Here is a 144,179-nt window from a genome sequence, read left to right on the forward strand (position 1 = left end):
ATTGATTCAGAAAACTCCCATTTTGTTCTCTCCCAACCCCCACCCTCGGTTTCATTTTTCAGAGAGCTATGATTAGCGTTTTTGTTGTTGTTTTATTTGGCACAGAAAACAGATATCTCTGAAGCTGTATCTGAATGATTTCTTTGCAGTTCAAACTATAGTAAGAGCTCAAAAGCATTTTAAAAGGCAAGGAAAGTGCAGATGGAGTTCCTCACTCTCAAGATCTGAGGTGGGACAGAACCTGCCACATAATTTGCACTCAATAAAAGTTTTAAAATGTTCATGAAGCACTTCAGACACCAGAACAACAAAAGAGCTCCTTAAACACTTCTGTTCTGGAGTCCTTATATTTGGAAGAGATAGTAGTCTAAAGTAAGTGTCAAGGTAGCAAAGGTTAACTCTGAGTAATTTTATCATCTCTTGCAAGAGAGGCTTCTCGTGAAATATGTCAGAACAAAAAATTAAAAAGAGCAGTCGGAAAAGTGAAAACCTCACAAATCATATCCCTAGCTGTAATTAAAAAGCGTTAGCCACAACCCTGTCAGCAAACCCCGAAATTCAAGTTAAAAAACCAAATGGCTCCTGTGTTGCTCTGTGATTCTGTTTGCTCACACACGTGTGAGTGTGTGAGCAAATCTAGTACAGAATGTGACTTTGTTTTTTGTCACCAAGAATGCTGAGCATGCTGACACAGCTAGGTGAGACAATCTCAGATTGTTCTAGGATTTGATTTTCATATGCATGCAACCTACAGCTGCATTTGATAGTGTACCGCATTGATATGATGCCTTTTCTAGAAGGTCTCTGGTGGATACATCTGCTGAACAGAACAGGAACAAAATATGTGCCTTGACTCAAACTTGTGGCAGAGAGCTATCAAAGTGGAAATGTGCTCCGAGTCATTTGCATAATATGCAGATGAAAATCTAATGAGAAAGGTATATTGACAGACTTTGCCTTGTTATCTGGCAATGCTGTGCATAACCCAGTATGTGGTACCCAGACATAATCTCCTGTAATGTTATTTTGCAATTTAAATGTCTTTTCCTCCTCCAAAAGAAGACACACGTCAATAAGTCCCAGACATCAATGACTGACATTTGAGATAAGATAAACTGCACAAGCCTATTCAAATAGAATCAGCCCAGTTTCTTTCAGGACACAGGTCTCCAAGTTATGTCCTATTTATTGGTTGAAGGAGAGGAAAGGGTGGTGTCCCCAAATACTCACTGATGCCTCATTTTTACTGTGCTCCAATGGCTGCTCTTTCAGCCCTGATGCCAGTCCTGAGTATATTTCAAGGAACATTACCAAGAACAAAATCGAAGGCCATCAATATTAATGATCTGAACCAGGAAGATAGCTTTTAGTGTGCAAATTAATTATCCTAATCACAGGGTTTTTTGTATCCATTTTAATGAAATAACTATTTATTTCATTGAATCCTGAGCTTTTCTTTTGCAAATAAGGCACATTTACATGATAAATACATGAAATTTAAAAGGATGACTAAATTAAATTGAGAAAAAAAGACCTTTTTAAATACAATTTTCTTAGGAAAAACAGCTAGATTAATGGGTTGGTTAGCTGACTGGCATCTGTGATTAAATCTTTTTTAATGTATGTCAAATAGAATTTAATGGACCCTGAGAAATGTCTACACAGTCAGTAATATTCAGGGACTGGGGAAGATTCCACTTGTCTCCTGTCATTTGTTGGTGAACTCCTGAAGCCTTGGCCTTGGGACTCAGGCTGACACGTGGGATTGACACTTCCGGTCCCTGCATTCTCAACCATTTCTTGCGTCCTCAACCATTTCTTTGACTCACGCTCTTATTCTCTTCTGGAGGTTGGGGCTGGCTGTGGCAGGGGTGGTGTTGGAGCAGGGGGTTAGTGGGGGTGGGGCTGGGCCTTCTTTAACAATGTAACCAACACATTCACCTCTTAGAAGCATGGGCCAAAATATAACTACAGGAGCAATGAAAGCATTAAAATAGTTTAAATATGCCTTGTATCTCATCATCTCATTCACATTTGTTTCAAACTGTGCTGGCCTTGGTAAAGAGAGAGAGAGAGAGACAGGGAGGGAGGAAGGGAGGGAAGAAAGGAGAGAGAGAGGCTGCTTAATTCAGAGGAATTTTCAATGAATCTTTTAGAGTCTGTGGGTTTTGAAAACTTTATTTATTGTGGGTGAGCTTTGAAGGGCTGCAAATTCAACAGAAGAGAGATTTGAAACACATTCGGGCTCGTTTTTTTGATAACAGACCCAAAGAACAGAGCATCTTTCTCTGCAAGCCTTCCCCCCTGGGTTGTGCCACCAGAGATGTCTCCCTCTGCCTTTGATTCGGGATGATCAATTGCAGCTGTGGCAGCCGGGCAGGCGGCCCCAGGCTCCGGGAACAGGAGCCCTCTCCCCAGCGTTAGGATTTACATTTCAATGGCTGCCACCATTTTAAAGATAATTATAACCTTTTTAGATTAATAATATTCTGTGGCTTCTCTAATATTTTAACAACATAAATATTAATTTATCTGGTTTCAGAAGAAACATCTCTCTCTCAGCTCACCATCCCACCCACCCCCATCCCAACCTTGGAAAATACAAAACACACGTTCACCCCAAACCTGTTTGGGGCAGGATGGAGTGGGAAGGGAGAATGTTGAACCAACAGATATGACTAAAATACTTTGACCCTTACCTGGCCCAGATCTCATCATTTGAAAGTAAATAAAATATGGCAAATGGGGCGAGGGTAGTGGGGGTGGGGGGTTGGGGAGGTAGGAGGTGAGGGGGTGCAGTTTTCGGGGGCAAAAGACCAGGAAGCTACTTTCTACAAGGGTAATGTTTCCAAAGCTGAATTTTTTTAAAAAAGCAAATTGTGTGTAGTTTTATCTAACTCAGCAAGTCGACTTGCAAAAAGCCGGCAGATGGGATTCACGTTTCTTCGATCATATTCCAAGCGTGGTGGGAGATGGCAAAAAGATGAAGCTGTCTTGATGAACTCAATAGTCTTGAAAAGAGAAAAAGGAAAATTGCCCACAAAAGATATTGAGACTATAAAGAGGCTTATATTTCACTGTTACTGCAAACTTCCTTTCTGCTTATTATCATTCCAACACTTTATTTCCCACCAGCTGATGCAGCTGGGGAAAACATCACATTGTACAAACAGATGTCGACTCACTCAGATTGCCTGACCATGCTCTGTGGACCATGATCTATTTTTTGCCACGCCACAAGTATTGAGCATGTTGCAGGCACCAGGACAGGGCTTTTTTTTTTCTCTATTTACATTCATTAGGTTGCTACAAGTATTCTCTTTAGGGTGATCGCCTTTTATCACTCAGCATCATGCAAACAATTTACATGGCGCAAATAGAATCAGAGGAACACATTTCCCAGGTCCACTGATAAATAAGAGGAATCACGTGCATTAAGAAGAAAATTGATAATGTGCTGGTCAGATGTTGCAAGCAGGTCATTTGGATGCACTCCTTGATAGAGTGCAGAGCTACAATAATTGCTCTGAGATCTCTGTACGAGCAAGACCTTTATTTCCTAGGCACCAAAGCCATGGGATTGAGCATTGCTTGAAAGTGACTTGGGGAATAAAACCACTCATGAAATATGCATGACTAACACATAGGCTGCCAGGGGAACTTAGTGTATTATGTATGACCCTTTGGTAATTGTAAGGAAATGATATTCATTTAAGTGGATGTTTATCACAGTTAAAGGTGCACCTAATGAAACAAAGGTCATAAGCCTAAAAACATGAGGTTAGAGACCTTTTATTGCACCATTTCTCTCTGTGTTTGAAAAGACCTGGCCTTTCTTCACAGCTGTTTTCCTAACACCTGTGTGTGCTGTTTATGCAGCCTTAAAGAGTTCCTGTCACCCCCAGTTGAATGCCAAAAGGACTATTACATTAAATGCTCTTCTAATATTATACCCACACATCTGGGAAATATCAGACAGTGTGCTGCAATTTATCAATTCAGGCTGGAGTTTTTAGCTACTGACATTTGGTTAGCTACAGAGTGTTTTTGTTTTCGTTTTTTTTCCTCCCTGAGTATGTCTCCATGGAAAATGCCTACCTGCTCATTCAGTTCAGAGGGTGGCTTTTACTGTGAGATCAGTGGTAATGTGATTCTCCTGCAATAGACTCATTTCTCTGGCAAAATTATGAGGCAACACTGCAGAGAAGATGGATAGCCAGATTTGGAGGTCAAATTCCCCATGTTAGAATCTCAACCCTAGTGTTCACAAGTCCTGAGACCTTAGGCAAGTAACTTGATTGTTCTGGGCTTTTGAATAAATTTCCATCTATAAAATAACACCCATAAATAGCTGTGACCTCACAAGGCTGTCATGATGATAATTAAGTCACTATCCGAAAAGCATTTAAAATAGCTCCTGCCACACAGTAAATGCTATGTATTTGTTTAAAAAAAAAAAAAAAAACAGTTTGCATGGTTGGTTTGTCCTGCCCTTTCTCCGCCCAAACTGTTCTTTTCTTTTGCACCTGATTAACTCCCTCATGCCACGCATGCTCAGTTGAGTCTGACCCTTTGAGACCCCATGGACTGTAGGCTGCCAGGCTCCTCTGTACATGGGATTTCCCAGGCAAGCAAACTGGAATGGGCTGCCATTTCCTTCTCTAGGGGATCTTTCTGACCCAGGGGTCGAACCCTTGTCTCCTGTCTCTGCTGCATTGGCAGAGGGGTTATTTACCAGCTGAGATACCAGGGAAATTCTTCTTATATGGTTACCATATAGTAACTCTAGAGAGTGTTACAAATTTAATAATTCTTTCATTCATTATTTCCTTATGATCACAAGACTATCATTTGGGATAAAGAGGGCAGTCTTCTCCATCCCCAAAATGTGTTGATAATTCACTAACTCTAGACTACCCCTTCCAAAATGTAATTTCTTCCTATGACCAAAGTTGTCTGACATAAGATAAAATAGAAGCTGTAGGGGATTTTTATAACTACTGCTATACTAATAACATAGTCTAATAATACAAAATCACAAACCCTGTTTTCTTAGATTTGAAAGAAAAGTCACTGTTATGTGATCACATGTAGCAAAGTGGTTCTGAAACTGGCTTGCTTCCATGTGTTTGAATCCCAGCTCTGGCCCTTACTGTGTGACCCATGGGAAGTTATTTAATCTCTCTGCGTCCTCAGTTTCATCAGCAAACAGAGATAATCAGAGTACTAGCTCATATGTTTGCTGTGCATTTTAGACAAGGGAATGCAGGTGAAGATATGTAGAGCAACATATGTAATATAAGTACTCTATTATCATAAGGTATTGTATTATTATTCTTTTCCAACATCAGTGTTGAAAAGACCCTGATGTTGTGAAAGATTGAAGGCAGGAGGAAAAGGGGATGACAGAGGATGAGATGGTTGGATGGCATCACTGATTCGATGGACATGAGTTTGAGCAAGCTCCGGGAATTGGTGATGGACAGGGAAGCCAGGTGTGTTGCAGTCCATGGGGTCACAAAGAGTAAGACATGACTGAACCAGTGAACTGAACTGATTATATTATTATTACTTTTAGACTGGAAACCAGCATTTCAGGAAGTTTTTGACATCATCATACCACCACCAGGGTTTTATGCTCAAGGTAATTTATTCACTGCAAATTACTGGTGGTATTAAAGTCTGTCCATAAATTTAATGCTCCTCCCTTCAAAAAGCAGAACTCACTTCACCCCTGAGTGTTGGCCGCACTTAGTGACTCGCGTTTAATAATTAGAATGCGGTGAAAGCGATGGCATGTGAATTCCAAAGCTAGGTTATAAAATGTATCCTTTCCTCCTGCATTTGCACAGGTCACCAGCTACAGGTGGAAGGTAGCTGCCATGTGAGCACAATGCCCCTGTGGAGAGGCGATGGGGATGAGCCACCTTAGCAGGAGAACTTTCAGCTTCTGTCAAGCTTTCATGACTTCGGTCCTCCAGGCTTTGAGTCTTCCAGATGAGGCCCCAGACATGTGAAACAGACATAACCCATTCTGCTGGGGGCACTCTGAACTCCCAGACCATCTGAAACCATGGGGTAATCAATGGTCATTACTCTTTTAAACCACTAAATTTTGGAGTCATTTGTTATGCAACTAACACAACATTCTCCAATATAGAAATGGAACTTATACTTGTTAAACTGAGGGCTTGTTTGTATAGGAATGGGAAGTGGGGCAAGGTTTTAGAGGAGATCCAAAAGTGCAAAGACTACAGTGTAAATTAGTATACTTTTTATTGGGTTGGCCAAGATTTCATTTGGGTTTTTCCATAGCATCTTACAGAAAATCACAAATGAACTTTTTGGCCAAACTAATATATATCCTAAAGTATATTTCACTCTTATATATCTATTAGCATGGGGATATTTTTTCCAAGCTAAGTAAAATAATTCTCCCCAACGTATAGTTCTTTTTCTAGGATAACCAACCACCCCAAATAGCCCAGGAGTGTCTCTGCTTTAGCAATGAACTTTGCATGTCCTGGGAAATCTCTCAGTCCTAGACTAACCAAAATGGTTGGTTTCCCACTTACATTTTAGATTAGATGATTACCAATATCTCAACTGAGCTATTCTTACAATCAAAGAAGGGGATACCTAATAAAGGTTTTTGGGAGAATATGTGTTTTTAGAGGAAAAGAGAGGCACCCCAAACAGTCCCTATCTCATCATATAACTCCACACTTCTCCCTACCTTACACGTGCCTGGTGAGTCCTTCACTTGGGGAGAAATGGGGTGGGAGAGGAGAAAGACATCACCACTCCTGGGCCTTCAGCACCTTAAGCTTTCACAAATTCAGAGGTGCAGGGTAGACAGTGATGCTGGTTTTGGGGAGGTGAGACAGTGCAATGAGAGCAGAAAGCAATGCTCTAGGAGACTATCTGAAGCTCTTAGTAAAAGCCTGCTTAAACTGAATATGAAGGAGAATGCCCATAGTCACCTTTTCTCACCTCTGCCCTTTCATTATTATTTCATTTTTTGCAACTAGGGAGTTTATAACCAGTGTTCTTTGTTCATATAACAAAATGCTTTTAAGTCTGGAAAAGGTGATAGCATGTATGTACTGCGTGCTAAGTTGCTTCAGTCGTGTCTGACTCTTTGACCCTATGGGCTGTAGCCTGCCAGACTCCTTTGTCCATGGGATTCTCTGGGGAAGAATACTGGAGTGGGTTGCCATGCCCCACTCTAGGGGATCTTCCCAGCCCAGGGATTGAATCCTCATCTCCTGTGGCCCTCGCATTGGCAAGTGGGTTCTTTACCACTAGTGCCACCTGGGAAATGGGACTTGGTCTTACTTAAAAGTAAACCAAAGAACCAATAAATTCAGCTGCAACTCCACCTTGTCTTTTTGTTTGCTTGTTTACCTTGTCAATAGCCAACGTAGTACAAAATAATGTGTATTTTTTGTAGCACTGTGCTCTAGACAGTGTGCTTATTGTTCAGGATTATATGATGCCAAGACTAGTCACACCCAGATGAGCAACTGCTTCATTGCATGGTGGAGACATGACAATAGCTTTATCCTAAAAAACTGTTCAAATGGCAACTTGCTTGGATTATAAACACGGAACTTATAGGTAAATTCACATGTTACCAAGGGAAAGGCTAGCTTACACAACACAATAGCAATAGCATCCAACAATACATGTGTAAATGATACTAATAAGTTGTTTTCATCCATTTGTGAAAGCAATCTTTTTCCTTCGCGTCCAGAGGGTAACTCTCAAACTTCATAAGGAGCACTAATCTTAACATCTGACATTTAATGAGCACTAAGTGCCAAGTACAGGAGAAGGAAACATACACTAACTTAAATGATACAAGAAGCCTCATAAGGCAGATGCTGTCAGATCCCTGTTTTATTAATGGGAAATCTGATGCACAGAATCACTGAACAATGCCTCCAAGGTCACATCACAATTAGGTGGTAAATCCAAGTGTTCATGGTCCATACATGGCCTCTTTCTGTGATTAAATCTCAGAGTTTAATTTATTCAAATTTGCTCTCCTCTCCCAATTAGAGTACATTAGAAGTTAAACTACCTGCTCAAAGCCTCACTGAGAACAGGATCTTGGACCCAGAAGTATACATGAAGAGAAGGTAGGAAGATGATAACAGTGAAACAAGTGATGAATGGGCTTCCCAGGTGGCTCAGTGGGTAAAGAATCTGCCTGGAATGCAGGAGACACAGGTTCGATCCCTGGGTCAGGAAGATCCCCTTGAGAAGGGAAAGCAATCCACAATCTACTCCAGTATTCTTGCCTGGAGAATTCCATGCACAGAGGAGTCTGGTGGGCTACAGACCAAGGGGTCACAAGTGATAGACACAACTTAGAGACTAAACCACCGCTAAGAATCTAAGGAAAGACAGGACAGAATAACAGCTAATGGAAGAATGAGAGGAAGAAAGAGAAACGGGAGGTGAGACCAGAGGAAAAAGGAGGAAAAGGGGTAGAGAAAGGACTGGCAGGGCAGGAACGGAGGAAATATGAATACAAAAGTGTTCCAAGCACAGATGTTATCAGTATTTGATAGTGAGTGAAGTCGCTCAGTCGTGTCCAACTCTTTGCAACCCCATGGACTGTAGCCTACCAAGCTCCTCTGTCCATGGGACTTTCTAGGCAATAGTACTGGAGTGGATTGCCATTTCCTTCTCCAGGGGATCTTCCCTACCCAGGGATCGAACCCCCGGTCTCCCGCATTGGAGGCAGACACTTTACCGTCTGAGCCACCAGGGAAGTCCAAGTATTTGATACCTAGTAACTAAATCAAACACTGACATAAGGTTGTAACTGAAGCTTTCTATGAAAACTTTCTAACTGAAGTTTTCTTTAAAACTTATTGTCAAAAGTAAAAGGGGAGGGAGCTTCCCTGGTGGCGCAGCGGATAAGAATCTGCCTGCCAGTTCAGGAGACAGGAGTTTGATCTCTGGTCTGGGAAGATCCAACACAGCTGGGAGCAACTAAACCTGTGCACCACAACTACTGAAGCTGTGCCCTAGAGCCTGGGGGTCACAACTACTGAGCCTGTGCCCTAGAGCCTGGGGGTCACAACTACTGAGCCTGTGCCCTAGAGCCTGGGGGGGTCACAACTACTGAGCCTGTGCCCTAGAGCCTGGGGGTCACAACTACTGAAGCTATGCCCTAGAGCCTGGGGGTCACAACTACTGAAGCTGTGCTCTAGAGCCTGGGGGTCACAACTACTGAAGCTGTGCTCTAGAGCCTGAGGGGTCACAACTACTGAGCCTGTGCCCTAGAGCCTGGGGGTCACAACTACTGAGCCTGTGCCCTAGAGCCTGGGGGGTCACAACTACTGAGCCTGTGCCCTAGAGCCTGGGGGTCACAACTACTGAGCCTGTGCCCTAGAGCCTGGGGGGTCACAACTACTGAGCCTGTGCCCTAGAGCCTGGGGGTCACAACTACTGAGCCTGTGCCCTAGAGCCTGGGGGTCACAACTACTGAAGCTGTGCTCTGGAGCCTGGGGGTCACAACTACTGAAGCTGTGCTCTAGAGCCTGGGGAGGTCACAACTACTAAGCCCGCTTGCCGTAGAGCCTGTGCTCTGCAACAAGAGAAGCCACTGCAATGAGAAGCTTACACACTGAGACATCTCACTGCAGAGTGATAGCCACAGTAAACAGGGAAAATCTAGAAACCGTGTAGCCACGCATATATAGACAGAAAGCACGGTTTTTCCAGCAGTCATGCACAGACATGAGAGTTGGACCATAAAGAAGGCTAAGTGCCCAAGAATTGATGCTAGAGAATTGTGGTGCTGGATAAGACTCTCCAGAGTCCCTTGGACAGCAAGGAGATCAGACCAGCCAAACCTAAAGGATATCAACCCTGAATATTCATTGGAAGGCCTGGTGCTGGGGCTGAAGCTCCAATACTTTGGCCACATCATGCAAAGAGCCAACTCATTGGAAAAGACCCTGATGCTGGGAAAGATTGAGGGTAGGAGAAGAAGGGTACAACAGAGGATGAGATGGTTACATTGCATCACTGATTCAATGGACATGAATTTGAGCAAACTCTGGGAGATAGTGAAGGACGGAAACCAGGCATGCTGCAGTCCATGGGGTCACAAAGAGTCAGACACAACTTAATGACCCAACAACAACAACAACACTTCCTGAGAACAACTGCCAAAGCCATGTCTTTCCAAACATTTTAGGAAATGTATGGGCATTACAATTGTTAAGATAATGGAGAAAACAGGTAGAGTGGCTTTCAAGCCTGGTGATAGATTAGAATCCCTATGTGAATCTTTAAACAGTACTGGTGAGTTCACCCATCCCAGACTAATTACGGTAGAATCCTTGGGGGGAGAGCTGGACATTTTTGTTGTTGTTTAGTCGCCAAATCGAGTCTGACTTTTTGGGACCCCACGAACTGTAGCCCATCAGGCTCCTCTGTCCATGGAACGTCCCAGGTAAGGATACTGGAGTAGGTTACTATTTTCTTCTCCAGGGGATCTTCCTGAACCAGGGAGAGAATCGCATCTCCTGCACTGGCAGAAGGATTCTTTACCACTGAGCCACCAGGGAAGCTCTGAGTTGGACATTAGAATTCATTTAAAAATTCTCTAAGAGATATCATTGGGAGAAATTCCAGTTTAAAGAAGTAGCAAGAATGTTCCCAACAAGTTATTTTATCAATATTAACAAATTGACGATTTCAAAGTTGATATGCAAGGTAAAAGGCCCTAAAGGTAAAAAAAAACCCTGAAGAAGAGCAAAAAGTTGGAAGACTGACACTACCAAATGACAAGACTTACTACAAAGCTATAGTAATCAAGACGGTGTGGTACTGGCAAAAGAATACATCAAGAGATCAATGGAACAGACCTGAATGCCCAGAAATAGACCCGCATAGATACAGTTCACTGATCTTCAGCACAGGAGCAAAGGTAGTACAAGGGAGAAAAGAGAGTCTGTATAACAAATGATGCTCAGACAGCCGGGCATCTACAGTTTTTAAAAAATGGATCTAGCTACAGATCTTACAGCTGTCACAAAAGGTAACTCAAAATGGATCACAGACCTAAATGTAAAGTTATAAAACTCCTAGAAGATACATAGAAAACCTAGATGACGTTGGGTGTGGTGATGACTTTTTAGATACAACATCAAAGGCCCTAAACGAATAATTGATAAACTGGTTTTGATTGAAATAAAAAAACTTCTGCTCTGCAAAAGACAGTATCAAGAGAATAAGAAGACAAGTCATAGAATGGAAAAGAAGTAGCCAGAACGTAAGATCAAGAGAGGGATGGGGATATTTGATAATGAGTTTCATTACAGATAAAATGTACCTCGCTTATTCCTGCTCCCAAAGTCTCCTCCCTAGCAATGGAATCTGGGTGGAATGAGATGGGGATGTGGATGGGCATGGATTGGGTGACCTCTGTTCTTTAGAGATGGTGTTGTCATGTTCAGACAGTTATCCTTAGTCTTCTGGATTTCTTTTCTAACATTGAGTCCACAAAGCCTCTGAATTCCTAACAAAACAAAACATAGCACCCAGCAAACATGGGCATCTGTGTTGTGGCTGCCAACTTGGTTTTTCTTTCCTTGCCCTTCCTGTCTGCTTGGGTGCTTTAGAGCTTGCTTTCATTTTTCCCCAGGAGAGCTGGTTGTGCTCTGAGATTATGAAAACTCCAGCACAGTCTCCCTCAAAAACTCTTCAGGGGGAAGCTCAGTTCCTATAAAAAGCAAACCGACCACCCTTGTCATTTCCATTTTTCATACATCTGCTTTTGGTGTGTGCAGCATGCATGCGATGTCTCCGTGCAGTTTCATCTCATTTGCCTGCTGCCATAGGCTACAGGGTGGAACAAAGTTCACTTTCAAATTCAATCTCAAACAAAATGAAAGAGCAAGAAAATCATGAAAGGGAAAGGTGGCCATAGCCATTAATATGGATCTCACTGCCAGATTCTTCTGGTTTATCCATCAAATGGGAGGCAAAGGAATCTGCTCCCGTGCGCAGCTGCTGAAGCTCTGACCCGGGGTACAGGGTACTGTCAGTCACAGGAATGGGTCCTGTGAACAGCCTGAAGGGACTGCGGACAGCCCAACACACTATCTAATCATGCCCTGAATGGCACCGGACCTCTTTTTCTGATAACAGTAGCAGTCCCTGGGGCCTTTCAACAACATAGTAGAAATACCCTAAATTTATTTCAAGACACCAAATTTAAGATTAAGGGAACCAGAAGAAATGAAAGTGTTTCCAGAGAGAAAGTGTACCTTTTAAAAAAAAAAAAAAAAAAGTCTTAAAACCCACATAGCAGTTTACATCCCTGAAAGAAAGTGGCCAGTCCAGTATTCTTTCCACATATCAGTGGGCCCTTCTGGATTATACATGCAGTTGACAATAGAGAGGCCTGTGTCTTATGTCTGACTTGCTGGGTTAGCTGGCAAAATCAGTAATTCCTCAGCTGGAATAAAGTTGGGGTCGATAAACACACACACACACACACCAGCTGGAATAAAATTGGGGTCAAAACACACACACACACACACACACACATCAAGTGCAAGGCTAAAGTGTCCTGGTAGGCTGCCGAGGTACAGGGAACATAGGAACTATCCTGTGATTTTATCCAGAATGTTCCTAAAGATGGCAGAAGTCCTTCATAGTGGACCCAAAAATGACCTGGCGCCACTTCTATAAAAAATCAACGCTGTATTTTATTAGCCCCCAAAATTCTGAGCACCTTCTACTTTTTTTCCTCCTCAGTTTGGAATGATATGTGTGGGATGTACTCAGAGACACCGTGGTCTAGGCACTTAAGAATTCTAGCACCCTCTGTGTTTCCTACAGAAGTGCTCTCTCATACCTGGCTTGGTAAGAGTTTTAATTACGAGAGAGCCAGAGAGGAAATACCGAGTGGCTGCAGTTCAAGCTCTGAGTTTGTTGGACTGCTCAGTGGGTGCCAATGGCTGCCTCTCTTCCACGAATTATACGTAATTGATCTTCTTTAAATAAATCTGGCTAGCTAACAAATAGCTTCCCCTTGCCAGCATTTTCTCAATATGGTCTCCAGACTCTTTATGGTTTGAAAAAATTACCAAATAAAATTCATGAAAAGGCAACAAGAAATATATCTTACAAAATCTCTGTACAGAATTCAAACATTGTTCTTGTGCCAGAAACACACAGCTGTGGGCCTGACGTGGCAGAACCATCTGCTAGGAGCTCCACGCTATAGCTTCTTGAAAGATGCAGAGTTGGGTAGGTGGGTCCTTTGTTGGAAACACACAAACATCAGAGCTCTAGAGTGCCCCTATTTTTTTCCCTTCATTGCCGTCTGTCCATTTGGACAGAACAGTGACTGGAGTGTTACATGCACAAGATGGTTCAGACGATGTGTGCAAAATACAATTGCTTTCAGCAAATGGATGTTTGCATCATCGCTTAAGTTTTCCTGATTCCAGCTGGGTTTGGGACCAATGTTGTTGTTCTTCAGTTGCTAAGTTGAGTCTGACTCTTTGCAACCCCATGGACCATAGCCCACCAGGGTTCTCTGTCCAAGGGGTCTACCAGGCAAGGATATTAGAATGGGTTGCCATTTCCTCTTCCAGGGGATCTTCCCAGCCCATGGGTTGAACTCACAAGTCCTGTATTGGCAGGCAGGTTCTTTGCCACTGAGCCACCAGAGAAGCCCTTTGTGACCATTACACCTACTGAAAAGGTGGATAAACTGAGGACACGAACACTGAAATGAGTGTTTTCCAACACAGTGACCAGTTCAAGTCATTCCTGATCCAGGGCAGGTTTCCTCAGTGTCCTTTCTATAAGTCTGTTTCCTTTATGAACATAATTACAAACATATTTTAATTAATAAAACTATTTGAATGCAGAGTTCCAAAGAATAGCAAGGAGAGATAAGAAAGCATTCCTCAGTGATCAATGCAAAGAAATAGAGGAAAACAACAGAATGGGAAAGACTAGTGATCCCTTCAAGAAAATTAGATATCAAGGGAATATTTCATGCAAAGATGGGCACAATAAAGGACAGAAATAGTATGGACCTAACAGAAGCAGAAGATATTAAGAAGAGGCGGAAAGCATACACAGAACAACTATACAAAAAAGATCTTTATGACCCAGATAACCACAATGGTGTGATCACTCATCTAGAGACAGACATCGTAGAATGCAAAGTCAAGCGGGCCTTAGGAAGCATCAATATGAATGAAGTTAGTGGAGGTGATGGAATTCCAGCTGAGCTCTTTCAAATCCTAAAAGATGATGCTGTGAAAGTGCTACACTCAATACCAGCAAATTTGGAAAACTCAACAGTGGCCACAGGACTGGCAAGTTCAGTTTTCATTCCAATCCCCAAGAAAGGCAATACCAAAGAGTGCTCAAACTACCACACAATTGCATTCATCTCACACGCTAGTAAAGTAATGCTCAAAATTCTCCAAGCCAGGCTTCAACAATACGTAAACCATGAACTTCCAGATGTTCAAGCTGGTTTTAGAAAAGGCAGAGGAACCAGAGATCAAATTGTCAACATCTGCTGGATCATCAAAAAAGCAAGAGAGTTCCAGAAAAACATCTACTTCTGCTTTATTGACTATGCCAAAGCCTTTGACTGTGTGGATCACAACAAACTGTGGAAAATTCTGAAAGAGATGGGAATACCAGACTACCTTACCCCCTTACCTGCCTCCTGAGAAATCTGTATGAAGGTCAGGAAGCAACAGTTAGAAACAGACGTGGAACAACAGACTGGTTCCAAATCAGGAAAGGAGTATGTTAAGGCTGTATATGGTCACCCTGCTTATTTAACTTATATGCAGAGTACATCATGCAAAATGCCAGACTGGATGAAGTACAAGCTGGAATCAAGATTGCTGGGAGAAATAGCAATAACCCCAGATATGCAGATGATACCACCCTTACGGCAGAAAGCAAAGAAGAACTAAACCTCTTGATGAAAGTGAAAGAGAGTGAAAAAGCTGGCTTAAAACTCAACATTCAGAAAACTAAAATCATGGCATCTGGCCCCATCACTTCATGGCAAATAGATGGGGAAACAGTGGCTGACTTTATTTTTATTGGCTCCAAAATCTCAGCAGATGATGACTACAGCCATGAAATTAAAAGACACTTATTCCTTGGAAGGAAAGTTATGATCAACCTAGATAGCATATTCAAAAGCAGAGACATTACTTTGCCAACAAACGTCCATCTAGTCAAGGCTATGGTTTATCCAGTAGTCATGTATGGATGTGAGAGTTTGACTATAAAGAAAGCTGAGCACTGAAGAATTGATGCTTTTGAACTGTGGTGTTAGAGTGCCTTGACTCTTGAGAGTGCCTTGGACTTCAAGGAGTTCCAACCAGTCCATCTTAAAGGAGATCAGTCATGAATACTCACTGGGACTGATGCTGAAGCTGAAACTCCAATCCTTTGGCCACCTGATGCGAATAGCTGACTCATTGGAAAAGACCCTGTTGCTGGGAAAGATTGAAGGCAGAATGGGAAAGGGACAACAGAGTATGAGATGATTGGATGGCATCACTGACTCAATGGACAGGAGTTTGAGTGAACTCTGGGAGTCGGTGAGGGACAGGGAGGCCTGTTGTGCTGCAATCCATGGGGTCACAAACACTCAGACACGACTGAGTAACTGAATTGAGTGAGAACCTACTATATAGCACAGGAAACTATTTAATATTCTGTGTTGACCTGTTAAATGGGAAGGAAATCCAAAAAAGAGGAGGTAATTATGTCTGTATTTATGTATATATATGCATAGCTGATTCACTTTGCTGTACAGTAGAAACACAACATTGTAAAGCAACTATATTCTGATAAAATTAATTAAAATATTTTCTAATAATGGAATCATGATTTTGGAATATAACGTTACTAATAAGAAAATATTAATAAAATTAATGAGGAACCAGAAAAAGTCAGTTGAGTTTCTCTTCTCTATTTAACGTTACATTTACCCCGTCTTTCTCCTCTCCCTCATTCCTTCTGGACACTATGTGTACCTCTGTATGTCCTTTCTCATTTCATAAATACTTCTGCTCCTTTCCTGTATGGCTTTCCCTTTCTCTCTAAAGCTAACATTATTTGTGTATAGTCACCACTGGTAAATGCACTGAATCCCATAGACACATCACACTTCTCACTCCACTAATGCGCTAAGAACTTTTGAGGACATCCTTCTCCCTGCTTCCCACCATCCCCCCACTGTTCCTGACCATACAGCTATGAGAGTGCACGTGAGAACCACTGATAATGCCATTAACTGCTTTCTGAACATATTCTCAGAGGGAGTAAGAAGCCTATTCTTTTCTCTTGAGAGTTTTGGCAAACTGCAAATTATCAAAAAACTTGCTTAATTCTCATTAGATATAAGAGCTACATGCAGGAAAGGAATCATAAACTAGGTAGACAAGTGAATTACTATATCTTACAGGACTTGCCTATTTTTGGAGTTCCCAGATCCCTGTGACAACTGTATCTTGACCAGCTCAAAATTTCATACCCAGATCCTGTATATGTATATTGGTTCTGAGTGGTCTCTTCAAACTTTAAAATGAAATTGGGAATGGAGATTAGGAAAATTGTCTATTCATGTTTGTTGAACACATGAGTTACATTTTTATTTGGTTATCAGTACATCCTTTATGTTCCTTTCTGATTTTGCTATGGAAGGGCAGGTTTAAGGTTCATCTAATATGACACTGCCTAGTGTCGAAAAATGCCTCAGCCACAAAGGAACACTTTGTCAATGTTTTCTGATACTACTCAAGAGGATGAAATGGCATAGCTGCTCAGAAAATTACCAGAAGGCATCTTTTATGAAAACGAAGTTAGCTTTACTTTCTCCTGCTACAAAAATAAGACTTTCTCGCTCCAAGAAATTTTAAAATGACACACACAGACTCAAACACACACACACAAACACTCAACTGTTAGTAAAAAATATTTTTCTTTTTTTGAGGTATAACTGACAGATAACATTGTGTAAGTTTAAAATGTATGATATAATTTGATATATGTATATATAGCAAAATGATCAGTATGATAAAGTCAACACATCACTTCACATAGTTACAATAGGAAAAAATTTTCATATCCAAATCTTATCATCCAGAGATGACCAGAGTTAAATTATAAACAACCCTCTAGACATCTGTCTGCTGCTGCTGCTAAGTCGCTTCAGTCATGTTCGAAACTGTGTGACCCCATAAACAGCAGTCCACCAGGCTCCCCCGTCCCTGGGATTCTCCAGGCAAGAACACTGGAGTGGGTTGCCATTTACTTCTCCAGTGCATGAAAGTGAAAAGTGAAAGTGAAGTCGCTCAGTTGTGCCCGACTCTTAGAGACCCCATGGACTGTAGACTACCAGGCTCCTCCATCCATGGGATTTTCCAGGCAAGAGTACTGGAGTGGGGTTGCCATCTGTCTAGATATATAAATATATAGAAATATAAATATCTGCAATTTCACATAAGGGGGATAATTTTAGACTTGTTATTGTGTCATGAGCATCTTTCCAGATCAATAAACATAACCCTATACCATCCTTTCTAATGGGCTCTTGGAAATCCACTGGATAGAAGTACCATAATTTGTTCAACTAGTTCATCTTTTAATATTAAAAATACACTTTCAGATAAACCCAAGCTTGTAGATACAGAGAACAGACTGGTGGTTGCAGAGAAGGGGGCTGGGGTAGGCAAGTAAGTGAAAGGGGCAAAAAATATAGACTTCCAGTTATAAAATAAATAATTCATGAAGATGCAATATACAGCATGGTGACTATAGTTAATAATATTGTGCTGACATTTGAAATTTGTTAAAAGAATAGATCTTAAAAATCCTCATCACAAGGAAAAAACTTATAACTGTACAGTGAGTAATATTCAGGAGACTTATTATGGCGATCATTTTTCAATATATACAAATATTGATTCATTATGCTTCTACTTGAAATTAACATTATATGTCAATTATACCTTAACTAAAAATACATAAAATATCAGAAGCTAAATAAATCTGGTGGAACAGTGTGACATGGTCTCAGCAGTCTCTGGCATGCTTCATGCCAGACAATGTCAACATTAGCCCTAAAGTCACTACATTAATAAAGTAGATAGTTAGATCAGATGCTGAGACATCAGAGTCTAATATTAAAGACCAAACCAAATCAGCAGAGAGCTTAAAGGAGTCACAGAGGTATTAATCAAGGAATAAACCCCCAGTGTAGACTCACTGCCGTCAGGGTTCCTGACCCCTCCCTCTCCCCCTGGTGGGAACATGACCTCTGGCCAAATAACCTGGCCATAGCCTGTACACCCCACTTGGTGCCACAAAGGAGAGAGGAGGCCATCCTCAGGCACACATGGTCAGTGGCTCCCTGGCAAGTCTGGCCCATGAGCAAAGGCCGTCACTGGTTCCAAGTGTCACTTTCTATCCCTACTCAGAGCCAAAGTAGGACATGTCTCTGCCAGCATTGGCTGGAACATCGTGTGGTTGGCATGTCTCAAAGTTGGAGGGCTTATCATATTTACACAATCAGTGTCCCTTATGTGGAAAGAGAAACTGGGACCAGGAGCCCAGTTTTAAAGATGAAGAAACCAGGACACATAGATACACAGACTGTGCCTTAGGAGTAAGTAAAATTAGGCAAGAGGACTCAATCTCCATGAGGAAAAGATTTAAAACCTAGATAGAGTCTGAATGGGTGTATAGGTAGGTTGACACAAAAGAGTGAAAACTGAGGGACTTCCCCGATGGTCCAGTGATTAAGACTCCGTGCTGTGAATGCAGAAGCAGGGGCCGGGTTCGATCCCTGTTAAGGAACTATATCCCATACATGCAACTAAGAGTTTGCATGCCACAACTGAAGAGTCCACATGCCGCAACAAAGACTGAAGGTCCCTCATGTCGCAGCTAAGACCCAGCACAGCCAAATAGACAAATATTTTTTAAAGAGAGTGAGAATTCAAATGATGACAACTATCATCTCATTTCTGGATAATTTTGATGAGCCATATGGCATGTGGCACCCTCAGTCACAATGCAGTTTGACTTACTATCTCCCTGTGACCTTTTGCTTCTACTAAAAATTAGTGCTGTGATGAAGGGGAAGCCCAGACTAATGGGGAGACTTCTGGCACCATGGACTTGTGTGCATCTTTTGAGCCATTAGACTTTCATATATATAGAAAGAATTGTAACTGAGTAGGACCTGAGGATTGCCGGGAGAAATATCAATAACCTCAGATATGCAGAAGACACCACCCTTAAGGCAGAAAGTGAAGAGAAACTAAAAAGCCTCTTGATGAAAGTTAAGGAGGAGAGTGAAAAAGTTGGCTTAAAGCTCAACATTCAGAAAATGAAGATCATGGCATCTGGTCCTATCACTTCATAGGAAATAGAAGGGGAAACAGTGGAAACAGTGTCAGACTTTATTTTTCTGAGTTCCAAAATCACTGCAGATGGTGATTGCAGCCATGGAATTAAAAGACGCTTACTCCTTGGAAGGAAAGTTATGACCAACCTAGACAGCATATTTAACAGCAGAGACATTACTTTACCAATAAAGATCCATCTAGTCAAGGCTATGTTTTTTTCAGTAGTCACATATGGATGTGAGAGTTGGATGGTGAAGAAAGCTGAGCGCCGAAGAATTGATGCTTTTGAACTGTGGTGTTGGAGAAGACTCTTGAGAGTCCCTTGGACTGCAAGGAGATCCAACCAGTCCATTCTAAAGGAGATCAGTCCTGGGTGTTCATTGGAGGGAATGATGCTGAAGCTGAAACTCCTATACTTTGGCCACCTCATGCGAAGAGTTGACTCATTGGAAAAGACCCTAATTCTGGGAAGGATTAGGGGCAGAAGGTGAAGGGGATGACAGAGGATGAGATGGCTGGATGGCATCACCAACTCAATGGACATGGGTTTGGGTAGACTCTGGGAGTTGGTGATGGACAGGGAGGCCTGGTGTGCTGCAATTCATGGGGTCACAAAGAGTCAGACATGACTGAGCGACTGAACTGAAGTGAACTGAGGACCTGAGGAGCATTCCCAGGACAGATCCTTCCCTCCATACAAAACTAACAGTTGGACCATAGGAACTGGTAAGAAATGAAACAATAAATCAGCCACATGGCAGTCACAGAATCTTTAGTTCCTCCCTGAAGTATGCACAATAACAAAACCTGATGTACATTTCCTGAGTTGTTTTACAGATGCCAAACCCCCCCTCCCCTGCACCAAATGGAAGAAGTTAACTACTAGATGACCTTGAGCACATATCCCCCAGACTCACTGGAGCCTGAGGACTGATAATGCTAACCCCTGTGACACTGCCCTTTTCCCTCACCATCAACCAATCAGAGACTTATACACAAGCTGATCACACACCCTGTGAGTACCCTACCCTCATCTCACCTTTAAAAATGCTTCCCTGACACCCATTAGGGAGTTTGGGTCTTTTGAGCATGAGCCACTGCATTCTCCTTGCATGGCCCCTGCAATAAACCTGTCTCCATTCCAAACTCCAATGTTTTGTTCTCTTTGGCGTCAGGGACATGAACATGGGTTTGACAACAGAGTGACACAGAATAACTGCTTCATCTCATGAGACTATTGTAAAAGTTATTCAAACTTTGAAAGGGTTAAATATATAAAAATGCATATTTTTCCTACTCCTACATGACAAACATCAAGGTGAAGGTTCATATCACCTGGGTGAGACATAGACCAAACGTGGCAAACATTACTGACTACAAGAAGTAATGTGGTCAACACCACACAGGTATTTCTGCAAAGGTCCAGGAGTCAGACACTCTCTTGAACATGCCTGCTTGAGCAGAGATAAACATGAAATCTCTGAACTGTTTTACGGATCCTGGGAAATGAAAGGGGTTGATTTGAGTTGTCAAGAAACCCTGAATCCTAAGGACCAGAGATTCCATCTTTCCTGATTATGAGCTCAACCAGACAGTAAAATAACATTGAGTGCGTGTACACGTGTGTGTGGGTGGGTGTGTCGGGATTATGGGGCAATGGGATCAATTCAGTCCTGCATGCAGATAATGTTAAATTAAAAAAAAAAAAAAATTGACATGCTTGGGCGGAAGTGTCTCTTTAAATATCCCCATTGAGTAGAGAGGAATCTGATTTGTTTATTCCACTCTAAGCAGACCTTGGCATCCTGTTGCCAAAAATATCCTTGCCTCACCCACCCACCCACCCCATACCCCCAGTCCCTTCCTGACATGGTCTGCAGGTGCCTTTGCCCTGAAAATGAAGTCCTCTGCATGAGGCTCTGACGGGCTCTGCTGACTCTTTGGCAGCCGTGGCTGCTTGGCCCATTTCACACATGCATTTGGGAGATTTCCAAACAGATGCATACGCATCTTCACTTTGCTGGCAGGGAGGACTGAGAATTTAAAGATTCTTGCGGGGGGAATTTATGCTGCTCTGAAAACTTAACCCATCACAGAAGCAACATAAAAGAGTCTGTATAAATGACGTGACCTTTTTGCCTGTGTTCGGAGTTTGTTGCTTGGCCTCCTGTGTCTTTGTTGCCTTTCATTAAAGCTTGGGTGACTTTCTTTGTGAAAGGGTGATTTTCACCATCCCGGGCTCTCTGGGGTCTATTTTATTTTCAACAATGATTTCCATTTCATCTGAATTTATTACCACGGCCAAAGATGTGTTTCTTTATTCAGAAAGTACCATCGGTAAGGATGAAAAAAATATATATTGTTCAAAAGCCATTTGGGGGCAATTTAACCAAGCGGGAGTAGATAAATTAGAGTAACCTATAATTTTATTACCTAGAGCTACATGCTAACAAGGACAAAACAAGAAGTCCCAACAATAACTTGGGTGAGCCAGAGATGGATCAGCAGCCTGACTGGCAAATCCTAAACAATAATTCTTATTCCTCTGAGTCATTTAATCCCCAGATGATTAGAGAGAACAAAGAAAGCCATGCAAATCAGGAAGATTTTGTAATTCCATATCTGCCTATATTTGTCTGGGCTAAATGCAGCCAAGAGCTTTTTAATATTCTCCCCAAAGGATACTTTGAAAACTCACCAAACAGGAATTACCCTGTAAAAAGGCAGAAATACAATGCTCTGCAAACAATATTTTCTTAGACTCGGTAAACTGCAAATGAAACAAACACACAAAGAAAACCAAACAGTGGGTGAAAAGAATAAGAGGTAATGCAGTCTCCTTTATTTGACATTGTGAATGATTTAAATAATGCTTTGCCAGATTCTTCCTTGATAAATACGCTGAGGGAATACATATTTGTGGTTGTGTGTGGGTGTGCATGTGTGTGTCTGGCTGGATATCCCTGGTCTTGTTTTAAATTCGTTTCCTTGGTTGTGCTTTTACCCACCTGTGATTCCTTCCCCTCCTTCCTTCCTCTTACCTGCGTAACCTGATTATACCCTGACACAGATTCCTCCCAGCACAGCTCCCCCACTGCTCAGAGACTTGGAGTACAGGCATTTATACATCTGCACTGACTCTCTGAATCTATTCTTCTGCTCAGTAGGATGCCCTGAAGAAAGGTTCTCAAGCAGGGTCTAACAGGAGTTTTATGAGTTGGGAGTTTATTTTTCCCTCTTTAGGGGAACCACTTTGCTAGGAGATGACAGAGATGCTGAGATTCCCTGCATCAGCTTCCCTCCTGGTACCCAGCACCAGGGATTTATCATCAGCTGTGACCAGGGACCACCCCCTCCCCGCCACCCACCTATGGAGGATGGTGCACAAGGCCTTGTAAAACAAAGACATTTCCTCAAGCAGCTTATCTGCATTAGCAGCACTTGATTCTAGACAGGCTAGTGCACCAACAGCTCCTCCAAAAAGAATAACAGTGGCTGAGGAGAACATACTTCCAACTGTGAAGCAATTAGAGTGCTGCTGAATGGCTGATTGCTTGCGTGTGGTCCCCTTAGATCCCTGGTGGAGTGCGCTGATGGTTCTGCAATTGGATAAAATGGATTGGGATGAGCGCTGTCATAGAGAAATGCCAGCTGTTCTACTGTTAATAAAGACGCTATTTAGCTATTAATACATCCCATTCTTCTAAGTTGTGCCCATTCAAACAAAATATCTTTGTCTGTGGAGGGGGTGTGCCTGCACCTGTTCTTGATTCCAGAATCTGTGCCCTATGGAGGACCCCTGGTTATGACCCTGCAGCAACTGTAGCTTCCAAGCGGTGTCTGCTTGTAAAAGAAATGGGGCCACGAGACAGTGGGATGAAAACAAGATCAAGCCAAGCTCTGGGTTCAATTGAGCTGCCGTTTCCTCAAATGGTTTTTAGGTAATAAACAGCCTGGTTTATTGGGCAAGTTAAATTTGCTTGTAAACAAATTCCATGTGACTAATGAGTCCTCTTTTGCCTAGAGTTACTGTGTTTTAAATATTTCTGGGTATGAAGGCAGGATTTGCCACGGTGATCTCAGTAGGTGATACCGGCAGCCTAAGGCTGAGGAGGAACTGACAGGAGGTACCACTCCCCACACAGGCAAAGCAGCCCAGCATTTTCTTTCTTCCCACAAGCAGGCATGATATTAGACATTTTGGAGTGCTGTAAGACTTACAAACACAGGGGAAAATAACCCATAGGAAGTAAGCTATGCTGTTTCCCCATTTCAGTAGAGACAAGTAGGAAAGGCAATAGGGTGCTGAGTGGGTTCTATCCTAAAACTTCAGTTAAGGCCCAAGGTAGAGACACTGGTTAACCACTAGCAGTTAAAGTGAATCTGCTGAGAGTCTGTGAAGATGCTGCCCCAGCACTGATACGATGATACCACCGCCACTGCCATCATATAAGTCTGATATGAGCAGAGGATAAAAGAAAATGAAGGGCTGGAATTTAAGCTGTATCTACCTGTGGGAATTGGGTGTTCCTAAATGTATTAGTCTGCTTGAGCTGCCACAGCAAAATACAGACTGGGTGGCTTAAACCACAGCAAGTTATTTCTCACAGTATGTAGGCTGGGAAGTCCAATACTGGTGTCATCAAGGTAGGTTTCATTTTGAAGGGCAGCCACTATCTCACTGTCCCTTCACATGGCCTTTCTCTATGAAATAGAGCAGGACTCGGTGGGGCCCTCCCAGTTAAAAATCTTTTCTGAGTCTCCTGTTTCTTATTTGAAGGAAGTAGGCTTCATTCAGCCCTCTTGACCTTCCCTGAGTTTCAAAAAGTAGATTCAAATAGTTACTTATCGGGGAGGGTAGGGGGTGCAGAACTAAGGGAGAAGCTATCAAGAAATAATAATGCTGCTTTGGGGCAGAGTCCTGGCTCTTCCTCAAGGGATATACAGATGTATAACAACACCTTTGAGTTCTTCTGCAGGAACTAAGGCTCCCACCCCGGTGGAGGATGGTCACTTCAGCTTGAACACAAGATTCCTGGAACACCACCTGTGTCGGTTGCCTCACCACCAACCAGTCAGAAGAAAGGCTTCCCACGGTGGAAGATAAGGAAGATTCTGAGCCCCATCTCCAGATGATTCTCCCTTTAAAAACTTATGATCGAGCAGAATCTTTGGAGCTGGTGTTTGGACACAGGTCCATCTTTTCCTCAGATTGCCAGCCTCCTCTATAAAGTAACCTTTCCATTCACACCAACACTCATCTCTCAAGTCTCGGCTTTTTAAGCAGTGAGCAGCCAAACCTGAGTCTGGTGACATCATTGCACAGTCAAAGATGAGATGAAGGGAGGAAAGAGAGAGCTCTCTGATGTTTCTTCCCACAAGGGTACTAGTTCTACCACACCTGGGCTCTAGCCTTATGGCCCCACTTAACTTTTATTATCTCCTCATAGGCTTTATCTCCAAAAATAGTCATATTAGGGGTTGGGCTTTAGCATAGGGATTTAGGGTGGGGTGGGAGGGGACACCATTTAGTGATAATTTTCCCTTCATCCCTCCTGGAGTCCACCTGGGGCACAGAACTACAAGCCACCCACTCCACTCCATGGTACCTCCTGCAAGGAGATGGTGAGGGGCTCTGGGAAAAAAATACGACACAGTCTTTGGAGGTGGAGCAGATGAACTTGGATGTAGAGACAGTATATTTTCTGGTCTAGAGACTTGGAAGGGCTGGCTGGAAGGGTATATAGGGACTATAGGATGAATCAGTATTCATCCTGTATTTTATTGTCTGTATTTTATAACGTTTTGACATCTTAAAAATCTTCCTGGTGAGGGAGACTGCCACTTCCGGGACTAGCCAATTCTTAGAGCAAGGAACTGGGAGCACGCATTTCATATGCAAACCAACCAATCTCAAACCCAAATTCCCCAACCATCTGCTCTATCTAACTCTCACATACAAGGAGATATTTCCCTTTCTCTAAATCAATGCACAGCCAAGTACCAGATGACAAAGACTCTCCCTAGAGCTCAGAGTCCACCAACATGATTTAAACCAGCCAATCCTAAACCATTTATTCTGCTCAGCCTTGTCTTTCCCATGGAAACCCCAACAAAAGTTCCTTCTTAGGCTCTCCCCTCATTTCTGTTTCTGCCTCCTGACCAAAACCTGGTAGGTTTTTGTGATCTACCTCCATGTGACCCTGCATGGCATGGTGTATCCCCTTCTCTCAGGAAATGTAAGAAACAGATTCTTCTTTCAGTGGCATCTACCTCTCTGCATCATTCTTAAGTCACCAATATAAATTAAACTCTTGTCGTTCTTTTTGAGACAGGGTACCATAGTGGCACCCTTTTTAAGGATAGAAGAAGATCTCAAATGTTCTGTGGCTCCACCTGAGGAGTCTATGGTTGGAAAGGGCAAGAGGTTGAGGCAGTAGGTCACAAATGAAACTGAAGGCTCAGCTGGGCCTCTCTGAAGTGTTTTTGGTGACAGAGGGGCTGATTGGATCTGCTCCTTCCCCCAAAACAACTACATTCATCTACTCAAGACCACTGCATCAGCAGAGGCCACCAGCAGTAGCTGGAACTAGATAAAACAAGAGGTTTCAAAGGCTGGGACACTTCTTGTCATAGAAATTTTAAGTTGCCAGAGATAAAAGGCTGTCTTTGCCTCCATCACACGTTTGCCAAGTCCCTGACACATGAGGAGATAGAAACAGAAAGGAGAACAGGAAAGGGGCGTGTCAGGGCCATTTCACCTCCTGGCATCTTCACTCTGACTGCTTTTAAACTGGTTTCTAAACTGTCCTGGAGAACTTCAAATCGGCAATTGGAGAATTAAACCTGAAGATCTGAGGTGGCGTTTTATAGATTGGAATTACAACTAACTGGCTTAAATTTTCATAACCAAAACGAAGGGAAAGTCGCAGGGTCCATCCTATAGAAAAACAGAATTTGACAGTGTTGAAAGCAGTAGCAGGAAAGAAATTTTCTCTAATTACGCCATCTAATATTTTACATATCTTTGTTAGTAGTCCTTGTTTTTTCTGAAAGAGGTATATAAATAAATAATTTGGGAATGCTGAAAGAACAATATCTAGTATAGTACTTAACACAAAATAGGCTCTCAGCTTAAGTTTGTTAGACAGTCACTCACTAAAATCTCCCCTTTTCCCTTTAGGAAATTTCTATAAAGGATTTGTAGAAATGTGTCTTTACAGACAGCTCATCCAGAAAGCCAAACCACCACAGATATGGAGAAGATGACCAACAGTAGTATGTGATGGCGTATCTCCAGAGCAGCTCTCTAATTCGTGCACTCCTGACTGCATAGTCCGCTGCCCTGGCTGCAGAACAGTTTCCTTGCACACATATTCATTTTGAAGGATAACTGGGCACGTGACTTTTTCACATTGCTCTTCCTTTCAACTTTAACTTGGTTTCTTGCCTCTTCATGCTTCCCAGTGAGTATATCTGACCTTGATGTGAGGATTTCTCTTTTCCCCAAATTATTTGTCATCTCCAAATCCATGCTTCTGGATATTCCTCTCATACAGACTCAACCCTCCTCTTCACAACAGGGTGGCATGATTTGTCTTTCAAGACACCTGTTGGTTTAGACCAGAACTCAGGAGACCAAATTTGGTCTCAATTTTACCAGATGCATGAGCGCAACCACTTTGGGGCCCTAGTTTTGCATTGCCCCCGACACCAGACCTTTTCTGACCCTTGGATCGAGGAATTACTCCCCTGACCTCTATTACTCTGCATTTATACCTTCTCATTGGCTCAGACAGTAAAGAATCTGCCTGCAGTGCAGTAGACCTGGGTTCCATCCCTGGATCGGGAAGATCCCCTGGAGGAAGGCATGGCAACCCACTCCAGTATTCTTGCCTGGAGAATCCCCATGGACAGAGGAGCGTGGCCAGCTACAGTCCACAGAGTCACAAAGAGTCAGACAAAACTGTGACCAGACATATAAGTGACTAAACATAACACATTTGGGTATCTGTCCCTTCTATTAAAGTGTGAGCTTCTTCTAGGTCCAAAGGGTATGCTATGCATTAGGAGTTTAAGGAATGTGTTGAAAGAATGGATGGATAAGCAGTACAGGATGCATGACTATCTGACCTAGTTCTTATGCTCCTGGTTCCTACTGTCATGACACCAGCACCGTGGTAGGTAGAACAGTGGAAACTCTGCTCTTGAAGGTCTACAACCATTATCATCGTCGGATAAACTTGCCCTCTAGCTTCATCTTTTCCTTTATTCCATTCTCTTTCTCACTTACCACTGAGACTGTTGGACCTCACCTGATACAAAGAGATGGTATCAAAAGAAGCAGCATGATCCAAATCATATCTCTCTTCTCTGATAAAACACCATTGCTCGCGTAGAGATCCGTGAACAGAAATAGGCCTCAGGAGTAGACTTGTATTTGGTCCTAGAGAACTTTTAACTCAATTGGTAAATAATTCATCTTCTCAAATATATGGGGCCTAAGAGAAAAGGTTAGGGCAGCCTGACGGTACAGTACCCAGGACTCGGCCACATGTGGTACAAACTGTCTACAGTTAAAAAGGTGTAGGAGAGAAATAAGCAGACTTTGCAGACCAAAAAAGTAGAGGCATGGCCTCTTTCTGAGAGATTTTACTTCTTTGTACTGCCTGATACTGATAATACTGAACTTTGAAACATAGTAGGTACTCAATAAATCCCTATTGAAAGGATGGAGGGTGTTCTCGTTCACAATATTTTCCATAGCAAGTAAGTGAAAATCCATATGCAGCTGGCTTAGGTATTCAGTCATTTATTAAACCATATAAATAAAAATCCAGAAGGTCTGGACTTCAGCAGCTTTAGTCAGTTCTACCTCCAAGTCTCTGGAATTCTCCTGGATCTGTTCTCCTCTGTGGTTTTATTTGGGCTGGCTTTCTTTTTGGTGGGCTTCCCTCATAGCTCAGTTGGTAAAGAATCCACCTGCAATGCAGGAGACGCTGGTTCAATTCCTGGGTAGGGAAGATTCCCTGAAGAAGGGATGGGCTCTCCACTCCAGTATTCTTGGGCTTTCTAGTGGCTCAGCTGGTAAAGAATCTGCCTGCAATGTGGGAGACCTGGATCCAATCCCTAGGTTGGAAAGATCCCCTGGAGAAGGGAAAGGCTACACACTCCAATATTCTGGCCTGGAGAATTCCAGACAATGGGGTTGCAAAGAGTTGGACACAACTGAGCGACTTTCACTTTCAGCTTCACTTTCCTTCTTCTTGGTAGCAGAATGGCCTCCTCGGCATCAGACATTATATTTGTTTAATTTCACCATCCAGAGGAAAAGAAAGGGCCACTTAAGCTTGGAGAATTATCCCCTATTTTTGAGCCAATGGCTGGAGAAAGGGGAATGAGATTATAGTGATTTAGCCCACATCAATCAAGATTCATGTCTGGATCAAGAGGTAGCATCAATCCCAACCTGACAATCATTTGGGGAAATATCTAGAAACTGAAAATAGAAAATGGATACTGAGGAGGAATCAAGAGAATTCTACAAAAAGTAGAAAGGGAGGGAAGGAGGGAAAGGGAGGGAGGATGGGAGGAGGGAAGGAAAGAGAGCCATGGGGAGGGAAAGAAAGGAAGGAAAACAGAAAAAAAAAAAAGTCTATTCTTATACCTGCTGCTACTGCTGCTAAGTCACATCAGTTGTGCCCGACTCTGTGTGACCCCATATACGGCACCCACCAGGCTCCTCTGTCCCTGGGATTCTCCAGGCAAGAACACTGGAGTGGTTTGCCATTTCCTTCTCCAATGCATGAAAGTGAAAAGTGAAAGTAAAGTCACTGAGTCGTGTCCAACTCCCAGCAACCCCAACTCTCAGCTCCTCCATCCATGGGATTCTCCAGGCAAGAGTACTGGAGTGGGGTGCCATTACCTTCTAGTCTCTAGGTTCTTGATAATGTAAAGGATGTAAGTCTATATTGGGGATGGGGAGGAACTTCAAGGGGTGAAGCATTAACTAAACTATTTGGGTTAGACTGACATTTTATATTAATGTATTCCTCCAGCTTACATTATATTTAATTAAAACAAAAATAGTTTAACATCTCCACAAGCAACTGGATTGATGTTGCTATACATAGAGATGTAAGAGGTGGATCTTTTTCCCAGTCTAGGTGTCTATCCCTATATCTTGATCACACACCAACATGACTCCACTGATGTGCAAGGCAAGAAGAGAGGGAAGCATGGTGTTAGAGAAGAATGACTATGTACAAGTATCGAGTACATGTCTAAAGATTCAAGTTCAAATCTGCCCTTCCACTTACTATATAAATTTAATCAAGTCACATAATTCCTCAGCATTTTAGTATCCTCATCAATAAAATGGAGATAATATCGACCTCACAGTGTTATTGAGAGGATTATATAAAATCACCTACCTATAGGACTGAGCGACTGGGCACAGCAACAACATACAAATCTGCTATGAGTGTGTGCTGAGTTGCTTCAGTTGTGTCCAACTCTGCAACCCTATGGATTGTAGCTGGCCAGGCTCCTCTGTCCAAGGGATTCTCCAGGCATGAATACTGGAGGGAGCGGCCATGCCTTCCTCCAGGGGATCTTCCTGACCCAGGGATCGAACTGGAGTCTCTTGTCTCCTGCATTGGCAGGTGGAGTTTATACCACTAGTGCCACCTGGGAAGCCCAAAGCTGCTATAGTAGGTATTTAATAAGCAGTGAGTGTGAATCCCCTTAAGAATTTCTTCTGAGAATGAATATATATATATTTTTTTTTTCTTTTTTTTTTTTTTTTTTTTAACCAGCTTTAAGACATTTAACCTGAGGGACTTTCCTGGTGGTGGAAGAATCCACCTTTTACTTCAGAGGATGCAGGTTTGATCCCTGGTCAGGGAACTAAGATCCCACACGCCATAGGGCAACTAAGCCCTTGCTGTGTGCCACAACTAGAGAAGCCCTTGCTGCAAGGAAGAGCCCGCGAGACACAATGAAGACCCTGTACAGTGAAAACTAAAAAGGACATTCAACCTGAATCCTTAGCTTCAGATATAAGACTGTCGGATCAGATCCCAAAGGCTCTTAATCCTTTATTCAGAGCTCTCACAACAGCAGAAAAATGTCTACCATTTCTCAGGACAAACCGTCAGATATCTTCTATCTGTGTTTCCTGCAATAGACATTTATTCAATATTCCTTAATAGCTATTGCTTGGCAAGAACCAGATGGATAAGAGGAAGAGAAGGAGAAGATAACAGAAAGGAGGGAGGAAGGGCTTGAATTATTTTTAATTTAGTACGTTCATTATCATTGTTAAAGGTGAATATCATCTAACCCTTGTATTGAATCTCTGTTGGTGAAATATACATAATGTAGCCCCATGCTTACTCTTTTCTCCTTCTTTAAACCTCGGGTTTTCATTATTTAACACCAACAAAATGCCGAAACCTGAGTGAAGAATGAAGCTGCCAGGCCCAGGAATCGCTGTCTCAGCACTTGCTCTGAGAATATTCTACAGCCCCTTTAAAGAAGAGCTGCAGTTCTCAGTTCTAAATTCTTTCAATTCTATGAGCACAGTTCTTAATTTTGCTACATATTACATACTAGCAATCTAAATGGATAACCTTAACATTGACTGTTTAATTATTTAGCAACACTTCACACACCTGAACAAAAATATAGCTACTGTTTTTAACTCTATACTCCTCAGGTCTTCAATTTTTGTGATTTCATTTATCAAGGCTGAATTCAGTAACTTTTAAGTGCAACATCAGTAATTATACAAGTAACTATACGCACACCATCTTAAATTTCTAACACATAGTAAGTAGGCTATTTAAATAAGTTATTTATAAGGATATGAAAGAATATTATGACAAAAGTACCTCAGTGATCTAAATTCAAAAAGAAAATGCAGCAGTAGGCAAAAAAGCCCAATGTTCATTGTAGTTTCTTCAGGAAAAGGAAAAACTGTAACTTGTCCACCTGGCATAGTGTTAATGAACAGGAAGATATAGTACATAAGTCTTAAATTATTCATAAATTTGTTAACTAAATGAAAGCTATTCCAAGACAAATTCTACTCAAAGTGAACTGATTTCAAAATAATAGCAGGGAAAAAACTTTACTTCTACTCCTTAGCTTAGTAATATTAAATAAAAAATTCTATACAAACAGCTTCCAAGGAACATACTGATGGACAAGAGGCATATGAAAAGGTGCTCAACATCACTAATTCTCAGAGAAATGCAAATCAAAACTACAACAAGGTACCACCTCACACCAGTCAGAATGGCCATCATTAAAAAGTTTACAAATAATAAATGCTAGAGAGGCTATGGAGAAAAGGGAACTGTTGGTAGGGATGTAATTTGGTACAGTGACTATGGAAAACTTTATGGAGGCTCCTCAAAAAACTAAAAACAGAGTTGTAACATGACCCCACAATCCCACTCCTGGGCATAGACTTAGACAAAACTACAATTCAAAAAGATATATACACCCCTATGCTCATAGCAGCACTATTTGTAATACTCAAGACAAGGAAACAACCTAAATGACAATCAACAGCTAATGGCTAAAGACACGATAACAAGAGGACACTAACAGATGGAGAAATACACCATGTTCATGGATCAGAAGAATCAATATAGTGAAAATGAGTATACTACTCAAAGCAATTTACAAATTCAATGCAATCCCTATCAAGCTACCAGCCATATTTTTCACAGAACTAGAACAAATAATTTCAATAATTTGTATGGAAATACAAAAAACCTCGAATTGCCAAAGCAATCTTGAGAAAGAAAAATGGAACTGGAGGAATCAAGTTGCCTGACTTCAGGCTCTACTACAAAGCCACAGTCATCAAAACAGTATGGTACTGGCACAAAGACAGACATATAGATCAATGGAACAAAATAGAAAGCCCAGAGATAAATCCACACACATATGGACACCTTATCTTTGACAAAGGAGGCAAGAATATACAATGGAGTAAAGACAATCTCTTTAACAAGTGGTGCTGGGAAAACTGGTCAACCACTTGTAAAAGAATGAAACTAGATCACTTTCTAACACCCCACACAAAAATAAACTCAAAATGGATTAAAGATCTAAATGTAAGACCAGAAACTATAAAACTCCTAGAGGAGAACATAGGCAAAACACTCCCAGACATAAATCACAGCAGGATCCTCTATGATCCACCTCCCAGAATTCTGGAAATAAAAGCAAAAATAAACAAATGGGATCTAATTAGAATTAAAAGCTTCTGCACAACAAAGGAAAATATAAGCAAGGTGAAAAGACAGCCTTCTGAATGGGAGAAAATAATAGCAAATGAAGCAACTGACAAACAACTAATCTCAAAAATATACAAGCAACTTATGCAGCTCAATTCCAGAAAAATAAACGACCCAATCAAAAAATGGGCCAAAGAACTAAATAGACATTTCTCCAAAGAAGACATACGGATGGCTAACAAACACATGAAAAGATGCTCAACATCACTCATTATTAGAGAAATGCAAATCAAAACCACAATGAGGTACCACTTCACACCAGTCAGAATGGCTGCGATCCAAAAATCTGCAAGCAATAAATGCTGGAGAGGGTGTGGAAAAAAGGGAACCCTCCTACACTGTTGGTGGGAATGCAAACTAGTACAGCCACTATGGAGAACAGTATGGAGATTCCTTAAAAAACTGCAAATAGAACTACCGTATGACCCAGCAATCCCACTGCTGGGCATACACACCGAGGAAACCAGAATTGAAAGAGACACATGTACCCCAATGTTCATCGCAGCACCGTTTATAATAGCCAGGACATGGAAACAACCTAGATGTCCATCAGCAGATGAATGGATAAGAAAGCTGTGGTACATATACACAATGGAGTATTACTCAGCCGTTGAAAAAGAATTCATTTGAATCAGTTCTGATGAGATGGATGAAACTGGAGCCGATTATACAGAGTGAAGTAAGCCAGAAAGAAAAACACCAATACAGTATACTAACACATATATATGGAATTTGGAAAGATGGCAATGACGACCCTGTATGCAAGACAGGAAAAAAGACACAGATGTGTATAACGGACTTTTGGACTCAGAGGGAGAGGGAGAGGGTGGGATGATTTGGGAGAATAGCAATCTAACATGTATACTATCATGTAAGAATCGAATCACCAGTCTATGTCTGACGCAGGATACAGCATGCTTGGGGCTGGTGCATGGGGATGACCCAGAGAGATGTTATGGGGAGGGAGGTGGGAGGGGGGTTCATGTTTGGGAATGCATGTAAGAATTAAAGATTTTAAAATTAAAAAAATTAAAATAAAATAAAATAAAGACACGATAACAACAGATAATGTTGTACACACACACACACACACACACACACACGATGGAATATTACTCAGCCATAAAGAAAACAATGCCATCTGCAGCAATGTGAATGAACCTAGAGATTATCATACTAAGAGAAGTAAGTCACAAAGAGAAAGACAAATACCATGTGATATCATTTATATGTGGAATCTATAATACAACACAAATGAACATATCTACAAAACCAGAATAGCCTCACAGACACAGAGAGCAGACTTGTGGTTGCCAAGGGGAAGGAGGGTTAGGGGAGGGAAGGAATGGGAGTTGGGATTTGCGGAGGCAAACTATTATATATAGGATGGATAAACAACAGTGTTCTCTTGTATAACACAGGGAACTATATTCAGTATCCTGTGACAACCCACAATGCAAAAGAATATGAAAAAGAATAGATATACAGCTATTTTATATATATATATATATATATATATAGAGAGAGAGAGAGAGAGAGAGCTAGGGCTTGGAGTAAGAGTCAATAGAGGGAAAGGTGGGCAGAGGGACGTTGCAGATCCAGACAATGGCATGAACAAAATCAGGTATCGTGAAACGGCATGACACATTAAAATAAAAAAGTCAGGTGCTATGTTGATTTCCTAAGGCAGCTGGAACAAAGTACCACAACCCGAGTGGCTTAGAATCGACAGAAATGTATTGTCATCCAACTCTGGAGGCTGGAGGTCCAAGATCAGGGTGCCAGCATGGTTGGTTTCTATCCTGAGGCCTTCTCTTGGCATACAGTCAGCCATCATCTTGCTGTGGGCTCCCAGGACTTAATCCTGGTGGGAGCCTGAGCTCTAGCAGGAGGGGAGGGAGGGAGGGAGGGAGAGAGAGAGAGGGAGAGCTTTATGGTGTCTCTTCTTAAAAGGGCATTAATCCAATGGTAGAGCTTCACTCTCATGACTTCACCTGACCCTAATTACCTTTTAAAGGCCTTGTCTCCAAACCCCAGCACACTGAATGTCAGGGATTCAACGTATGAATTTTGAGGGGACCCAAATATTCAGTCCTGGAGAAGGCAATGGCACCCCACTCCAGTACTCTTGCCTGGAAAATCCCATGGATGGAGGATCCTGGTAGCTGCAGTCCATGGGGTTGCACAGAGTCAGACACAACTGAGCAACTTCACTTTCACTTTTGACTTTCATGCATTGGAGAAGGAAACGGCAACCCACTCCAGCGTTCTTTCCTGGAGAATCCCAGGGACGGGGGAGCCTGGTGGGCTACCATCTATGGGGTTGCAGAGTTGGACATGACTGAAGTGACTTAGCAGCAAACCTTCAGTCCATAACAGCTTGTACATAATACTTTGTCGAGAATTCAAAAAATTTAACAAGATGAAAAGATGTGAGAATCTATTCTTAGCATTGAGATTTAGGCTTCCAGATTAAATACAGGACACCCCATTAAATATGAATTTCAGATAAACCACAAATACATTTTAGTATAGGAATGTCTAATAACAAAATAACATTTGTTATTTTTCTGAAGCTCAAATTTAACCAGAAATTGTATATATTTATTTTCTGAATATGATAACCACAGGAAGATTTTTTTGAAAGAGCATACATTTCTTAATGGAATCAGACCTATATATATTTGGGACATGCAACACTTGGAGCACATTGATACAAGAAAACAGTATTCAGTGTTATCTGAAACTGCAATGTAACTGACCCTGACCCTGTATTTTTATTGGCTAACTCTGCCAACCCTAATTGGAATGATTTACTGATCTGCAGGACTGGAAGTTAACAAGAAGAAAAATTTCAAAGGCTATCAGCAAAAAAGAAAAGTTATTCTCCCAAGGCATATAAAAACCACAGGTTTTCTGTTGGAGGCCCTGTCTGAAAGGACTGGATCTTACATTTTTTTTCCCTAATATCTATAAAAGCATTGGAAAATTATGATCAAATAAGCATTTGTTGGAATTCCAAAAGACTGAATTATCCAAAAGATAAGAAGAGATTCACATGAATACCCCAACTTCCCAGACAGGAGAGACTGCCAGATGGGCAAGCCAAAGGCTCCTGGAGTTTAGGTACTAACAGCGGGAGGCTCAAAGGCTGCACCACACTGAAGGCCGGTCAGCGCCGCAGGCGCAATGCTCTCTGGGAACGCTGCCAGTCTTTGCCCGCCTGACTCTCCACCCACAGAGTCTGCTGTCCTCTTTCCTTCTCACCTTTGCCCTGGCCCTGGTCTCCTACCGCTTGGAGGGAGATGTTTCTTCATTTTGCTGCCTCTCTTGTACACAGGAAATAAACTTCTGATGGGAAGCAAGCAGCTTCCCAAGAGACTCCTGCACCTGGCACAGAGCAGCCGGAGGGTCTGCTCTGCTGGGGTTAGGCCTGCCCGGATCTAACAGCCGCACAGCTCCTTTTGCCAGCTTCCTCAGGCTCACTCTCGTCCTCGCTGTGCACTGCCACATTTTTCATTTGACACGTTTTCTACTTACATTTAAGCCTCTGAGATCCAGTCAGATCCTAATCCTAGAGCTTAATGCATTTAATGAAATGTTTGTTTTGGACAAGATTCCAGTTGAAACCTTAAAAAGCCAACAGAAACCCTTTTTGGTCCATTATCTACTTTAAGTGATTCTGCTCTGCATGGAGATTTTCGATATTAGAGATAAACATGGATGAGGCTTTTATGACATCACCAGGAGCACACAGGCCCATGGAAACCTTGCAGATGACCTGGATTCCCCTCTACCTGTACTTTTAAATATGCTGGTGAGGAGGGGTTGCCAGGGAATAGTTCTAATGAGTATCAGCGCCAACCCAACGTTTAGTTTCTTGCATAGTAAGTTCTCTCACTTCTCTAATATCTATTAGTCCAGCACTGCACGTGCCATACAGAAAGTTTCCAATATCCATTTCCTTCACTGTGAGCAGGTACTGATTGAAGTCTCTCCAGCTTTCAAATGAGTATAAGCCCTAAAATACTCCCAAATGGGGAGTCCCCAACAAGGGGCTAAGAGCCGTTCTTTCAGCCTATGTTTCCAATAAGTCCTCACAATTTCTTTCTGATTATAATGATGTGACCAGAGAAAAGTCAGATCATTGCCTTATCAAGCACATGAGATCACTGTCTAGTGAAGATGATGACCTTCATACAAGGATGAGAGCCCAGTGGTCAATACAGTCCTACTGTTAGGTAGCTAGTTAGACATGAGTGGGTTCTACACCATCCTAGGGGGTCGTGTTTCTCTTCTCCACCTGCACACTGGTGATCAGGACATGCCAGGAGATCCATACCCTTCTAGTCAAGGACCACCATAAAGTTCCCAGGCTTATCAGGACCAAGCAAGATAAAACCAGCACAGGTTGGTGCAGGCACTCAAAGACCTAAAAGGTGACTCAAAGTAACTCAGGTTCATTACGCCATATTTGTAATAAACTAACATTGCGATTCCCCCCACCCCCACGGGTTTCACTTAGGTGCTTATGGATAAGCGCCTGTGTCACAGGAGAAAAGTTACATAACCTAAAGCTGTCAGTCAATTGACACAGGATACGGGAAAGGACCACCACTGTAAAAAACCCAACCCTACCCCATTGTGGGGCTGTTCCTGGTCCCCAGACAGCTTGGTCTCATCCTCTCTCAGGAGTGTACTTTCACACTGCTTAATAAAACTCTTGCTATTTAAATCTGCTCTATGCTTCTCAACTGTATTCTTTCCCTTGACAGAGCAAGAACCGAGGAAATCACCATTCTGAAGGGGACTCTAGGATACATATGAGTCATACATAATGAATACTCTCTAATGTCACTGAAGTAGAGTCTTTAAAATAGAATTATGAAAATATAAGCAAAATCTTTCTAATAGGTGGTTTTTTAAAGGAGATAATGGACTAAAGCACTATGAAAACATCATGGATTTCTTTCCTTGAGTATGTCTTTGTAAATATGCTATTCCTCTAAGTAGAAATCTTTAGGAGAGTCTTCTTTAAAACCAGAAAAATACATCTACTGTATTGCCTCTTTGAGGACTAGTCCCAGAATCCTATAAAACTTTTCTATTCTATTCAACTCTTTCAAGCTTGCTCCTTATCACTGAATTGTTTTTTCTTTTTTTAATCTCATCAGAATGTTCCCAAATTGCCTCTGTTGGTAAATTATTCATATAAGGCAAAAAAAAAAAAAAAAAAAGCTTTTAAAAAGATTTGACAAGACAACTTCTTCAGCAAAGTCATTAAGATAAGAGACCTCAGCAGGGTTGGATGTTATTCAGATTAGATACAAAGCCTGCTGCATGAGGCAAGGCTTTTCTCTTCTCCTCTCCCTTTCTATCTCACCATTTTTTGTTTGTTTTTTTGTATCTTTAACTAAATGTCATTCAGTATAACAAATCACCACTTTGCCACAAGTAATGTAGGACTCTGGCAGAGTGCAAAACCGTTTCACTTGCAGTATTATAAAACATTCAACATGGAAATGTAGCCTGAGGAAAAAATTCAAAGTTCAGAGATGATTTTAGACACGGAGACTATTAAAGACAACCTCTTTCTGGAGATTCCAGCGACAGCAGTAATGGAAGAATTGGGTTAAGAATGGGTGCAATACGTGTGTTTGCCCAAGATAAAGACATGAATGACACGCTCTCAAAGCACACATGTGCTTATTTAGACAATATTTAGTGGCTCCAGAATTTTCACGCAAACAAAAGACATATGTTCAAACTTCAGTGTTACCAGCAGATGACCTCAAAATCCTCTGTCAACCTAAATTCAAAAGAATCAACAGTGTTTACCCTGTGGGGGCTTTTAGGCAATAAAGTTTAAGGGGTAATCTGAGTAGGAAGAAGATTCCACCAGCAAAATTATGATATTACTTAGGAAGCAGAACCCGAAAGGGAACCAAGAACTTCAAAGTTTCTACCGAGCTGTTCAGAACTTCCTTTCCACATGCAGTTAATTCATTCAACTCCACACATCATTACAAGCAATTTGCATGAAACCTGATGTTAATGATTAAACAAGGCTGAATGGATAACTTCACGTCTCAATATTGCTTATTAAGCTAAAAAAAAAAAACCCTACATTTGAGACAATACCTTTATTGGTTCATAACTAATCCATTATACTGTTACAGTTTTTCAGTACTCCAACTTGTTAAAAATTGTCTTAGCTCCCTTATAAGAAGATTCAGTAAATGGAAAGCTAAGGCAATTATTCCTAGATCAGTTGATTCTCCTGTCCCAGGAAGACCACCTTCTGAGGGGATTCTTTGCCGAGGATGAGGGTTACAGATCCACACAGGAGGCAAAACATGATAAAAAGGATTAAAAAAAAAAGCGCCAACTAATGCAAACAGTCAGGTTTTCCACAGGAGACCACTAAATGCTCTTCTTGGTTTCCATATCACCATCATCTATAGAGAGAGGAGACATCACCACACTTGAAAGATGGCACAGTCTGTTTTTTGTTCATGACATTTGACATTTTAAAAGAATTTTAAATGTTCTTTATCTAGAGGTCACATAAAATCAGTCCATAGGCCAAGTGTAACCTCAGGTTTGTTTTCTTGACTTGATTATTTTTTTAGACGTGTTAATTATACACCTTAAAAATGATGAGATTCCATATAAAAACATCTATGTCTGGCTCCTTTTGAATACTGAAAGGAAGAAGTAACATTTGAAGCTGAGTCATTGTATCCCCTTTAGATCTAGTATATCAGTTTGCCAAAGTTTCAATCCAGCCTGCAAGCTTCTATTACATAATTAGCCAACCTGAATCTTGTAGAGATATTTGACTTTCTAATTCAAGGTTCAGAGAAAGTACTTGTCCAATATCAAGAGCTAATAGTCAAGAGTTAGGCCTAGAACCTAGTTCTTTCCATTGTAACTCTCTATCGCTTCTTTTTGATATCCTACCTGATCTTGATTCTGGAATACTGATTATGATGGCACATTTTAATTATAATAACTGTAACTGGAAAAACATCTTTTTCAATGAATGAATCCAAGGAGTTATAATAAGATAAAAAATGTAAGAAAGAAACTAAACTTTAAGATTGGTGAACACATCAACTGAAGATTTTCAGAGTTTCCACAATATTTTTAAACAATGAAATATGTATATATGTAAAATATATATATATATATATGCTGTGCTGTGTGCTCAGTCATGTCCAACTCTTTGTGACCCCGTGGACTGTAGCCCACCAGGCTCCTCTGTCCATGGAATATATATATAATATAAAGCAACTCAATTCTCTTGCCTGGAGAATTCCATGGAGAGAAGATCCTGGTGGGCTACAGTCCATGGAGCTGCAAAGAGCTGGACACGACTGGAGCGACAGAGCACAGCACATATATACATATGCTTCAGGGCATGCGGGATCTTAGTTCCCTGACCAAGGATTGAACCCTGCAGTAAAAGCAGAGTGTTAACCACTGGACTGTCAGGAAAGGCCCTAAGCAATGTAATATGCTAATTAAAGCTATACTTAGGGCCAATAAATGGCAGGTAGGAAAATGTAGCAGTCAAATTATGGTAATACCTAGTAAGCAGGACCCCAAGAACTTCAGTGTTTATTACCAACTCTGTAGAGCTTCCTCTCTATATAATTATGTGTGTGTTTATCAGAACTGAAAAATATGGAAACTAATTTTCGGTTTGAATTAAGTCTGCTTTTGGCAAGTAGCATTGAGGGTGCCATTGTCATGCTTTTGGACAGATTCCTGTTCAGTTCAGTTCAGTTGCTCAGTCGTGTCCAACTCTTTGCAACCCCATGAATCGCAGCACGCCAGGCCTCCCTGTCCATCACCAACTCCCGGAGTTCACTCAGATCTACGTCCATTGAGTCAGTGATGCCATCCAGCCATCTCATCCTCTGTCGTCCCCTTCTCCTCCTGCCCCCAATCCCTCCCAGCATCAGAGTCTTTGCCAATGAGTCAACTCTTCGCATAAGGTGTCCAAAGTACTGGAGTTTCAGCTTTAGCATCATTCCCACCAAAGAAATCCCAGGGCTGATCTTCTTCAGAATGGACCGGTTGAATCTCCTTGCAGTCCAAGGGACTCTCAAGAGTCTTCTCCTGTTAACATGAGATATTATTCCAATGACTACAGAAAGTCTTTGATTCTTTGAAATTTGGAATCTGACTAAACTCCATGGCTGATTCATGTGAATGTATGGCAGAAGCCACCACAATATTGTAAAGTAATTAGCCTCCTAATTTATTAAAATAAATTTAAAAAAAAAGAACACTGTAGATGTTAAGTGTAGATGACTGTTTACAATGGACTGTTAAGAGATTCTTTCTAAAGCTGTCAGTCCCTGGTTCAACACTCCCAATTGCACCTGTACACCTCAACCCTTTCAGTCTGATGTAACCATGGACAGAATCTTAGAGTCCCATCATGTCTCTGAAGTTCAAGCAAAGGAATAATCATTTGATTTTTCTAACTTTAGGAAGCTCCAGTCTGTCTTTATGCCCACACTGGGGTCGCCATTTGCATTGAGTGACAATAGATGGTACCAAGACACAACACTTGAGGTTCTCAAAATTCAAAATCAACAATCTACTTTACACAGGCGGCTCCTGCTCTCATACATTCAGTTCAGTTCAGTTCAGTGACTCAGTCATGTCCGACTCTTTGCAGCCCCATGAGCCACAGCATGCCAGGCCTCCCTGTCCATCACCAGCTCCCGGAGTTCACCCAAACCCATGTCCATTGAGTCAGTGATGCCATCCAACCATCTCATCCTCTGTCGTCCCTTTCTCTTCCTACCCTCAATCTTTCCTAGCATCAGGGTCCCTTCAAATGAGTCAGCTCTCTGCATCAGGTGGCCAAAATATTGGAGTTTCAGCTTCAACATCAGTCCTTTCAATGAACACCAAGGACTGATCTCCTTTAGGATGGATTGGTTGATCTCCTTGCAGTCCAAGAGACTCTCAAGAGTCTTCTCCAATACCACAATTCAAAAGCATCAATCTTCTGTGCTCAGCTTTCTTTATAGTTCAACTCTCACATCTATACATAACCACTGGAAAAACCATAGCCTTGACTAGACAGACCTTTATTGACAAAGTAAGGTCTCTGCTTTTTAATATGCTATCTAGGTTGGTCATAACTTTCCTTCCAAGGAGTAAGCGTCTTTTAATTTCATGGCTGCAATCAACATCTGCAGTGATTTTCGAGCCCAGAAAAATGAAGTCAGCCACTGTTTCCACCGTTTCCCCATCTATTTGCCATGAAGTGATGCGACCAGATGCCATGATCTTAGTTTTCAGAATGTTAAGCTTTAAGTCAACTTTTTCACTCTCCTCTTTCACCTTCATCAAGAGGCTCTTTAGTTCCTCTTCACTTTCTGCCATAAGGGTGGTGTCATTTGCACCTCGTAGATTACACGTTCCCAGCCTGTCAAGGACTAATGGTCAGAGCACTAAGACATTGACATAAAGTTCATGTTTTACTGTCTGCCACCTCTTACCAAGTCTAAGATCACACCACTTTCTCTGTGTGTTTTCTGAAGAATGCAAGGGGATGATGGAACTACAAAGGACCCAGATTCAGAGGGAATTGAGAGGATGGCATTTAGGCACAGGCCCAACAGTAAGCACTGGTCCTCTTCTATGGTTTCGACTTCTTTGCTCTATCAAAACCACACACACAACACAACTCCCTCTGGCTGTTAACTCAGAATCCATACTCCTGCTTGAAAATCATGAAGTGGCTATGGCTCAGGATTCTGTCATTGGGAAAAAAATCAGTTTTCTCATTTATAAAGTGAAGAGCTTGGACTGATCTCTAAGATCAAAAGATAGGAATTCTAAGATCTTGTTAGTCATGAGTTACTTTGCAAAATTCAACTAATTCAGAAATAGAACACCTTGACATTATAAAGTAGATGCTGCTGTGTAGGATGATACTCACCTGAAGGAAAACTACAGTTTCTTCTCTTTTGAAAGTGAGTTTCAGAGATGATGGCATTTTTTTCAGGTCAGCTCAACAAACATTCCTTTAGCCTTGTTAGATATTGGGAGCGTGGGTATGCAGCCAACCATTTCACAAATATTAAGGAGATAACATTGAACTGATACATAAATAATGTGACTAGGCAGAGAAAGCAGCAAATGCAAAGACCCTAAGACCCATATTTGGCAAGTTGGAAGAATCTGAAGAACATAAAGGAGGCCGATATTTGTAGGGAAGCATAGTGAGAGATGAGACACAGCAGGAGGCCAGGATCAGAGTGTGTAGTCCAGGAAAAGACTTCAGATTTCATTCTGAGTGCAACTTAGATTTTATCCTTTGTGCTTCTGGAGAGTTGGAGAGAGAGTAGCAGCAAATTCAACAAGATTGATGAGGTGAGGTGACCTGCGTGAACTGCAAAAGTTGATGGCTAAGCTGAATCTTAAAGGATTAACATGTTTCAGCAGGAGAGTAGGAGGAAACGTTGAAAAGAAAGGGGAAAATAGGAGAAAGAGAGAAGGCAGTTGAAGTGGAGGCAATACCATGAATAAAGATAGAGGGTTTTCATGGTGTTTGGCGGAAGCCATAGGGGACCAGAGTTGCTAGGGCATAGAGTAAGAGACAGCACAAGCAGTATCTGAACCTAGGAAAGGTGGAAGGTTCTAGAAATGTTAACACTGCAACTACTGCCACTCATACATATAAAGCACATTTGCTTATACTTGCTAAGATTCTATATTTTATTAGACTACACTTGTGACCAGCAGGCTTACAACCTTAGGCAATTTGCTTCTTCTTTTAGCATCTAGCCTAGAATTCCACGGACTGTATAGTCCATGACCCAAAAAGAGTCAGATGAGACTGAGCTACTTTCACTTTCACAGAGCTAGTAGATAATCAGTAAATACTTGTGACTTGAGGACCCTTAAGTAAACTGCACTGACAGTTTCTACTCACTTCCCCCAAATGTACCACCACGGTTTTCACCAGGTCCTGTAAATCAAGACAACTTGTAGGCATTGATAATTTCTGCTTAGAATTCATGGTGAAAACAATGTTCAAAGGGCCCCATCACCTCTTATATTTCTGGCCTATAAAGTTAACAAGACACCCAATTTGTTCAGATGACTTGTCTTGCCTGAGTAATGCTTTATTACTTTACCTGAAGTGCAAAGCAACTTCCTTAGGGAAGATAATTTTGCAGGGAATAATAATAACTTATGTCGAAAAGCTTTAGAGTTTTCAAAATGCTTTTACATGTATAATGTTTTATTCTCATAACAATTCTTTGTGTTAGACAAGATAGATATTGTCATTTTCATTTTACTTTAATGAAAACTAAGGCCTAGAGAGGTTACACAACTAATAGACTGGATCCAAGATTAGAACTAAGTCTCAGACTCACATTTTTGTCACCAAGGGCTTTCCGTGGAGAACAATTTTAAGAAAGACAAATGCATTATAACTCTACTATTTTGGTAAGAAAAGTACCTGAATTTGCTAAAGTTAAAAAGACCTGCATCTGTTCTTCCATTTCTTTATTGAATAAATATTAATCCAGTACCTAGTATATATCAAATATTTTTCTAATCATTGGGGATATAACAAAAGAGAAATCCCTGACCATGTGTTGTTTACATTCTATTGGGAGATGGGCAGTCATCAAGTAAATTACATGGCATGTCAGGTAACAAGTGGAAGGGAGGCAAACGAAGCTGGGAAGGGAGATGGGGGCCGTAGAGTGAGTATGTGTAGGTTAAATAGGATGCTCGGGAAAAAGGCAGGACCGAGATGACAGCAACGGAGCAAAGGCCTGCGGAAGGTAATGCGGAGCCCAGCAGATAGCTGGGAAAAAAGACTCTAGGTTAATAAAACATCAATTGCCAGAGCCCTGACATGGTAGAATGCCATGCTTATTGCTGGAGCAGTAACAGTTCCATGTGGCAGGAACAGTGGGCAAAGCAGGTAGAGTTCATGGTGTGCGTGCTGAGGATGAGGAAGCCTTGGAGGGCTTTGAGCACAAGACTGACAACAGTTGTTCTACTTCTTAAAACGATGATTCTAGCTGCTGTGGGAAGAGTAGATTATATGGAGGAGGTGGTGGTAAAGATGGATGTAGCAAGACTCATATAAAGATGACCACAACAACCCAGAGAAGGGAAGACATTGCATAAGTTCCAGGTGGCAACAGTGGAGGAGGTGAGAAGCAGTTGGACTGAGAATATATTTTGAGAGTGGGGCCGTAAGAACGTGCTAAAGGATTCAATGAAGATTGTGAAAGAGAAATATCTTTGCTGTGTCTCTTTCTTGCTCCAGGAACTTGGTTAAGCAAAGAGAATGTAAAGATGCTTCAGATATACATAGTGCTTGCCTTTGTTGAATAGCCACCTCCAAATTTGACCAATGGCCACACAGATCAATATAGCCTCATTTGTTTCAGGGTTTCCATTCTAAATGATCGCCCATCACCCTAGGCCTGAGAAAATCCACCATTTTCATTAAGTCTCATTTTACTCATAGGGAATTGGTAATACAACCAAACTTAAATCTCTTTTAGTTTCCATACTTTAAGAGTTGGTGCACCTAAAATAAAAGGAGAAGGATTCTCTTTTTCATTATCTTCTATAAGAAAGGACTGTTTTGTTTTGTTTTGTTTTGTTTTTTCAGGAAACCTAGGATTGCTCCAAAAATTGGAAATGTTAGAATTGGGAAATATGAGGAGCCTCTTCTATATCTGTGTTCTCACTTTAAAAGCACATGATTGCCAATTCATCTGTCACAGACTCTGAATTGCAGTCTATACCCTGCTAAAGTGCTACCTCCAATGCACAGGAAAAAATGAGATCCAAGACAGCTCTATCTTTGGGAAACCCCTGGCTTTCTTAGGATGCCAAGGAGGTCGCTGAAGCAGGAGGTCGCTGAAGCAGGAGGTCTGGCTCTGCTTTTCCCCAGCAGAGGCTTAGAGAACCAGGTTTACAGCCCCACTTTGGACCTGATCTCTCTGTGTTGCTTCTGAAAGGCTTTATTTATATTTCATTGTCTCACTATTTATCATTGCTCCTTCTTTTCCTTTCTTTCTTTGATACAGAAAGCTGCACAGGCTCTGAGTGATGTATAAGGTGGATTCTAAACATCACATTCACTCTCGCCACTACAAGTCCAGCTGGGGAAACAGGAGCACAGCAATGGCCCATGTGGAGCCCAGGAAGACAGCAACTCACTCAGTAACTTCCTCCCACAGGTTGGAGCTCTGCCAAGGAGATGCATGGAAACCGAACATTCCCCCTGCCTCCTGCTTTGCTCCCGGATGTCCACTCCTCTCCACTGCCTCACCTTTCACAAGATGACCTTGTCTCTTAGGCCCCCACCTTCCCCTCCTTGTCAATGGATGATTGCATCTCTCTGCCTCTCCATCCTCAGCTAACCCTCATAACAAAGGTAGCTTTTCTCTGCTCAACTCTCTCTCTCCAACTGGCCTCATATACAGAACCTAGGAAAGAGGCAAAGCTTAAAAACATTTTCTGTAGATAGAATCCTATGATGCAACCCATTTTGTTTTCATGAAGATTTTTTCCTATGGGAAAAATTTGTCCTAGGGCACAAGGGATCACTGGGCCAATAGCAGGCTTGGTTCAGTGGCACCGTGGGCCTCTGTGCATCCAAAGATCGGTTTTCTTCACTCCATCCCTTTGGCCTTTGTCTTCTCTGGTTTCTGTCCTTATTTTCAGGAGTCTGGGGCACATTTCTTCCTTTCTGCCCTCTCCCCTACAAATTAGTCATTATTTTGGACTTCCGCTACCTGTATCCTCTTTCTCAGTTCTATGCCTAAGATGTGTGGACTGAGAGATACAAATCCATGGTTAATTTCTTTTATTTTTTGATGATAATTTAATTTTTATTGAATGTTGTGTTCGTTTCTGGCATACAGTGAGGTGATCCAGACTCTTTTCCATTATAGGTTATTTTGTGTGTATGTTCCGTTGTGTCTGGACTAACCTTTTGGACTATAGCCCACCAGGCTCCTCAGTCCATGGGATTTCCCAGGCAAGAATATTGGAGTGGGTGGCCATTTCCTCCTCCAGGGGATCTTTCCAACCCAGGGACTGAACCTATGTCTCTTGTATTTCCTGCATTGCAGGCAAATTCTTTACCACTGAGCCATGGAGGGCTTCCCAGGTGGCTCAGTGGTAAAGAATCCACTTGGCAGTGCAGGAGACACAGAAGACATGGGTTCAATCCTTGGGTCAGAAAGATTCCCTCGAGGAGGAAATGGCAACCCACTTCAGTATTTGTGCCTGGAGAATTCCATAGACAGAGAAGCCTGGCAGGCTGCAGTCCATAAGTTTGCAAAGAGTCAGACACAACTGAGGGACTGAGCACAGAACTGCACACTTGAGGGAAGCCCATTATAGGCTATTACAAGGTATGATATACAGGTCTCAACACCATGGTTAATTTCTATACAATCCTGTGTTTCTTCCAGTGCCAAGGAAGGTTTCTTTTTTTTTTCTGAATATGCTTATGTTTGTTTGTGTGTGGAAGAAGGTGGTTATTATTTTAAATAAAAAATCTTCTCTAGCACTGTGTAGCCCTTGCCAGAGGAAGTCACAGTCTGGCTGCCTCTCTACCCAGAAAACACTACCCCATCATTCCTGGATCCAGGGCCAGAGTGAGCATGTGGCCCTGGCCTGGGGCCAACAGGGCTCTGCTACTGGCAGGGAGGTGGTGACAGATTGAGGGGGGTTCAGAATCCTCTCCTCGCACTTTCTCTGGGAAGCTAGTCCAAATTCATGTCTCTGCTTCATACATTCTGTTAGAGTCAAAGCCAGCAAGTATCTCGTAAAAGGGAGATTTTTAAATACACTTCAGACTATAGGATTGTTTTCTCATGATCAGGTTTGTAAATTACGGGGGAGGAAAGGTGCTGGGAACTTTTCCTACACACAGAAACCTGCGGTTGTGCCTTTGGGGTTAGGAAATAAAATGAACACTGGCAACCTGTTCTCTGGGTGGAGGCGAGAAAAAGAGAAAGAGAAGATTTCGGGGTTTCTCTGCCAAATGGTGGTTTTGACTTTGCCAAAATCATCCTGGCGTAACTCCTGCTTTTCCAGGAAGGTCCAGGATCCACATAACAGCAGCCAGATGTGAGAAATCCTTCCAACCTGCCTCCAGCCCCTCCCCGGCTGAGGACTTTCAAGGGTGAGTCCACCTGCATACAGCAGGCAAACAGAGGTCTTCCTCGCTGCCTGTAGCTTTATGAGTTGGCAGCACCGGAAAAGCCTCCCTTTGATCTGGAGCTTTGAAGGGATCAAACAAGCGGCTTTAATGGGTGGGAATGCTGCTCTGAAAATCCTACCTTTTGTCTGTAAAGCATTTCTCCTTCTTCTCCTGGGGCAGGTGCAGCCGGAGGATGGAGTCTGCTTTCCAGGCCTTGCACCAGATGTTCGTTCTTGCAACCAGTAGAACAAAGGAGTGAAAGTGAGATCAGGGCAGCGACTGACAAGGCCTTGTCCACAAATGAGCTCAGCTGGGCTGGGGAGTTCGTTCTTGATGTGTTCCTTCCTGAAGCCTGCTTTAAGTAATGCTGCATTCTACAAAGGCCAGAAATCAGCTGCTTTGGTGGTAAACGTGCTGATCATCATTTCTTCGGAGCTTTTCGATTCTGTTTGGAAGAAGGCTCACCTTTAAGCAAGGGGATTTGGGCTAACATCCTTTGATTTATGAGATATGTTTCCAACCCTTTCAGCCTAGGATCGCAGACTCTTTCTGAATGCCAAAACAGTCTTTAAATAACCACTTTTATTCCCTCAGCCTGTGCTGCTACTATAACAGCAGAAAGAGAGAAAGAAAAATTGGATTATGGTTGTTCTCCTGAGGACCTTTCCAACATGCCTCCAAGGACTTGCTGTTAAAATCTCACATCAGAGAGATATTTCCAAAGCTCACCTAAAATAAGCAAATTCTGCACACTTTCTAATTCCTGGATAAGTTTAATACTGTTTCCTTATAATGTTTTCCAGAAATTGCCTTCCATACCTTTAGGGAAGAGACACTGGTGATGATTTCTCTAAATGATTCCATAACTGTTCAAGCTAGCAGCTAAGGCTTTCTTGGTGATGCTTATATTTCATTAAGTACCCCATAGAACTAGATCTCCCAGGGTATACTGTGTAAATCCTTAGTCCCAGGAGATGCTTCTTGAAGAAAGCGCTCCATAGCCAAAGGACTTAGGGAAACATGAGTACCACAATTACCTCCTGATAATCTCACTGAGCATTAAATGCAAAATCTCTTAGAAGAAATTTGTTAGGTATCATTTAACCCATATGCCCCTAAATTATCTGACCAGGAGAAATGTTCTCCATATTACAATTAATATTCCATGGAACTAACTCTTGGGGGAACACATTTCAAGATAATCTGCCTTAGAGCAGGAACACAGGATATACCAGGAGCAGTTTCTTAGCAGATTCCCAGGTCCTTCCCTGGGGATCTGATGGGACAGATCTGGAGTCGGGGCTGGGAATCTGAGTTTTAAGATGGACTCCTGATGTTTCTTATCAATGAGGAAAGTTTGAGAAGTTCTAGCTTTCTGGATACCCATCCTCTCTACCTGTCTCTCTCTCGCTCACACACACAAACACAAATATATGCTAGTTATAAAAAGATCACCAAAAATATATACATAAGACCCTGAACATAACAAAGCAGATTTCTTCTTGCAATAAGGCAGAGAGAATGTAGGCAGTAGCATTCTAGCTTAAGTCAAAGCAGGTAAAACAAGTCTATCTTTTTATTGTCAGGCCTCTAAGAATAAGGAACAGCAGCCTGAGAGTGGACACTGGTACAAGACCAGGAATGCAGCCACCTGGATTTGGGACCCTCACTCTCCTGCCCTGTTTTCAGAGCCTCGATTTCCTCATCGGGTAAAATCAGAAGTGAACAACATAATAGTTTGTTAACCCAAGTTGTTAGAGAGGATTAACTTCCACAACATAGGTAAATTGCTAAGTATAACACCCAGAGTGTTCTAAGTGCTTGATAAACATCAGCTATCATGTTGAAGTAAAGATTTTAGGAGGCACGAAAATACCCAAAAGAAGCAAAAATTGAGAGCGGAGAAAATCTTGGATGTCTGGAAATTCACCGCTGCAGAAGACTCTTTGGAGGGAATCACAAAATGACCCTTGGGGCATGTGCCGCTGGCCTTGCCTGTGCTGCGATCAGTTGCTGCCAGACTCCTGCCGCTGGAGCAGGCGAGCCTTTCTGGAAATGCTCAGACCTACCAAGGTCCAGGCCACCAGCCCCCAGGGTTAACCTCAGCATCCTCCTCAAACAAATGCAAGGCAGCACAAAAAGGGCTACAGCCACGCTTCTAAACAAATAAGAACTGCCAAGGCTTGGTGCTGATATGAAATTATAATCAACGCATTCGTGGATTGGTAGTATTTATCATGTTGTTAGCATTGTAAATTTGTACCATTGTAGATAGGAGTCACACAGCTTGGGGCCCTGTACCTTCACCTATTGTTTTCCCTGTGTTATGATAAATTTCCAGCAACACTTGATTAAAACTGCCAATTTGTTGGGAATAAAGAGAATCTCTCGACACCACCAGGACTAATTACGTTGTCCTTGCCAAAGGGGTAGTTGAATAATTGCACGCGATTATTGCTCAGGCCTGGTGCTTTTCACGTCAGCAGTAAAGCAATGAAGATTGATTCCCTTTAATTAATCATTCAAAAATAGCCCCCTTGTATCATTCCCCAAATAGGAAGGAGCATGTTCCTACATTTTTCTTCCAAAAGGCACCCTAATGCAATGGGTTCCCTGATGAGATATCAAAATGTGTGTGCCTGTCCGAGATAGGAGGATCTTGTCTGTAATTGATTGTGGATCCTGGTCCCTGGATCCTTTCTCCCTAGCCCTGAACTCTCTTTATAATGTTAACAGCCTGGAGCACATTTACAAAGCTTTCGTTAATTGTACTCCAACTTCTCATTAGAAAGGAAGGCAACAACACTTATCTGATCCAATCTAGGCTTTATTTTGTATTCCTACTAACAGGATAGTTTGCCAGGCCAGGCTCAGATGCTCAGTCGTGTTTGACTCTTTGCAACCCCATGGACTGTAGCCTGCTAGGCTCCTCTGTCTATAGGATTTCCCAGGCAAAAACACTGGAGTGGGTTGCCATTTCCTCCCCCAGGGGATCTTCTCTATCCAGGGACTGAACTCACATCCATTACCACATCTGTGTTGGTAGGTGGATTCTTTACTGCTAGTGCCACCTAGAAAGCCCAACAGGTTGGACTGGGCTCAAGTATGCTGAGTATTTGCTTGGAAGACCACAGGTTCCACAGGATAGTATATTTTAAGAAGGCCTTGATATACACTATTATTTATTATTTGCATTGTTTCTCACTTTTCCTGGCAATAGCCGAATTCAGTCTTGTTTATGTTTTTGAAAACACCAATGTCTTTCTCAACTCAGCCCTTTAAATTTGAAGATACTGTAAGTCATCTTAAAATGTTGCTTGGATTTTTCTTTTTTTTTTTCATATATTCTTCATTAACTTGACTGTTGTCTGCCTTTGCTGTGGAAAAAAATCCAATCAGCAGTGTTTGGGGAAGGTCTGCACAAGCATTCTACTTGATGCAAAAGGATGGGGGTGGCGCTGTTTTTCTAATTGGAAAGCAAAATTGTCGAGTAGGGAATGTCCGATTTTGGCACACCTCCACTTCCCTTGCTTCCCTCTCACCAACTGTTCCCCTCCCGTTTTCAGACAGTATCATAATAGCAAGTTTTCATATAACTTGGGTTTCAACTTTTTTAAATGCTAGAGAAATAGGGCAGGGGCTCCTCTTAGTATGTCATCTACTTATCTGCGATCGGAACCTTCCTCTCCTAAGCTCCTTTTCCTTTTCCACCAACCCTCTGCCCACTCCTGCCCTGGGAACCAAAGCCCTTTCCCTGTCATCTTTCAAGGCTTAGTCCGTCCACCAGAAACAAAGGACGAAAAGAAAAGGAAGACGCAGCATGTGGAGATCACGTGAGGCTTTGTGCTGCGTACACCTGGATGTCTATCACTGCCAAATTTTTTTGTTGTTTAAAAATGCATTATTTGAACAAACTTGAAGAGCTGGGTGGCTGAATATTTGCTTGTATGGGGTTGGCTTTTTAATAAATTACAGAAACAGGGAGCTTGATTACATCTCAAAGATCATCTGTTGAAATGAAAGCAGGGGTCCCAAAAGAAGAAGTGTTCCTTTTTGTGAATGTTCAGTGGATATTACAGAAGGAGGGAAGGCAGACAAGAGAGGAAGAATAGTGAATGAGCAGAACACAGCTTAGGATATGCACTCGAGGCTTTGGAGTCAGTCCTCTACCAGAACATCAACTCTGGCATGAATGTTTAGTGCTCGACCCTCAGTTTTCACTTTGGACATCCAAAACTAACAACACTTTCCTATAGGATTGTTGTAAGAATGAAAACTCATACAGAGACGTAGGCTGTGACCCGGGACCCTTTGCTGCAGTGCTTGCACTGATGTCTCCTTGAGCCACAAAATACGAAGAAACTATGAAGGCTGAGAATAACCACATGCATGGGCAGTTGGAGCAAATTATGGACAAGACACAGAAAGCCCAAAATCTCAGCTGCTGCTTCTGAAGAGCAGGGAGCAAAAACGGCGTTGGGAGCAAAAGGACAGTAATGTACATGCCCTCTTCACTCAACACCAGCAAGCAACCACCTAAGCCACTGCTCCAACCGGACCCCTGGATCCGTCCCTACCCTAACTCCATGTAACGAACCAGCACACCCAATCTCAAGGAATGAGCAAGGGGATCTGTTACTTGTTTTCACTCCCCCTGCTGCAGCAGGGGCCAATGAGGCCTTACCTCAACTTCTCATCTGGCCTCTTATCAATTTCTATCAATTGGGGGAAGGCCAAGAACCCTGGCTGATACCAATAAAGGTTGGGCAATGGATGTCAAAGAGAGTCTTATTGAAAGAGAAAGAAAATGACAATAATGTTAACAAAGTGTGGTGTTTGTCCCTGCATGTTCCCAGCTTCAGTGTTTTGAGATTTGAAAAGAACGTTGGTTCATTCATCAAGTGAACTTCATTGCCCTCCTAGGACTTTATTTTTACTTTGGAGTCAGTTGGGAATAGAATAATGTTAAAAAAAAAAAAAAAAAGTACCACTGCTGGCTTTCTAAGCTACTCCCTTATTACTCTTTCTCTTCTCTCCCCACCACTACTGGGTGCAGACAGCAGAACAGAATAGAGTGAGGAGGCAGGTATAAAATCAGCACCTGCCAACTGGCCAATGTAAGTTCTTGTGGCTCTGAGCTCATGGAGGAGGATGGATAGATAACTGTGACGTATCTCAAGGAACTCCTGGAAGAAAGCATCTGTTAGCTGCTCCATCTTGGAGAACCCTGACAGTGACACCCGGAAGCTTCAACTGTGGATCTCAGCTCTAGAACCATCTACCTTAGGTAGAATTTAACTTCCCATCTACCCTGTGTGACCAACCTACTCATCTTCTCCATAAACTGGGGTCCTTCCATTGACAGATGTTTCTTACTTGACACTACACATTAGTAATTCTCAAATGTTAATTGGCATGGAGATTCTGTTAAAATACAAATTCTGATTCAGTAACTCTGAATAGGGCCCCAAATTCTTCACCTCAAATGAAATTCAAAGAGATGCTGATGCTGCTGATCTGTGGATCATTATATCAGCATCACTGTCCTCTGGGCAGTGAAGTTGAACAATCAACTTCAGTCTCAGTCTCAGAACAGTTTTAGCCAATATGATCTCTCCATCCCCTTAATGGATTTATAAGAGTCAACGTATAGTCTCATTTCAAATTTGTATTACTATATACTATGATATGTTTGTGGAAGGAGTGGCAGATTTTATTTTGGGGGGGCTCCAAAATCACTGCAGATGGTGACTGTAGCCATGAAATTAAAGATGCTTGCTCCTTGGAAGGAAAGCTATGACAAAACTAGACAGCATATTAAAAAGCAGAGACATCACTTTGCCAACAAAGGTGCATATAGTCAAAGCTGTGGCTTTTCCAGTAGTCATGTATGGATGTGACAGTTGGACCAGAAAGAAGGTTAAGTACCAAATAACTGATGTTTTCAAACCGTGGTGCTAGACAAGACTGTTGAGATTCCCTTGGACAGCAAGGAGATCAAACCAGTCACTCCTAAAGGAAATCACCCATGAACATTCATTGGAAGGACTGATGATAGAGCTGAAGCTCCAATGCTTTGGCCACATGATGCTAAGAGCTGAATCACTGGAAAAGACTCTGATGCTGGGTAAGATTGAAGGCAAAAGCAGAATGGGGCAGCAGAGCATGAGAAGATTAGATAGCATCACCAACTCAATGGACAAGAATCTGAGCAAACTCAAACTCTGGGAGACAGTGGAAGACAGAGGAGCCTGACATGCTACAATCCATGGGGTTGCAAACAGACAAACAACGATTAACGACTAAATGACAACTATAATACCAGTAGTCCTCTGTTTTAACTTCTCACATAATCCATACCCAAAACCACCAGGCAATAGACGGGAGAAATAGAGGAGCTAAAGCTCCTAACACAGAGGGAATTTTCTGCCAAACCCTTTTCTACCTCTCTTAGCAATCAGCTCTCTCACTTGGCTGGTAAGGCTCCTTCAAGCCCCTGTACGAGTCCCTTCTCACTGTTGCCTAATTGCATTCCAGGTGAAAAAGTGAAGGTGGTCTTTCAAAGTGTAATGGCAGCATAGACATAAAGAAAGGGCTGGATATGAGAATCATAGTTGAAGGTCAAATACCATATAAAACAAGCCATTTAAAATTAAGCTAGGATATTCTTGAACTCATAGTATAAATCTGCTAAGGCTGCCATCGCAGAGTACCACCCTTTGGGTGGATTAAACCACAGAAATGTATTTTCCTGCAGTTCTGGAAGCTAGAAGTTGGAGACCAAGTTAGGAGCAGGGTAAGCTTCTGAGACCTCTCTTTGGCTGTGAATGGCTGTTTTCTTTCCAGTGGTCCTTGTTCTATGTCTGTCTTTGTCCAAATTTCCTCTTCTAATAAAGATACCAGTCATATTGGATTAGAGCTCACCCATATGACCTCATTTTATCTTAACTCCTTCTTTCCAGGCCCCATCTCCAAATGTACTCATATTTTTGAGGTACTAAGATTAGGATTTCAACATATGAATGTTGAAGAGACCCAATTGAGCCCATATACTAAGTTCTTATTTCTCACTGGTTGAATGCACTATGCTTATTCAGTCACCTTCAAAATCTGGCAATGAAAATGTGCTTTCAAATGCACCTGCTGGGTTAGAGCAGCTTGTTTAGAACCCCCAGAGCAATCACATTTCCATCAGGTCCTCCCAAATCAAAACAGAACCAAATAATGATGTAAATAAAAGCTTTTATACTCAGGCATTTCTGAAATAATAGCTCTTGTTTCTGAAAGAGAGGTCAAATGCATCCCATGCAGACAGATTGGATTAGAGATCTAATTACATCAACAATATAAGAGAGGTACTCCTGGTTTCCCCTACAGACAGGTCAGAGCAAACTGGGCCTTTGTTTTTATATAGATTCGACCTCAAAGAAAGCCATTTTTATATATGCAAGCATTGTTACTAAAGAAATGCAAAAGTCTCTCTTTCTCTCTCTCTCTCTCACACACACACACACCATATGCAATTTCAGGAACTGGCCCCTTGCCTCTAACTAAACATACCAGCAGATAACTGACTACGTTACCATGTTTTAAGTCCTGAGGAAGCAACAACCGATTATCAATATTCCAGGTGTAACCTTAAATTCTGTGCTGCTTTCCAAAAGAGCATTAGCTTTTAAGGCTCGCATTAGGTGGTGTAAACTTTCTTTTGATTTGCCAGTCACTATTACCATTAGGTCTCCTCCTGCCTTTCTGCTTCCGACGTTCCTCCCACCTGCAAGGCCTGGACAATGCTATGTCAGGTTATAAAGAAAAATAAAGTACTTTCCAGCTCCCCAAATTGTCTCTTCTGGGGGCCTATTTATCAGAAGGCACAGTACAAAAGATAGGCAGTGCTGTAGGTAGATATTATAAATTCCATTGGGGTTTCAGAAGTTGAACCATCTATTTTATTCTAGCAGGAGATGTTTTCTATATATCTGCTGATTGCACATTCATTCTTTAATCTTTATACATGAAAAGCTACAAGCAGAAAGCCACGGACTAAAATTTTCACTGTAAATTGTTGAACATTTGCAACAGATATAGAAAATCACAGTGTGAAAGCTGCTAAAGCTGGGAAAAAATAAATTGGAGGCACCACAGGAAATGAAGGTTTTACATAAGGACAAGGAGCCAGCTAGAGTTTTCAAGTCCATTTTATAATAAAGGAAATTATGATCCATATAAAGCCCACTTTGGGAAATTTACATTTTGATGGATAATACGCTTATAACAATTAGTATGAAATGTTCCTGGTTTACTTACGACACGTTTCTAATAGATAGTCCACACGTGTCCTTAGCAGAATGTAACTGCTAATATTTGAAGTGCAGGTAATTCCTTGGTTCTCATTTAAAATAGCATAATGCTCTCCTTGCTCCAGGCAGGCAAAAATAAAATCTCAATTAAAGTAAAAGCAGGCATGGTTCCAGTTAAGCAATGATCATTTCGAGAATTAATGCAATAAAGCTTTTCCCCGTAAAGTGCATAGCCAGCGTGGTGCGGGAGCAATAGCACCAGACTGCAATTCCAGTTCCCTGGATCCAGAACCAGCTTTGCTTTTTACCAGGCTGTTTAACCTTGCCCACTTCAGTTAACCTCTCTGGGCAAGAGCTTCTTCACCAATAAAAAAATGAAATGGTTGTTACTTGCCATCCCTCAGGCCTCATTGGGCTTTGGAATACTGGCCTGCGCAATCTAAGCAACCTGTGGAAGACCTTGTAGCAGTGAGAAATAAAAGTACTCAGAGGAACTTGGCTGCACCACACAACTTGAGAAATGATGAAAATCCTACAGTGACTAGGAGCAGAGCACGCAAACTAGCAGCCCTGTGCCAAACGTGGTCTTCAGAGCTTTGCCTGACAAATAAAGCATTTTAATTAAAAAGGAGAAACAAAGAGCGCTGTAGATGTCCAGTCTGCGCCAGGACTCTGCTTTTCTATTGTCCTCCTGACAATTAAAATTGGCTCTCGCCATCTGCCTCTACTAGGATGAAGTCACTAGTCACTGCAGCTGACCTTCAATACACCCTGGAAGGGGTTCAGGATAGAGATCAGAAATGAGGCTTTCTGTGTTCTGGGAAAAACTGGTGGAAGAGACCTTCAGAAAGTTAGGTATTTTCAGAAGATTTTATGAGCCCAACTGTTTTGTCTCCTCATATCTATAAAAGCACTAAAATCATTAATGGTGACATCTGATCATAGCTCCCTTTACTAAAATCAGGTATATTCTGATCTCTCCCCTGACCTCTTTAGAGGAGCTTCTCAGAACCATCTGAAATGCCATCTCCCAGGCTATATCCTCACTGTGCCCCAAATAAAACATGACTTGCAGCTCTCGCATTGTTTTTTTTTGTTTGTTTCCAGTCGACACTCTATCCAACCTGATGCAGTCACTTAAGTCATCTGCCTGACCCTTGGGGGAATTCTCACTGATGATTTGAACTGCTGCTGCTAAGTTGCTTCAGTCGTGTCCAACTCTGTGAGACCGCATAGACGGCAGCCCACCAGGCTCCCCCGTCCCTGGGATTCTCCAGCCAAGAACACTGGAGTGGGTTGCCATTTCCCTCTCCAATGCATGAAAGTGAAAAGTGAAAGTGAAGTTGCTCAGCCATGTCTGACTCTTAGCGACCCCATGGACTACAGCCTACCAGGCTCCTCCATCCATGGGATTTTCCAGGAAAGAGTACTGGAGTGGGGTGCCATTGCCTTCTCCGAATGACTTGAACTAGATACTCATTAATTCTTTACTCATAATTGCTGAGCTCCAACTCTAGGTATCAAACACTGTTCCAAGTGTTGAGGTTATAATAGTAATTAAAAGAGACAAGATTCCTCCGCCAAAAACATCTAGTTGGGTTATTTACTCTGAAATGAATTTTTATCTTGTTTGGAAATGGAAGCAGTCAGATCAAACTTTGTCATGGCTGCTTTCATTTCTAAAGCCGAGAACTCAGATGACTCAAAACCCAGCATGGGTTGTCATGGTGCCTCAGAAGATACAGAGCTGTGTTGCCGTCATGACAAACTTGATCAAGCATCTGAGTTTCAGAAATTATTTCTACTGCTCCCCTCTGCTTGTGGCAAACATTTCTCTCCTCCCACATCCCTGAAGTCTGAGAGACTCTTCCTACATGGGCAACGAACAAGAAATGCTAAGGCAGAAGGAGTTGGATCCCACTGTTGAATGTGCCACCTCTGCTGCTGCCTTGTCCTCATGCCCTCTGTCATTTCTCCTTCACGCGTCCTTCTGTCTCCATCCCAGGTCTCTCTCAACCCACTGCCAATCTCTGAGTGTGAATGCAAAGCAGGGAATCAATGAAACTGCCCAATAAATAATTGGCTTCTTAAATCCATCTGCTTATCTTTGCAGTTTGGGAGTGGGGAGAGGAAGGGAATAATAAAGCAAAGCATTGGCTCAACAGTTATCAGAGCAGGAAAAGAAACTAGGAAAAGAATAAATGCAGTCGTGAAACCAACTGCCCACCAGTGGGAGGGGGGAGAAAAGTGGTGAAAATTATTCTGAGGTTTTTCTGTTCCATGACCCCACAACTAAAAGAAAAACTGAAGTGTAGTAGAATGAACGCATGACCAAATTTGAGCATTTTTCTAAACATTAAGCTGAGTCTTCATCAACTCGTAGCAACTGTTTCTAAAAATGTGGAAAATTGGACTACGCTGGTTTTCAACCATGGTTGTACGTTAGAAGGGCCTAAGGAAGATTTTGTTTTTAATGCCAATTTCTCTGTCTCACTCAGACCAATGAAATAAAAATCCTTGGAGGTAGAGTCCAAGCAACAGAATAAATGTCTGCTTCCCAAAGGATTCTAATGTCCAGCCAAAGCTGAGAATCACTGGCTTAAAACAGCCATCAAAATAACTTCTGTGTAGTTGGCACTAAATTAATGTTGATTACTTGAATTAAATGAGCTTAATGTTTCTAACTCCAAAATTTTATAATTCTCATCTTTTGTAATAACTTTATTTTGTTGTGAATTTTTTTTGATATAAAGTGTCTTTTCGAATTTGTACTGGAAATTTAGAGTTTCAACAGAACTGAAACCAAACCAAATGAAAAGAAAACTAAGTGTAGATGACCCTCTAATCTGAGGAAATAGAAGTCACTCCAGACAAATGGGTAAGAGAAGTACAAGAGGAGCCCAGGATGCATGTTTATAGATTTTTTTAAAAAAAACTAAAGATTCTATATCACAAAATGTAAGTGAAAAAGTGAAAGTAAAATCCCTTAATTTTGTCCAACTCTTCGCAACCCTATGGACTATACAGTCCATGGAATTCTCCAGCTCAGAATACTGGAGTGGGTAGCCTTTCCCTTCTCCAGGGGATCTTCCCAACCCAGGGATTGAACCCAGGTCTCCCACACTGCAGGCAGATTATTCACCAGCTAAGCCACCAGGCTATTGGAGAATACTCTTGAGAGTTCCTTGGACTGCAAGGAGATCCAACCAGTCAATCCTAAAGGAAATCAGTCCTGGGTGTTCATTGGAAGGACTGATGTTGAAGCTAAAACTCCAATATTTTGGCCACCTGATGCAAAGAGCTGATTCATTTGAAAAGACCCTGATGTTAGGAAAGATTGAAGGCAGGAGGAGAAGGGGATGATAGAGGATGAGATGATTAGATGACATCACCAACTCAATGGACATGAGTTTGGGTTAACTCCAGAAGTTGGTGATGGATAGGGAGGCCTGGAGTGTTGCAGTTCATGGGGTCACAAAGAGTTGGACACAACTGAGTGATTGAATTGAACTGAAGTCACCAGGGTAACCCATATCACAAAATATAAAATACCAACAAAAAAAATTGGCAAAAATATTTGTACCTACATGAGATCTGATGGTGGTTTAGTCAATAAGTCATGTCTGACTCTTGTGACCCCCTGGACTATAGCCTGCTAGGCTCCTCTATCCATCGGATTCTCCAGGCAATAATACTGGAGTGGGTTGCCATTTCCTTCTCTAGGGGATCTTCCCAACCCAGGAATCGAACCTAGGTCTCCTGCTCTGCAGGCAGATTCTTTGCTGAGCTATGAGGGAAGCCCTCATATGAGATATAAAGGGATGAGATATATCACAAGAGATATATCATACCTCATATGAGATATAAAGGGATGCAATCTTACTACATACAGTGCTTTCACAAATGATTAAGTAAAATATAAATATCCTAATAGATAAATGGGAAAAGGCTATGAGCAATCTATATATGGTAGATGAAATATTAAAAATTAATAAACATTGACCAAAGCTTAAACTTGGTAGTAAGTCTCTTTTGTTAGAGAATATTTTTTGAAGAAATACAATTTAAATTAATTAGGTAGCATTTTCATCTAACAAATCTGAATGATCTTATTTTCCTTTTAAGGAATGGTCAGACAACACATTAAGAGGCAAGGGTAGCTATCTTTGTCTATGAACAGTACAATTTTCTTGCTAAAATAATCACTACCTTAAATTTGTAAGCATACGATATGTGCCTATTTGTTACTTAAATGTCTTTAATGGCCTCAGAAATGTTTCCCACATGAATGTTAACCATGGAATCATTTTTTTCCAATATTTAGGTTGACGTTTTTACTCCAAGACAAGGAAGAGCAAGTCGAGGATAATGAATCCAGATGTCAGAATTACAGGCCTGCTGGGAGGGCTGCAAAGCACAGGAAATTGGGGGCAAGGACCAGTGAGGGCAGAAGAATGGCTGACCTGAGAAACACCTACTCAGTAGAAGGACAGATAAAGAACAGGTACCAAAAGCCTTTAGCATTTTCAAATCTTTCTGAATTCGGATTGCTTCATGGCATCCAGAAGACAAGAATCAGGAATTGCAAGTGATACAGCAAGAACAGTATTGAGCACGTTCATGAAGGATCAAACACAGCGTGAAAAAGTCTTTATGTTGTATACATTGCCTTAAAAAAAAGAACAAACATCTTATTGAAGCTGCAAGGGAAAGAATGCATCCATTGAATTAAGGGTAAATTGAAATTACTAACTTAGGTGGGGTTTTGTTGTTGTTGTTTGTCTAAGTATTGTTTTGTGGGATATGTAAGCAATTTACTTACATTTCTTCCCCTTAAAACATTTTAGATGAGCCTGCCATGGATTTTCCTACTCACAGGTCTTGCTTTCTTATATGACCTTCAAAACAGACAAGTCTTATTCAGGAAATGCACCAATTTCGTATCACTTCTGGGTCATTCTAGGCTTTCAGTTTCTTTCATCTTGAGGAGAAGCCCCTTCTCAGCCTTCTGGAGCTAAGTCCCATTTACTCATGCTTCTTACTTTTAACCACAAAATAAGAACATGAGCCAAACTAAAGCCACGTTCTACCCAAAGATTACACTGACTTAGAAGTTGAAGCCTTTCCTGAGTGTCACTGCTAAAGGATCCTCTCCAACAACCATCTCTTTACTTAATAGTTTTGAAATGTTGAATGTTTTTGGTTTTAAAAATGTCTTAAATTATAGATAGATAGACAGACAGAAAGAATGTCATGTGTTTCCCCAGTTACCACTCACAAACCCTACTGATAAGACAGAGCTGAGTTTACTGCTTACCATAGTGAAGGAGAACACCACCTCAAGAGAGCTTTGATGGTATCTCAGAATTGGAAGGCAAGATCAGAGTTTAGTTAGAATTGGAAGTTTGGATTAAATTAGGTCTTTCAGTGTGGGTATTCTATTAGGACTGGGTGAGAATCGTGACATAACAGTTTAGGATTAGCGTGTAGGGGAGGAAAAAACTTTTCATCTATTCTCTGAAGTTTTGTGATTGAGGCCTGTGAATTAAACTGACAAAAGATACATGATTAGAAAAAAAGATTTATTTGTTTGTATATGGAAGCCTAGAGAAGAAGTACCTGGCTCACTAAGTGATTAAAGTAAAGGCTTATGATCCTAACTTAGAAGAGGAGGAGGGAAGGGGAGAAGTCTTCTTGTGGGAAGAAAAAAAAAGTTTCTGTAGGAAAGAAAGGGTTTTTAGAAGAACAATCAGGAGATAAGAAAGTTTATGATAATGTTTATGTATACAGTATGAGAGGGTCTTTCTTCCACCTTTAGGGCCATAAAATTCCTCTAGACAACGGATTTGGGGTAGGTTTTATTCACATTCACAGTCTGTCTTCTAGGAGTAAATCTTCCCAAAGGAAGAAATTTATGGGAGTCTTATTTTCCAAAAGTTGTTGCCTTTAGTCAGATAAGGGAAACTTTGAGTCAGCTTCTCTCTGTCTCTGTGGATTCTCAATTATCTTCAGCTCGAAACAGCCCTCCTTATGCCACAGTGGCAATTTTGGGGTAACATATTCTGGTCTCCTTCAAGTGGAAACAGCAAGGCCAGGATCTTTGAAACAAGGAATTCAAAGAATCTTGGGACTGTGTAAAACTGTTGATGCTTGATTGAAGAACTAATTTTTTTTGGAAAGTTCTTAAAATGAACAATCACATTACGTGCCTGTACAAAATTCTTCCAGAATCGTAAAGTTATGTTATCCAAGATAATAGTAAAGTCAAGTCCTATTAACGTAGAGAGTAAGATCCAAGGGGTTAGGTAGTGTAAGAGAAAGTGTGTGTGTGTATGTGTGTGCATGTACATGTGTGCATGTATACGTGTGTGCATGTGTGTGTAGCTGAGATGTAGGGCATGGATCCCCAACTTCTGGGATCTAATGCCTGATGATCTGAAATGTATCTGTTGGGGACTGTAGATGTAGAGGATACTCAACAAATGTTACTTCTCCTCAAATTTGTAAACAGTAAGTGCAGAAAATATCATAATTGCCTATTGATTTGAATAAAGTGCAAATTATTGAGCCTGTATTCAAGACTCTTAATCTTGTATAGTTGTATCACTTATTACCTTTTTCTGCCAGCTTAGAGTTCTCAAATCGCTACCACTTCCCAATCTTTCATTTTAAATTAATTTTTTGCCATGTGTCTAAACTATATTTTCTGGCTGGTTGATTATCACACACAAAAAAAATCATCATTAAACAAGTATAGGAAAAGCTGAGTAAAATAAAGTTTAACAAATTTCTTTACTCAAAGACTTCTCAAGGCCTTTTTTTTGGATTTTTTAAGGCAAGCAATTGGTATTTTTTTCCAAATTTATTATGGTACAGAACACTTTTTTGAAGTCCATATCATATGACTAATTCTCTAAGAAATATACTCGAAAAAACACTGGTCTAAGTCCTACCTACTCCTCAAGCCCCAGCTCAAATATCTCATTAATGGAGGTATTTGAGTCTATTCCTCCAAACCCTTATGAGACACTAAACATGAGGCAGACTATTGATTCATGCGGATTTTTATAACAGTAACTATAGATTTCTTTCAAATTTAAGTATTGTTTTCATGACTAATATTACTCATATTAGGAAATCTTAGGAAAACAAAGTTAACCTTTTTATTATATAATGGATATTATTAATATTCTACACTAGATATGAAGAAAACAATCAGAAAGGTCTAGGCATTCCATAAGCTCTTAAATGAATGTCTGACGGCTGCTATGAGAATATGTGGGGAGAATTATTCAAGTAGAGTCAAGCTACTGCTCTGTAAACCACTAGTGAGCTTGCATGAACAATGAGAACAGCTGTTAAATCAAAATCTACTGTAGTTAAAGTGAAAGCACATTTACACACCAAGCAATTGTCAACCAGGAACACCCACCATTCCTCTTCCCCTTCCTTCCTTTCTTTAAAAAATAGTTCCTTCCCTTCTCGCTTCCTCCCTCCCTTCATCAAAAAGGCATAGGCAGGCTTGAATAAGGAAGGCACCAGAGCAAGCAGGTCTGAGCCATGATCAGGGCCAGCAGGAGCATTAGGGGAGGGAAGGGCAGAGAATGGCACCAGATAAGGACAGACACTCAGGTTAAATGTAGGGATAGTCAAATAGAAGGAGTCAGGTTTCTTCCTGTAGGGAAAGTGATGGAAGCATGGAAAGGAAGAGGCTGGAATGAATCTGTGGTGTTGGCTTGAAACTGGAGGCCTCAGTGTAAATTCAAAGTTGTCAGTATAGATAGATATAAAACGAATACACTTGTAAATGTGCATATAGAGGTATATCCCAACTCTTTCCACTGAAAGACTGAGGAGGCAGTGATGCTCTAGCGGCCAAATCTTGATTCCCAGCGACTACTCTGGGTGTGCCACAGATCTTTGAAAACATGGATGATTCTTGTAGACCAGATGGCTTTGGTACAACTGGAGTCTGAAATATCATGTGGCATCAGAAAGTATGGAAATAGAGGATAAAGGAGTCATATAAAAGGGACACATATAAAAGGGAGCTCGAAGGAGCTCCCACTGGCCAAATCTGGGGAGAACTAATCATCAAAATAAATAATTATAGGGTCTTCCCCAGGTGATCCAGTGATTAAGACTTTGCCTTCCAATTTAAGGAGTGAGGGCTGGTGCGGAAGCTAAGATTCCACATGTTTTGCAGCCAAGAAACCAAAAACATAAAACAGAAGCAATATTACAATAAATTCAATAAAGACACCAAAAATGGTCCAAATATTTTTTTAAATCTTTAAAATAAATGAAGGGATGGATTGAATAATAAAAGTTATCAGGAAATAAGAACCTTAAGTTTTAATACTGACATAGATAAATTAAAAGCCACATAAATAAGGAGAGCTATTCCTCATAACAGAAAGTCACGTAATAAAAATACATGCTAAATATAAAAGGAATAATAAAACCATCTTTTGGCAACCATTGTAGTAACAATTAATTCAGGCAGGAAACATCAGAGGATGTTAGAACTCATGAATGAACATGGGGTGAGGAAAAGAATTTTACATGGTCTTGAAGTCTTTGCCCACAAAATATTAATCCATATTTCTTTAAAAATAACTTATGGTGAAAAAACCTGGCAGACATTATGTAAAGCAAATGATAAATGCAAACACCATCACCAATGGAAAAAATAAATGTGATGTATCACCCAGTAGGATACAACAGAAACAGCATAGCATCTATAATATTCTAGCTAAAGACTTATTACCAGGATCTACTCATAAGGAAACATTAGACAACCCTAAATCAAGAGGCAGTCTATAAAATGCCTGACCTATCATCTTTAAAACTGGCAAAATCATAAAAATCAATGACGTACCAAAGAATTATTCCAGATTAATTATAGATTAAAAGAGCTAGAGAGAGGTGACCACCAGGAGCAACCTGTGATGCTGGGCTGAATCCTTTGCCACTAGAAGGACATTACTGGAACAACTGGCAAAATTTGAACCCAGTCTCTGGGCACTGGGGGAGAGCTGTGTATTATTCTTGCAATTTTCTGTAGTTTTGAAATGCATTACCTTTCTCCCCTGGATTAGAGTTATATACCTGTAGTTTCCCTTTCCAGTCCATCAGGCATTTGACCTCTGCATCCACAGCTGTTCCTCCACAGCACCCTGCAGCATAGCAAACCCTCATAAATGTTTGCAGAAGACAGAAGGGGAGGCAGGAGAGGGGAGAGAGGGCGGGAGGGAGGGGGGGCAGAAAAACCAGCCAAAGGTAGACGTGTTACCTCCTCTGCCAGACAGTTCAGTTGGGCTAGGTTCCTGGATGACACTGGGCTAGATAATGATTGCAGAAAATTCTATCCTTGCTTTACTTAAAGTGTCTCTGGAGGAAAGAAAAATCATTCAAGTGTGTTTTTGGACCAGCTTGTCATTAAGCTGGAAAAAGCTATTTTGTTGCCTTAATTAGTTTTATTGTTTTGACATTTTAGCTTTTTAAAGGCTTTGTGCTGGAATTCAAGTACTGTATTTCATTGCCACGGAGTCTATTTTAATGAATGATTATTATACAAATGAACCTGCTAATAGGATCCTTTTTTTCCAGAAAACAAACAAAATCCACAGAGAAGTGCTAGAGGGCCCTACTTTATATAAAACCTGCATGTTGCTTCTGCCTCCCTTCAAAACCAAACCAAATCAAAATATGAAAAGTTCTGCTACAAAAACCTAAATGGAAATTTTGGTAAATTGACACATTAATAATGCCAAGTATTTAATGATAAGACCACTTCCATTTAATTTTTTTCTCAGATTATAAAACTAATAAAATAGTACTCATGAAATAATGCATTGGTCTAGGAGCCTCAGATTGTTCACAGCGATCTTTTAAGGACACTGATTCTTGGTGTTTTCTGTATGAATGTCTTATCCTCAGTGGTTATGCCTTGAATAGGTTGCCAACCACAAAACAGAACTCACTCCTGGAAGAAATGCCCCACCCATTTCACATAAACAAGGACAGCATTTGTAGGAGCTAAGCCTCCCTGGACTTAAATGGATGTGGTATCACCACTTCCTAGAGAATGCTGTGGTATGTTACCCAGCAGGATTCCTGTTACAAGAGTATGGTAAACAATTAGACCTCATTTACATTTTACAATTAGGTTTCACTTACATTTTACTGTGATTTTTACACGCATCAAAGGCTTTATTTCACATCTTTACTAAGTCCACAAACCGTGAATTGAAGCATCCCATATTTCTGACATGTTATTCCACATGCTAAATGTCGGTCGTCTACATTTGGTTGAACAAAGGCTAAGAATTATACAAGAGTACTCCCAAATTGAAATGAAATGACTCTGAAATCTAAAAGCTGAGCTAAATCATTTACAGCCGCTTCGTAAAAGCCAGAGAGATGAAATGCAAATTTCCTCGGGTGTTAAATAAAATATGTTTAACTCATGTCATGTATTCTAAAGGTCTCCCCGGATAGATTTCTGAAGGTCTGTCAGTTTATTAGGGCACAGATGATATCCATCAATTGGAAATCAATACTTACTGCTGGGTTCTAATTATAAATTATTGGAAAAATGCAGGTGGTAAACAGACCAGGCACTTCTTGCTCATAATTCGAAATAAAATTGATTTCCAGTATGTGAATTGAAAAATACTTTTTTGTTGTTGTTCATATGTATTTGCTTTTAATCTTAAACTTTTTTTTTTAAGATTTGGTTGCCAGAGGAACAGTTTCTCTCTATGGATTGTTGCATTTTAAATTCTGGAAAAGAGTGCTCTCTAAATCCAATATGCTGATGTTCACAGGGAAATAACAATCATTTACATTTTATTGGTACAAATCAGAAGTTTTTCTGCCTCCTTTCTTTCCTTTTCATGGTCACTTTACTCCCGAATATACAACAGTGAGCCTGCATTAGCATTTTGAAACATTTTCCACACAGAACTGCTTTTCTTTTTCAAAGTTCCTCATCCTACATTTATGCCTATATAATAAAGCATGCCTCCTTCCTTTTTGTAAAAGCATATAAAAGAATTTTGCACTCAGCAAAATAAGCTGAAACTTCACACAGAGAAAAGAGGTTCTTTTTAACATGGGCTGCCTCACTGCTCCAGTAAAATCTGCCACTAATATTATTTACAATGTAGTTATTCAAAAAATTGGCTTTGTTTGCCTCGTCAGCAGAGGAGAAAGATTCTGTGTCCAGGACTAATTCTTTACACTCAGCATTTGCATTAGACTCTGGGAGCTTTCCCCAGTTACCTGCTATTGATTCATTTATGCCTTCAGGCCAGTATTTAGTTAGTGGTCATATACCAGGCGCCAGGCACAAATATGACAGCCTCTGCCCTTATGGCACCCAGAGTCTAGCAGTGAAACATGACAATACAGAGTGACACTCACTCTGGCAAGAAGTGGAAAAGGATGCTTGGGGAGTATCTTCAAAATGTCAGGCGTAAAGTACCATATTGGAGGGTAGTCAGCAGTCTTTCCACTATACAAGTTGAAACCAGCAAAGGCACAGAAATCTAGGGTACTGTCCAATTGCCTGGCTAGTTTATCAGGAAGCTGTAAAGACAAAGCAAACAAACAAAACCTCAGAGACTCTGATTAGAGGGCTGGTCACGCACAAACTCAGGAGACCTGGGCACACAGGACTGTTATAGCCTTTGCCCAAGTTCTGCGGAACTGCAATCAGCAAGTCAGCGACTAAGCCAGGCCTAGGATATCCTCAATGCCAGTAAGTTACCTAAGATCCGCCCTCTTATTTTTGGCTTCAAAGACCAAAGTCTCAGGAAGTTATTAATAATAATACATTTTTAGTTCCTGTGCAAATATTACTCACAGAGTCAAATATCCATAGAGGTTTCAGGTGCTAAAAAATAAAAAGCAGGAGAACAGTTCAGCCCATCAGTTCATAGTAAAGTTGTTCCGTCATGTCTGACTCTGTGCGACCCCATGGACTGTAGCCCACAAGGCTTCTCCGTCCATGGGGTTTTCCAGGCAAGAATACTGGAGTGGGTTGCCATTTCCTTCTCCACGGGATCTTCCCCACCCAGGGATCAAACCCGGGTCTCCCGAATTGCAGGCAGAGGCTTTTCCCTCTGAGCCACCAGCTAAGCCCATCAGTTCATAGCTCTAACCTATCGCCCCAACATTGTACTGTACCTCCTATAATATCCACACAAACATACACACGTTATATGCACACATGCACACGTATACATATAAAATACACATATACAGATAGGCATTATACTCGTATACAGATACACAAATACATCTACACAGACTATCACTTAAAAATAGCATCCTAGTGATAACATTAAAAAATTACACACTCTCTAATTTCAGTACATGTTTACATATATTATTCCACTAATCTTCACCAATTTTCCTCTTGCTTGATATAACCCCAATTATTGAAAACAGTGCCTACATCCCCAAAATCCATGCTGTTTTCCTGCTCCAATGTCTGCTCTGATACTGAGTAACACTTTCACTCACTGTGACCGTAATGGAAAAGCAAACTAACTGGAAACTTAAAGAAATAATGAAAGGTATGCTAGGACAGGAAATATTACAATGGTTAAAGAACCCAAACCACAAAGTTCCTCTTGGAACCATTTTAGAATTGTTTATTCTCCTGATGATGAACCACTGTAAGGCTCATTTAACCTGGGTATGGTTTGATGGAACATTTCTGCTACCCACCTCTTTAAGTCACAGGCAAGGAAGCTCTACCCTCAAGGCCCTCGTACACGGAGTCCAAATCAAGTTCCTTGTTGCTAAATTTAAGATTTTGTCCTACATACAGAAGTACGAGAGAACGACATGAAGGAAGAAAACTTTGCTACCAGCCCCAGACCCATCTCTTAGTGGCTCTGAAATACTGTATATGAATTTGAATCCCAGTTTCCTCATTTATAAGCATTATGTCTGTCCACTTTTGAGTTTTGTAATTTGTATCAGTGTGCATATCAAAAGAAAGTAATGGATGTGAGCACTCTGTAAGGAGGAAAAGAAACCTCTCTTTCCTACCCACCTGAGGTTCTCTGACTGGGGCCCTGTAAATTAGAATGGCAAAAGACAGATTAATCGGAGAAAAATAAACACAAGTTTATTCACATGTATATCATGCATGCACTTAGGAGTACCCAGTGATGAGTAACTCGAAGGGGTGGCTGAAACTTAGACTTCTATAGCATCTTAACAAAAGAACAATAAATTATTAGAGAAGGGACAGGCATAGGAACAGGACTTTGAGCTTCATGGGAAAGCATGTGGTAGGAAGACAGATACATAGGGAAACTAACGGTAGATGAGAGCTAGTCTTGGGCAAGGCTTGTTATGTAGGTTCCCTCTCTCTCACTGGATAAGCGTCTAAAGTTGTCTAAGTGACTAACTTCTCTCTTCCTTGTAGAAGAGGGTTAGGAGTACCTTTACAAATCTATATCCTGCTTTTAGGCAAATAGAGGGAGGACAGAGAGCTTTTCTTATATCTGGTTCTTCATAAATGCCTTCAGCTCAAAATAAACCTTATGCCAAAGCAGTATATTTTGGGGTGGCACATTCTAGTGCAGCGGTGTTAGCTGTTCAGTCCTGTCCGACTCTTTGCAATCCCATGGACTGTAACCCTCCAGTCTCATCTACTGGGCCTCAGTTCAGTTCAGTCGCTCAGCTGTGTCCGACTCTTTGCGACCCCATGAATCGCAGGCCTCCCTGTCCATCACCAACTCCCGGAGTCCACTCAGACTCACGTCCATCGAGTCCCTTGATGCCATCCAGCCATCTCATCCTCTGTCGTCCCCTTCTCCTTCTGCCCCCAATCCCTCCCAGCATCAGAGTCTTTTCCAATGAGTCAACTCTTCGCATGAGGTGGCCAAAGTACTGGAGCTTCAGCTTCAGCATCATTCCCTCCAAAGAAATCCCAGGGCTGATCTCCTTCAGAATGGACTGGCTGGATCTCCTTGCAGTCCAAGGGACCCTCAAGAGTCTTCTCCAACACCACTTTTATGGGCCCTAAGGTTTTATAAATATTTTAAGTCTGCTGTTACCCCAACCATATGATCAGTATTCAGGAAAAAGCAGTGCCTCAATATGTATAAATCTATGCCACATCTAAACAGAGAGCTAGAAAAGAGCATAGATTTACCCCACACAGCTTTACATTCTGATTAGGTTAAATCCCTCATCTACACTGTATTTTACTTTTCTCTGACTCACTATTTCAGCATAGCCTTGAAATGCTCATGTGTCAAAGGGTTTTAGGGCTACAGCAATTTTGCAACCTTGAAAAGTACTTTCTAGAGCACACTCAGTTTTGTTAAAATGTAGTTTTTATATGTTTACATTAACAAGCATTAACCTTATCTAGCAATAAGTAGATTGTGTTGTCAGCTTACACATTCTTTTTTTCTTCCTCTGTAAGTTTATCCTTCCTAGATTATGATATGGTTCTTTCCATTCTTGGTCACAAGCAGAATGATTTTCCCCCCCTCTGATCAGATACTCCAGCTTACAAATTAGATATGGTGGCAGTTTTCCTCCATCTGGCATGTAAGCAAGAGACTTGGCAAATGCAAGGTTTTATATTATTCAGTGGTGAGACTGACAGTCTTGCAGAGTCAGAAATGGCTACAGTAGATTCAGCTGCCATGTCAAATCAGATGGAAAATCTATCATTGTTTGTGATCTGATGAGGACAGAGGAGTCAGCACTGTGGTATTACATTCTACAGTTGAAATCAAGTGATAGAAATTTATAACTTTCCCCAGGTATCATTTATCTAGCTGTATGGAAAGAGTTATTCAGCCTTAAAGAGTTGCATTTCTACGATGCCTAAAAGCAATGACTCTCCAGTCACAGTAACCACAGCCCTTCAAGGCTTCACATGGACCATCAGATCAGTTTTGTGCTGCATGAATGGTGGATGAAGTTGGAGTAAGGGTGATTTTTGTGAATTACATAATTTGGTGGATTACCTTCAAAGGTGAATCAAACAGTGACAATGAGAAAGTCAAGAATTTTCCTTCAAAGGGCTGAATCTCTGGAATACATTGCACATACTTATTTGAGACCCTATTTCCTCCCAAAGAGGAGTTCAAATTTAGAAAAATCCCTAGGATCAATCATTGAAAAAGAAAAAGCCAGAAATATGAACAATGATCTTAGCTCAAAGATCTCCATCACAGATTAATAACAAAAGGGAAAGGAAAATGTCCAACACCATGGGAATGGATAAATGCATTATAGTCTAAATATGGTGATATAACGGTGCCCTTAAAAACACTTGTAATAATTTTAATAGCAAAAATGCATATCATTAAGTTAAACAAGTCAGGATATAAAACCATATGTACATTATTGCTTTAACTATGGAAGAAGCCTATATGTATGGAAAAATACCAGAAATAAAATATACTGAAATATGAGTAATAGTTACTATGGGTAGCAGAAATATTAGTTGTTTCTTTTCCCCCATATGTCTTTCCATATTTTTCATATTTTTTTTTCCTATAGTAAACAAGCATGACTTTTATATTTAGGGGGAAAAAATGACCAGAACTAAAATAAAGTCCTTTAAACTGACCGATTCTAGTGACTGGCTGATGTAATTTTTTGTATAGTATAGACTTGCAAGTCTTTATCCTTTTTAAAAATACCCTTCCATAAATTTTTAAAAGGTAACATGCTCTTTGAGGTCTTAAATTAAAAAAGAAAAAATGTACAGAACATGAACAAAAGACGCCTACTTTGCTACTTTTTCCAATTTTAAGAGGTAAAAAAAGAACTATTTTCTTTCCAGTGACCCATATTTTCCCCCTTCCCCATGTGTCTCTGGTAGGTGGGTTCTGGCCCCCAGGCAACAGGCAATCCTACGCATTGATTGACCCACCACTCTGACCTGGGGCAGCCTGGGAATTCCTGACCTGTTCTATTCATTTTATTAATCATCAAAACTTTGACTATGAGACATGTTGCTACTGAAGTAATTTCACCTATGGGGTTCATTTTGCTTTAATCATTAACTTCAGCTTTCAATCTCTTCCCCTTTATCCCCATCAGAAAACTTCTCAAGCCTCCAGTCTGGCTTGGAGATTTGCATTGAGGCCTGTTGGTTCAATCAGCCTCTGTGCTTCATTATCAACTATGACATAATGACAGGATGTGACTTGCCCTGGTGCACTCTGAAGTGACTTGCTGGTACAGTGAAGCAAGGCAGCAAGAATTTTTGAGAAGCCACATTCTTATTGATATCATACTTTTAAAAACACCAGATTTCTAACTGATTTTGCAGAAAATTCAGTTTCGATAGTTTCTGTATGGCTAACTCCACCACCAGGAAAACATAGGCACTTATGCGTATTCAGCCATGCTAGCTCACATGGAAATTCCTATTTTCTTATTTTGTAGGAATTGCTTAGTGAATTTGGGGTCATGTTTTGGACTCAGTAGTGTGTGTGTATGTGTGCACAGGTGTTGAAAAAATAAAGGAGGGCAGATGGAAAAATCACTTTTTAAAATACTGCTGAAATAAATGCTGAACTACATCTGCTATAGTAATTATTTTCTATATGTGACTATCCAGCATTGTGAATGCCTTTGAAAAACTCAGAGATATATGTTCAATATTTAAGGTAAAATCATAGAATTTGACCTTAAAGTTTTTATTTATTTGGGCCAGGTACAGACAATGAAAGCAGAGTATGCTTTTGGCCCATTAACCCTGACTGCTCAATGGTCCAGTCATGACCTCCAGACAGAGTTTACTTGGTCTCCAAGGATACACCACCATTTATGTACAACTTTCCTTTGGATCTAAAGGCACTGAGTTCTCTTCACTCCTGGCTCCAGTCAGTCCAAAGAAAAAGACAACAGTAAAGTTGAGTGTTTCTTTTGCAAGACACCAGATCACCATTCTTTAGTTAAAAGCCTTTTTTCCCCCTATACCACCAATTCAAATCCAGGCAGTTTTTTTCTCAATTGTTTTAATTGTGTGGTAAGGAGTCACTAGTTAAACACAGTCGTAAAATCATACAAAATTATTACTCTTCTTTTTGTAGTTACTTATTCTTTATTTTTCATCTTAATATTACAGAGTCAAAGTTGGGTCCTCTTTGAACTTAAATCATTGGAAAAGTGGGCACACAAAAAATATGTGTCTAACTATGCCTTAATAACAATGTTTTAGCACTGAAAAATGCTGCAAAGAGTTCATAGTTTTAAGCAATAAAACTTTTTTGTTTTATTAAGCACCATAGCCTTATTGAGATTTAATATCTTGCTTGTGTAGAATTTGTTTTGGCACTGAGTGGCTTTCTTACATCCTGTCTCATTTCTTTAGTCATCAAGAAAATTGGTGCACTTTGTTTATTACTGGATTTAATACAAGAGTGAAGATGAATAAAATGTGTGAATCAGCTCATTCACATCTGTCATCAATAGAGCCAACTTTTGGATCAGATAAATAATTCATATTAAGTGGAGTTGGGATGCAACTATATTGCTAATACTTATACCAAATGCTGAGAAACACGCTCAAATAAAGTTCATTGTCTCAACTTTTCTGAAAGATTAACTACTTAATTCTAAATTCAGTTGAAAAGTTTCCTGGAGCATTTGAAATAAACACTAAACCAAGTGTACCTTCAGAAAGTTACTATGCTTGGATAAGGAAAAAATCTTATGCAATGTCTAAGAATCAATCCATAGCTTCCGAGAACAGTCACAGAGTTCAGTGTTTACGGCAGAGCTTAAAGGAATGCCTTGGAGCCAGACTGCTAGGGTTCAAATTCTGTCTCTGATGTCTACTCCAAAAACTTGGACAACCGATTTACCTTCTATTAGCCTCAGGTATCGGAGAAGGCAATGGCACCTCACTCCAGTACTCTTGCCTGGAAAATCCCGTGGACGGAGGAGCCTGGTAGGCTGCAGTCCATGGGGTCACTAGAGTCGGACACGACTTAGCAACTTCACTTTCACTTTTCACTTTCATGCACTGGAGAAGGAAATGGCAACCCACTCCAGTGTTCTTTCCTGGAGAATCTCAGGGACGGGGGAGCCTGGTGGGCTGCCATCTATGGGATCACACAGAGTCAGACATGACTGAAGCGACTTAGCAGCAGCAGCAGCAGCCTCAGGTACAGAGGAGACTGGCAGGCTACAGTCCATAGCGTTGCACAGAGTTGGACTTGAGTAAAGCAACTTAGCACGCATGCACAGATTAGGGTCATCATTGTGGATTGGGGCTAATAATGTCTCCTACTACCTAGGGCTGTACAAAGTAAACACAAGTTAAACCACCTACACAAACACCTAAAATACATGGAAATTACCTAGGATATGCAGAGTGAAGTCAACGTCACTCAGTTGTGTCAGACTACACAGTCCATGGAATTCTCCAGGCCAGAATACTGGAGTGGGTAGCCATTCCCTTCTCCAGGGGATCTTCCCAACCCAGGGATCGAATCCAGGTATCCCGCATTGCAGGTGGATTCTTTACCAGTTGAGCCACAAGGGAAGTCCAAGAATACTGGAGTAGGTAGGGGTCGCACAGAGTCGGACACGACTGAAGCGACTTAGCAGCAGCAGCAGCAGCAGCAGTCTATCCCTTCTCCAGTGGATCTTCCTGAACCAGGAATTGAACCAGGGTCTCCTCCATCGCAGCTGGATTCTTTACCAGCTGAGCTACATGGGAAGCCCAGGAAATACAGAAGACTATCCCAAACTGGATCAAATTCCACAACAAAAACAAATGACTGGTTTCAAAGTCAGTGGGTAAAAATCAATTATATTATTTTGATTTATGGCAGTATTGTCTTCTGCTTGACAAAGTAGGGGAACCAGTTGACTTTTATTAGATGTATTTTCTATTGTAAAAGACACCATCATCTTGATTCCTGCAGTTGAAAACTTCTCCAAAGTGGGTGAGTTATAAGGCACTGCTAAGAAAAACCAAGTGTACAAGTGCTTCTTAAATGTACAAGTCTATATTTAAAGCATTGTGTGCAGGTTATACCAATGTACAGTTGAGGAAACAAACTTTGCAAACTCTCATCAGTGGACAAATATCTCCCTATGATGGACAGACAACAGAAATCAGCTTTTATTTTTAGCTACCAGAACTAATAAGCTGAAGGACTGAGCTTTGCATCTCAAAAGGAAAGATTCTGTGGGGCAGCAGAGGGAGGGTATGTCCAAAGAAATCACCAGAAGCAACTTAGAAAGGAAAATTGGGTGACTGGAGTAGTTCAGCCCTGAGGCAAAGAAACATAGTGAATAAATTCATGAAGTAATAAAAGGACTTTCTTTCATCAGGGAGAGTACTAACAAGTAAGCTGAGGAGGAACTGCTCAGAGTATAATTTGCCTCTAATGAAACTCAAGGTAAATTTTAGAGCACCCAGGTTAGAGGCACGCTTTGACCTATGAAACCGAAATGCTCATAAATTGCGTAATCAAAAATATGTACTTTAAAGACAAATTACCCATGAGAAATAATGATGAAGGAGTAGTGCCATTGGAGTTTACCCCTACCCAGGAGACATGACAGGAAATTACAGCCTCTTTCATGAAATGCTCTGTACATTTGAACGTATAGCAGGAGCGGAAGGATTGTTGGAAGGCCAAGTGTATAAGCAACAGGATAGAAAGACAATGTGGTAACTGTGGCGACCACAGAAGGTCCACCCCTGACAACACCTCGATAAGCTGTTGGCTCTCAGGCTTCACCTCCTTGGTGGAGAAATGGAAGCTGACAGCTTTAGATGATGGATTGTCTTCTACGGCAAATCTCACCTAGGATTAGGAAAGCAATCTAACAAAGTAAACTTTGCAGTTCAGTGAACATAAACCAGGCGCAGATGAGATGCTTAGGAAAAACGAAGTTGCTGAAGAACATTCAGTTTGTTACAAATATAGCAGGAACAAGTTTCCTCACCATAAACCCTGACGGGTAGAAGTGTAAATTTATGGGTTGTTTCTCTTTGCCCTTTATCTTCCACTCTGCCAAATGGCAGAAGACATAATATTGCCAGTTCAAGGTAATCTTCGTCACGCCCATGTTTTTTCTTTTTGGGGTATACAGATAAATTCAAGAATTTCTCCCACTCCCTTCTTTTTCTTTCCTTTCCAAGGGATGCTTATAGAAGAGACTTCCCAGGGCAGCTCACCAGAAGAGATGTTTCCCTTCCATGGTCACTGGCCTTGGTCAGCAATGGTTTTAACCCATAAGTACAATCTCCAGAGGCTTTTAGTGGTTGCCAGCCATTCTCACTGGGATATGTTGAGAGGGCCCAAGGTCAAAGCTGATAAACACACACACATTGATTCTTCCTCATTCCAAATCTGAAACCCCCTGGGTCCAGCTGCCTCCTCAGAGACACATTCTTATCCTCCCTAGGGAATAAGGATTTTCACCTCCTCTTCTGGCAGCATTCCTTGGTAAAAATCCACCTTATCACACTTCCATTAATACTGATACTGGTACAACAAAGTGCTTGTCTCCTCTTTCAGACCTTACTCTGTTGATCAGTTACAAGGCCACATGTTGATTTTAAAACTTAGGGCGCACTACTCTAAGTGACGTATTATGCTTGACAAACATTTGACAATGTATTTAACCATACATACATGCATCTTTGGGCTTCCCTAGTGGCTCAGTGATAAAGAATCTGCCTCCAGTTTGATCCCTGGGTTGGAAAGATCCCCTGGAGAAGGAAATGGCAACCCATTCCAGTATTCTTGCCTGGGAAATCCCATGGACAGAGAAGCCTTGTGGGCTATGGTCCATCAGGTCACAAAAGAGTTGGGCACGACTTAGTGACTAAACGATGTATATCTTTACCCATCAATGCACAACATATGTATATATGCTCAATAGTGTATGATATATAGAGGAAGATCTATATTATACATATATAAATTGTGCCATTAATGTTATTATGTTACCATCTCCAAATTGCTATTTAACTTTAAATTTAAATATTCCAATATACAGTTTAATTTCACAAGCACATTTGTGCATTGAGCCTCTTTTTAGAAATGTTTATAACCAGCAACATATATGATGATTTCTAGACATGCTATAGAGTCTAATTCTTGGATTGAAAATCCAGGCCTATCACCTGAAGAAAAATCTGGGTCATTACCAAAAGAGAGGAGAATGGGACATGGATCAGTCAATTTAAATATCTGCTTTAAGGGTCAATGTAAATTATGGTTAAAAAATTGTGTTCTAGAGCCAGACTACCTAGGGAAAAAAGTTGACTCTGTTCCCTTCTAGCTTTGTGATTTTTGCACAATGTCCTTCATCTGTCTTTGCCCCAGTCTGCCCAGCTATGAAATGAACAGGATTATCTTTGCTGCCTCACAGGATTCCCTGGGAATTCAATGAATTGACGAATGTAAAGTACTCACAGTATCACCTGCTGCACCGTGAGCTTTCAAAAAAACAATAACTATTACTATTTGTTTGTTTAATTTTTACAAGATGCCATTTTATATTTATATTGATTCAACAGCTTATCATTGCAGACTTGCTAAAAGCCACATTCTGGTCTAGACACTGAGAATGGAGCAATGATCCAGACAGACTGGTTCTTTCTAAGATACAGTTAAATAAACAGCTTGTTTAGGATCAAACATCTAGTCATTTTCAGAGCTTGGAATTGAGGTCAGGTTTTCATGCTCTTATAGAGCCCTCTTCCTTCCTTTCTTCCCTTATCATTCTGTACTTTCAATTATTCTCTGCCTTCACCTTAAGCCTAGAGGTGGGCCAGGGGGCTTTGCCTCTCCTGTTGCTGACAGCTAGGGTGAATGACATTTAGGCTTTGCTAAACCTATGTTCTGGGTGATGGGACCTCAAGTGGAATCCCTGACTAGTTGCGATGGTTAAGGATTTCGTGGAACTTCTTACTAAGGTGTTAACCGAACCATCTGGCCCCTTGCCCTCTGAACTCTTGCTTTGCCCTCATGCAGACCCTTGCCTGTGGTTCTCCTTCACATCTTCAAAGACTCTTCCAGTGATCTGCCATAATCAAGGCCATCTCTAGGCAATTTTTTCCCACTGTTGCTGGACTTTGGAGTCTGTGTCCCTAGTCACAGCCATTTCCTCCAAATCTCCAGTGATCTCAGACCATTTCCTGGCCACCAAAGGCCCCCCAACTTGAGAGCTATACCCAAGTCTGTCTTCTGGGTGGTATCATGTGCTCTGAAACTGGTCTTTTATCCGTTCTCATTCTCCTACCGGAACAAGTTGGTCCTATATCTTATTCTTGTAGGACCTACCTCTCTGTTGTTATTTAGTCACTAAGTTGGATCCGACTCTTTGTGACCCCATGGACTGTAGTCCAGCAGTCTCCTCTCTCCGTGGGATTTTTCAGGCAAGAATTTTGGAGTGGGTTGCCATTATCTTCTCCAGGGGATCTTCCCGACCCAGGGATTGAACCTGCATCTCCTGCGCTGACAGGTGGATTCTTTACTGCTGAGCCACCAGCGAAGCCCTCTCTGTCCATTAGGGGAAAGTTATCCAGGTTGAGAAATGAATCCGTGTGAAAGAGACACTTACAAATGATCAATATTTCCCCCCCTGCTTCCCCTCCCCTACAAAAATCCTCAGTTCTCTCTGCAGAATTTTATTTCTAAATCACTGATAATAATACCTCTATGAAACAGCCTGTTGAACACTTGTGTAGGTATTTACATTGGCATATTTAATGTTTGTAACAAACCTATACATGCTATTAATGCTATTATCAGACCCATTTTACAGATGAAGAAACTGAGGCTCTAAGAGTTTTGAGAATTCACCTAAAGTCACAGAGAGAAAAAGTGATGGAGCCAGGATTTTCTTCCAGACATTGTGGTCCCTGAGCCTTTGCTCTTCCTTGTACCCCAGCATCCCTGTTCCCTCCTCTGGTGGGATCTCACAGCTCTGCTACTTAAATACCCTCAAAGATAATGTGAAGCTGGAACCACCTAGACAGTAAAAAGACCCTTCATCATCCACCCCCACACTATCCTTGAAGAATTATCCTCCATCTCTCCACCCCACATGCCATGTTTGCCATGCCCATTCCCTTGATAAAGTGCATCCTCCTGTAAATCTACATTTCATCATGCTGTTACCTCTGCCCAAATGCCTTTTCATCCATGCTCTCTGATTGGAAAACCCTTGCTCATCCTTCAAAACCATGCCTTGTCTTCTTTGCAGCTGTCCCGCAAGAAGATAACCACTGATACTTCTTTGCTCCCTAGTAGTGTAATGTGTGTGACAGTATGTAAAGTAGCTTAGGAAAAGAAAGATGACTTTAGCCATTTCCAGGGCTCAAAATACAAAAGCAAGATTTCAGCTTACTCATTCACTCTCTCTCCAGTCCCCATAAAGGCTCTCTCCATGTGGCCAGCCTGTGTCTGTGGGCAGTTCAAGACTCATATCCTACTAATTTAGCTGTTCCAGTAAAAAGAAAGCATTTTCTTTCATAATGCTAACACCAACATCACACAGAGGGCTCTCACGATCCTGGCTTAGATCACATATCCAACCCTAAATCAGTTCCTGTGACCAGGGGAAAGGAGACGTTTAGAATTGAACAGCCTGTGTTACACATCCAATCCATTCATGAGGAAGGTACTGGGAGAGGAGGTGATGGTCAGTCTGCACTCTCCACCAAAGAAATGGTTGCCCCACAGAAAACCAGGCTCATTTTTTCAAGAGGGCATATGGGATGCTGGGAATAACATAGATCTCCATTGTATTCTACTGCTTGTCTGCTTAATATTTGTATCACACTATCATACATACCATGAGAAAACCACTTTCAAAACAATCTCACTATGAACTCTTCTACTAACAACTAGAAGTACACTATGTTCAAAAGAGAAAACCAAAGCTCTGTCCAATTACCATGTCCAGCTCCATGTTCGTTCAGCACTCTTGATTTCAGTCAAAGCAAGTCAGGTTCTAAAAGCTGTAACCACCTGTGAAATGAACCACCCAACACACTCTAGGGGATCTTCCCTACCCAGGGGCTGAACCTGGGTCTCCTGCATTGCAGGTATGTTCTTTACCATCTGAGCCACCTGGGGAGCCCATACCAAGACCTACCACTTAGAAACCACCTACAATGGCTACAGCCCCAAACATATAGCATCTCCTGCCAGGCAAGGATTACAAAGATTCCCTATCCAGGCAATAAGGTGGCTTCCTCGGTCATTTACTCTAACTGCCCTGATTCTGTCCTCTGAGAAAATCATCTGTGTCCATTGCTCCTCGTAATCATGAGAATATGAGAGAACTATATGAACTTCCTTGGTGGCTCAGATAGTAAATAATCTGCCTGCAACGCAGGAAAGTGAAGTCGCTCAGTCGTGTCCAACTGTTTGCGACACCGTGGACTGTAGCCTACCACGATCTCCGTCCATGGGATTTTCTAGGCAAGAGTACTGGAGTGGGTTGCCATTTCCTTCTCCAGGGGATCTTCCCAACCCAGAGATCGAACCTGAGTCTCCCACATTGTAGGCAGATGCTTTACCATCTGAGCCGCCAGGGAAGTGGCAATGCAAGAAACCCAGGTTCAATCCCTGGGTCAGGAACATCCCTGGAGGAGGGCATGACAACCCACTCCAGTATTCTTGCCTGGAGAATTCCAAGGACAGAGGAGCCTGGTAGGCTACAGTCCATAGGTTGCAAAGAGTCAGACATGACTGAGTGACTAACGCTTTCACTTTTATCAAAGAATATTCGTTTCCTGAGGGCTTACTTGCCATAACAGCCCAATTCTTGTTTATTAAATTTGGAGGGATGGGAAATCGCAGACCTTGCAGAATAAGCACCTTAAAACTTCACTTCATCACTGAACAATAACCTTCCAGAAAACTCCACATACAAGCAATTGAAGTTAGAGAATTTGTCCAGGTGTGGTCTCTGAATCTAACTTAGGGTTCTCTTTCTACTTCTCTGTCTTACTGAGGTGCCCCCATGACAGTCCATCCTCACAGTCCTCAATTGAAACTGTCGTCCCAGCAGAGTTCTCCCCTCTCCTCTCTGATTTCAGATGGTCTAGCTTAGACTATGGCTGGTAGGTACCTTTATTATAATACTTTATCAAAAATCTTAAAAAGTAATCAACAAGAGGAGGCGGTATGTTTGAGGAGACAAGGGGAACTTTCTGTACTTTTCTGTTCAATGGTTCCGTGGACCTAAAACTGCTCTAAAAGGTAAATTAATTTCATTAATTTTAAAAAGACAATGCGGTACATATATACAATGAAATATTATTCAGCCATAAAAAATAAAATAATCCCATTTGCAGCATGATGGGTGGACCTAAAGATTATCATACTAAATGAACGAGAAAGACAAATATCATATGATATGGCTTATATGCATGCATGCATGCCTGCTAAGTCACGTCAGTCATGTCTGACTGTGTGACCCTATGGACAGCAGCCCACCAGGCTCCTCTGTCCACGGGATTCTCCAGGCAAGAATACTGGAGTGGGTTGCCATTTCCTTCTCCAGTGGCTTATATACAGAATCTAAAAAATGATACAAATTTATTGACAGAAAAGAATCACAGACTTGGAAAACTTACAGTTACCAAGGGGAAATCGGGGAGAGGGATAAATTGGGATTGATATATATACACTGAAAGTGAAAGTGAAGTCGCTCAGTTGTATCTGACTCTTTGCAACCCCATGGACCATAAACCTACCAGGCTCCTCTGTCCATGGGATTTTCTAGACAAGAGTACTGGAGTACTTACTATATGTTAAATAGATAGTCAACAAGGACCTCCTATGTAGGACAGGGAACTCTACTTAATCCTTGAAAACTGAGTGATAAAGATCAATATATTTATATTTACTTGATATGAAATAACGTTCATAAAAATAAACCGACTCATCTAATTATTTTTTTAAGTAACCAACAAATTCCAAGTTTCCCACATTTTCCCATGAAACCTCTTACTTTTAAGAGGTCTTTTATTATTCACTCGCTCAGTTGTGTCCAACTGTTTGCAACCCCATGGACTTACAGTTTAGCAGCTATATTTCTGTACAAAGAAACTACAAGCAATGACGTTGTAAGAAGCTGTTTTGGTGTCACTGAATGAGCATTGCCACCTTCTCAGTCAAAACTGGGAGAATTCCCAGGGTCCTCACCCTGCCCATGTTTCTGCCAATTTTATCCTTTAGCTTGTGTTATCTGCAATACCCCATTCCTAATACCAATTTCTCCACCAGTCAGAGTCTTCTGGTCATAAGCAAAAATGAAGCTCTAGTTAACAAACAAAAAAATAGGAAGTAACAACCAAAAAATATGGAAAAGAAAGATACAATTACATAAGAGAAATTAGGTGACAAACTCGAAGTCTCACAGACCTGCAGGAGGAGTTGGACCATCAGGCCTCTGGGAGGACAGAAATAGGGCAGTTACATGACTCATGATGGTAGAGAGCAATGGGCCATCTCTGCAATGTCGCCTTCACAAAGAAACAGCTGACGCCCCCACCTCGTGTCATGTACTTCAAGACTCAAATTCATGAGAAAGAGAATGGGACTGGTTGAGCCTGAGTCACGTGCCCATTCCTGAATGAATCCAGATGAGACGAGAGATATTTTCTCTCTGATCGCCTAAGTCTACATCTTGGACTCATACTTAAACTCAGGGTCATGGACAAAATGGATTTCCTACAAGAAAGATAAACTCTGTCACCGGATAAAGGGGAAGGGACAGTAGGAATGCCTGCTTAATCAACCCCTGCTACAATATCCAGCATGGTACTTATTTATATTTTATTTTGTTGTTTATATGTCCAGTATGTATGTTTATATGTCTTGCCAGAGTTGATATTGCTTTAAACAAGGTTCCAGTGTCTATTTGCAAATGAGTCACATATAGCTCTCTCAATAGGTGTTTTTTAATTGTTAGCTTACAGTATTATTCATTCAAGATATACTAGCAGGGATCTTCAAGTAATATTGCCCCAAATTTTAACATGATGATATAGATTGCAGATAACATGTTAGGATAAGTGGTTTATCAAAGCACATCACATCACTCCCACTGAGGACTCATGAACTAAGCATGGGAAGGGAGCAGTTCACTTTCAGGCTCTTCCCTCATCCTCACATTCACTCCATCACTCCACCTACATGTGTCACACTGAGAAAAGGACTTTTCCACAATCTGGATGGTTTTATTTCAGTGAGACCTGAATCCGGTAGTTTGAAATGTATACTGATACCCTTAGTATGAGAATTGAGTGTTTATCAATTAGGAGAATGGCTGGATGACACAGCCCTGCAGAAGACAGGCTGTGTGGAGTTATAATTCTCCAACACCCCCAACACACTAGTCAGTATGTGAAATGGGAAAAATAATATCCACTTCAAGGTTGACATGAGGACTAAATCCAATAATGTTTATAAGGTCTTAGCACAGTTTACGATGTATGATAAAAGTCAATAAACAAGATAGCTTTTATTAAATCTGATCTGCCATTAGATTTGATATGTGAATATTTCCTGGGGATTTTTTTTATAATAGCCACACATTATAAATAACCTAATAGAATAATCATGTGCGAATCTTTGCTACTTTGCTAGCTCTGATCACATTAACAGTGTACCATTGGTCTTATTAATGATGACCATGCTATCCCTTACGCAAATATTAAGTTTTGCCTTTTAGCCCTGGGCTCTTTATTGCTATGCACATTAACTTTGTACTGTTATAAAATTATTCTCTGTCATTCTTTATTTGTGCCCCTTTACGTGATTTTATACTAATAAGAACTCGTTGCATTTAGCAACCTTGCCGTGGCCCCTAGAGCATGCCTTGCTACTGGCCCCTAGGCTCTGAAATTAAGCTGTAAAGTTTAAACATATAGTTTGCAAAACTTCTACAATCACTCCCTAGCTGTGCTCCTTTTCTGCTTTTCTTTTTCCTTTTGCGTTCTTTCGGTTCCACATACACCTGAGGGAGGCTGGACATCACCTGCCATGGCTCTCCTTGAACTGTGTCAACGTGGGACTAACTTGGGAACGACTGCAGACATTTATAAATGTGCCCAGTCAACAAATGATCTCATCTCACCTTTCCCTTATGCCAGGTCTTTCTGAGGAAGTTTTAAAGCCCTCCAGAATGAAAAGATAAACTTTAAACAAAACTTTTCTTAACTCCTTGAGTGAGAAGCAAGTTATCTTATTATTATTACTTGAATGGTGATACTATTGGCAATATTATGCACATTCTCTTTCCAAACTTTGAAAATATTCACCCATCTATTCATTCCATAAATATTTACTAAGTCTCCCCTTTACTCTAGACGAGAGAGACACAATAATGAATAATGCAGAGACCAGTCTATGCCCTTAACCCTGCACAAATGGTGGGGAAGACTGGTCAGTAATTAAACAAGCAATTACAGAGAAAGCAGTAAGCCACAGAAGACACTGAAGCCGCCATGGAAACATATAGTAGGAAGCCTTAATACGAAGGGTATCAGGAAAGACTTCCCAGGTAAACTCCAGGATAAGTAGTGAGTCAGTTGCATTTGAAGTAGGGTGAAGGAGAGAAAGAGTGAAAGCAGGGGAAACAATGAAGGAGCTGAGCGCAGTAAACGCTCAGTAAATCACTGTTGACTAAAAGGGAGAAAAAGCAAGGCACGTTGGAGGAAATAAAGTAAGTTTACTGGTTTAATGAGTATATGCAGGGAAATCAGGCAAGATGAAGTAGAATTGATAAGGAGAGTCCAGATCACATAACTCACAGAAAAAGGAGTTAAGGCACTGCCTTTTAGGGCAATGGAGAGCTAGGAAAAAACTAGACAATGACTTGAATAGACTTTTGTTGTAGTAATACCACTTCTGCTGCAATAGAGAAAGTGAATTGGAAACAATACAGAAGATAAAGAGAACAATTAAAAGTCCATGGAGTAATTCAAGCAAGAGAGACAGTAGTTGGGATTAAGGTATGTGGGAAATTGAATGGAACTGAGAAATATTTAGGGTTGTGCGAGAATGTCTTGGAGACACAGGATGATAAGAAGTACTAGGTAAAAGAGTCAAGGAGAAATCCCAAGTTACTGGCCTGGGCTACTGGGTGAACTCTTACTATTCACTGAGATAAGTAACATGGGAGAAAGAACAGGTTTGAAACAAAGGGTGATTTGCTCTGTACTGAGCTGGAGCTGCCTGTAGAACATCCAAAGTGAGACATCTTATAGGCATTTGGATAACTGGGTCTGAAATTTAGAAGACATACATATATTGGAAATGAAGATCTGAAATTTGCCAGAACATGTGTGAGAAGTTAAACATAATGAAATGGGTGGATCATACAATTTAGGAGAGACTCTAACCAATGCCAAGAGTAAAAACCTGGGCTGAAGGAAATGAGCATGCAAAGAATTCTGAAATGAAATGGCCTGAGGGTTATGGAAAAAAAACAAGAGTATATGATGCCCTGTCATCAATAAAGAAATTGTTTTTAAGATAAAGATATCATGGTTAACAAATGCTGGCCATGGGTTAAATATGATTATGCCTAGAAAGTATATATCCAGTGAATTTTGCAACAAGCTATCTCTTGGGACCTACAAGAGTAGATTCAGAAGTATAGCAGAAGTAAAACATAGATACTTTAGGTTGAAGAATGAGTGGGAGGTAAAGGAAAAATTTTTTTAAACGAAGACTTCTTATTTCAGGAAGATTTGCTGTGAAGAAAAAGAGAAAGATAAGTCAGGAGTCAAAGAAGATAGGGAGTCAGAGGAAGTGGCTTAAGCATAAATTGGAAAGAACCACAAAACAGAGTCATGCTAAACATACAGGGCACAATGACTAGAGTGAGCTCTCTGAAAAAAGCACAAGGGACAAGAACAAAGAACCAGTAAAGAGGGCAGATTTGGGAGAAGAGGCATGAATCATTTGGGAGTTGCTTGGGAGAAGAGACGTGAATCACAGGTAGATGAAGGAGAGCAAGATAGGTAGAGATGTAAGTGGTGGGGGCTTAGAGATAGGAGTTTGAAGGAGACCGTTAACAGCTTCCACTTCCACTGTAAAATACAGAGTGTGCTCAATGAATGAGAATAAGCAGAAAATTGGGGGGATGGTCAGGAAGCTGAAGGAGAATGGAGGCTTGAAAAAATTAGGCAAGCAGAGGATAATCAGGAAACACTGAGAGCCCAGGAGAAGTTGTAGATCTTAAAGTTGTACCAGTCTTTCTGGTTCTGTGATTTTAGTAGTTTTTACCACCCCAGAGAGAGGCAAAAAAGAAGCAGGTAATTGGACCAACCGACCTAGTTTACTTGCTCAGCTTCAGATGACAAATAGCTAACCCTCTTCCGGGCTTAGAGGGAGGAGTCAAATCTATAGATTTAGAGAGATTCACGTAAATTTGACATATTTCCTAAAATTATTTCCATCACCAAAGCCGTGAGAATGGGAGAAATAGGGGAAGCAGCTGTAGCTTAACAATTAGGCCATAGTTCTGTCCTAAACAGCTATGCCTCCTTCATCAAGTCACTGGGTCTCGATATCCTAACCTATACAATAAAAGGATTGTTGGAGGCTTCCCAGCCAGTGATCTAAGTTTCTGTGGAAACACTGCCACTCCTTTCTGCCAGGTGTGAGGGTATCTCCACAACATAAACACAAATGCAGGAAAGGTGATCCTAAGCCCCATAGCACAAACAACAGAATGGAGGAAACGTCTAGAAATCCTCTTATGTTGGAGAACAGAGATCCCTGTCTCCAAATCTATGTCTCACCCACATTCAGAAACACCCTCAGATTAGGTTTGCTTATGAGAGGTAAACTCTGTGGTGTCATTTAGAAAAAGAGTTTGATTGTTAGCATATCGCAGGAAAAAAACAGTCCGAGAGGAGAAGACATGTTAGCCAACAAGATTTCCCAGACCTTGGTGTAACTCTACAATTAACTGACACAGAGTGTAAAGCCAAATCAAAAACCTTAAGAAAAAAAAAAGATCACCAGTCTATGTCTGATGCAGGATACAGCATGCTTGGGGCTGGTGCAGGGGGATGACCCAGAGAGATGTTATGGGGAGGGAGGTGAGAGGGGGGTTCATGTTTGGGAATGCATGTAAGAATTAAAGATTTTAAAATTAAAAAAAATTAAAAAAATAAAAGCAAAAATACACTAAAAAAAAAAAAAAGAAGAAGAAGAAAAAAGTAAGCTTCCTAGAAACTCAGGCCAGAGAGTAGCAGAGATTTTTCTTTCATTCTCTTTCTCTGCCAGATGAGTTATTTCAGAACAACTGCGGAGTGCTGAACAGTAAGACATTCAAGGACCAAAACTCGAGAGTCCTTTTTTTCACCACAACACCCTCGGGTAGCTGTTCCCTGTCTCTGGCAGACAAAGTTATTTTCCAGCCGACTCCTGGAGGACCATCTATAAACAAATTAGAAATTTCAAAGGGTTTGTTTTCTGCCTTCTGGCTGCCAGTAGGGGCCACTCCCTTTGTGTCCTTCATATGAAAAAGTAATTTAACAAAGAAAAAAAGATAGCATGCCTCAGTTCAAAACAGACAAGCGCGTCCCCTCCCTCCCCCTCGCTTTCCTCACCCTCCCTCCGCCCATTGTCATGTTTGGTCAGCTCTCTGTCAAAACAACTTTTATTGTATGCGGCTTTCAGCTCGCAGGGCGCCAAGAGCTTGAGAGACAAGCTGTTTTCCTCCAGCAATTCCATCAATAGGGAGGAAATGGAAATTGAGAGCTGATATATGGCTACTTCTCCATAACAAACAAGGGCAGTAAACGCCCACCCGGCTCTACAGGGTGAAGTTAAAAGTGGGCCCATTCCCCACCCAGCTCAGATTCAGAGCAAAGGAAGTATAGCCTCAAAACAGAAGCGATCTCTTGAAACATTTTGCAGCAGCTTGTCACAGGAAAGGCACAGGACATATTTTAATGGGGGGGAAAAAAAAAAAAAAACATCAAGTCTGTCTTACACTAACTCAGAAGAGGAATTCAGCTCAGTATCTGGCAAAAACCTTCCCCCTCAACACATCCCAGAACCAGGTATTTAGATATAAGAATGCATTATACTCCAAAGGAGGAAGTCAGCAAAACTTGTCCCCAGTTTACTCAAAAAGAAACCAAGACCTAAAGAGAAGGAAGGGTCTATGTATAGTCATACAGAAAACTGTCCTAAAGACAGGACAGAGTCACCGCTCCTTGCTTTATGTGGCCTGAAGTCAGCATTCAAAAACTAAGGTCCTTTCCTGGGTTTTGGCTTGAAAAGTCAATTTTCTCATTATCATCTTATTTTTCATTCTTTGGGATTGATTTGGGGCTTGGCGGATAGTCAAGAGCTGGAGAACATGAGGTTTGCAGATGCAGCTATTTCTAGCCTGCTGATACACTCCACTAATCATGGTTTAAGTGGCATGCCAAATTGAGACTTTGCTTTCTAGGTTTGCACTCTAAGGTGAAGAGGTCTTAAAAGCCTTCCTAGCACAGAGCATGTCATTTAAGGAAATTCCTGACTCAGGCAAACCAATTTGGAACTATTGGGAGTATGCCAATAGAGACAACAATACTGTGTGGCTTAATTTGGTTTTGTATACTTTCTTTAAACATATACTTTGCATACCTTTTACTTCTAATTCTTTGTCTGCAGAACATCTGGATTCTGCAGGTAGATTTCCAGCAGTGAATTCCGCCTTGCGGGTCAAGGAAAGAAGGAAAATGACTTGTAGGAGTAAAAAGCTTTGGAGCAGTCAGAACTCAAGCCTAGAATGCATGTGTGTGCATGCATGTGGGTGAGTGAGTGAGTGACAGTCGCTCAGAAGTGTCCAACTCTTTGCGATCCCTTGGACTGTAACCCACCAGACTCCTCTGTCCAAGGGGATTCTCCAGGCAAGAATATTGGAGTGGGTTCCATGCCTTCCTCCCGAGGATCTTCTCAATCCAGGGACTGAACCCAGGTCTCCCACATTCCAGGTGGATTCTTGGCCATCTGAGCTGCCTGAGAAGCCCAGACTTGTGCGTACGTATGTGCTTTCTGCTGGAGGAGTACAGACTGCTAGTGAATGAGGTCGAGACGCAGGACAGAGGTGTGACACCTCAATCTGGGTAAGGCTCAAACACCACCTCGTAGCCCTGATTAAGCAAAATCCTCAGAACAATGTTCCGGCCATGGGAAATGATACTAGCTTGCTCACTGCCCACTCTCAGCACTCCTTTCACTCACCCTCCATACGTACGTACTTTCCATACATACCCCCGAAAGCTTGCTTGGGAGCCAGTTAAGAAACAAATGCTATTTTAAATTCATTTCCTTTTTAAAAATAACATTCACAAGAAACATATTCCAAGTCTGTTTCTCATGAGCAATGTGAAGCCATCCCTTTCTGGCCACGTTAAGGAAAAGCCTAATCCTGGAAATACAGAAAAGGAGTTAGATTTCAACGACAGTATTTACAGCACTTGGGCAAAGATGACTGACCTAAGTTCAAATGACTAATGGAGAACAGACAAATATTCCTTCCCTTCCCCCAACAGCATAAAAAGCATACAGGATTATGCCAAAGCCAAGATTTAATAAGCCTAAACATGTGTAATATAAGGAAGAAGAAATGTAAACCACAGAGGGGGGTCTAGGTAGTGTATTCAATATCATACAGCAGTTTTACAAATTGTTTATTTCCTTTACCAGATGGGCCTTTTAAAATTTCCTCTCTGCGTACCTTAGGACCTAATGGCAAACCCACCTGAATCCCTTCCATCCTGCACAGCCCTTGCCGGGATCTCGGTCAGACGCGGTGCAGGCAGGGTTAATACCAGCCTTGAACAGCCCTCTGCCCTGAGTAGGGTTATTAAACAGGACCATTTGACTCATAATTTGTTCTCCTCATGTTAAGTAGATTGCAATAACTCAGCTGTCCAGGATCTGTTTATCAATGCTCTGTGGCTTTCAGCAGCAAATATTTTATAACCACTAAGTAGATGTTCAGACCACTCATCAAATTAAAATCTCCTGTACTCAGAGCTGGTTTTATTATCACAACCCACCAACTAGAGAGCCCTGGAGAGGTGGTAACCCTGCCCCAGAGCCTGTCAGGCTTAGCCAGATCCTCATTTTGGGAAATTCTCTTCCCTAAATGACTTTAAGAGAAACTAGCCCACTTTCAGAAAGTAACATTGCAGAGATTCTTCATCGGCCCAAACTGTCTTAGTAAATGGCCATTTTATTAAGTTTTATTGTCTCTCTTATATGCATTCTAACAAAAGTGAAATGGGGGTATATGTCATAAAGAGGCATGGAGATGAAGGAAGATGTGGATGAGAAGCAAGCAAGAGAGAAATAAAGGAGAGAAAACAGAGAAGTTTAAGAAGGGTGAGAAAACAGAGAAGTTTAAAAGGGTGAAAGAAAGGCAGGTAGATGGATCCTACTACAGGTTGCATTATATTGATATTGATGCTGAATCCCTAAAAGTAGACCATTTGAAATTAAAAAGGAAATTATTATTGCCATAGATGTGCTTTCTCCATAATAATCTTTTTTTTTTTAATAAGCTGCAGTGTTACTGGTATTTTCCATTTAGGATGTAAGGTACTATCCCCCTCAAGCAGGTATACAGTAGTTTATTGTAAAACTGCAGAATATTTGACCAGTTGTTAAAGAATTAGTAATGAAATCAAGTCCATTGACCTATCATGCTGATAAGAACCTATTAAATAATGTCACGTCTAAAATAATACAAAGTAGAACATTAACATACTTTATTTTCATTATTAAGTGAAATCCACATGTTGAAAAAAAAAATGCTTGTGATCCAACTTTTGAAACAAACTTCTTGTACTTTTCAGCGACATAAATACGTGAATTGCCCGTATTGACTAAGCTTAAGTTGGGAGACTGTGCCTTGCAACCTTGTATGTGCAGTGTTGTGTGCCTTGCAATACTGAATAATACTGATGTTGGTACTTAGTAGGGTTCTCTGGTTGGCTCAGCCTCCATCACTTACCTGCCTAGAACAGGAACGAGGTATAACTAGGAGGTGCTGTACAATAACCGTCCTTAAGTCTCTAGAGAACATGTGAGAAGCATTTGTCCAAAGGAATGGGGGCCACTGATAGTTAAAGACAACAAAGAGAGGGCAAGACTGACAAAAACACAACTACTATCCAGAAGATCCTCTCTTCCCTCTATCTGTTCGTATTTTCGGTTACAATAGCCACATTAATCACAGAGTATTAGTCCTATCACTATGACAACTACTGAGAATCTCACAAAGGAAATGATTTACAATTAGAAGAGAAATGAAAGGATTATTAGAAGAAATCTCTCCTAAAGAAATGATATTTAAGCTGAAACTGGAGTGGTAAACATGAATTTGACAAATTCCTTTGAGGTTGAAGGGACCCTAAATGTGAATTCTCTTAATTCTAAGGAATTTGGAAAATTCTGCTCTAATTCATGTGTAGAAAGGAACAAAAACTAAACAACAGAAGGCTGGAAAAGCTGCAGAATCACACTTTGAAACCCATCAGAAGAGGACACCAAGGAACTCAAATGAACCGCACCCCAGAGAGTGAGGAACGCTTTCCAGGAGAAAAAGGACCGAGCACCAGTCTCATACCTGGCACAACTTCAGCAGGAGAAGAAATCCATCCATAGACTTAGCAGTCAAAATTCTAATGACCTTTTAATAGTCTCATGTGGGAAGCATGATTGATTACAATTCAAAGAAGCTTCAGCAAGCCACAAGGCAAGTCTCCGATCACTCACCAGGTCTCTTCCATGGGTCTTCTCTCAGTGCTTGGGAGCAGTGACCTAAACAGAAGGAGAGGACATTTAAGAGAGATGCCCCTTGAGATGGAGTCTATTTCTATCCATCTATCTATCCATCTATCTGTCATAGATTTGTATATATACACACACATACATATTTGTTTTATATAACATAATATGTATTATACACACACATATGATTTCCTTATGGGATATTATAGATTCTATTTACACATAAACATGTTTTTCTTTAACAAACTTTTTATTAAAACCAAAACAGAAACATTGATCATGGTATTTATAATATATATAGTGGCAAAGTATAAAATGATAAGAATACAAGGTGTGGAAAGAAATAGAGGGAATTGTTCTGTTCAAGGTACTCATGCTGCTCATTAAAGGAGATGACAATTAAATAATTCATATTGTACACTCCAAAGCAATTACTAACAGCAAATTTAACACGAAGAATTATGAAGATAATACATAAACGGAAATGGGATACTAAAACAAGTGCAATTTGCTCCAGAGAGGAGGAAAAAGTAGAGGAACAAATGGGTTAAATATAAAACAATAACATGGGAGACTTCCACGCAGCTATACCAATAACGATATTATGTGTGAATGAACTAAACATGTATATTAAGTGGTAGAAATGATTAGTTTGGATTAAAATAAATCAAGAGCAACATCATGCTGCTTCTAAGAAACATATTTTAATTACAAGCATAAACAGATTGAAAGTGAAGGGAGGGGAGAGATACAGGGTATAGTAGATAATCGCTGGAGAAGGCTACCATCAATCCTACCTTGCAGATAAGCCTACTGTCTCTCACATCAAAAGATACAGTCTAACACCCCTCCCCTGGAAACCAAACTGGCTTTACTGACTTATTTAATGAATTGAATACTACAGACATAACATTCTGGGGCCACTGAAGCTACTTTATCATAAGCAGACAGCTTCTGCCTGAGGTGCTTAGAACGCTTACTTTCTAGATATTGCTTTTGAAAAACCAAGCACCCTGCAGTGAGAAGCCTGGGTCCTCCCCTGTGGAATCAGGTAAAGGGGAGAAAAGGGACAAGAATTATACTACATGAGATCTCCCCACATGGAGAAAAACATCTGGAAGAGAAATATTGCTCCAAAAAATTCCCTTTGTTTCCCCCGTCTTAACATATTGGGCTTAATCATGAAGTATGTAGTCAGTTGGGGATGGGGACAGCTGGCTATTATTCTGGGGTGAAGATAGGTGTCTATCAGAAGAGTGGGCTTCCTAAGTGGGTCCTTGGTAAAGAATCCACCTGCCGGTGCAAAAGATGCAAGAGACATGGGTTCAATCGCTGGTTCGGGAAGGTCCCCTGAAGGAGGAAACAGCAACCCACTCCAGTATTCTTGCCTGGGAAATCCCGTAGACTTAGGAGCCTGGTAGGCTGCAGTCCGCAGGGTCACAAAGAGTGAACACGACTGAACACACATATATGCATCAGAAGAGTGCTTCATGAAGTCATCCCCACAACATTCTCTTTAGGCATCCTCCTGAGACCACTGGGAATCGATATTGATTTTCTACCTGAAAAGCTCTAAAAATGAGTTTGAAGGATGCAATAAGTAAATTAATTTCAAATTTCTATTGCAGCCAAAACTGAAAACCCATTCACTGTTTTATTTTTTGCCCTAAATAATGTCCAGGCACACTGTCTGACATAACATATGAGAGAGTCGGTAATGAGATTAAGTGACAACATGAAAATATTCAATAAAAAACTGTAGAAAGATACTCTAATAGTAAAATGTCAACAATGTAGAGATGGCTCAGATTTTAATATACACACTCTCCCATTATCATATTACAATTCAAAAGCATTGCATTTTAAAATCCAAATCAAATTATCTTGGCTTTGTGAGTAAAAGTTGTTGCGAGTTGAAGTCCAAAGGCAATCAAGTTAAAAATCAGTTTTTCTTGATCAAGTGAGTTAATGATCCAGTCTGAAATTTTTAACAGTTCAAAATACACCTTCCCTAGCCACCAGGGAAGCCCAATTTAGTATCCTTTCATCTGTCAGGTAAAGGAGTTCTTAATGCCTCAGTAAAATTATTGTTCCTTCAGCAGCCCTGTCCTGTGTTGTCTTTCCCTAGAATGGATGTGATTCCTTCCTGACATCAAAGCAGCATTTAGTTCCATGCCAGTCCTCTGTGTGCACCTCCAGCTGCTGAGCCTGATTCTGATGTGTGTAGGTTTTCTATACCATCACATAATTCTCAGACACCAGCTGGGAGTCCTATCATTCAATTCCATTCTGACACTTACCGGGAGATAGTATTAGACTCCACAGGTAAAGGACAAAGTCTCCCAAGACTGTTCTACACTTCAGATGCCAATTGCAAGTCCAGGTTGTTACCTGTGGCTTTGACAGGCTGGCTATGTATCAGTTCCCATGACTCCCTTCTTGGATTTGATAAATTTGTTAGAGCAGCTTACAAAACTCAGGAAACCTGTTTACTCAGTAGCTTACTGGTTTATTACAAAGGATATTAAAGGATGTAACTCAGAAAGCCAGATGGGAGAGATGCATAGGACAAGCTAGAGAAAAGGATTAGGAGTTCCCATGCCCTTCTGGGGCACCACTCTCCTCAAATCTATTTGCTCACCAGCCAGGAAACTCTCTGAACCCTATCGTCTTGGGTTTTTCTGGAGGCTTCATTACATAGGGATGATTGAGTAAGTCATCAACCATTGATAGCTGAACTCAAGCTCCAGATTTTGGGGAGTAAGGGAGTGGAATTGAAGGTCCCATTTCTCTAATCATGTGGTTAACTCGACTGGCAAGAAACACCCATTCTTAGGTACTTTTCATCTCATTGACATAACAAAAGACAACTTTATCTTTCTCATCTCTTGGGAAAAATCCAAGAGTTTTAAGAGTTCTGTGCCAGAACAAAAAATAAAATATGTATTTCTCATGGCTGATCACAATAATCACAATCCCGTTTCTAAGATGCTGAAGATTTCATATGACACACAAGATTACTACAGCCCTGGCTCCAAAAACACCAAACTAAGAAAACCAGATGATCCCCAGCCTCTATCAACAATTCCTGCAGTCAGAAATATACTCTGAGAATCCATTCTAAGAGTTGCTAAAGACCATATAACAAAAATTCAATGATGTCTGAGGGGAGTAAAGTAGATGGGAAAAATATTGGTGTAGCATCTTCACATGCAATCGGTTGATGTCTATTATCCAGAATCCGCGAACTATGAATGAAAAATTGGTCAGGTGAAATCTCCCAGCAAATGTTACTATTGACACTATTCATTCACCATTTCTGTGGTGGTCTCTCTAAACTCACCACCTCATTTCTCAAAGTGCATGCCAGATATTGCTGCCTACTTACAAAGATTAGAAATGTGAAATACTGGGAACCCAATCATAAGGAATTATTTACGGTGCCTATTTTTTCCATCCAAGGTACTAAACTACGTCAGTTTCACTTGCCTTTTTGTCTTTTGCATTCCTGGAACCTGCGTGCTGCCCACGGGGGAGGTCTGTCTAGTAACACAGACTTCACACAATTTCAGGAGAAAGTGTTTCTGAGCCTGTGCTGCTGCCTTTGCCTCCTGTATTAGAATTGTTTAGGTAAGAATTTCGGCCCCACACTGAATACATTCGGCTAGAAATATACTCACAACTGGATATCCACTTGCAAAGAATAAAAGAGGACCCCCTACCACACACTATGTACAGAAGTTAACTCTAGATGGATCGAAGATCTAAACATAAGGGCTAAAATTATCCACTAATTGAAAGAACCCGAGCATAGAAGGCCACATGGTGTATGTTTCCATTTATATCAAATGTCCAGAACAGGCAAGTCCATAGAGCAGGAATAGATGAATGGGTGCTGCGGTAGGGGTAGAGAGGAATGAAGTGTGACTGCTTCTGGTTGTGGGGCTTCTTTTAGGGGTGATGAACTGCCTGGAATTAGAGAGTGGCGATAGTTGCATAAATTTGTGGATACACTAAAATCCACTAGATTGTATACTTTAAAAGTGTGAATTTTATACTATGTGAATTATCTTTACAATTTTTTTAAGTACATTCAACATATTCTAGAACCAAAGTTGCTGCTGATACATCAAATCCACATCAAATCCCCAGCTTTTAGTGCCTAGGGAGGACCAACACCATCACTACATCCTCAACATGCTGTCTTTACTCCTCCCACAGATTCATCTAGCACCTTCTCTTGGAAACCACTGTAACAGATTTTGCATAACTACTCTAAAACTTAGTGGCTTAAAATAGCAACTATTTATTTAGCTAGAGATTCTGTAGTTTGGCCAGTTGAACTAGGCTGAGATGCATAATTCTTCTAATTGGCAATCTAATTCTGGATCAACTAGGGTTTACCTATTCTAGGACAGCCTCAGTGGAGTAGATCATCTTGGTTTCACATAAATGTTCATCCTCCAGCTAGACTGGGATTGTTCTCATAGGGGCAGCAGGGTTCCAAGAGCGAAAGAGGAAATGAACCTAGGAGGAAGAGGCACATCATCACTTCCGGTGCATTCTATTGGCTGAAGTCAGTCACAAAGCCAGTCACGTCTCAAAGGCAGGGAAATAAATTCCACTGAGGGAACCTGCAAAGACACATTGTAAGGGGTGGGGATTCAGATATGGGTAAAGGATATTGAGGACTTTGGTAATCTACCATTTCCTAGCGCAGAAGTTCCGAGACAACAGTTGTACAGCAGATCCAGAAAACAACCAGTACACATCAGAAAAGGCTAGAGGATTGGAGGAGGGAATTTCTGCAAGGGGAAAAAAAAAAAGGAACTTAATACATGACCTGAGTGTTAGAGTAAAAGGAGTCTTAGAATTCTTTCAGAAAGTACTAGTTTGGATTATAGGATCACAGAAAACAATTCCTTCTGGGTCAGGTGGATAATATAATTGTGTAAAGTGGCCATATGGAAGTCAGCAAAGAATGAGGTGCAGAGTGCATACCAATCTTAAGACACTGGGATCATTAATTTCAGGGAAAATAAAAAGGATTTCACATATATTAAATATTGCATAATATGACCATATATGCAATGAACTCTATATTTACCTACTTACATATGTATATGGTCATAATAATGGAACACTGAATATTAATTTATCAAGAAAATATATAATGCAAGTACAATGATAAAATAAAGTACAGAAAGATGCATGTTTTTGGATTAGGGAATGAGGCGAGATTTGGGGAATCAAAATCCCAGGATCAAGAGAAAACTTAAAACATCTCCAGTACTGCTGATAGGAACAGAGACAAGCCTTTGATTTCCTGAGAAATTTTCAAGATGCAACTAAATGCAAGGAGGTAAAACTAAGCAGTTAAACTTACAGACTTAGATTGTCCTATTTATTATATTAGCATACTGTACTTGTCTGTCCAAGGATAAGTTTATTTGAAGAAATCTGGGCAAAGTAGTACAAAGTTTAATTCAAAACATGTGGTAATTACACTTTAAATAAACTTAAGAGTTTTAAGATTTCCAGTTGCACATGGTCAATCTTTGTGGCTGCCCTTAAAATAGTAGTTAATGTAGCCACAGAATGATAATAAATGATGTCAAAACCTCAAAGCTTATTGGGAAGAGTTCCAAAATGTATCAGCATTTGCTTGAAATGACTCTACCCATGAGTATGGGTTTAAAATTATTACAGGACAATTATCTTTCTTCAAGATAAATTTGGAAATTGTGCCATAAGTAGGACCTTCTATGTTAAGGACAACCTTGACCTTCATACCAAGAAAATTAGTATGTGCAAATTTATACAAAGTCTACAGTAGTAGAACATGAAAGCAAATGCATTCTTGAATGACAAAATCGTCTCTTCATCTTCTAGTTTGGGTCAGGTACCTATTTTTAGTTCAGATGCTTTATAATTTTTATAAAATAAGATTACTCATAAATCTTCCTTGTCAGAAAACCAACAGTTAGTGACAGAGTTTTTTGGATTTCTGTTTCCTTGAAGCGGTCCTCTTTCATTTTCTGAAAACCACATACCAGAGTTTCTCCTTGAGGCCTGTTAGATTGATGTACTGGCCAGTGGGCATGGGTATTTTATAGAATGAGGAACTGGCCGGAGCCATTGTTCCCACTGGCATTCTCATGAGATACACCTAAGCTTCATTCAAGGTTTCACTGTGTAATACCTTCATTTAAGCACAGCTTATGGATTAAAAAAAAAAAAAAAAAAAATCCTCTTAGGAGTAAAACCACTCCGTCCTGTTCACCAGGTCACATTTTCAGGGCCTCTGGGAAACCAAACATCCGTTTTACGATTTTTGAGGCCCAAAAAAGGAATCAGACCAATATGCAAATTTTGGTCTTGGTGTCTCATCTTTCAGCTCAAAATTCTAGATAAGTGACTGAGAGGGGGCAGGTGTTAATCAAACTATTTTAATAGTTTTAAATTACCTTAGTATGGATAGAGTCTATAGAAACAAAAATGACTATGAGTTGGAAGACTAAAGGCAAGTTTTTTATTTTTTCATTTCATTGAATGGACATCTATTGAGTATCTACTTATTATTGGGAAAAGGCCTGGACAAGACACAGAGGGTTTGCTAAATGAGGAGTTTCCAGACCCTGAAGATCTTTAGTTATAGAATCAGGTGTTTAACCATGGTTTGCAAACCCACAGCCTGTAGGTAAATCTGGTCTACAGCCTTGTTTTGTTGGCTTGCTTTATTGACTGTCCAATTTGAATGTTTTAAACTAGGCATGCACTCTCCAGCTCATTCTCTGCTAATTTACTTTTGACTATGCCTCACAATTACATTATCCACCTGACCTCCGAGGGAACTGACTTTGCAACTTTGAAGACTAAATATATTACAGAAGAAATGAAATAAATTGGAAAACTGTGCTATAGAGAGAAGCACAGACTTTTACTGTGAAAGAAACATGAATTCTGGTTCTGCTATTTAATATCTACGTGATCTTAAGCAAGTTGTAATAACTTTTTCAAGCCTTAGTTTTCTTATCTATAAATGGAGCCACAAATACTGTCTCACAATGTGGTTGTAGGGATTAAACAATATAATATTTCTTATTTGTACACAGCCATCACACCGTGGAGGCTCCAGAGTTTGCAGCTATTCTTTGCTTCCCCTACAGGAGATGCCTATGGAAGCTCAGAGGAAGAATCCATTAGTTCTGGCTGTGTGGGCAGGGAACATTTGACAAATTAAGTCATCATTTGAACTGGATGATGGATGAAAAGGATTACAATGGACAAATCAGGAATATAGGACTTTCTAAACTTTAGGATCTTCTGTTTTGAGAAAATGTGTTTTGAGTGAAGCCATTTGATGAGAGTTCTGTGGTGCCAGGGGCAGGGGTGGGGGGCATCTCCACAGGGTAGGCAGAGAGCCAGTCCAGTCTAGATCAGGTACTGCTGCACTGCTGTTTATCATTTGCTTTCACATGTTCCCGCTGTGGGGTATGATGCACTGCTGCTATATTTGTGGGCGTGTGCATAAGTGCTAAGTCATTTCAGTCATGTCTGCCTCTTTGCAACCCTATGGACTGTAGCCCATCCATGGGATAATCCATGGGATTATCCAGGCAAGAATACTACAGTGAGTTGCCATGCCCTCCTCCAGGGGATCTTCCCAACTCAGGGATCAAATCCACATCTTTTACATCTCCTGCATTGGCAAGCAGGTTCTTAACCACTAGCACCACCTGGGAAGCCCTATACAATGGGGCAGAAAGTAATTCCCAGGTTCCTTTGGGAAGGGCTTCAGTTCAGTTCAGTTCAGTCACTCAGTCATGTCCAACTCTTTGCAACCCCATGAATCACAGCACGCCAGGCCTCTCTGTCCATCACCAACTCCCGGAGTTCACTCAAACTCATGTCCATCGAGTCGGTGATGCCATCCAGCCATCTCATCCTCTGTCGTCCCCTTCTCCTCCTGCCCCCAATCCCTCCCATCAGAGTCTTTTCCAATGAGTCAACTCTTCACATGAGCTGAAGAATACTCTTCAAAATACTGGAGCTTCAGCTTTAGCATGGAGGGCTTTTAAAAAGGGCCATTCATGGAAGATAGCCATGGAAGGGAATATTAGGCTCCCAGGACCAGTCCTATCGTTGTGATCATACACAGCTATTTTCTTGATGACAAATCAGATGACTTATCTTAAATAACCTCTTCTTGGGTTTAGTGACAAGCATATTATGTTTTGCTTAGTTCTTAGGATGATCAGAATGTGCTGTAAGTCCTTCTGAATGGACACTGACTTCTACAGGTGATAGCTAACTACCTGAGACTAAGGCAGTATTAGTTGCTGGAGTGGTTGTACTGCGGGTGGATGAATAGGCAGGTGAGTCTGTGCAGATTCTGCAGTATCTGAAGTTAAAATTTATGTAGGGTAAGTAGGAATAGAGCATTCCTAAAGGAGCAATTGAATTGTTCCATCAGGCCATTAGTGATGATGAACACGTGGGAAGACATGAAGACATTTGAACAGTGCTCCCAAAATCCAAGATATAAATTTGGACCAAGTATCTGAGAATTGGAAGAATGATAGTTTAAGGAGATGAACATCTTCCTTCATGACAAGGGTTGCAAAAATTATCACGAACGTGAGGAGAACGGAGGAATGGTAACATTCAAGAGATATAGAGTGTGCCATCAAAGAAAGTGTCCATCTTTATGACTATAGGAGGATAGAAGGCACAAGATCTGTGTCCATCATGAGACTGTCCAAAGGATACAGGGATTAGGAGTAGGAGGGTCCCCCGATCAGGTGTCTTTGTTATTTTTCTAGTGGTATGCTTGCCATCTCTCAGACTGGTGACACAAGCACTAGGTATCTGGCCTTACCACACCAATGGTCCTGCCGACCCTACCTACTGATACATGCTGTTTCAAGTACCCAGGAGAGACCCAGGAAGCCACTATTTGTGTAAGTGCATCAGACATCCTCACCCCAGTATGACGGTTAAGAGGTATGGCGGGAGTCTTGGCGAAACTCTAGCCTTTTAGAAATCTACATGTTCCAAGAAATCAGACGATTCTAATGCTCTAGACTCGGAGTGCACTTTTCTAAATCATCTTCTAACTCTCTAGTCAAGGGATTAACCATTCTACTCAGATGGCCCAGTGAGAAAGCAGAATTCAGTGTATGAAAGTCCATAAAACCTACCTTCTAAAGAGTTCATTCACAGCATCTGCCACATTCTAGCTGATAAAGTCATCACACGTGAGCATCCTGGGATCAGAAATCCAGGGTTAGTCCCATAGCCAGGGTCACCCTGTTAGCAGATTCAAATTACCCATCGTCCCACCACTGCAAAAGACAGCACCTTACTGCATTCTCCCTTGATCACTGAATCTGGGTCCTCACCACAAAGCTAACTGCTTTTGCCATTGCATGTTGAGAAAATTGATGGATTTCCCCTCAAATCTCTCCAGATGCAGGAGTGTGAGCTGGTTTCCGCTTCCAACAATGAGAATCATCAGATGGCTGCCTTGTTCCACATTTTTTTTAACTACACGGTTATATTTCTTTCATGTAGTATACAGAATATGAACCCCCACTGAATAATGAGCAGGAGGATCCAGAACCTTGTGCAGTACATGGAATATCCACATAGCTCTCTTCAGGGGATGTCTGATGTGCCTCTGTAGGGTTCTGTTGCACTGAAACTGTCACAGATGCTCTTACACAAGTAGATCCTGTACATATGATAAATTCACATGATTATTGGTTCTTGCACGTCTGCCCAGGGAGTTTCACATAAAAATTCAAATTTTCAAGTTCTCTTGAAAAAAAAAAAAAACATCCCCAAACAAAGAATCTACATCCCCGCATGGCAACAATCCAAGGACAGGAATAAAATCATTTCTTTACACTGGCCCTGCTGTCCAATCGCCACAATCGCCTTCACTCTTTGTCATGTTAAATGGACAACCTCCCTCATTTACATGTGCAACTGCATGTCTTAATCTAAAGGAATAGGGAAGACAGAGGGAGGAGCATGACAAAAGGAAGGGAGGTATGAATTGTGAATTATTTAAAGGGATATATGCTTTTAAGAAATTCATACTAAGAGTTCACATGCCACGACTAAAGATCGTGCAAGCCGCAAGGAAGATAGAAGATCCTGCATGCCACAGCTGAAACTTAGAACAACCAGGTTAATTAACTAATTAAAAAAGAAATATAACCAATAATATGTTTTTTTAAAGAAAGAGGACACATGCTAAGCTATGAGAAGAGAAAGATTGGTAGGGGTTACAAGGAAATGCTCTATGAAAACTCACCTAAGCTACTGAGCTTATTTTTTAGATAATGTTAAGACAATGTTAAAATAATGTTAGGGATGCTCTTGTCTACCAAAGGAGGGCACCTGTCACATGGTTGTTTTATGATCTCCCTCAGGAGAAGGCAATGGCACCCCACTCCAGTACTCTCGCCTGGAAAATCCCATGGACGGAGGAGCCTGGTGGGCTGCAGTCCATGGGGTCGCATAGAGTTGGACACGACTGAAGTGACTTAGCAGTAGCAGCAGCAAGACAATGAAGGTTTTCACTAAAGTGTTTAACAAAATGTGTACTGTTTTAGAAAGATAATTTCAGCAGTGTGGGGGACAGAATGAAAGAATTAAAGACTAGAAGTAAGGATGTTATTATTTTTAAAAAGAGCACAGAAGAGAAAAATGAGAGTATGACCTAGCCTTGCCCATTCCCTGGTGGCTCAGATGGTAAAGAATCTTCCTGCAAGGCAGGAGACAGGTTCGATTCCTAGGTCAGGAAAATCCTCTGGAGAAGGGAATGGCAACCCACTCCCAGTATTCTTGCCTGGAGAATTTCATGGACAGAGGAGCTTGGCGGGCTACAGTCCATGAGGTTGCAAAGAATCAGACTCAACTGAGTAGCTAACACTTTCACTTTTTTTTTTTCATGGTACTAGAAAGAAGAGAAGGAATATTGTGGAATATTTGGAGAGGGTTTCACAGAACTTTGCAGACAACTGGCTAGATAAAGTGAGGAAAAGAGTGAGTGTGATGATGTTAGCCTAAGTCTCTAGGAGAAGAACATGACCTCCAAATAGAGTTCAGGGAGAATTCAGTGGAAAGACAGATGAGTTCCATCTGAATGTGTTAAAAATAGAGGGAGCGGCGAGTATTTTCATATGAACACATGTTATGAATGGAGCCTGGGAGAGGAGAAAAAAAAAAAAAACAACTATAGATAGGGACTTGGAAATCAACAACTAAGCAATGCTATTTGAAGCCAGGAACTAGGTGAAATTGTCTAGGGCGAGGAGAAGATGGGTGTACAGAGCCCTCAGGAACATTATACTTAGAGAAGTGGTGATGAAAGAAGTACCAACAAGTGAGACTAAAAAGAAAGTGTAGGAGACGTGGGGATGCAGTGGATATTTTCCACTGGTTCTTCCAAACCCACTTCCTGCCCAGCTCTGTGCCTGGGGAGGCTGACCTGTGTGGGCTGCTTCCTTTGGCTTGTCCTCTGGCAGTGGTCTGATTTGGCCAATAGGAAGCCCTGAGTTGGGCTTCCCAAGTGACTCAGTGGTAAAGTATCCACCTGCCAATGCAGGAGACGCAGGCTCAGTCCCTGCATCGGGAAGATCCCCTGAGGAGGAAATGGCAGCCCACTCCAGTATTCTTGCCTGGAAAATCCCATGGACAGAGGAACCTGGCGGACTATAGTCCATGGCATTGCAAAGAGTCAAACATGACCTAGTGGCTAAACAGCAACCAGCACTGGTCAAGGCGAGCATGATGCTGGGGTAGCCAGTCCCCTAGCTCACTCCCCACTGGGTGGTCCCAAGTTAACTACATTTCTCTCTGTAGCTACATTTTTCTCAGAGCTCACAGCTCTGTTGGGTGGGTCCTCTTCGTGTAGCTGGTTGGCTAACTGGTCCCATCTCTCAGCCTTTGGGGCAGTCACACTCCCCTTTGCCTTCCTAGCATACTGCTCCATCCTTTGTTGGCTACCTTGATCTTCACAAAGAGCCCCTTGGTTACACTCCTTTCAGTGTGAACGTGCCATCTGTTCTCTGCTGGGATGCTGACTGATTCCAAGGTAAATCCAGGAGGGTGTAATATCCTGGAAGCCATGGGAGAAGGACTTGCATAAATGCTCCAAATCACATCATGGGATAAAGACTAAAAGGAAGCAGAGTCTGACAATTGTTGTCAGAAGACTGGTGTGGGCGGGAATCAGGATGCAAGGTTTGGGGGAGGAAATGAACAGTGAAAGAAAACAGAGGCGGTGAGTTAAAAATATTGCTTCAAAAAGGCTGGTGGTCTAAGGAGAAAAGAGGAAGGACACCAGTCTGAAGCAGAACTAATCCATTCCTTTAAAGTTAAAGAGAGATGGAAATAGCCCCATAAAACTGCTTTTTTGGTCAATTGCCTCATTGTCACATGATTCAAATGGCCTTCTTAAATTAGCAAATCACCTTCTCCCTGGGATTTTAATTTGACAGAAAGGTTTCAAGTATAACCAAGAGACAGCTAAGGATGAAATATCTAGTTCAGGCTTACCTCTCTCAGCCATTCCAGCTATTAATCATTTATAGCACACCATAAGCCACCTCTAGGAAAATGATGATTCTTTATTGCTTGTTAAAAATATTTACATTTTCCTCTACCAGCTGTATACAAGGAATTGATATTTTCCGAATTGCTAAGTCAATAACATCTTCCCTGAACCATCAAAGGATTTGATAAACCAGCAAAACATGAGAGCCTCTGCTGCAAATAAGTGGGAGGCACGCAGGCTGTCAGGCAATTAAGTGGACCTGAATAAGCTGATGTAATTAAGCCTCTTACTGCATAATTATCTTTATTTTAAATGTGTCTTTTGATGAAACATCTGTTCCCTGCTCCAGATATGAAAAGAGGGACCCATGCTCGGGAAGCAAACAGGCTTGTGAGGCCCTCACACGTGCTGCCTGGGCTGCTCAGATCCAAGGCAACAAATGTTGTCATTTGTTCTATCTTTGCATGCAAGAGGCAGGTGTCCTCAGGTCCTGAGCCTGCATTCAACTGACCTCCAAGCTCACGGCAGCTGCCTGGAGCCCTGTCACACAAAGAGTCCCTGAGTGCCAAAGGGGACACTGAGCAGCAAAGGGGCAGCAAGCTGCAAGGGCTAGTGCCTTGACCATCTGCACAGCAGGACAGAGGTGGTTAGCAAGGTGGGGAACTGGTCAGCAGGATCCCCTTAAGTCCCTGTCTTCAGGGAGCAGTGCCTGGCTGCTTCCCCTTCATCAGGGATAGATATGATTAGTCAGACCTGACTGATGCCAGGCACCATCACTTCGGTGAATTTTTGTATGGTGATTTTGTCCATCCTCAGTTCTGGAGACTCCAAACTCTAGTGGGTCAGTTTCCGATGTTTTCTCAAATCAGGAATTTTGAATCACGCTAATGGATATTGAAGTGAGAAAGTCACAGATTTGCACAAAAAAGGGACTGGATTTTATCAGATTGGCCGAAAAGTTTGTTTGGATTCGTCCACAAGATGCTATAACATACAGGCCCATATTTACATATACATAACATAAGCGCCTATATAGCATATAGGCATACTTCATCTTATTGCGCTTTACTTCATTGTGCTTTGCAAATGTTGCAGCTTTTGCCAATTGAAGGGTATGTGGCAACTCTGCGTTGTCAGATGATGAATAGCATTTCTTAGCAACCAAGTGTTTTACAGTTAAGGGATATACATTTTTAGACATCATGCTATTGCGTATTTAATGGATTATAGTGTAGTCTTTTATAGACACTGGGAAACCCCGAGTGTGATATTCACTTGATTGCAGTGATCAGAAACTGAACCCACAGTGTCTCCCAGGTCTGCCTATAGTTCTCATGCTGACACTTGTGGCCTTGGTGGCCAACTACCTGTTGTTCCATTTCAGCCTCAATTTACTCAACTCTAAATTGAAAATAATGATATCTGTCTTCCAAAGTAATTGTGAGAATTCATAAGTAGGCAGAAAGCCTAATGGAAGACATTAAGTATGGTAGCTGATCTGAATAAACATTAGTTCCTTCTTGTTTCTCTGACCAACTCAATGGACATGAACTTGAGCAAACTCCGGGAGATAGTGAAGGACAGGACAGCCTGGAGCACTGCAGTCCATGGGGTTTTCAATAGTCAGACAAGTTTAGCAACTGAACAACAAAGCAGATTTCTCTGATCCACCTCTTCCCACCGTCCATGAAGGAGCCGAATGCCCATTTCTTAACTAAGGGTTGGAAACCTGCTGTCAAGAACACCTTCTGGTTCGAGATGGAAGGAGATCCTGGCCTCAAATTCTCCCCACAAACACAAACCCACAGCTATACATGGAAAAGTGTCCTCTGCAAAAAACTGGCCGAGTAGCTCCTACACATGGGGCAGACAAAGGAAAGAGGAGGCTGGGACAGAGTCTCACCACAAACCTCTCAACCCCAGCACAGCAATCCATAGTCAGAACTCAAAATCTGGACCTTCTCCCTGAGGAGTGGAGGATTTGAACTCCACATTGGGCATCCCCAACTTCTGAAACCTCCCCCTGAGAGTTTAGCATACACAATATCCAGGTCTGAAAACTCTCAAGGCTCATGTCCATGGAACCCATGAAGTCCTAGCAATCTGAGCAACAGCTCTTAAATGGCTCAGGCGTGGACTCTCCCCACAGGGCTCGCACCCAGCAGCTGATCAAGAGGGGCTTGGGTCCTGACTAGGAGAGGCTTACCTGCTTTCTTCGAGTGTTGGCTGATGGGCAGTCATCCAATCTGACACACATTCGGGGTTACTGGGTGCTTTCTGAGGATGGAGACCGGGGGCCCTGTCTTTGCACTCTCCCGCTGCCTTACTCCAGCCAACAGGCGCCACTTTTAAATTTTCTTTTTCCTTCTTTTCATTCTCTCTTTTTTATTTTTATTTTTTTTTTTTGGCTTATAAAACTCTAGGTATTTTCCATATCGTTTTCTTCTTTCCTGGCAGGCGCCATCTCTACACTGTCCCGCTGCTTCACTATCATCAGCATGCGGCCTTCACTTTCTCTGTGCTGGGCTCCAGAGTACCACGATCTCCCAGAGCGGAGTTTATACATGCTTCTAGAGCCCCAGGTTTTTTTTAATACATACATTTTATTGAAGTATAGTTGATTTACAATGTTTTAGGGGCACCTCATGGCGATTCAGTTATACCAATATACATTATTTTGAAATTATTTTCCATCAGAGGTTATTATAAGATATTGACTATAGTTCCCTATGCTATACAGTAAAACTTTGCTTCTTGTTGCACATCTATTTTTTAAGTAGAAATCGAGCATTCTACTCATAGTAAGTCAAGCAAGTAGAATCAAAATGTCACCAGGGACCCTCTAGATCCCCATGGCACTGGTAGTCTGTAGGGTTTATGCTTGCAGTCATTACAAAAAAACTCTCTTTCCAGTAGTTCGTTGTTAGTGAATAGGAAGGTAACTGATTTTTGCCATTAGGTTACTGCAACACCATGAAGTCAATAATTGTTTTCGTTATTTGTCAGGTAAGGAAATTGAGACCCAAGCTTGAAAGCATAGCTTGTGTGATAATTCCAGGTTTAGATGCAGGTCAGTCTGACCTCTACGAATGATGCTAAAGATTTGAGAAAAGTAATCTTGTTTGCCATGACCAAAGCTCACATGGAAGTTTCTCTCTTCTCCACTTCTCAGTATATCAGGACTCACACAAATGGTTCCCTTTTAGAACTTTTACCCAAGAGATTCAGCTTCCCCTCTGGAAGGTTTTTAATGCCCTTTTCCTGATCTACAATTTTGCTCTTCCCTTAAAGTCTGTTTCCCTGTTAAAGAAATGTGTTCTAAGTCGGGCCAAATTCAGTCAAGAAACATGAAGTAAACTTCAGAGAAAACATAAATAAGTTTTTCCTACTTAAAAAGTTGTTTTAATTTTTTAGGCTAATGGAAAAGATGCAGAGGTTCTGTTGACTGGGTAATAATTTAATCTTGGCTTTAATTTTCAGTCTTACATTGGATATTCTTATACACTTTGATCAACACAACTGAAGAATTATCCAAAGAGGTTTTTTAAATATGAAAAGAATGGAAAGACAGAAAGAATAGTAGACAGATTGTTTGATCGGATCACTTGAGCTCCACAAATTACTAGCTATTTGGTCTTGGGCAAGTCATTTCACACATTGGGGTCCCAGTTTTCTCATCATTTAAATAAGCATTAAGCTGGATACCCTCTCAGCTCTTTCAGCTCTCACATTATTTGATTCTAGTGCCAAAGCATAATTTCATGATATACTCTACATATTTTTTCCCTGTAAAACACATTGACATCATACCAAATTAGACGGACTCATGTTCCCTCCTGTAAACAAATGTGGCTCTTATCAAGATTTGCTAGAAAACAGAACAGAGGCATGGCAGGTCTCAAGTTCTTTTTCCTGTAATGCTCTGAGCACATTTTTGATGTGTTGAAAAACTGCAGAGTATTTCTGTATGCTGCTCTTTATATGACTTGTTAGATCATACCAAAAATATTTCACAGAGCCTCTTTCATACTTTTTCTGGACTCACATCCAAAATTGAACAAAAATATTAGACTTCTAAAAAATATACCTGTGTTAGGAAAGAAGCAAATGCACAAACTCTATGTTAATCTTTCTGTTCGACAAACCAAAGCATATTGATAAGCCCCTGCCAAATAGCTGAGATGTATTATAAATGAACATAACTTTTGTTGGACAGCACGCTTACTGAGCTGTAGAATGCAGCCTGGAGGCATTTGTAACCAGATAGAGATACCATAGGACATAGTGTCCTCTGTGGGAAAAACATGATGGAAATTGTGAAATGTTTTAGAAAGCAGGAATTCCAAACTATCAACATCCTAGCAGATCTGATTACTCCCATGTGTTCCGATTTCTCAGCAAATGCCAATCCAGTTGACATTTAGGAAGGAAGTTTCCCAAACAAACCATTTGTGGCATCCTTGGAAATACTTCTAGATAGTCATGCATCATGAGAAAGCTTGGTATCATCCTAAATTGAAATTTGACTTTTTTTGATTAAAGGAAATCTTGAGTAAGGACATAAGCTCCGACCTTAACATACACTGCTAGTCAACACCCAGCCTGGAAACTACTTGACCTTTACAAGAAGTCCTGACATGGGGCAGCTTAACCTAATGTTCAGTGGGCTTCGGTAATTCTGATCCTTTTTCTTCTTCCTGAGTGTCTCATAGGCTCATCTGAACACAATGCTCCCATACTCTTTGCAAGTGACTTCATATTTACGATCAGCTCAAAAGGCCAAGAAACACAAGAATAAGCCAAGTTTTCCATGCCCTAACCTTGTCTCCCCACAAAAACCACTATACCTTGTCTTGGGGTGGGAGGAGGAAGGAGGCTTGGGTATATGTCTTCACTAGAATTTTTTCTTGGCTTCACCTCATCATTGGAGAGGTTGGCCTCTGCACAACCTTCCTGAATGTCCACCACAGTCCTTCACATCATATTCACCTGTCTTTCCCTAACTACTGTCTTTCCACTGCCAACTCAGGCAGTATCCCTTTTCTTCTTAGTTATAGCAATCTGATACCTAGAAGGACCCAGGGAAAACAAAGCTTTCCATCTTTCTGTGAGCAAAGTAAGCCAAACCTGTGAAAGAACAGGAAGAACTCAGACAGGAGAAGGAGAGAAGGGAGACGCACAGTGTCTGCCCCCAACGAACTGACTGATCCGACTTCCCTAGCTGCATCTTGGTTCTTATTTTAAATACCCTAATTTTCTCTGATTCACTTTGCATCCAGAACTGAGTTGTTCTTTCTTCTGAAGGAGTGGATAGACATTCTAATTGAAGCATAAGATTCTTGTGTTTCCCTCTCAGTCTTTAAGAAAGATCATACCGGCAAAAGTAATACCCTTAAAAAATTGTATTTTCCCAGGACTTCTGTGGTGGTCCAGTGGCTAAGGCTCTGTGCTTCCTGGGCAGAGAGCTCAGTTTCGATCCCTGGTTAGGGAACTAGGTCCTACATGCCACACCTAAGAGCTCCCATGCCACAACTAAAAAGGTTGCGCAAGCTGCAACAAAGACTGAAGACCCCAAGTGCTGCAAGTAGGACTCAGTATAGTCAAAATATATATAGATACTTATATATAAAATTATATATTTAAACATATAAAAATATATTTTAAAATTATAAAATTTATATATATATATATATAAAGGGAAGGGCTTCCTTGACCCTCTACAACAATTGCTCAGAGATCAGGAGAAAAGAGAAGCCTAGATACAGCATATGACTGAAACAAGACATCCTCTGGATCCATGCATCAGCACCATGACCAAGCCAGGAGGAATTTGGGGGGACAATGGGATGACTTCTGTACATGGAAGACAGCAACTTCATAGCAGCTTTGGGTAACAAACAGTACATCTCTTCAGGAGACAGGCTCCCTGATTTCCAGTGAGTACCCAGTCAACCCCCAGCTTTAAGCACTGGACCACAAGGCCAGGTCCAGGGAAGCTGGAGCATCTGGATTTCAGCAGGATCACAACGGGTAGCAACGTTATCAAGAGCCCCAGACAAGGCCTCTTCAGAAGGCTGAGCCCAATCTCATGATTTCTTTCCTCTGCTTGAGACCTTGGTAGTCAGAATTGACCCTCTGGTCTGAGCAGTATTACTGTTCTTGGGAGTGGTCATGTAAAACAAGTGAAAGGAAAAATGGCATCCCTTCAGTTGCAATAGGAACTAAGAATCATTGAAGTTGAATGTGTACATTTTATATCCAAAACTGATTTCACATTTGTAGATACTTGGAGTGCCCAATATCCATTCATTTTCTAAGAGCACTCTGTTTCCTTTTGAGAAATAACTTCTTTCCCATTGGACAACGTCTATTGGGGTAATAATTTAGGATCATGGCCTTCCCTACCCAAGGAACTAGCTCAAGATGCATACTGAACCAACTAGATGCCCCTACCCTGATATTTAAATCTGAGCACAGGTCAAAGGATCTGGAAGTAACTAGAATCCACTCTGTCCCCATGGAGAGTTCCTACTGGGGCCTCTACAATATTTGGTTTCTGGAGCTGTCTTATTTCTTACTTTATCCTCAGCATGATCTCCTAGGATCCTGGCAATTCTGTGAACCTCTGATAGACTTCCAGCAAATTCCTTCTAGCTTTAGTTAGCCAAGATTCATGACTGCAGCTTGTCATTAAAGGCATGAAACTAATATACAACAACATTCATACAATGGGCTAAAGTTTACATGACTTTTGTTCATCTAGTACTCCATTTCACTCCCATAGAACTCTGACATTAATAGAGCAGATACTATATTCACTCACTGATTCATGAAAAAAACCTAGGCACAAAGGGTTTAGACAACTGATCAATGCTCTCCCAGCCAGAAAATGCCCCCTGAGACTTCTGGCATGACACCCAAGCACACTGTACCTCACTGCAGTGAGGTGTGAGCTTCTCATCTGTTCTCCATAAAGCAGCAAAAGGAAGACAAGTTAATTAGAAACACACACTCTCTTTTACCAGCATTCATGTGACTAATATCATGGGCCTCTTTTTAAATTTCCCTTTTGTGCACAGGGATCAAGATGTAAAAACATTCTTTAATATGCTACAGCAACGTTAATGGATCCAGACTGTAACAGGGTGACATATTTACATTCATAAAGATTGGAAGTAATGGCAAATTGGCTCTGATGTCACCTATAATTGTTGCCTTTTAGAGGAGACATACCTAAGTCTATCATCTCTATGTAGAGGGAAATGGCTTCCTGGAAACAAAAATAAATATGCCTCTTTTCCAAAAGGGAGTTGACACTAATCAAGAAGCATCTGAAAATAGGTCACACAGGGGCAATAATTATTCCTTGACTAACAGCAGGCAATTCCAGGTTTTCTTTACATATAGAAGGACTAAATTTAAAGTGTCAGCGAAACTTAATTGAGCAGTACAAGTGTTGTCTGAAGTCAGTAATATTCTTTTAGAATTTAAAATCACTAAATAATTTGCCTGAAGTCACATTTCAAGTCCTTGGTAATGTTTGATGCAAAAGGCAAATAATTCACATTAGAATTAGAGCAGTGAAAAAGCACCCAAAGCAAAGACCTGAGGTCGCAGCCCCCAACACCCCCACCCCCATCACCCAACACTAACTGTAAACATAGTGAGTTGAGACTTAGCATCCACCTTAGTCTCTTCTCTTGGAACAAGTCTTTCTCACAGAAGAGTAAGAAAAAACTTAGTTCCTGATATCACCTGTTTTTGCAATCCTACAATATTTCTCAGTTTAGGTGAGAGGACCCTTCATGAAGATACTTGAAATAAAAGCACTTAAAAAATAAACTTGACAGGAACAAGTTCATAAAGTGTTAAATTTATGCAGGCATTAAGGTTTTTATTTATATAAAAAATTTCTGCTTGTCAACAGCTGCTCGCTGTCAACATCTATTTTAGGTCATTTTACTATAAAAGATAACATCATCTAGATAAAATATTTTTTATAAACAATAGACATTTCATGACCTTAGGTGGAAAACCAGGCGACAAATTTTTTCTTCATAGTCCCCTAGTGTGAAAATTAGATGTTCTTTTACACCAGGGAAAATGTGAAAAAAAATTCCCCTTAATAATTAGAGCACGTGATCCCATGGGTACACAGTTTGTTCTATTGGTTTGATGGGATATGCTTCTCAATTCCCACAAAATTGATTTACTAAACCAAAACTAAAATCTCAATGCGTCTAAAATATAAGTTTAAAAGTGATCAGTAAGCAAAAAAAAAAAAAAAAAAAAAAGGAAGTAAAGCAGAAAAGAATTCCTATGAATGTCAAAAATCACATAATTATGTGATATGCCAGTAGGAATGTCCCCAAACATCTATGAAAAGAAATCCATGAAACTGTTCTTTTTAAGCAGACCTGAAATAGTAAATAGTTCCGAGAGTGATGGTTGTATAGCGTCAAGTTCAATGCTAGGGCTGCAGGTCAGATTTGATTACCTTTCTTATCTCTGCCTTCCTTTACCAGTTGTCTTCTTCTAGCTTAGTGATTTGTTAGTGCTTTGTTTTTTCAAATATATTGCTCCATCTTGCAGGACAAGCACAAGGTTAATCTTTCTATGAATAACAACTATTCTAGATGTGTAAATCAAATATTGTCAAAAGCAAATAAAGCGTTTTGGAAAATCAAGAGGCTAATTCATAGGGTGTGAATGGGGGTGGGGTGGGGAATGGGAGGAATGTTGATTTTTTTTTTTTTTTTTTTAAATTCTTGAGAGTTCTCTTCTAAAAGAAAAATGTTAGATTGTTCCAAAGAATACATTCTTTGGCAGCATTCTCGCTTTCCTCCATTAAAAAGAAAGTTTTACACATGATAACTTACAGAGTACATAAATGTCCTTGGAGGATAAGTGAATCCTACTTTATTTGGGGTAGGAGGGCAGGAAAGTGTCCACAATTTGCTTGCTTTCTTTGACCTTTTCCATAACTCTCTCTTCTACCCATCAGACAGGCTCTATCAAAGATTCTGAAGTAGATCAAATTTCCTTTTTCCTTTCCCCAGGTTAATGACATTTGCTGTGAGGGTCAGAAGATTACCAGAGAACTGTGAACTAGAGGCAAGGAACAGGAAGGCTGTATCCCAGGAATAATTTCCTCCACTTCTCTGACAAGAGAACTGTGAAAGTTCTCATTATTTGTCTATATAAACAACACTGCCCACCCACCCGGCATTTTCTCAGAGAGGCAGGCTTCTGATAGCCTTCTTTCTAGTTTCTATAGTGAACAAATTTAAGTCCTGTTTCGAGTCACCTTGGAGTGCAATACATTCTATTTATACCCAAACATACATTGCTAAAAAGAAGGGGAAAAAAAAAGGTTTTCAGGTCATTTTTTTCATCACTTCTCTAAATATTCTATTTCTCGGATTCATCATCCACCTACTTATTCATCAATCTTCACATCAAATAAATCCTGACAGTCTTCCAAATCCAAACACACCCTTAAAGGGTGAAAAATCTCTGATAACATTCTTTGGAATGTTCAGAAACTGAGGGAAATGTCTGATAAAGCCACCCTAACAATAAGGCCGTGATGCTAGAGCCAGCTCTTGCCAGAATGGTATTGATTATGCAAGAAGGACATTTCAAAGCTAATCAAGACACCCTTTCCCCTCAATACACACACACACTCTCACACAAATCAAGGCCTTTCAAACAAGACAAATCAATAGTGTCCCAAGGTAGAAACAAGGAGGAAAAGAAAAAAATTCTTGAAGTCAGTTCTTTGGAGAGAGATTATCCAAGTCTCCCTTTCGCTTCCCATTCCATAGTGACTTCAACTCTTAGTCTTACTAAATTATTTTGAAGTGCATGCCTCTGTTTCTGTTGTATTCCTAGATCGTTATGCGCACCAACCATCCAAGTGACAGGAACTCTCCCATCCATAGCCCTTTCTAATTTTCTGTGTATGGTGTTATTTAAGGAAACAAAGTGTGAGGAATTTTCATGCTTCTTAAAAAATAAGCATGTTTCATGCCATCTTTCTTATGGATTCTGCAATAGATGAATTGGTTCCAAATGGTTGGGTTTTCACTCCCATTAACTAACACTAAGGCAATGCTCTGTGGATTATTCAGCATTCAGAATCACACAGGTCCAGAGGGAAAATAAAAGGCAGGATATATGAACCCTGACTCTTGACATTCCAGAAAGTAGAGTTGAAGAATGGTATTCCTTAGGTAATTATGATCTCAGCCAGTTCTAATGGAGCGATAATAGTTTGGCAGATCCTATGGGTGGTGTGCCTTTCAGAGCCCTCACAAATTCCAGGGAAAGAAAGTTATTCTTTTACCTCAGGAAAAAAAGAATAATTGACCTATTGGGACATAGGAGAAAATTGACTACAGTTCCTTTGGCACTAGGGTCCCTTGTCATTTAGAAAACAGTGATTGGATTACAGGGTGGATTAGCATAATTTAGTGGCAAAAGCACTTGCAACCATTTATCTTCTGGACAAATGGCTACTGAACTATATTTCTTCAATTCCTTCCCTTCTACCTGTCTCTATTTGGTAGAGGGAAAAAGAGATGGGAAACAAAAAGGGTATAATGTAACTCTAAATACAAAACCACATGGCATAGCAAATGTCCCACTGTGAGTGAGGATACCAAGTCCTGGATAGTATTACCAGAAACACAAAGTGGAAATGAAAGTACTCACTGGACCTGCAGATTTCATACAGCTAACAAGGTCATCTTGAATAATTATGAATTTCCGCTTTGAACTGATTCTCCAGGCAAGAGTACTGGAGTGTGTGGCCATTTTCCTTCTCCAGGGGATCTTCCCGACCCAGGGATCAAACCCCGGTCTCCCGCATTCCAGGCAGATGCTTTAACCTCTGAGCCACCAGGGAAGCCACCAATACATGATTTATCTTAGGGTTTTAATGGATCCTTTATAAACACACACACACTAATACATACACTTTTTTTTAAGTCAAATACTACAGAAATGATTTTAAATTTTTAAAAATTGTCCTCATCTCCATTCTGGGCTCCCCAGGTGGCATTAGTGGTAAAAAGCCCGCCTGCCAAAGCAGGAGACATAGAGATGTGGGTTCAACCCCTGGGTCAGGAAGATCCCTGGAGGAGGGCATGGTAACCCAATTCACTGTTTTTGTCTGGAGAATCCCATGGACCGAGGAGCCTTGTGGGCTATAGTCCATGGGGTTGCAAAGATTTGGACACACAACTGAAGTGGCTTAGCATGCATGCAATCTCCATTCTGGGTGTCCGTTCCAGGGACTGCTTCCCAGAGACAATCACCTTAATCTTGTCATTTTTACTAGAGTTAAATAACTTATTATTTAGTTTAGTTATTAACTCTAAATAATATGTTACACTGACATTATTAATTTTGGGGGGGCATTCTTCTTCAGCTTGAAGTTGAGGATTTAGTTAAGCAAACACTGAAAATCAACCAGAGTATGGATTAAAATGGCATGTAAAATGATATTCACTGCAGAGCTAAGCAGGATGCCAAGACTGTATTTCTCTCTTCACAGGTCCAAAGTCATGCACAACCTTTGTGCCGTTCAAAGGAGGAGGAACACGTGAACTAAGCATTCAGTTAAATGAATGAACTCTTCTTAAAAATCATTAAATCTAAGAAATCATTTCCCATTGGAGTTTGCTCCTTATTTGTACCATTACTTGTAACATTTTTGTTGCATTCATTTTGCTTTATTCTTTCCTGCATTTTACACTTGCCTTTTTTTTAAGGGAAAATAGAAAACTCATACACTTCTTGATCCATGAAACATGACCTTCTCTGTGAAGTCTCTCCTGGCTCCCCAGTGTGAGGTCAGTAATTCATACCTTTAAGCTCCTATAACACAAAATTTGTCTGCAGTTCTACTCTAGTAAACGATTAGTTGGAAACAGTGTCTATTCTATTGCATTATAATTATACATTTAAGTCTGTGTCTCTTAAGAGTCTTCTCAGACTGCACAGAGATCCAACCAGTCCATCCTAAAGGAAATCAGTCCTGAATATTCATTGGAAGGACTGATGTTAAAGCTGAAACTCCAATACTTTAGCCACCTGATGCGAAGAGCTGACTCACTGGAAAAGACCCTGATGCTGGGAAAGACTGAAGGCAGGAGGAGAAGGGGATGACAGGGGATGAGATGGTTGGATGGCATCACCGACATGATGGACATGAGTTTGAGTAGGCTCTGGGAATTGGTGGTGGACAGGGAGACCTGGCGTGCTGCAGGCCATGGTGTCGCAAAAAGTCGGACACAACTGAGTGAGTGAACTGACCTGACCGCTGGAATAGACTATGAATTCTTTAAAAGGAACAAGTCATACTATTTTTTTGTGCTTTACCCCCTGCACACAGCCCAGCACTTAGTATTTATTTATTTTTGTTGTTTGAATAAATGAAAATAGTCTATAAACACGTGACTCTCAAGGGACTGATGCTCACTCATCTAACCCTCTCATCTCCTTCCTCCTTATTTCTAGATTTGTTTCAAAACATTTAAAATTAGAGACTATTCTAAGTTTTAATTGTTTTCTTAAGAATTCCAGGAGAATATAACCATGTTATCCTCTGACCTTGAAAATTAAACAACAATCACCACAAAGATGTTGGCATTCTCCTTCTTTACATGCTCCATTTATAAATCACTCTTCAAAATATTTTTTAGGAACTTGAAACAGAAAGCATCAGAAAGGCTTGAATTCATCTTACTGGCTTTTAATCCCATTTATAAAGACAGAATTAAATGCAATGATATAAAATGTAGACATTTAAAGATATGGTATGTGAAAATATGAAGACATAGACCAACTCTGATGCTAGAGAAAAGGGATTAATTGCCTTTTTGCCAAGATGATCAGATTTCAAAGTAACCTATGATTAGAAGTTTCTGAGGGGCTTTCCTAAATCTGTCTCATTTTATGTTACCACAGTAATTTCCTGTTATGGTAGAGCATTTAGGGATAATATGCACAAAAAGGTTTTATATAGACTTTTCAAATGTCCTCTCACTTATTGAAAGTATTTAGTTTTAGTTCTAGGTTGTATGTCAGTTAGGGGGTTAGATCATTTTTTGAGCTACTGTCAGTCATCACAGCCAAAGTTTGTTTGCCAACACCAAAGTCATCTTAACTTCAGCCACTCAAATCTTAAGAAAGGAATTTTCTTAGCTGAAGCACCACCTTGACAGTGCGGTGTTTCATGACACCCTGTGACACACTTCACCCCACTCGCCTCTGTGGCTCCTGCTAGCCTCCCCAGACCATAGTTACATGAGTACATTATATGCTTGGCTGGTAACACACATCTGTTTTTGAACTTACCATCTCCTTGAAGACAAGGCTGTATGTTTATAATCTGAGTACCACCATATAATAGGCATCAGATACATGTTTGCAGAATAAATGAGGAAATCTTTCATATGGAAATCTTCTTTTAAAACAGTTACCCAGTAAGTCCTTATACAGACACTCCAAAACTATTTTGGGCCCTAATTTTGCCTCTAATTAAACAATTACTTTTATTAAGAAACACATTTTCTAACAATCAAAGCATGAGATTTCATGTAGCTGGGGAGACTGTAGGACTGTAGAGCACATTACTGACTAGTGCCAGCATTCAGGCATGTCTGGAATTGTTTGATGAATGGGTAAAACAGAGCTGATGAATGTTTATTTGTATGGACCTGAGGTTACTCTGAGGGTGAAAAAATGATCTCAGAAGAAAAATAAACTAGACATTTAACTTTGCTTCTTGGAAATATTTTTCCTTCAAAAAAAAAGAAAGAGAGATTATAGGTAAACACTCGGGGGTGGGGGGAAGCTTTTTCTAAACTTTTTGAAGAAGTAGGATGTAGGAGATGCTACTTTCAGAGTCAGTAACACAGAGACATTATTTTACTGACAAAGGTCCTTCTAGTCAAAGCTATGGTTTTCCCAGTGGTCATGTATGGATGTGAGAGTTGGACTATAAAGAAAGCTGAGCACAAAAGAATTGTTGCTTTTAAACTGTGGTGTTGGAGAAGACTCTTGAAAGTCCTTTGGATTGCAAGGAGATCCAGCCAGTCTATCCTAAAGGATATCAGTCCTAAATATTCATTGGAAGGACTGATGTTGAAGCTGAAACTCCAATAGTTTGGCCATCTGATGGGAAGAGCTGACTCATTGGAAGACCCTGATGCTGGGAAAGATTGAAGGCAGGAGGAGAAGGGGATGACAGAGGATAAGATGGTTGGATGGCATCACCAACTCGATGGACATGAGTTTGAGCAAGCTCTGGGAGTTGGTGATAGACAGGGAAGCCTGGTGTGCTGCAGTCCCTGGGGTCACAAAGAGCCAGATACGACTGAGTGATGGAACTGAACTGAACTGAACTGAACAAAATGGAACAATGAGGAAGATTGAGCCGTTCCTCTTCAGACCATCACACAGTCCTACCTCCATAGTTGAGGGGTCCTCCCATGTACAAAAGTCCCTCCAGGTCCCCTGTTTTTTTATTGTGGGGGTAGGGGGTAGTCTTTGGTCTCCTTAGCCTTCTCTGAGTTTCAAAGAGCAAGCTCAAGCAGTTAAGGATTAAGTCACAGAACTCCTGTGCTAGTCGCTCAGTCATGTCCAACTCTCTGTGACCCCACAGACTGTAGCCCACCAGACTTCTCCATCCATGAGATTTCTCCAGGCAAGAATCCTGGAGTGGGTTGCCATGCCCTCCTCCAGGGCATCGTCCATCTAAGCCACCAAGGAAACCTCACAGGACTCCTAGTTCCTCCTGAAGGGATATACATAAATGTTTAATACAAATTCTTGAGTTGTTTCACAGAAAGTAAGATTCTTCACTCAGGTGAATGTTGACCTCAAGTACACAGACCCCAGACTGACTGGAACCAAATATTTAAGATTCCTGTACCTTACCACCAACCAATCAGAAAAAGTCTACAAGCTGATGACACATCCTATGACCCTTTCTCCTAACAATGTCTTTAAAAATCCTTGCCTGAGGGACTTCCCCAGCCATCAGTGGACTACAAACTTCCACTGCAGAGAGCAACAGTTTGACCCCTGGTAGGGGAAAATAAGATCCCGCATACTGTGCCTTGTGGCCAAAAATTAAATTTAAAAAAATTTTTAAGTCATTGGGGAGTTTGGGTCTTTTGAGCATAAATTGCCCATCCTCCTTGCTTGGCCTTTGTAATAAACCTTTCTTCGCTCCAAACTCTGATATTTCATTTTGTTTGGCCTCACTGTGCATAGGAACATGAACTTGGATTCAACAATAAGGGCACCCAAGTGTGGTGGGAGGGAGCCATATGCCTGAGGAGCAGGGGACACTATGGTGCCTGGAGTTGGAGAGTAGCATGCATGCTCAGTTGCTAAACTGTGTTGGACTCATTGCAACCCCATGGACTGTAGACCGCCAGACACTTCTGTCCCTGGATTTTCCAGGCAAGAATACTGGAGTGTGCTGCCATGTCTTCCTCCAAGGGATCTTCCCAACCCAGGGATTGAACCTGCATCTCCTGATTGGCAGGTGGATTCTTTACCACTGAGCCACCTGGAAGCCCCTGGAGAGTAGCATGAAATGATGCTGTGACCACAAGGGTTATGATGCCCAATAGAGCTTTGGCATTGTCAGGTAAGAAAGCATGTCTGTGGCCATGTGTGAAATGGACCTTGAGGACTCCCAGATAGGCTTAGAGAGAGCTCATTTTTAAGAGGTGAAAGATGCTACAGAAGTAGGTAGAGTCAGAAGTCAGTGAAATTTTGATTATCTATTCATTGTTTATTGACTACTGATTATGTTCTAACCACTGTGCTGGCCTTGGGTTATTGCTGCTAAAGTGACGTCATCTGCACCCCCCAGATGGGATGGCCTGGGAAAATCCTGGTTGCCATAAAATTAAAGTAGCTGCTCACAACAGCTAAATGTAAATGTGAAACTGAAGCGGGGAAAATATGACCAGTATATATGAAGGAATGCAGATTTCAATAACAGAATATCAAGTTTTCTCTCATCTGGGTGGCAAACATTTTTAACATCAATAACATCAAGTGTTGACATGATGAAAGAGATACTCATACAACATAGGTTTGAAATGGAAATGAGTGCAATTTTTGAAGGCAACTTGGCAATATATATCACTGTAGAAATTAATACTTTTTTCCTTTCATTAAGAAATAAATGCATGCATGTTCATGAAAACACCAACACAAGGCTTGGCTTTGTGATAAATACAGTGAAAAAACAGTAACAATCAAAATGTTGAGCAATGCGGAATGGCTAAATCAAATATGATTCATCCATAAAACAAAGAACTATACAACAATTTCAAAGAACAAAGTAATCTAGAATGCATCAATATAGAAAAGCTTCTTGATACATTGTTGCTTGTACAGAATACAATTTCTACATAAGGACATTATTTATGTGAGAGAAAAATAGAGCAAAGAGGTTAGAAGTATCAACCTGGATATTAATCTTGGCTCTGCTGAAACAGAAAAAGACCCTGTGGGGCAGCCCAGAATATGCCTGTTTGGCTCAGTGATTGTTTTTGAGGTGATTATTTTGAGAAACAGAAGAGTCTCTGAAATTACCCTTTTGTAAGAGATATTTACATTTACAAAGGAAATTTCCATTTTTTTCATTCTTTAAATTGAAGTATAGTTGATTTACAATGTTGTGTTAGTTTCTATACAGCAAAGTGATTTAAATATATATATATATTCTTTTTCATATTCTTTTCCATTATGGTTTATCACAGGATATTGAATATCATTCCCTGTGCTGTACAGTAGGGCTATGTTGTTTAGGTATTTTATATAATGTGCATGAAATCTCCATTTTTTAAGGAAGACGATGACTCTAAATCACAGGAGAGTCTTCTCACTGGAGAATGACGCCAACTTAAATCTGCATAACAACTTTATCCTTATTTATCCTTGCTTTCCCTGGTAACCTCCCATAACTGTACCTACAAACCACATACACACACACACCCCATACACCTTTGTCATTAAAGACAGTATTCAAGCTAACGCCTTAGGCCATGTAAGATAGTTACTCATTTTTCCCTGCGTCTCTCCTGTGTATGCATGATATTCATATTTTAAGAAACTTCTTTTTGCTTTTCTCTCATTAATCCTTTTAAATATTTATCTACTTATTTGGCTGCATCAGGTTTTAGTTGCAGCGTGTAGGATCTTTCGTTGGGGCACACAGACTCTCTAGCTGTGGCTCACTGGCTCAGTGCTTGCAGCTCAAGTTAGCTGCAACGTAGCACGTGGGATCTTAGTTCCCCAACCAGGGATCAAACTCTCATCCCCTGCATTGCAAAGCTGATCCTTAATCCCTGGACCACCAGGGAAGTCCCTAGTCTGTCTTTTTATCACAGGAGGTCACAGCCAAGAATTCAGAAGAGTAGAAGGAAAATTATTTTTCCTCCCCTAGAAATATAATAGACTCTATGACCAAAACTCTTTAGTGTCATTACCTGGACTCAATAAACCACGGAATACTGTTATTTCTGGAGTAATAAAACTCATGATTTCTAAACAAAAAAATATTAAGAATATGTCCCAGGAATACCTCAATAATCATCTAAAAACTGCCATAAATTATTCAAAAGGAAGAGTACCTTTATTCATACACACACACATACATATATATAGCATTTCGATTTTATATGATTTCCCACCACTTTATGCTCTCATTCTAATGGCTATTTATTTTCTTCTGGTTAATTTCCCTTTCCTTTTCATAGAAGGTTGTGAGCCTTGTAAAGCTCTGTGTAAATATCAAACATGAACTGCAAGCTTATAAACTTAGGTTCTGTTGAAAGAATGATAGTAACTCCATGCTGTCAACTCGACCTGACAACAAAATGGCTCCATGAAGCAAGCCGAGGCCTCTGTGAAGAAAAGCAGCTTTCTGTGCCAAGGAGTTAGCATCAACTGCCATCTCGGTCTCCATGAGTCTCAGACAAGCTGCTTAGCAAGATCAGATAAATGGAATTTGAAAAACCAAACTTAGGGAAATGTTCTCTCGAAAGAGCTGGAAGCAGAGTGAGTGACAGAGCCCTCTAACTCAATCCCTGTCAGAGACAAGCAGAGATAAAGAAGTAGACTTTGGAGCCCCATCCCCTCACACTTCAGCCCCATTCTGCCCAGGCCCTGCCTCCTGGCTGCCTGAGCCCTTCTAAATCGACCTCTCACCCTCTTCACCACTGTCAGGGAACTAAAACAATCCCACCAACAAAAGACTTTCCCCTGAGCAATGTAGAGGAGAGAGAATACAATGTATTATGAATTTGCCCACATAAAATGGTGGACAAAGTCTAGACAGACTTTCATACAAGTTTACACAGAAAAATGAAAGAGAGAAAAATTTAAAAAAAATTTTTTACTTGATATTACCTTCTGTATGACTATGTGAAAGTCAAAGAGTTAGTTGGTCAGTCTCTTTGCAATTCCCTGGATATCTGCCAGGCTCCTCTGTCCATGGGATTCTCCAGGCAAGAATACTGGAGTGGGTTGCCCTTTCCTACTGTGGGTTGCCGTTTCCTACTCCAGGGGATCTTCCCACCCAGGGATTGAACCTGGGTCTCCTGCATTGCAAGCGGAACTTTTACTGCTGAGCCAGAGAAACCAATTCGACTATGAAGAGCTTCTAAATTAATCTCAGAGGCATGTATTTATAGTTCTAAGCAGTGTTAGAAGACCCGAGACCTTGCAAGCATTGTAAAATCAAAAGCCTGAGTTTCTATAAACACAGGGTCTATATGTATTGGAGAAGACACCCTAAGGAGGAGAGGGTGGGAGAGGCGGCTGCCTCCCTCCTCCTGATGAAACTCGGAGAGCTTGATCATCTCGCCTTGAGATTTGAAAGCTTACCTTACAACACAAAGGGGAAAATCCTGATTCATGTGTCAAAACCTTAGATGATTCACTATCTGGGGCCTCTCTTGTCAAATGCAATTTTTAAGGCTTTGTCTGTAATATCAAACAAAATCTTGCCTTTGGGGCTGATAAGATGAGAACTGTCTTCATTCTTTTTCTGGATTTGACTGAAGTGGGCGAAGAAATGAAGTTTCTATCAGGCTGCCTTGGAGGGGGCGGGGCGTGGAGGGGGGAGCTGTTCACCAGCCTTCAAGGTCAAACCCTGGTCTCCAGAGGGGCTCACAAAAGCCCTCTCTGCTTGACTCGTTCTGGAGATTGGAGAGGAGGAGCAGACAGGTTGAGGCTCCAGAGCTGTGAGCACTTAGGGGATATTTCCACTCCCCACTTGTCTGCCCACCAAGGCCACCTCTACCCCTTTCCTGGCTTCCATCTCCCACCCCTCTTAGGACAACGCAGAGGGATGGGCTTTAAGTGGAACAATCTTAAGAACAATCCCCAATAAAGCAGCTGATTCTCAAAGAAACTGCTAATATCGCAGGCAACTTAACCCAGGTATTCGGAGTCACTTTTTTCAAATCCCCATTTAGGAGGCAACAAAGGCTTCCCTGGTGGCTCAGACAGTAAAGCGTCTGCCTGCAGTGCAGAAGACCTGGGTTCGATCCCTGGGTTGGGAAGATCCCTTGGAGAAGGAAATGGCAACCCACTCCAGTACTCTTGCCTGGAAAATTCCATGGACTGAGGAGCCTGGTAGGCTACAGTCCATGGGGTCACAAAGAGTCAGACACGACTGAGCGACTTCATTACTTAAAGCTTTGCTACCAAGCTCTGAAGCTGCCAGAAAAAGCAACCCCCAGATATTTAAGGTTTATAATGAGACTTCAAAGCCACAGCCCCAGGCTTGGCCCACCACATCCTTGGCACCGACATATGAACTATCCCTTTGCCCTGTTCTGTTGACAGCCGCATTTTTCCAATCTGACTTTCCCCATTCCGGACAGCATTATCCTTTCAGATTCAGGGCAGGCCCCTGACGACTGGACTTGTGACAAGCAGATTACAAAGCTGGTTTATCCAGGCATTGTATTTCCGAGGCTCTTTCTGCAGCCAAAGTGGCAGCAGCAGCAGGGAGCAATAATTGCTCATTTGCGGCGCTGACCTTTTCAACTGGACGGCACCTCAGCTCTAGTGCCACCGTGATGTCTCTCTTCGTTAATTACCGGGTGCTGGCAGGGGAAGGAGCGCCCGGTGGCACCGAGCACAGCAGTGTCTGGTGCCAGGACCTGTCTCACTCTTCTTCTCAAAGCCGCAACTGAAGAGCATAGCTATCTGCTTTATTCACTGTTTTTATACTTGGATTTTTAACAGGAATTTAAGTCCCTGGGATCAGAAGTGCATGAGGAAATAACATCAAGACATTTATCTGGGGGTCATTCATTTTCAAACGAAAACTGGACAAATTGGCAGCAGGTGGAAGAGATTCCGAGAAATCTATTTTGCTGTTTAATCAACAAACCTTGCAGTTTGGGTGGAGGGTCATATTGGTGGCAGCCCAACTAACCTCGTCTGTTCATTTGCTCACTGCCTCTTGGCTGTGCAAATTCATTACCATACTAATCTCGTGTAAGCAAGATGGTACTGGTATCATCAACAAAAATTTCCAGGAAGATTCATAGATTGTTGGCACTGTTACAAAGACTGTGTGAGACCAGAATGAGCTTGGAAAAAGGAAAGAGAAAAATATGAGTGAAACATTAGCTGAACTGGTCAAAGTCCTGTGATACTATCTGCGGGTTGGAATGAAGGGATGAAGAGAGGCAGCAGCCATGTGACGCAGCGAAGGGGCAGCAAGGTGAGAACTGTCACGTAGATTTTATGCTCTGGTTCACGTACGCTGGTTCATCTCTCTGCTACCAAGACCTAGCATCCAACTATGTGCTGAGAGTGTGGCAGAGTGGAGATGAGAGGAGACATGCCCCCAGGCCCCATCAGCCAACCAAACTCAAATGGAAAACTGACCACTTATTAATGCAAAAAGGAAAGATGCCCAGGAAGGAAACAGAATTCTGAGCAAGGAATAAGGCAATTCTAGTAATGATCAGCGCCCTACAACAGGACAGTCACACCTGGGCTGCATTTCTCAACAATCATAGATAGTAATTTTATCTTCCTGTATTTATTTCACCAACAACCTGAGGTGTAAACATGAAGCGTCCGGTGAACAGTCCCTGCCCGTCCCCCTCAGCACCTGCATCTTTCCCATTCACTCTTTACCAGTCTGTCTCATAAAATAGTTAAAAACACACACATATTCTAAAGTACAAATGTGTTAGTCATTGTAGGGTTTAAACTATGTATATTTCACATGTACAAAATACATATATGATTATGTGTGTGTGTGTGTGTGTATATGTATATATATATATATGGTAAAAGTCTCAGAAACTTGTTAAGACTGTTCAAGGGATTGCAGTCAACCCTCCACCCTCATCTTAAAAAGCTACCACAAGAAAAAAGGTGAAAATTTAGGGAGAAATTTAACTTTAAAAAGAATGACTGTATTGTGAGGATGACAAGCACTGGTGTTAGGTATGGTTGTGATTCTACCTACACGGCTGGTACCATCACCATTTGAAGGATGCTTTCATGCTTGTGTGGCAGGGGAAGGAAGAATTAAGAAGACGTCTTCCGAAGTGAAGACCACAGATCAGGAACCTAGGTCTGGCTCTATGCCTCTCCAGTGACTCTTTCTGTGATCAGGTTTTCTCTTTCTCAGCTATAGTAATGTTTGAGTTATAGCTACCATGATCATCGCAATGTCAGCTCTATGAAAAATATCCTCAGAGAATTATGTAAATCCCTATCAGGCACTTGATACTGATAGCAACTAGGCAGAACTTGGACATAGAGTGAGATTCTTAATAGATTTTCTTTTTGTAATAGAAGAGAAGCATTTTTATGTATAATTCTATGAGTAAACCAGTTAAATCCACCCACAGAGACAAATGGGTGGCTACCATGATACCTAGTAATATGATGATGCCCTTATAAGAGAAATGAGGGAATTTCCTGGATTTCTCATTCCACATCACTGAAATGTGTTTTGAATTGCTCAGCTAAACCTTAATTCCATTGCCTTTACTAAAAGGGGCATATTCTATGGCCAATCCTCAGCCTAAAAACCCCACTGACTTCAGAGGGAGATTTTTCTGAGTAAAGATGACAGGATACAATTCCATGCAGGCTGAGTGACTGTCTATCATTTTTATTATGTGAGGCTGAAAATGTCTTCCAGCCGTACAACCCCAAGGGACCACATGGTGCTGAAATTATCCATCTGTTTGGCTGTTTGCATCCTTGTCCATCTGACTCCACAAGGGACCAGAGTTGCTCACCTGCTATTGACCACAAAGGCATAATTTCTGTGCCTTACATTACTGACCAAGGAATGCATTTTCCAGCTGTGAAAAGTACAAACACATTAAAGTACAAGGTTATTTTCAGAAGCAGAACAACAGTGGCATCCAGGTAGAGCTGACTGATCTTTATCAAGGCAAAGAATTTATCTGCATAACCAAAACTGAACCCCAAAATAATCCATCGTGTAGTGGACTCAAATGTCTTTTCAGTGTCAATCTCAATTATTGGTTGGGGGCTGGAGAGAAATATCAAAAGGGAGATGAAAGGAGGAGTGGAGTAGTGAGCTTAATTTTGTTAATATTCTTTCTGGCTTTTTCAAAATAACCAAATATTTCACATCTAGATTTTTATTAAGCCAAGTCCTTAGCATAGTCACTATTCCACACATAAAAATTTTGGAGATGTTATTTGGATTCATATTCTGGCTATAGGACTTCATAGAATTAGAAGAATGAAAAAAACACAACAATTTTCAATAAGTACAATTTTGGCTTTGTTCCCTAGAGTCTCCTCACTAAGGAATCTGAAAGTTACAGATTTTTTTTTTAATCCCCAGTGAAATACACAGGCAAAATGTAAAAACCCATTTTAAGAGAGAATGGGTACCCAAAAGCTAATGAGAGACAACATAACATGTTGTTTTTTTCTTTTTTTCCTAACATTGATCTGGTGCTTCATCTTTATGTACTAAAAGAAACATGACAGAGAAACAAATGTCCTCCTATTGTTTACATTTGAGGTTTACAGAGAGAGCAATCAGCAGATTTTCTGCAAGATCCATCTATCTGTCACTGTGTTTTATTGGATACGGCTGCAGCTGAATCAAAGAGAGGAAAAAAAGAAAGAAGTGAAAGTGACAAAGATGGTTATAAAAATAGAAAAAAGGAGTGCAATCTCTGGGGTGTAAGAGCAGTCCAAATACAGCTGTGAGCAATATTCCCTCTGTTTTTATAAAGTGTGAGCATGCACCCTCAACACATGGAAAACAAATTATGAAGACCAAGCATGAAAGAACGGGTTTGGGTATTGTATTCAGATGGGATTCACAATGGAAGTTTATCAGACACATTTCACATTATGTCCAGTTGGAGCTGTGCTACATAGCAATGAAGTAAGCCTCACCAACCCCCCTCCCCCAACACACACACTTACACACACACACAGAAATACTGTCAATCAGTTCTACTCACCCACAGAGGAAAGTCAAAACTCAACTTGCCATTTAATAACCCCCATAATCTGGCTGCAACTTTTCTGTAACCTAATTCACCTTGCTCTCTCTCTGGCCCAAGAAAAGTAATTCCTGCACAACAGACTCCCGTTTTCTCTTTCATCATAGTGATCAAGTTCCTCCCTTATTCTGATGGTATTCCAACATCCCATTTCCACCATCCTTCCTTTTTCTGTCTTGCCCCTCTTTCAAGATCTTCCTTTCCACTTAGACACCACCACCCCATGGAAACAATAATCATACCTCAGATATGGGCGTCACCACAGAAAACTGGCATGAAAACACAAAAGGTCACTGGCCAGAAACCAATAAAATATTTGCAACCAGCAACTTACTTCAAAGACATACAACTATTTTATCTTTTCTCATGGTTTCTGTGGGTCAGGAATTCAACTGGGGTGGGGGTGGGGGTAGCAAGGTCTCTTGTGCGGTAGGTTTAGAACAGCAGGGAGCTGGACTGCCCAGACTCCCTCTCTGTGTAGTCTCAGGGCCCTTCCATGAACTCTACCTGGGCTGATTTAGAATTCCTTATAATAGGAATTCTTACCTAGAGACTGAAAGCTCCAAGAGCAGGTATTCCAACAACTAAGGCAAAATTTAAATCACCTAGCCTCAGAATTCATCTAGGAGCACTCGCCTCATCCTCACTAGTCAAAACAGTCACCCAGTCCTGCCTGATGCCAAGAGGAAGACATCAGTTCAGTTCAGTCACTCAGTCATGTCTTATTCTTTGCGACCCCATGGACTGCAGCATGGCAGGCCTCCCTGTCCATCACCAACTCCCTGAGCTCACTCAAACTCATGTCCATCGAGTCAGTGATGCCATCCATCCATCTCATCCTCTGTTGTCCCCTTCTCCTCCTGCCTTCAATCTTTCCCAGCATCAGGGTCTTCATCAGGAAGACACAGACTTCAACTTTTCTTGGCAAAAGCATCAAAGTCACCTTGTAGGAAAAGCACTTGAGATACTTAAAATATTTTTGTGGCCATTCTTTAAAAAAATGCCATGGGCCACAAGGGATTAGAAAAGGAGGAATTTCTGGATCCTACCATTTCCCTACAAAATACAGAGTTCCAGGTAAATATTCAAATACTGCATTTTTATATAGTTTTTAAACTAAGGAGGCTTTTAAAAAGTTGTATTTTAAATGATTCAGGTTTGCATGTTATAAATTCTTTCCAAAGATACTAAAATATGCTTAGCGGTGAACAGAGTGGAGTGAATCTGGTTCTACACTTCACTGTATCTATCTTAGAAAACACAAGAAATATTTGTCCTGTAGACACTGGGATAACACAACTAGCAAATGGTCAAAGCACAGCTGCATCCCCCTTTAGGTTCTAGGCAGTCCTAGGCCAAGCGTGATTCAGTCAGGGAAGGCATGGTCCTAGACCCAACCATCTTCATCACTGTCTAGTTTGCTGTCAGCAGATAAGCATGACCTAAAACATAACACTCCCTGGTGGTATATTTCACAGGGCTTAAACAGTAACATAGTCTTGAATCTGATAACGGTGCTCCTGAAGTGTAATCTTTCATAACCCTATCGAAGCTGTTACTTACATAGTCACATTCAGGCTCAGTGCTGCCATCAAAATACAGTCCATACTTCAAAACGTACTTTTGAAATAACTCACACTTATACCTGGGATTTCTCTCGCTCCATGAAGAGGATAAGTAGCCTTATGAGGACAAGTAGCTGGATTTCTAAATAATTCTTTCCTTTTTCACTTCCTTCATTTATACCCTACAACACTCCCAGAGTCCCTTCCTCCAGCCTCTAACAATGCTTCTGTCTTGAAATGAATCTGTCGTATCCTCATATGCCACTCTCTTTCCTCCAAATCCGGAACAATAACACTGCTAATGCCACACCCTTTCTCCATCTGAAGTCTCTTCATTACCAACACTCCTTGTTCATATTTCTTTCCCAAATTGTTCTTTTAAAGCTATCATGTAAGAAACGAAGTGCCAGTCTATGTTTGATACAGGATACAGGATGCTTGGGGCTGGTGCATGGGGATGATCCAGAGAGATGATATGGGGTGGGAGGTGGGAGGGGGATTCAGGATTGGGAGTTCATATACAACCGTGGTGGATTCATGTCAATGTATGGCAAAACCAATATAGCATTGTAAAGTAAAATAAAGAAAAAATAAAATTAAAAAAAAAAAGAAAAAAAAAAGCTATGTGTAAACAGCAGTCTCCGTGTCGTCATGGCATTTCCCATTATCAAGGAAGAGTCCATATTTCAAATGGGTAAGTTAAGGGTCTTAGCGGCACTTCTCAGACTTCATATGTATACGCATCTCCCAGGAAGCCCCCTATATTCTGATCCAGGGGGTGCAACCTGAGCCCAAGACTCTGCATTCCCAACCAGCACCCAGGAATATGTCAAAGCTGCTGCTCTCGGAGCCATACTACCAGAGCCAGGCCCCTTTTCTACCTTATTTTCAGTTATTTAGATTTATAATTGCTTGGTGTGAACTCTTTCCAGTCAGCTGGGGGTTGGGGAATGTATGAGGTAAACAAAGCCGAGAAGGAAAATCCGGTGACCTGAGTCAGCAAAAACAATGTCAGTGGTGGCAGCGGGAGTGATGAGGTGATGGACCAGTGCCAGGCAGATGAGTGGCAGGCAGGCATGAGTGGCAGCAGATGGAGCATCCTTCCCTGAAGTGCCAAGCCCACCACCAACCTGCCCGTCCCACCATACTCTCCTCCTTCCTCTGAGTCTTGAACGACACCCCCCAGAGGAGTCCCACCCTGTGTTCTCACCTGTTCAAGAGTGAATTATTACTTCATGACCAAGTTGAGAAGAACTGAATAGACACCAAGAGGTTGGATAAACCGTGGCATCCTCATCTAGGAGGAAGGGAGCCGGGAGAGAGGAGGGTACCTATGGGATCTTCAAGAAAGAAGAGAAAAAAACACTCAAAGCAATATCTGAAAGATGTCCAAAACAAAATTCCTTGATTTCCAGATCAACTCTCTTGATCTGGCTCAGGGTTGAGTTCCTGGTCCATTTCTTTCTTTTATAATTAACTATATAGCTGGATGAACATGAGCCATGTATTGAAATCCTACTGAGCTGTTTGGTTGTGTTTATTTTGGTTTCATTTGTAATCTCAGATTAGGTCATTTCCTCTGTAAAACTGTACATGAACATGAGGGTAGGAGGGCCTTTATCTGATTGCTACTGAGGACACAGGTGTAAGGAGAATTTTGTTTTAAAAACTTACAAGGATGACTGAGCTTTTAGATCAAACAATGTGAGCCTTCTAATGTGACTAAAGAGAAACCCACATATTCACAGTCAGCCTTTAAAGCTATTGAGGTTTCTCAGTTTCTTTGTTTGAGCCTCAGAAAACTTCTGTGTTCCTAAGCCACTAGAGACACAAACAAAATGGATGTGCTATTGCTTCCATTTCACATTTCTTCCATGCCACACCCAGCCTGTCATTGTCTCCACTCGCCCTTCTGGGAGGGGATTAATGGATTTGAACAGGACTTTCTGTGGGCCTTGGAGGAGGTGCCTGCCTGCTTGATTTGCCCTGTGTGTGTGATTGTAAAAACACTTTGACCACATGACCCAGCATTGCCAGTAACACACCCTTCCCACCCTGCCGTGAATCTTGAGGCAAGATCACCACTTCTTTCTGATCCCTTGAGATTAGTGGAACAAGAATTTTTTCTTTTTTTCAAGGTTATATGAATTTATATTTATTATAAAATGCTGACTCTAGTCCCTACATTGCACAATATATCCGTGTAGCTTATTTTATACATAACAGTTTGTACCTCTTAATCCCCTACCTCTACCTTGCCCCTGCCCCACTTTCTTCTCCCCAATGGTGCCCACTCATTTGTATCTGTGAGTATTTTCTAGTGAAACTTCTGGCTCAGAGCCCACACTAAAATCATGGTAACTGTGTATTAACATTAAACATTAATCCTTTCCAAATAGGGTGTGATGAGGATAAAACTAACTGCTGTAATGACGTGAAGTGTGGACCCTGCCATGCGCTCATCTCCCCTGCCCTGTGGGACGCATCGCATGGAATTCTGGAAGTTGCCGTGCACGTGTCTGACTACATGAAGGCTGTTCTTGGGCATTCCTACCAGAGGAGCTGACTGATTTCTGCTAATGAGTTAAAAGGTTAGGAAAAAAAATCTTATTTTAGGCAGCTACTGGAATTTAACCACTTTTCAGAGACTAAGCCTTTATAAAAATCCTTTTGAATGATTCCTATTCCATCATGTATTTTCATTTCCTACTTTTAACTATAGAGAAAACTCCAGTTAAGTGAAATATTTTAATATTTATTCATCAAGGAGAATATATTTATGTAATGTCCATGCTTGCTTCCACAGGTACTTGGGCCATAAGAGTTCACTTTGATAACAGAACAGTGTATATCAGATTTAAAGTTCATTTGCAACAGGATGAAAAACGAAAAAACACCACAGTGGGACAATTCACTGTATTTCCCTCCCCTACCACATTTTCTAACCCCTCCATACCACATTTGGACCCAAGATTTTAAAGAGAGTGAATTTTTGCATTCTGGACATTTCTTTGTTTGGGAAAGCAAAGATAATGAATATAACGGAAAGAAGATGGAAAACATTCCTTCCCTATTCTTCTCTATTTCCTATCGTCAGCTCCAAGGACAGGCCCTGATTTGTTTACCTGAAATAAAACACACACACACACACACACACACACATACACACACACACGCCCTTCCATCATGTCTCAGTTCCCATGACAAGAGCCAGACTTACTTTCTTCATAGCAATGATTACCATCACTGTTTCTTTTTATTTACCAGAAAGATGAACTGTCTGAAGTGAAGTACATTAGTGTGTTACTTACCCCAGCACCTGACATCTAGAAGTGTGGCAGCGCCTAGAGTGAATAATCCACCTCTCCACTGCGGTGGGGCCCTCACTGGTCAGCCTAGCTCAGATGTGCTCCCACACCTGCAGGCTCTTCTCAGCCAGCTGCTATCTTGGACCGCCAAGAGTGGGTGATTCACAGAGAAACTGAGCATTGCTCTCCTTGATGGACCAGAAAGTGAGAGAAAGCTTGGCCAAATTTTTACATATATACTTCTCTAAAACTTGGGAGCCAAGTGCTACTGTGACTTCCTACAGAGGTAAATGAATACATTGACTTGGGAAGCAATTAATCAGCTTCATAAAACATGTGGGAAACAATTACATAAAATGATAAAAGCATATCTGAAAGTTATTTTTACTTAAAGTAAAATTTAAGGGCTTTTTACTGAGAGGATTTTTTTTTTCTGATGATTATAAAGGAAAACCAATTCAATGAAACTTATTCTATTTTTTTCTTTCAGTATCATTTGATGATGAAGGCTGTCTAATGTGAACTAAAATATTGCTTGCCATATCAGTAAACAAAAGATGTTGTAGCCATCACATTACAGCCACCTGGATGGAGCACCCAGAGGAGACTCAAAATGAGGACACACAGGACACTGGCCCCAGGTAGCGGAGATGCACATCAAAGGAATGATTTCAAGGAGCCTAGACTCTGGCATCTTCCCATAAATAGAAAAGCTCTAAAATTCCTTTACTTGAGATATCTGGTTTTCTTTATTAACAGTAATCTTTTGATGTTCCAGCTACCTGGTCTTTGTGGTAAAAATGCCTGTATATCCTGGCCACTCCCCCTTGCCTTTTCAGAACAGCCTCTTGGAATTATCTGAGATGCTGTGTCCTGGGCTTAAGTCCTCAGTCTTGTCCACCAAATAAAATGTACGTCTCATTGTTCATGTTGTGTATTTTATTTTTAGTTGACAATAGCATACTTAAAAGAATTTCAGAGAATAACAGAAATTTATACAGTTGCATCCTAGATTTAGCAGATATTATTACTCTTTCCATTTAGCAGGTATTACTCTACACATGGACATCACCAGATGGTCAACACCGAAATCAGATTGATCATATTCTTTGCAGCCAAAGATGGAGAAGCTCTGTACAGTCAACAAAAACAAGACCAGGAGCTGACTGTGGCTCAGATCATGAACTCCTTATTGCCAAATTCAGACTTAAATTGAAGAAAGTAGGGAAAACCACTAGACCATTCAGGTGTGACCTAAATCAAATCCCTTATGATTATACAGTGGAAGTGAGAAATAGATTTAAGGACCTAGATCTGATAGATAGAGTGCCTGATGAACTATGGAAGGAGGTTCATGACATTGTACAGGAGACAGGGATCAAGACCATCCCCATGGAAAAGAAATGCAAAAAAGCAAAATGGCTGTCTGGGGAGGCCTTACAAATAGCCGTGAAAAGAAGAGAGGTGAAAAGCAAAGGAGAAAAGGAAAGATATAAGCATCTGAATGCAGAGTTCCAAAGAACAGCAAGAAGAGATAAGAAAGCTTTCTTCAGTGATCAATGCAAAGAAATAGAGGAAAACAACAGAATGGAAAAGACTAGAGATCTCTTCAAGAAAATTAGAGATACCAAGGGAATATTTCATGCAAAGATGGGCTCGATAAAGGACGAAAATGGTATGGACCTAACAGAAGCAGAAGATATTAACAAGAGGTGGCAAGAATACACGGAAGAACTGTACCTAAAAGATCTTCACGACCAAGATAATCATGATGATGTGATCACTAATCTAGAGCCAGACATCCTGGAATGTGAAGTCAAGTGGGCCTTAGAAAGCATCACTATGAACAAAGCTAGTGGAGGTGATAGAATTTCAGTTGAGCTGTTTCAAATCCTGAAAGATGATGCTGTGAAAGTGCTGCACTCAATATGCCAGCAAATTTGGAGAACTCAGCAGTGGCCACAGGACTGGAAAAGGTCAGTTTTCACTCCAATTCCAAAGAAAGGCAATGCCAAAGAATGCTCAAACTACCGCAAAATTGCACTCATCTCACATGCTAGTAAAGTAATACTCAAAATTCTCCAAGCCAGACTTCAGCAATATGTGAACTGCGAAATCCCTGATGTTCAAGCTGGTTTTAGAAAAGGCAGAGGAACCAGAGATCAAATTGCCAACATCCGCTGGATCATCAAAAAAGCAAGAGAGTTCCAGAAAAACATCTATTTCTGCTTTATTGACTATGCCAAAGCGTTTGACTGTGTGGATCACAATAAACTGTGGAAAATTCTGAAAGAGATGGGAATGCCAGACCACCTAACCTGCCTCTTGAGAAATCTGTATGCAGGTCAGGAAGCAACAGTTAGAACTGGACATGGAACAACAGACTGGTTCCAAATAGGAAAAGGAGTACGTCAAGGCTGTATATGGTCACCCTGCTTATTTAACTTATATGCAGAGTACATCATGAGAAACGCTAGACTGGAAGAAACACAAGCTGGAATCAAGGTTGCCGGGAGAAATATCAATAACCTCAGATATGCAGATGACACCACCCTTATGGCAGAAAGTGAAGAGGAACTAAAAAGCCTCTTGATGAAAGAGAAAGAGGAGAGTGAAAAAGTTGGCTTAAAGCTCAACATTCAGAAAACAAAGATCATGGCATCCAGTCCCATCACTTCATGGGAAATAGATGGGGAAATAGTGGAAACACTGTCAGACTTTATTTTCTGGGGCTCCAAAATCACTGCAGATGGTGACTGCAGCCATGAAACTAAAAGACGCTTACTCCTTGGAAGAAAAGTTATGACCAACCTAGATAGTATGTTCAAAAGCAGAGACATTACTTTGCCAACTAAGGTCCGTCTAGTCAAGGCTATGGTTTTTCCTGTGGTCATGGATGGATATGAGAGTTGGACTGTGAAGAAGGCTGAGTGCCGAAGAATTGATGCTTTTGAACTGTGGTGTTGGAGAAGACTCTTGAGAGTCCCTTGGACTGTGAGGAGATCCAACCAGTCCATTCTGAAGGAGATCAATCCTGGGATTTCTTTGGAAGGAATGATGCTAAAGCTGAAGCTCCAGTACTTTGGCCACCTCATGCGAAGAGTTGACTCATTGGAAAAGACTCTGATGCTGGGAGGGATTGGGGGCAGGAGGAGAAGGGGACGAGAGAGGATGAGATGGCTGGATGGCATCACGGACTCAATGGAGGTGAGTCTGAGTGAACTCCGGGAGTTGGTGATGGACAGGGAGGCCTGGCGTGCTGCGATTCATGGGGTCGCAAAGAGTCGGACACGACTGAGCGACTGAACTGAACTGACCTGATTACTCTTTCCAAACCTTATTGTTGAAAAATAAAGTAGGATGTCTTCATAATGGAAATTAATAAAAAGATTTGGTGCACCCAAAATATCAGTTTGAGTATTACTGTGACCCAGAGGTTGGAAGGATTTCTGTGTAACAATTTCAGATGTTACTAAGTCAAACTAATGGAGGTTCACTAGAAATAAAATACATATAGGCATGTTAACTCCAAATGCCTTTGAGGTTAATATGTAGCTTGAAGTCATATATCCAGGTGGTGGATCTGAGGTCTCACCTATCTCCCTATAGATTTTGAAATAAAAGTAAATTATGTCATTTCCCTAAATGGTAATTCTCCTCTAAAACACCATTTCTTCTATTTATGGTTTAGTATGTGGGCAGCTATACCCTGAAGGAAGTAAAACGGAGCTTTCCTAATTGAAAGAGACACTTAAAAATGAGGGGAAAAGTAAATTTCAGAAAAGGGAAGAGGAAATTGAGGAACATTCTTTTCTTAATTGAAGAACTAAAGTAGTAAAAACTTTCAGTCATTTTCCTTCTCTACCCTTGCAAATATATATATATATAAATCAAGTAATGGTTTCTTGGTACTGGCCACAGGAAACACCTGATATACAAGATTATCTTTTCTGTAAAAGAGCTTTGTCAGAAGCAGAGCTGAATTAAGGGCAGACTAGGAACCCCACTCCAGTACTCTTGCCTGGAAAATCCCATGGATGGGGAGCCTGGTAGGCTGCAGTCCATGGGGTTGCTAAAGAGTCGGACACTACTGAGTGACTTCACTTTCACTTTTCACTTTCATGCATTGGAGAAGGAAATGGCAACCCACTCCAGTGTTCTTGCCTGGAGAATCCCAGGGACGGGGGAGCCTGGTAGGCTGCAGTCCATGGGGTTGCTAAAGAGTCGGACACTACTGAGTGACTTCACTTTCACTTTTCACTTTCATGCATTGGAGAAGGAAATGGCAACCCACTCCAGTGTTCTTGCCTGGAGAATCCCAGGGACGGGGGAGCCTGGTGGGCTGCTGTCTACGGGGTCGCACAGAGTCGGACACAACTGGAGCGACTTAGCAGCAGCAGCAGGCAGCTTGCTGGCCTGGGTACCACTTTGCAGGAGGTAATCAGAGGGTCGTGGAAATGTCACAAGATAGAAAAACTTGTATGAACCACATTGCTCCTTACGGACAGAGAAGTTATGTTTGGACGAAACACTTGGGGTGGGGCTGAGACCTCCTGAGAGCATTATTGGAGTCTGACTTCCAAGAAGAGTGGGCCAGGCAGCCTCAAGCACAGTCTTCTTGAGTGAAGTATTCAAGTCTTGGTAGAGCTGACTAGCTGAGACACGGCAGCAGACACTGAGACGCCTCTACTCCCCCTTCTGCCTTTCTGCTTTGCACAATTCAGTGTCTCTTCAAAGTAAATGTCCATACTGAAAGAATATGATTTTAAAAGGAGCAAATTATTAACTTGTCAGCATGCCCGAAGCCTCTTAGTCCATTCAGGCTACTGCCACAGCATACCCGAGACTTGGTGATGGCGAGGGGATGTTAATGAACAACAGAAATTCATTTCTCACTGCTCTGGAGCTAGCAAGTCCAAGATCAAGGCACCAGCATTGTGGTGCTTGGTGAAGGCTCTCTTTCTGGTTCATAACTGGCTCCTTCTGGCTACGTCCTCACATGGTGGGAGGGGCAGGGGATCTCTCTCTTGTTACAAGGCATTAATCCTGTTCATCAAAACTCTATGCTCATGACCTAAGAATGTCCCAAAGCCCCCCATCTTCTAAATCTATCAATTTAAATTTTCAAAACAAATTTTTGTGGGGACACAGGGTTCAGACCATAACAGGCTGCATCTGGGCCTGCTCACGACAGAACTGGGAGAGCCACACTGTTCCTCTGCCATCTGTCTGTGGAAATAACTGAGACCTTTAGAGACCTTTGCTCTCATGATACTCCAAGTAGTGGGATGTTAGGTATATGTTCCATTCTTTATAAGCTGTAATTAATATTTTTTTTCAATGTGTGAAGTAATTGTTAGCAAGGAAAATAACACTTTTAATTCAGCTGTTTCCTTCCCCATGTCTCCATCTTACTTATTCTCAGGTATCTGTCACTGGTAGGTCTCGACTGCCTTGGACATGAACGATGGTACCCAAGTTCCTGGATCTGAAGTGGCTTGCCTCTATCTTCATATACTTTGCCCACTAGGGAAAAAAAGTAGTATAAGAGCAATTGGCTTTTAGGAGACTTATTGATAGTTTTTTTTTCCATTATCTTCTGGTCAAAAAAAAAAAAAAAAGACCACCAAAACAACAACTCCTGATGAAGAAGGGTTACTAAGCAAGATTATCATCTGAGAAAACATCACCTACAAAAATTGCTTTCTGTCTTGTTGCAACTCTATGACTACATCAGAGCACTCATCTTTCATTATTTGCATATGGTAATTCTAGAAATAAACCCAACCCAAGCACAGTGGACCATGCAAGAAATTTCAAATTAGTTGTTTCTGAAGGTTTCCTCATTTGTGAGTTGAAAGAATGAAAAAAAGAAATATGTTGAATGTTGAATGAGATAACATAATATCTTACTTTTGTGAGCTGTAAGTTGAGCTAAAAGGCAACTTTTATGTTGGACATGGATTAACCCAGTGGTGGGAAGAGCTGCAAACTTTTCCCCTATTTAAAGTGGATTACTAATTCTGAAAGAAGGTGCTTTGTTAAGTCCTATTTCACTGTAAGGATCCAGTTAGTGTGTTTGGGGATTCGGTTATTCGGTTTTTGTTTTGTTTATTGCGAACCCTGGGTTCGTTTACTGCAGGCATCTGATTTTGTTGCTGTAAACCCTAGGTGGTTGTTTTTTATCAGAACTTTATAAAGGACATGTGGATGGTTATAATCCAGAGAATGGTGTGGAATGGAGCTCAAACCTAGAGTTTAGCCCTTGGCATTATCACTGTCCTCGTGGCAGGTGGAATTCAGCTACAGGACATCTTTGCTGTCATGGTGGTAGTACCAGAAGAATACCATTTCGGCCAGTTTTACCAAACTCAGTTAGAGTTAGAAGCTATGACACAAGAAACAGTAAAGTCTTTTAGACTGTCTTCTTGGTTTTAAGGAAAACATATGAAGTTCCAGATAAAATTATGTTATTAAAAAGGTTGCTGTTTATAATAGCTACTTAAATGTTTATTATCCCAGCAGATTTCTTTTGATTAGGCTGAATGTATGCATTAATTGGGCTTCCCAGGGGGTGCTAGTGGTAAAGAATCTGCCTGCCAAAGCAGGAGACCTAAAAGACGCAGGTTTGATCTTTGAGTTGGGAAGATCCCCTGGAGGAGAGCATGGCAACCCACTCCAGTATTCTTGCCTGGAAAATCCCCAAGGAAAGAGGAGCCTGGAGGGCTATGGTCCACAGGGTCACACAGAGTCAGATATGACTGAAATGAATTAGCATGCAGCTTGCATTAATTACCCTCACATGGATTATTTTATAAAAATAAAACAAAACACAAAAGCTTCAAAGTTGAAGGCCCATCTTGTAACTTTCATAAAACCTCTTCAGAGTGAATGAGAAGTGATGAAGATGCCCGTTAGCTTAAATTCCTGAGTGTGGGTATAGTCTAAATTCTTCAAGATGCCATGGCAGAATGTTTATATATCAAATAAATGTCTCATTTATTTGTAATAAGCTCAACATTACCTTCTGCTGCTGCTGCTGCTGCTGCTAAGTCGCTTCAGTCGTGTCCGACTCTGTGCGACCCCATGGACGGCAGCCCACCAGGCTCCCCCGTCCCTGGGATTCTCCAGGCAAGAACACTGGAGTGGGTTGCCATTTCCTTCTCCAGGGCATGAAAGTGAAGTCGCTCAGTCGTGTCCGACTCTTAGCTACCCCATGCACTGCAGCCCACCAGGCTCCTCCATCCATGGGATTCTCCAGGCAAGAGTACTGGAGTGGGCTGCCATTGCCTTCTCCAACATTACCTTCTACTGAAGAGTAAATATTTATTTAAATACTAGTATGAACTTAAAATTTTCTATAATGATCAATCTCCCAACATTATATATCAATTTGACCCAGCTTTAACTTTACCTCTTATCAACTCTCTTCTAGTTATTTTTGCCTCTAAGATCGTGATTTGATAGCCCAGACATAAATTTCAAACCATAAACTATTCAGAATTTATTATAATCAACTGGTAAGAATTTGCTGAGCCCCTAACAAGTACAAAGACTTCCCAGGTGGCGTGGTAAATAACTTGCCCGCCAATGCAGGAGACACAAGAAATGCGGGTTTGATCCCTGGGTCATGAAGATCCCCTGGAGCAGGGCATGGCAACCCACTCCAGTATTCTTGCCTGGGGAATCCCATGGACAGAGGAGCCTGGCAGGCTATAACCCACAGGGTCATAAAGAGTCTGACATGATGGAAGCAATTTAGCGTGAACATACCATGTACAAGGTACTTAAGGAATATTATGAAATATAAAGCACTTTCTTCATTAGAGCATCCAGAATTCTTTGTAATTTCTTGCCATTAAAAAAAAAATTAACATCTATGAAGCTTAACAAATGGTGAAGTCAAAGAGAAATGAAGATTTTGGGCCTTTCCAAAGTCCCTTTGAGCTCTAGGTAATTAGGTTTACTCCCACGGCTCTGTCAAAACACTGGGTATCAAGCCCACCTGTAGTTCTTGGATGCAAGTTCTTGTATAGTAGACCCAGTGCCAAGGTCAGCCAGCTTTGCAAAGCACCGGGATTTGGAAAAAGAATAAGCATGTTCTGATATCACAGGAAATAAACCTGGGTGTGAACTCAGATGATGACATGTCAACAGGCTGGCATAACTTAGTACCAATATAGTCACCCCCAAATATAAGATGCCACTCTTTCACTACAAATTTGGTCGTAGGTTGTTTCAGTTGCTTGCTTCACATAGGTTCGTCTACAATGTGTCCCTAGTAGTCACAACAACAAATTGCCTGGCATTACCGATCAAGATGACATCACTAAATCAGTGATGACAGTGGGGGGATGGGGGGTAGGCAGGAAACGTCCTGCCTCGAGGACCAGTCCTGCTTCTGCCTCTTCAGTGCCATGAGCTGTGGGAGGGCAGAGGGTAGGACCCTGAACGGAGCAATGGGTTTACTGATTAAGGCCTTTGGAGAAGCAGAATAAGGAAGCCGTGAAGATTAGGCCATAATGACCTACTTTTAATACAGTCACTAAGGTGCCCCAGTAGACTGTGAGCACTGCATTGCAGAATGCTTTAAAGCAAAGCGTGTGCAATGTGAATCCCGTAAACAGAGAGGCATTTGAAGCTTAAAAAAATACCCAAATAATATCCTCTCGTTTAGTTATAGTAATTGTTCATCAGGCTCCAGATGTTAAGAAAGGAAAAAACTTTATCTTTTTATGATTAGAAGCACAAATCCTTTCAAACATGTGTGTCACTGGACTGGAATGTATCTAATCATCAAATTGCAGATGAGAGGGTGCCAGGTAAATAACCAAAGCCAACCCAGATCCTTATGAAAAGAATTTGTTTCCAAAGGGAGAGAGAAATACCTTCCATTCAGAAGAAATCAACCCTCCATTTCAGTCCTGCAGGAAAAAAAAAAAAAAATACCTTGGGCATTCTGGCAGCATCAGGACTCATTTTACAAACTTCCATCAAATTCTCATCCAAATACCACTGATAGCTGTGGATTTTTTGTGACTTGCTGCATTCTTTTAAAGCTAGTTGAGAGGCCCAGGAATCAAACCTACCCTCCCCTCAACCAGCCATCCATGTATGGCATTGGGGAAGAAAGAAGACAACCGTCTTCTCTTTCTGCCAGGGTGCCAAAGACCTAAATGGGCAGTAACTACTGGAGTCTGATAACCAGCCTCCAAGATGGCCCAGGGATTCTCACTTTCCAATATCCATGCCCTTGTGTAGCCCCTGCCACTGTGTATAAGGCCTCCTGTGTATCCAAGAGGATATTGCAGAAATGACAGCATAAGCCTTCACAGGCCAAGACATAAAAGGCATGGCCACTTAGTTCCTGTTCTCTCTAGTATCACTCACTCTGGGGAAACCAGCCTCAGAATCAGGAAACACTCCAGGTGCCCAAAGGAGAAGACCACGTCATGAGACACTCAGGATCCCTGCCCACAATCAACACAAATCTACCATGTGAGTGGGTCTCCCCGTCCTCCAGGCTCCATCTCGTCCCCAGTGACTGTAACCACAGCTACCATCTGGACTGAAGCATCAGGAGAAACCTCGACCCAGAAGCACACAGCTAAGCCATTCCTGAGCTACAGTAACTGGGGGAGATGTTTGCTGATTTAAGTCACTGAGCTGTGGGTTAACTCATTACATAGCAATAATGACTGAATAATGTGATCTTAAGCTGCTTGACTGGATCCTTTTACCTTGAAGCCTCTCCAGAAAAAAACCACACATTTCACTTCAGGCCCAAATAACTACTTGAGGGTGGGGATCCATTCAGCTACAAGTCTCTTACACCCCACAATGCAGAATTTAGCACAAGGACCCCAAGACATGCCACATTCATCCATTTTTATGGACTCTCATGTTACAATATATAATTCATGTACTGTTTTATCTGCATTTTTTAAAAAAGAAAATGGTAGTTTCATAAATGTTGAAATGATTTTTATCTTTAGACAGCCACCATGTTCAAAGTAACATGCCAAGTTACAGGAGCTATTCACAGATATAGAACACTCATAGTCCTTTCTCTCAAAGAACTTCTACTCAGGGGAAGATGCAGTGCACATGCGTCTGGAAAATAAAAATTCCATTGCTGTTGTTGTTCAGTCATTAAGTCGTGTCCAACTCTTCGGGAGCCCCTGGACTGCAGCACTCCCTGTCCTTCACTAACTCCCAGGGTTTGCTCAAACACATGTCCATTGATTCCGTGATGCCATCCCAACCACCTCATTCTCTGTCACCACCACCCCCCAATCCCGCCCCGCCACCATTAGAGATGTGTATAGAGGTAACCAGGGAGAAACGAAGAGATGTTATTTACAGTTTGGTTAAATAGTAAGTAGGACCTCAGACAGTAAAAAGAGGAAGTGAGAAAGCGTTTCAGAAGGAGAAAGCAACCCCAGGATCTGTAGAGAAGGAAACCTCAGAATCTGTACCAGGAATGGACAGCAGTCCTTGGATGATGGAACACAGGACTGATATTTAATTCGGCAGCCAGCAAGAGGCACTGGAGCATTGTACAAATTGGAGTGACCACATATCAAACTGTACTTCAAAAAAAAAAAAAACCGATTGCATATATAGGACAAATCTGCAAATGGAGAGGATGAGGGCAAGACAGTCAGTAGACTAAACATGAGAGATGAGGCGTGAATCAGGGCGAGCACAGTGAGAACAGAAAGGATGGGCATGTGGGAGATGTGAAATGATGGGAATTCTGCTACTGTTGGGACAAAGCTGAAGCCGAGAAACAGAGGAGAGGTCAGAGAGACAAAGACAACATGGTTGTTTCAGCTTGAGATAGAAACAGGGCTTTTTAAAACAGAATTAGTGATGAACAGAAAGGCTGCCAGGAGTGTTGGGCAGGGAAATAGGGTCGGAGATGATCATTTAAATATAGATTCACATTTGAACTCTAGCTTCCACCACGTCACCGCCAGCCTGCAGGTGATCGCTTTTTGCAAGTACAAGTTCTTTGATTTGCATTGGAAACCATCAGCTGGACTTGCAAATAAAGTATAAAGCT

This window comes from Capra hircus, chromosome 7 (assembly GCF_001704415.2).
Source record: "Capra hircus breed San Clemente chromosome 7, ASM170441v1, whole genome shotgun sequence".
Lineage (NCBI taxonomy): Eukaryota > Metazoa > Chordata > Mammalia > Artiodactyla > Bovidae > Capra > Capra hircus.